General features: G+C 37.4%; 8 protein-coding genes and 2 long non-coding RNA genes across 15 annotated transcripts; 7 read left to right on the top strand and 3 right to left on the bottom strand.

Moving 5' to 3' along the window:
- The first annotated feature begins 7,976 nt into the window (after positions 1-7,976).
- LOC101739425 (protein PET100 homolog, mitochondrial) lies at positions 7,977-8,391 on the top strand. The gene has a single exon (XM_004931047.5). It carries the CDS (start codon positions 8,105-8,107, stop codon positions 8,321-8,323), a length of 219 nt encoding a protein of 72 aa, XP_004931104.1. The 5' UTR covers positions 7,977-8,104; the 3' UTR covers positions 8,324-8,391.
- Positions 8,392-9,693: 1,302 nt separating this feature from the next.
- Positions 9,694-13,633, bottom strand: LOC101739981 (major facilitator superfamily domain-containing protein 9). 2 transcript variants are annotated; one of them, XM_004931052.5, is made up of 5 exons: positions 13,463-13,633; positions 12,736-12,867; positions 11,954-12,083; positions 10,994-11,212; positions 9,694-10,473 (listed from the first exon to the last, which is right to left on the bottom strand). In XM_004931052.5, the coding sequence occupies exons 1-5, from the start codon at positions 13,502-13,504 to the stop codon at positions 9,764-9,766; spliced, it is 1,233 nt and encodes a 410-aa protein (XP_004931109.1). In that variant the 5' UTR covers positions 13,505-13,633; the 3' UTR covers positions 9,694-9,763. The 2 variants fall into 2 exon arrangements, with proteins under 2 accessions (XP_004931109.1, XP_012550205.1); XM_012694751.4 differs by lacking the exon at positions 13,463-13,633 and adding an exon at positions 13,060-13,201.
- Positions 13,212-15,817, top strand: LOC101739556 (complex III assembly factor LYRM7). Of its 3 annotated transcripts, none has more exons than XM_004931051.5 (4): positions 13,212-13,334; positions 14,393-14,536; positions 14,838-14,919; positions 15,611-15,817. In XM_004931051.5, the coding sequence occupies exons 2-4, from the start codon at positions 14,429-14,431 to the stop codon at positions 15,724-15,726; spliced, it is 306 nt and encodes a 101-aa protein (XP_004931108.1). In that variant the 5' UTR covers positions 13,212-13,334; positions 14,393-14,428; the 3' UTR covers positions 15,727-15,817. The 3 variants fall into 3 exon arrangements, with proteins under 3 accessions (XP_004931108.1, XP_004931105.1, XP_004931106.1); XM_004931048.4 differs by lacking the exon at positions 13,212-13,334 and adding an exon at positions 13,947-14,305; XM_004931049.5 differs by lacking the exon at positions 13,212-13,334 and adding an exon at positions 13,962-14,313.
- Positions 15,818-18,469: 2,652 nt separating this feature from the next.
- Positions 18,470-20,832, top strand: LOC101740204 (NADH dehydrogenase [ubiquinone] 1 beta subcomplex subunit 2, mitochondrial). The gene is made up of 3 exons (XM_004931054.5): positions 18,470-18,820; positions 19,688-19,814; positions 20,663-20,832. Exons 1-3 carry the CDS (start codon positions 18,723-18,725, stop codon positions 20,747-20,749), a joined length of 312 nt encoding a protein of 103 aa, XP_004931111.2. The 5' UTR covers positions 18,470-18,722; the 3' UTR covers positions 20,750-20,832.
- Positions 20,833-21,918: 1,086 nt separating this feature from the next.
- Positions 21,919-59,129, top strand: LOC101740336 (CD2-associated protein). Of its 2 annotated transcripts, XM_004931055.5 has the most exons (15): positions 21,919-22,117; positions 25,065-25,248; positions 31,279-31,384; positions 32,820-32,949; positions 37,189-37,371; positions 40,434-40,563; positions 41,324-41,450; positions 43,974-44,077; positions 44,581-44,796; positions 45,192-45,277; positions 46,097-46,310; positions 47,630-47,738; positions 48,404-48,509; positions 49,501-49,841; positions 53,758-59,129. In XM_004931055.5, exons 1-15 carry the CDS (start codon positions 22,084-22,086, stop codon positions 53,908-53,910), a joined length of 2,223 nt encoding a protein of 740 aa, XP_004931112.2. In that variant the 5' UTR covers positions 21,919-22,083; the 3' UTR covers positions 53,911-59,129. The 2 variants fall into 2 exon arrangements, with proteins under 2 accessions (XP_004931112.2, XP_037868988.1); XM_038013060.2 differs by lacking the exons at positions 21,919-22,117; positions 25,065-25,248 and adding an exon at positions 28,153-28,634.
- A 921-nt stretch (positions 59,130-60,050) lies between these two features.
- Positions 60,051-77,703, bottom strand: LOC101740468 (leucine-rich melanocyte differentiation-associated protein). Its single transcript, XM_004931056.5, has 6 exons — positions 77,108-77,703; positions 69,283-69,368; positions 66,777-66,918; positions 64,849-64,988; positions 64,232-64,449; positions 60,051-62,195 (listed from the first exon to the last, which is right to left on the bottom strand). The coding sequence occupies exons 1-6, from the start codon at positions 77,156-77,158 to the stop codon at positions 62,116-62,118; spliced, it is 717 nt and encodes a 238-aa protein (XP_004931113.2). The 5' UTR covers positions 77,159-77,703; the 3' UTR covers positions 60,051-62,115.
- On the top strand, positions 74,470-76,488 carry LOC134199375 (uncharacterized). Its single transcript, XR_009973855.1, has 2 exons — positions 74,470-75,605; positions 76,105-76,488. It is a non-coding gene; the product is annotated as an uncharacterized LOC134199375 (long non-coding RNA).
- A 9,983-nt stretch (positions 77,704-87,686) lies between the features above and the next one.
- On the top strand, positions 87,687-102,847 carry LOC101740694 (aldehyde dehydrogenase 1A1). Its single transcript, XM_004931058.5, has 12 exons — positions 87,687-87,966; positions 88,221-88,498; positions 89,883-89,987; positions 94,616-94,883; positions 97,263-97,379; positions 97,844-98,031; positions 98,748-98,850; positions 98,958-99,142; positions 99,561-99,725; positions 100,628-100,785; positions 101,825-101,899; positions 102,494-102,847. Exons 2-12 carry the CDS (start codon positions 88,472-88,474, stop codon positions 102,561-102,563), a joined length of 1,461 nt encoding a protein of 486 aa, XP_004931115.1. The 5' UTR covers positions 87,687-87,966; positions 88,221-88,471; the 3' UTR covers positions 102,564-102,847.
- LOC134199374 (uncharacterized) lies at positions 99,580-103,032 on the bottom strand. The gene is made up of 2 exons (XR_009973854.1): positions 102,961-103,032; positions 99,580-101,287 (listed from the first exon to the last, which is right to left on the bottom strand). It is a non-coding gene; the product is annotated as an uncharacterized LOC134199374 (long non-coding RNA).
- Positions 103,033-122,838: 19,806 nt separating this feature from the next.
- Positions 122,839-141,143, top strand: NGR-A22 (neuropeptide receptor A22). 2 transcript variants are annotated; one of them, NM_001134248.1, is given in 6 exon segments: positions 122,839-122,957; positions 126,873-127,576; positions 127,899-128,097; positions 129,468-129,536; positions 129,618-129,776; positions 136,989-137,113. In NM_001134248.1, coding segments are annotated over 5 exon segments (1,185 nt in total). In that variant the 5' UTR covers positions 122,839-122,957; positions 126,873-126,932; the 3' UTR covers positions 137,103-137,113.
- The last annotated feature ends 3,036 nt before the right edge of the window (positions 141,144-144,179 follow it).

The raw sequence follows: 144,179 nt of genomic DNA on the forward strand, positions 1-144,179 counted from the left end.
GAATCCAATCGGTACCAATTTTCTAATGAAATACGTGCTTAACAAATGTACATTGAATTACACGGTGAAGAAATAACATCGTGTAATATAAATCAAACCCCAAAATTATAATTTGTGTAATTACTGGTGGTAGGACCAGCTGTGAGTCCGCACGGGTAGGTACCACCACCCTGCTTATTTCTGCCGTGAAGCAGTAATGCGTTTCGGTTTGAAGGGTGGGCAGCCGTTGTAGCTATACTGAGACCTTAGAACTCATATCTCAAGGTGGGTGACAGTATTTATATCGTAGATGTCTATGGGCTCCGGTAATCACGTAATCACTTACATCAGGTGGGCTGTGAGCTCATCCCACCATCTAAGCAATAAACAAAAAAAAAACTTAATATATAAATGATATAGTGAAATAATTTACATATATGACGGCGTTAACGATATTTATGTTATATAGCACGTGCAATAGGAGTGACTCATACAAGCCAGGTGCGCCGGCCGTGTCGTTCCATTCGTAAACAACAGGTGCAACAGAAGTGACTCATAAATAAGCCAGCTGCGCCGGCCAGTATAAAAGAGGCGGTACGTGGCTCGCAATGGACATTCGTTGGACTGCGTTTGCCTGGTGCACTTACTATATCCTTGTTACGTTGTGTGATTCAGTGACTGTTGTACGTACTGGTTAAAGTTGGACAAGTGTTAAAGTGAATTGTTAAGATAACATACTGTTGATTAAATCAGGAATCAAAAAGTGACTTCGTTTTACTTGGTGTTCAGCAAGATAATATCTACCCTCCAGCTTATATATACATAAGTAGTAACACGATTTATTGAGAAGCTCTCCTATGTTTTGTACCGTGTGCTTCATGGGGAATGCTCTGAGGAATTGATTAAAATGGTCCCATCATCTCATTTTTATCATCGTACCGCCCGCCATCTAAGCTAATTTTATCCATACCACCTCAAACCGGCTTTAGAATAAACTCACTTCCATGATGTTTCCCGAGCGCTGTGACATAATGTCCTTCTTCAAACGAGGCTTGTGGAGAGGACTTAGCGGTAGTCGGCGGCCCCTGGCATTGCTGACGTCCATGAGCCACGATAACCACTCACCATCAGATGGCTTTTCGTTTTTCCTTTGTCGTATCACTCTAGCCGGAGCGGTCGTGGTCGTTAATCAGTATCATTGCTGTGGGCAGATGTTATGCGAGCAATAGCCACTCTTCTCGGTTTGTTGTGAGTCTGGTACACTCATGTAAACAGCCGCCAACTGCCGACTTGATTTGACGTCTGCCTACAAGGGCAATAAAAAAGTTGCTTAAAATTCAAACTTCAAAAACAGATAGACAATTGCTACAATCATAATATTATATTGATATAATAATAATTGCACGTGTTGCTAGGTTTAAATTTTAGTATTTTTTAAAGGTCTGCGCCAAAACAACGAATACAGATGGAGGTCAACAATAGTCTGAAACAATCAGTAGCTATTAAATCTGTGGAAACCGACCGAAGGCAACCGTAATTGATTTTTCGATATGCAAAAATACTGCATAATTTCGATCATTATGTCATAAAATAAAATTTAATCATTTATAAACCCCATCACAGCCAATTAAAATTAATTATATGGCAGCTTTCGTGGACTACAGAATACTAACGTATAAATTTTTTATAAGTTCTTCTCAAAATTTAAGACGCACGTAGATGAAATCTGTTCTAAAATGAAAATATTAATCACAAAAGCTCACGAATTGTGTTAAGCTTTCGCGGCTATCTACATTAAAAAAAAAAAGAGTTATTTATTAGCTTTTTACCATGATTTTTCACATTTAGTAAGTTCCCGATATATACCGGCGTGTTGCAAGCACCATAATCGTGATTAGCTAGTAACTGTGGTAAGCTTCAGAAGATTGCGGGTAGGATGTAGGAGCAACCAAATCTGTCTACGCTCTTTCTAATGTTACTACTGAAACTCGATTACTCACCCAACATTATACACTAAAGAGTCAACAGGTTTTTCTGAAAAATAATGGTGGCTTATTAAACGTAACACGGTCTTTAGGAAATGACACAAGTGTGGGAAATTTTTTCTAAGCTGTTGGACATAACTTTCTTTTAGTTACAATATAAATTGATTCCGAAGTAGAACTGTACAAACTACAACAATTTCTATATTCGATATTTGTTTAATTGATCTTGGTTTCACTTAACAGGCGTTTTTTTCTACACTTTAATGTTGGTAACAGCTTTGAATGCATCTGAATGCACCATGACCAGAATCAAGCTACGTGGAACTCCCGCTAGGCGCTAAGGTCGCTGATGATTGATAAGGAGTCAAGAGAGCGTATTTTGGTTCCCACATTCACAGTGATTGCGAACTGCAACGCAAGGTCGTGTTGCGTAATGTTTGGGAAGTCTTTATCTCCCATCGCTATCCGACCGTGGTCGTCATTCATAATGCAACATGAATAATTTAGTTTTCCAAATTATGCAATGGTACAAATTGAAATCGTTTTGTATCAACACCGACCCCTGCAGAGAGAAGTTCCTCGCTCTCGGCACCGCAACAAAGGCATCAATAATAAGCAGAAATATTTTACTTTGTATCGATCGTAAGCCGATAATCTTTCGTAACTTTAGTATCTTTTGTATCCAACGTACTTAATATAACGTGATAAAAGTTCATAAAAGAAAAGTTTTAAAGGACATTAAAACAACAACTAGCAGATAATTCGGTTTAAATAAATTGATATAAAATACCTTTGCAATAAAAAAAATTAAAACTATAAAAACAGACGTGAAGCGATTAGCCAATAAAGAACACAAGATATTTGACAGACTCCTGAATTTTGCTAACGACATTTTCCAGATAAGTTTAAATATGTTTTGCGATTTAACTATGCCCCTCGTATTGCTGACGTCTATAAGCGACGGTAACCACTTAATATTAGGTGGGCCGTATACTCGACTGCCAACAAAGGCAATAAAAAAATAGAATAACAAATTCAAGCTCCGAACTTTTGTATCTTCGGTCTACCAAACAACTTCACCCTATTAAGTTTCGCAGTAGCGAATTTCCCCATGAATCAATGCGCATTTCAATCGATAATCAGCACCTGAATATTGCGCCGAGGGTCATCATGGATTCGATGCCCACATCGTGTGAACACAAACAGAATTTGTGTGATGAACAGATTTGTTTGCTATTATTCGGTGTGTGTTATTAGCTATATAAGTACATATTATATATTTATTAGAAAAAAAACTACTGCACTCACAAGAACTAGTTTAATTTATAATCTGTAATTAATTTAATCTGGTTTAATCCTTACTAGGAAAAATAATAATTTCCTAATGACTTGAGAATTAAAGGCATAATCCTAAATAACACCGTTTTGGTGCAGCACCAATTTATGCCAATTATTTATTGGCATAAAATCGCAATACGTGCAATCGTTAATCAAAAACAGTAAGTACAAGGAAGAGAGTCCCGTGTGTTAATTTAGCATTTGCAAAAACAGTTAATTCGATTATAACTCAGAATAACAATGTTGTGCAAATTGCATTCTACCTAATTCCAACCACGAAACCGCAGTGAAGAGTTTTCTGATTTGATTCGTTTTGTAGTGGCAAAGTGGTACCTATTGTCGTAGACGTTGAATTAATTTGTAACTGGATTAACTTTGACTTTATTAGAAGATCCGGCGAAAAACTCAATGGGCTGTGACTGAGTGCTAATTTGCTCGCCGAACGCTTTTTCGCAAGTGACTGCTTCGACGAGAACGATGACCGGTGCTTGTGGTACCTAAAAGCACCATGCTTCCCGAATCCTGATCACACAGGAGCTAGTCACCGTCGACGCCCTAGATACGACCTTACGGATCCATCAGATCCAATAACTTTTGCACTAGACGCCTTCAGCTCTAACGCTAGGAACAGGCTTAGGAACCACGGTAACCCTAATCGTCGAACTCGGCAAATAGTTCAACGTGCAATCTAACCCATGCATCAGCACATTGAGTTTCTAGCCGGATCTTCTCAGCGGATCGCGATTCTGATCCGGTAGTAAATTCATTCGCGAAGCAGCTGTCTTTGAGTTGTTAGGTCTTCTTTGGAAGTGCTCAGGCAGCTGTTATCAAATCCCACCCTTTCTGGCTGAGCCTTTGCTCACCCACCTGTCCTGGTGAAACTGGAGAGACCACCAGTAATCCTTCCTTCATAAAAAATAAATAAAAGCACCGATAGTGGATCGGAAGGATCTGAAATGACGTGCTTAGGGCGACGGGGATTGTTTACCACTGTGACCTCTGCGAATGGTAAATTACCGTTCGCAAAGGTTGAATGATGGATGTACTAAATTAGTAAAACGAGGTAGCAGAGATAACTGTTTAGACTACAATCACACACCTATTATGCTTTGGGTTTGTGATTTCCGGCTACGTAACTACAGTCACATTTTGGATTCATAAAAAATATATGAAGAACAAAAAAAAATAGTTTGTTGTGTGAGATAACAATAATTAGGGTGCACTATTGAACGTTAGCAATAGGTACTGTTTCGACCTAAAATTATATAGGTATTAGGTAATCTATGCCCAAATGCTACATCGTATTTTATTCACAAAATAAGACGTAATTTAAGAACCCAAATTATCTAAACTTGTTCAATACACGTAAAAAAAAATTTTTTGTTGTTTTTCGGTTGCATTCCTGTATGGAGCAGTTGTTACAAAGAGAGGAAATTATTGTGGAAGGTAACCACAAGCAATTTAACTGCCTGCCACTCATTACTAAGGGAAATGTAATTTTGTTGGTTTAAAATAATAACACATTGATTTTACGTCTAGTATAGTAGTGGTAGGTACATTTTTATTTAAGACTTTTAACAAACGCACAGACAAGATTTTAGCGGAAATTGATTGTATCATATGGATCTCATAGACAGATATGAAATTTTCTTCCAACCGGCACTGAGGCTGCGCTTGCACAGCCTTTCTTCCAATCCTTAACTACGCCAATTCAGATAATCTTGATCGTGCCGAAAAACAATTTGATAAACCTAAGCGCCTACAAAACGTCAGTATCAAATTCGTTTTTGTTTACTTAGCTATGATTGATTAAATATGATCATATCATAGACCTATATAGTAGGGACACGACATATTGTTCTATACAATACAGTACAATTGCTTATATAAATAGCACCCATTTTGAAGGCACATACATAAACATATATCTATCTCGTTCTTACTCAGCACTTTAACTCGCAGGAAAACAATATAACAGTATTTCAGTGCGTACATAAAATGAAACATGAATATACGTAAATGTCTCCGTCATAGATTATACACTTAATATATTAGAGAGTCTCCGTCTCCGTCTAATGAGGCCGAAAATCCGCCATGTTTAGCGCGCCAAATGTCATTGTCACGTCAGTTCGGCCGTCTGTTTTGGGTTGTACATTATTTATTGACTTTGATATCGGTTTAATATGATTGCTTATATAAAATTTCTTATTTTATCATGCTTAAAACATACAAAAATAATAATTAAAACATATTTTATAGGATCTCAAGAAAGTCGTCGGAACTATTTAAATAAAATAGTTTTATAACACTATTGTCAACTCGTTAAATATTTAATAATTAAGTGATTTTAGAGAGGAAGTCACAAGGAATGACGTTTGTAATTTTATTAACGCATAAATGTTCTGTAGGTGTTTTTTTTTATCAGGCGATCCCTTGATAAGTTTAAAATTTGAATCACTCTCAAGTGAGAGTGAATGGTGCGGCGTACCTTCCTTGAGGTGCGCTGCGGTAGTGTGCTACGGACTTTAGGTCAGCAAAAATTAAAATAGATTGTAATAGTCTAAGAAAAACACGTACTCAAAATACGATAACATTCAGCATGCTAGAAATGGGCAGATGGCACTGTACTACGCCATATCTTTATGTTTTGCGGCAAACGACAACTTTATAAAATCAGTGTAGCAAATTTTAAAAATCGTCATATCGTTTACTTGGCAAATTTGAAGCACGAACTCGTCTTAGATTTCACATAATATCTAAATCACATCATCTTTGCACATAACAATATACTTACTTCCTATTAAAGTATAAATTCTACAAATACATTCACTCAACAATATTTAAATTAAAATGAGCCAAGAACGTTTATCGATAAAACCTACTAACATTAAAATCTTCTGGGCAGCACTAAAACCGCCATGTTTTGTGGCCAGATGACGTCACAGTGGCACGAATTTTTCATTTCCATAGGTTTCCTACTTCAGTGAATCATATAGGTATATGAATTCCGTTCTTAAGTCAAGTGGTTGACAATTTACCTTCGTCGTTATATGTACTTATATTCTTTCTTTACTAAATTGTAATATATTTTACCCTCCATTCCCCAAACACATCTCAAGGAACCTTTCGAGGCCCTTTGTGATTCTGTGAGATCATCAGATTCCTAAACATTCTTCAACATTGTTTGATCGTTCATTCACCATCCAAGCGATTAACAAGGTCAATTGCGTTTTGGTGTACAAGAAAGTATATTCTCTCTCTGCATTCTCTTAGGCTATGTGTAGTATTATTAGTTGAAGGAATTACATATATAAATTTTATTAATATCTTATAAGCCACACGATTTAACGAGTAAAACTAAAACTTCAGACGTACTCGTAATTATGGCATTAATTTATGGTGAAATTATGTATTTCCATAATTATAGGTAGGGATTGTATAATTAATTAGTTCAACTACTGTGATAGCTACCGTAGTTGCCTATAATTATCACATGTGAAATCCAATCAACAATAATTAGGTAATAATACTTTTTGGTGCGAACGCAAGGAGCAGAGTTGGATGAATTGTTTTATTTTGTTAATTTAATGTTTCTTCGTGTTTAAATGTATAATAACGGTAATTTAGTGTTTATTATCTACAAAAGTGCACAAATGTGGGAAAATGAACCAAAGCCGCTGAACGTAACTTCTGGCATCTTTCAAAAAGTCCACTGAAAAAGTTTCAGTAACTATCGAACATTTTACTAGGAGTTTATTTCTACCCATATCATCTCGTTCCATTTAATTTCATCCCAATTTATTAATGTCATAAAATAATCAACTTCATTTCATTTTGGTCCTTAACATATATACATAAAAAAGAATATGAAAAAGATAAAGCTGTATGGTTTGAAACTATCGCCTTTCCAGTTAGACATCTCAAATATTAAGTGTATTATCTATGGTGTGACATATCTTTAATGCCGGTTGTACACACTCGTCAAGTCGAGACACCCCGAAGCAGACCGAGAGCGAGTGTGTACAATGTACATGGTGCTCTTGTCTTGTCTCGCTCTGTCGCGTCTTGCCTCACTTATCCGCGGTTGCTTGTCGGTTTTTTGCGCCCGAATCAAAGGAACTCGTGGGGTCTCGCGAAGCAAACGAGAGCTATCATGTACACACTTGCTTATTCAGTATTATCGTTAAGTTTTAAGTTTAAACTTATTTTTACTAGTGGGGGACCTCTAGTGAGTCTGCAGGGGTAGGTACCACCACCCTGCCTATTTCTGCCGTAAAGCAGTAATGCGTTTCGGTTTGAAGAGCGGGGCAACTGAGTGAGACCTTAGATCTTATATCTCACGCCCACGCACATTACGTTGTAGTTGTCTATGAGCTCCGGTAACCACTTAATACCAGGTGGCCTGTGAACACCCATCTGAGCCATAATATATACGGTGCATAGTAACTATCCAACATCTTCTTCGCCATGGATTATTTAAGTTTTTTCTTTTTGTGGTAAATTTGTAAATAATTATAATACGAGCACAAAGAAAAACAGCAGCAGCAAGTTCTACGTCTATGTGTACAGGAACGCTCTCGTCGAGGGCCATATCGCCCGAGACTCGGCGAGTGTGTACAGCCGCCATAAATACGTAGACTCATAAACTTTGAAAATGCGTGATACCATAAAAAAAAAAAAAAAAAACTTGGAGTATATTATAATAATCTGTGGATGTGATAAATTGCGATAAGATATTTATTAGAGAAAAATCTAAATACAACAATCTAAGTTCTGAGAATCTGAAAATAAATTTTTAAACTATGGGTAATTGGAAACTAGAAGTGGGTAGGATGGCTATGTACACATCATTTCCTGTTGGATTGTTCTTTTTTTTCAACCAACCAAAATATTTTGAAGAATGGGTAACAAATACAAAAAGACAAATCTTCCCACCAGAAAACCAACATGATAGAGAAGCGATTCAAAAATTAATACAGGATATGAGGAAGAAACAAATGCAAAGTCTGGAATCCAAGTGAACCAAGTTTATAAATAATATAATTTAGTTTTTGTTGTCAAACGTTATTAAATACATTATGTACTTTAATTATTACTATTATTTCATTACTATTTCAATGAATTGAAGGTAACGAAATTCATACTACAGTGTGTATTAAGGAAGCTTATTCAATTTGGATTCATCAGGTAATTTTACAGATGGATCAACAAGCTTATCGCTCACCTGGTCTTAAATGCTTATAAAGGCCCATAGACATCATAATGTCAAATCTAAGGCTCCCTTCTACAACAGTAAACTCACCCTTAAAACTAGAACATTATTAACTGTACTAAGTATGTGACATATTATTATTGTGTTATTCCTTCATTATGGAAATCATTCATGAATAACTTTAGTTTAAAGTGTTTATTTTGCGATATTGCTAAAAAATTATATTCATAATATAATCTGGTGGCTGTTCCATATCAACTTGCTGTTAATTATTGTTCCAGAATAGCTCACATCTTATTGTTAAATTCAGTGTTTTTTTGTGAACATTACCTTACATTTGGTTTGGGCAGGATTGACCAATAATTCATTAGTAGTGTATCATCTCCAAAACTAATAACACTATTTCAGTAAGATCACGGGTGTTTTTGACTGTCTCTTCATGGTTATTGTAGTATGTGCATGTTAAGCGAAAACAAGATGATCATTTGGCTCAAAGACCCTGAGTTTGAAAGTAGATAGTAATGTGAGAAGGTGGAGGTATAAAATGCCATGGACTGTGTTAAAGAGTATGATAGACCTGAATGGAAGATGAGGACACATTGCATTGACCCCAAAAAGAAGGTAGCCTATTATTTTGTGTGGTAATAATACTCACCTAGGTTAGTGACACTTTGCATTCAGTGTACTAATAAAATGTCTTACAAAATTGTTTGACTTTGCTACCACTGGCCACTGCTCAGCTAGCTTGTCTTCAATTTTAAGCATTTTTTCTGTATCTTGATATCAATCATACTGCTGGTAGGGTACCTTGTGTAGCTTTCACCAGTTAGCCTATTTCTCCTAAGGAGCTGTCTACACAATTCAAACTTACACCTTGTGTCATGGAAACATATAATTTAATGTTTATCGGCTCTGATAACCACCCATATGCACAACTACTGAAGTTATGTCCATAGGGCCTTTATTAATTATTTAATAAAATTATTGATTTTATGTTTTTATTAGCTTGATCTGTATCTATATAATATAATCAGCTTCAAGAAATCTAGGTTATATACTAAGGTAAATAATTTAATAAATAAACAAGCCTCTAAAAAAAGAACAGAATAATCTGAGTTATAGTGTAGCTTAATATTTTTAAAATATTAGGCAATGTAGTTTTGAAATTAAAAGCAAAGATTACTTCAACAAAACATTTATGTAAGTCATGAAATTATTAACAATAAAATTGTAAAATATAATCATACAATTAGTCAACTTTCCTTTTAGTTCTATAATGGTAACTCATCACAAGACCCAGTACTGTGGGTGCCAATGAAGCATATATCACATATGAAACTCCTAAAAATTGCCCTGTAAACCCAGCAACCATAGGTGCGACCACTCCAGATAAAGATCTGACACTGTTGGAAGCGCCTATTAATGTGCCTCTATGATCACCATCACTCCTTTTTAGCACCATTTCTAATGTTACCAACCTACTAACTGCATTACCCATAGCTAAAGGAATCAACCATATTACATAATTGTACACATTTATTGATACTATTAACCCTGTCAATGAAATACTTAATAACAAAAACACATGTAAACTCCTTAAGCTGTAGTCTACATCCTTTTTATAGAAACTATTTATGTATCCTATAAAATAACTAGAAATAGAACCCATAACACCTTGGAATGATATAACATAACCTACATATTTGGGAGACAAGTCATATGTAGTTTTCAAATATAAAGCATAATTAGAATAGTAGACCCCCATTGCAAACCCAACTAAAGCTTTATATAAAAAAATGTCCCAATATTTAGACCAATTTATGCTGTACAATACAACAAATGATTGTTTGAAACTGTTAAAAAGTGATAACACTAAATTCTCAGAGAGAACATCTTTTGTTTTGTTTCTTTTTGATGGCTTCTTACTGTGCTTTGGCTTTGGCAGGAAACAAACAAGAGCTAAAACACAAACAAAAATACCAGGTGTAAGGGATCCATTATTGATAAATTAAGATTCTTATAATTCTGATATATCGTATAAATAATGCTTTTTTAGCTTTGAACAACTGTCACACAAAGGCAACCAGACTACATAACACAAAACAATCTAAAAAGATTCATTGCTTGTTTATGAAGTAGGTACCTATTATTCAATTTTTTTTAATCACAACATAAAATTGATTGATTTATTTTAGACCTGAACAATAAGTAGGTAGTTTACGATGCCCACAGCCCCTCACTCTTTTATAGAGAGCTCAAGATTCGTGCCGATTACTATTATTTACTATAACATAATTAGCAGATTACTTTTTATATTTCCTATTTAATGTATATTACTTTATAACTATGTTGGTTATGGGCTTAAATAATTAAAAATAAAGATACATTGTATTTTAAGTTGTTGCACAACTACTTTACTTATGTAGGGTCGTAACATTCATTTAAAATAACATTGCTAGGCAAAAGGTTAGAAACTTACCAGCATTAAAAATAAAACATATTCCGACTATAAAAGCAATAAACATAAATGCACCATTTGGATTGTCTTCCATAATATGACCACCAATCATAGGCCCCAATGTAATACCTACTCCAGATATTGCAGCCATTTTACCATAAATTTCAGCCTGTTTTTGCTCATTGTTTTCATAATCAGGCACTAAAGCCTTGGCCAACATTTGGGTTTGTTTGAAGAAACCTGAAATGTAGAGATCCAATTAGTTAACACATATCAAACTGATGTTTGAAGATTGGTTACTTGTCTGGTTATCTGGACAATTTCCTGCACAGTTTAGCACCAGTGGTTTTCATTCTCTAACTATTGCTGATTTTCATATACCAGTCAATAAGTTCCATATTCTGTTCACTGACCATTGACAGTTAGTTATAAGGCCTCTATGGCTAGCTAGGTTTTTAACTGATGCAATGAAATACACTGACATAAGCTTGCTATTTAATTAAGTAGCAAATAAAATAAAAATAATGATACTTTTTCAGGGTATAAAATTTGCTTCTGGAATAGAGGTCCTTTAGGCATCATGGATGTTGTAGTTTGTACATCAGTACCTAGGTGTAAATAATTTTCCTTTAAGATATTTTTCTATCTTTCATGAACAGAACAGTAGCAATAGTTTTTTAACAATTAAAGTACTTGGATACAATGAGTCACAAAACCGTGTCTAGGCTAGTGGTCTGTCTGTACGATGGATCATTGAGAAATCTATCGGTCGGTCAAATGACCCTCTTACACTGAGCTCACACGAACATTAGCCAGCCTGTACCAAAGCTATGATATCACCATCATTTGTTCCTCATTAAAAATTCAGCTTCGATAGACTACAATAGACCTCTCCAACATGTATGTATATAAATATATATTTAAACAATAATATTTTTAACTTACTGAAAATTTAATATAAATGTAATATTAAAATCTTACCCAAAACACCTCTTAGAAGTAATATGACTAGTATTGAAGAAGTCAGACCTAGTACTGTGTAAGCAACACTACATATCAGTAATGTTAAAATTAGTATTGTTCTTCTACCTTTCAGATCACTCAAACTTCCCTGAAATTAATCAAATACAAAAAACAAAAAATTATTAAATAAATACTAAATAATAAAATACTAACTTAAAAACTTATTAAATAAAATACTAATAATGCCTATAAAATACTAATAATGCCTATAAAGGCATTATTAGTATGCCTATAAAGGCATTATTAGTATTAATTCTTATACCTAATAGCAAATTCTCTTTAAGTCTAAGTAAATGTATCAATGATTGAATTAACTTTAATGACTGAAAGGTAGCTTTTTTTAATGTCATTTTTACATTGTGAAAAGGCTGCACTGAAGTTACCTAAATATGCCTGATTCCTTATGTTAGGTACACATTCTGGAAAGCAAGTACCAATTCTGTTAAATAAAATTAAACACTAATAATTTCCAGGTTGAAGGGACATTTTACAATAAAAACTAAACCAAAATTATATTTATACTTTTACACATTTACTAGAGAAATTGTCACTAGTGAGTTTCCAACTACCTAGCATTTAGCATTGAGATTTAAATCTCATATCTCAAAGTGATGATAGCATTCATATACCTAGTTGTAGGCTTCAGTTACAGTCTATCTCTAAGTAAAAGATCTTACATCCACCAAAAGCATTAAAAAGATTTTAAGGTTCAATTTCATTGTAATTATTTTGACACTTACTATAAGTGGTCCCGAGCCCAATTGGAAACCAGCATATATGGAACCAAGTAAACCCACATAAATGTGGTTTGCTCCCATTTTCCTCACATGGCCAGGTACAAGTGGAATTATAAGGCCCACCGCTAAAAGATCCTAGAAAAATTTAACATATAAAATGAAAATGATATATCAAATAAAGACCAATGAGAGGCATATGGATGTTTTTAAGGACTATTGGACTTTTGTTAGAATAAATAAGCATTGGCATGCTACACCAAATAATTTCCTCATGTTCATTTAGTTGTCTCCCTGAGGCCCTGGATCCATCCATAGTAATATCCTCACCTCATGAAAATATTCCTAGTCAACCTTAAAATTCCTAGAAGGCCAACAACCATTCTGTATATTTTTACCATAAAGTAATCATGTTTTAGTTTAAGTATGTACTTTGAAAGCTGATCTTGTGTCAACACAAAAGATACCCCTATATGGTCTCAGTCTCAGATGATTTATGACGTGAAGTGGGCTGCAGTAACCACTTAGTATGAATTTCATACTATGAAATAGATGTAGGAGACCATGATCTCACCGAAAGAAAAACCCACAAAACATTACAACTTGTGAGTTTAACAACTATTTAATACTATACTATACTATATTTTAAAAGTGCAAAAACAGAAGGGGCAAGATTGTGCATGTCTGATGTAATTTTTTTTTCAAGTATCGAAAATGTGCAATAAAGACAAACCAAAAAAGAGATTGCTTGTAGTAAACAGATTTCAAAAGGCATGATTAATAGATTTTACACGGGCAGCAACATATACGACTGATTACATTTCGAGCCCATTAATTTATGATGACAACGCATCTAGTCAACTATGTACATATCTATCACAAATTCTATTGTTATTGGTCAACCGTCAAAGTATGATTTATTTTACTCGGTTATTCATTAGACCGGTAGAGGGAACCTAGTCCATACATACAAATCCTTTAAAACGATATCCGAACAATCTGTTAATTGAAAAGTGAAATTATTGTATTACCTGAGGTGAGATAAAATAAAATAACCTTTGTTATAAGAATAAGAATACAAATAATTCATAAGTGTGAAAGAATATAGCTAGATATGTTATCTCGAGTCTTCCAAAAGTATATTAAAATCTTGTCTTAAATCCAATATACTGAAAAAACTAGCTTTTTAGGCAGCGGCTTGGCTCTGGCCCTGGCATTGCTGACGTCCATGAGCGACGGTAACCACTCACCATCAGGTGGGCCGTATGTTCGTCTGCCTATACGGCAATAAAAAATATATATACTTACTTTTTTAAACCATTTCGTAATTCGTCTTAATTGGCCATTAGTATGGCCCATACTATTAAATAAAAAAATTTAATGGAATGGAAAAACTACAGCCGATGCCCGATACCGTATGGGCCCCATCTGTCGTGTATCCCTTGCTTAACTGACTAGGTAAAAGAAGAAAAAAAAAACGTTATGTAAACAAACAATAAAGAAAATTTAACTAAATAATAAATATTATACCAGGGGTTTAGTAAAGACTAAACTGAAAATGATGACAAGACGTTTGGTAAACATGTAATCATTAGTGATTCGTTTCTAATTTGTATTTTAAAATCGCCTTGTTTCACATGGATAACGTTTACTTTATTTGTAGGTTTTACAAAGCTTCAAGAAATTGCACAGAACTAGAATGAAAGTCTTCGAAGGCGACGAACGTGCTTTATTAGCGGCACGAATAAAAATAAATGAAGAATTTCGCAAAAACAAAAATGTTCAAAATGAAAACTCGATTAAAGCGGTACTTTGTGAATATAGCTTTATGTTAAACAACATTAAGTAATAATTAAATATTAGGTACTTGTAGTCGTAACTATCAAAGAAAAATATTCTATAAATCAGACGAATTTACTCTGCACTACCTTTGGTTGACGGGTAGAGAATGCCTTAGGCATTAAGAAGTGTAATAAATAAATAAATAAATAAATTATAATACAAATGGTAACAGATATGCACAATCTTTTAGAAGAGACAGTTGTATTTTTATAATTTTATTAACTGTGGCGTAACAGAAGGATAATAAACTTATTATTAATTTTCAGATGATTGCATTTGGAGAGGATATAGAAAGGGAATTAAGGACTCAAGTGATTCAAGCCCGAGAAATAAAACCAGGTGTTTATGGTAAGTACATACTTCTTATAGTTTAATATAAGTATGTATTATGTTTTATTATTTTAATTATGAACTTAAGCACATGTGTTGGGTAACAAATCAGTTCATTGTGTGTCTGGGTACAAACCACACTTAGCAATTATTTTATTAAAAGGAGAACAAGTACCCTTACTAGTACACAATAGTACGAAACATTAAAAAATTATCTCAGGAATAACTGAGACTAAAGTTCAGAAAATTATTTAAAAAAAATTATTGCTCAGTTAAGTGAATGATTAAGCAAATGTATAAATTTTGCAGGTTTCATTTTTTTCTATGTTATTCCCTCATTGTGGAAGTCATTCACAAACTAATGTTATACATTCCTCAAAACAGTTGATAAATTTTTAAGAGTTTGAACACCACTATAGTAACCATAATACACTGAACATCTTATGTTTTAAAGCACAACATTACATTAAACTGATATGGGCTTGCGATGAGCAAGTTCACAACATTTAACAAATTGAAAATCACAATCAAATTACAATTATTTTTCTCTGTAACTCGATAACAATCACAGAATAATTATATTTCCTGAAGTTCTGAGCCTTAGGAATGATTAAAGCTTTTCAGCTTTTTGCCTTTTTTGTTTATACCTATTTAATTAATTTTATAATTAAATTTTCAAAAATAATATCCAAATGGATAAAAATTTCAGAAGCAAGAATTACTGATGACACTGTGAAATTAGACAACATACCTTTCAATGATCATGCTATATTAGAAGATGGGACAGAAGCACCACGACCATGCTGTCAAGATAAAACCAAATAATAGATATATAAGGCTAGTTAAAACAATACAATCTTGAATAGAACAGCAAATGTAATGTAAAAAATAAAAATAAACAGAATGTGATACAAAATTATTTTCATTACGATTCCTATGTTTTTATTATATCGAGGGGTGATAGGCTGTTTGGTTTATGTGACATTTTTGCAACTTTGCAGAAGGGCCAATTAAAGTTTGTAATAGAAAAAAATAATTAAATATTCACCTATTTGAATGGGGTAAACTTAATTGAAATTCAATTAAAAACGTCGAATTGTTGTTGCTAATACCAAATCAACGAACCTTTAATGATTACAAAGATAAATGTCGCATGTTACGTGAAATGTCGCTTAAACCAAATAGCCTTTCACCACTATGTGAAACGCGGTAAACGGTATCTTTTACCGCTTCGATGTTGATCGAAGTTTCACCGTGATTTTGACACCCTTCAAAAAAGTCGGCCGTCGGATTAAGTATGTAGGTACACCTACATAAAAAGGATCGATGACAATTATTATTATTATTATTGACAATTCAATATTTTAAACAATTAGAGTCGTTATTTACTTTCTACAGTCAAACAACTTCAGTCAACAAATTCATCTGTGTGCTTAGTGCGAGTTTTTAACGTTCTCGGTAGCGTAAAAGCTAGCTCATATTGGTATGGAATGGGATCGTTTGCCTCTTTGCCTACGTAAAGAATGGAAAGTAGTCGACGTCACCCCAAACACGTCATCTCGGATCCTCCCTATCCACTAACGGTGCTTCTAGGTACTTCAAGCACCGGTCACCGTTCTCGTCGAACCCGTCGCTTGCGACGAAGGGCTTGACGAGTAAATTAACCCTCAGACACAGCCCACTGAGTTTCTTGCCGGATCTTCTCAGTGGGTCGCGTTTCCGATCCGGTGGTAGATTCTGCGCAGCACGGCTCTTGCTAGGGTTCGTGTTAGCAACTTCGTCAGGTTTGAGCCCCGTGAGCTCACCTATTAGTTAAGGTTACGCTGATATAGCCTCTCAAGGATATCAGCTTAGGAAAGAAAAAGAAAAAAATGCCTTCGTTTGCCGCTAGGGGCGCTGTTCCAACTGCATACAAAATTGGGCTAACTTTTACGCTATTGAGAACGTTAAAAAACTCGCACTAAGCACACTGAGCGCGTTCTTTTTTTCACTTAATAAATGTTGTACTGGTGTGAAAGTACATTAGGGTAAGTAGGAACTGAATAATTTATGATACATATTAGCCTCATGCTTTTTTTACAATAAATTTATTTTCAATTTGTTAGTTAGATTTTATAGAAAAACGTGTTTTTTAGTTTTTTTTAACTATTATATAATATTTAATCAGAAGAGTAAGGTGCCTGGTGCAATCGTTCCTGACCTAATTTAACGTCATACTCATATCTTATAATTGTGTTGGCAATAGAATCATCCTCTCTTCCCATCGATATCGTAAAAGACGATCAAGAACGGAGAGGCAGCAGTGTTTTGTAGATACTATAAACTAGGTACCGATTTTAGGTGAAAGCTACTTGGTAATTCTCGGACAGAAAAACATATGTTGAAACTAAACTTTTTAGTCCATATTAAATTAAATAATAAGAATTTTCATTTGGTTGTATTTCGTGTGAGTTGGTTTCGATCTTTTGTTATTAAAAATGTAGCTTATTAGTTAAGTTCCTTTTGTCTATCTATTGAGCCATTAAACGCTCAAAATAAAATAAATATAACAGCTTGAATAGAACAGCAAATAGATTAGAATAGATTTTTAGGACTTTTTGGCGGGACTGCGACGAACAAAGTTGAGTTTGGTTAATGTACCTACATACCTAGTGTTTCTTCAGATTTTTTCCCTACCTAAATGGTCTAAAGAGATCATATCAGCGTCACGCGGCTAGTAGGTGAGCTCACGGGGCTCAAACTTGACAATGTTGCTAACACAAGCCCTAGCAAGAGCCGTGCTTCGCAGATTCCGTCGTGGCCTTAAGGATAAGACGTCCAGTGCATTCGTGTTGAGCGATGCACCGGTGTTCGAATCTCAGACAATTTTTCTAATGAAATATTGATTGACATCCACGGTGAAGGAATAACATCTCTATAAAAATGAATTGCTGTTCGTTAGCCTCGCTAAAACTCGAGAACGGCTGGACCGATTTGGCTAATTTTGGTCTTGAATTATTTGTGGAAATCCAGAGCTTTAAAAGGTAGATAAATATGAAAATACTCGGAATTAAATAAAAATAACAATTTTTAAGTTTAGGACTTTTATTTATCGATTGAGGCTCTACGAAGTCTGCCGGGTCAGCTAGTCGTGTAATAAAAATCAAAACGTCAAAATTATAACTTGCGTAATTACTGGTAGTAGGACCTCTTGTGAGTCCGCGCGCGTAGGTACCACCACCCTCCCTATTTCTGCCGTGAAGCAGTAATGCGTTTCGGTTTGAAGGGTGGGGCAGCCGTTGTAACTATACTGAGAACTTAGAACTTATATCTCAAGATGGGTGGCGCATTTACAACGTTACAACGTAAATGCGCCACCCATCTTGAGATATAAGTTCTACGTTATTCCTTCACCGTGGATTGCAAATCATCAGATAGAGGTTTCTTCAGGTCTAATAACGGTGGTTCATTAGTGCCTGTCAAAGTGCACAAATGTGGGAAGTCAACCAAAGCTGCTGGACGTGCCTTAGTGGCTTCTTGGGATCTTTCAAAAATTCCGCTGAAAAAGTATTTGTCACCATTTTATTGAGACTATATTTTATTCATAAAATATGAAAAGACTATATATCTCGTTTCATTTATAGTCATCCCAATTGAGTACGGTCTCAAATAACTCAACTTTAAAAATGTATGAAAAACTAGGCTGTTTGGTATGATATCTTCGACTTTCCTGTTGGAAAATGGATATGGAACTACTACTGTCATTTTTTAGGTGCAGATTTTGGGAAAGTGTTTTACCTACTTCAAAATAAATCGAGGAAGTCAACAAATTACTAGAAATAATGTTGACAAGAACTTTGCTAACGAGAGCTATTCTGCTCCGTAGGCTGCAAAATGCTGGCGACAGCTTGAAACAAACCAAACGAAATGCAGGACATGGGTTAGTGAAAAATGGGTGTTATGTCATTGAATGTATACATACATACTGAGAGCAGATTAAATTTTAATTACATTAACATAAAATAATATAAGAATAATAATAAGAAATATAAAAATATAAAACAACTATGTTCTCATAAAATTTTCAATAAAAAATGACTTGCGCTTGATAATTCTTATCAACAAGCCTTGAGGAGTTATTATGAATTAAAAAAAAAAAACTGATACAATAATATATATTCAGTCTAAATGAAAGAAACAATATTGGGTATATACCTTCATTATACCACACACTAGGTGTATACTGTAACTCCAGCTGGGTTAACATATTTATGTATAATGGTACCAGACAATATATAATGAATGTACCTGAAATAAATAAGTTCAAGCATTCATTCTTCTGAAAAAACATAGCTTATACTTTTGTATCTATGTAAAGTAAGCTAAGTAAAGTTAGCTATTCAAATAAGCATTTAATCTAAATAAATTAATAATAGTGACACGTGTAGATGTGGACAGCACCACCATAACCATTTAAGACAAAAATGAATGCATTAGAAATCAAAGTATATGTTTACTGCTCCTGATGTGTAAATCTGAGTTATGCCTTATTAGTTCTGCAAATTAAGGAAATAGACAAAGTAGATTCCCTACTTAAGCAATAACATGACTTAACTGTGAGCTCTAACAGTGATTAAAATTTGTAACCTTAAAATAAAACAATTATGTATATTTAATTCACCCACTAATATTACTCAATTATATTTAATTTTCCACAACTGTTGTTGCCAAATAACTCATTCAATAATGTGTAGAAATAGCCTGTGTTTTTTTCTATTTTATTTTGTTTAAATGATTTTCATTTCAGAGTTTGGACGTACCGTGTACCGCCACCAATGCCTTCCAAAAAATCGATTCGGTTAGCTCAAGGGCTTGGTGGATTGTGCTGGTGGTGGATTCTGTATCACATTGCAACTGAACCTGAGCATATAACTGTAAGTAAACATAATATAACAAGCTTACTTAAGGGGGGTTAATAAGGAGTTGTGCTGACCTCAGCAATTTTAATGTTTATGGATGACTGAATAAATTTATGTTTGAAGGACTTAATAATTACTCTTATATACTCTTTACAACAAGTATAACAAAACAGAAATAGTTGGTTCAGATGTCATATGTGAAACAACACAATGAGATTCCAGGAATATAACTAGTATCTATTCCTAAAATATCTTTTAGAGCACTTTTGCGTCGTAGGAATGTGACACAAGGAGGAATTGTGTCACATTCCTCACTAGTGAGGGTCATGACTCTATCATTTTCTCACATACAATTTCCCTCCATGTGTTGAGATGCTTGGCTTCATTAAGGGCATCAAGGAACTTTGTGTTTGAAGAATATCAGGCTGCATCCTCTGGGAAGCTTGCTCTCTACCTTGCTGATACCATCAGCTATTTGGGATTTTGATCATCTTTTCCAGCAATGTGTCCAAAGAACTCCAGTACTCTACGAAGGCATATGGTTGAGACATACAGGCCTATTCATTTTATTTACGGAGCAATCTGAGGTGTATTATTTTGCGTTTTTTAATTTACTGCTTAGGTTGGTGGACGAGCTCACCTTATATTAAGTGTTACTGGAGCCCATAGATATCTATAACATAAATGCTGCCACCTACCTTGAAATATGAGTTCTAACCTGAACCTAAAGAAAATTTATTCTAATAAAAAAAAAGTTACACACAGAGATATACATCTGATTCAATGAAATATCATAAATAATGTTTTATCTATAATATTTTATCTAAAATATTATTTTCCTTCATTTGAATTTAATTTTCCAGGGTGAGTGGCCTTATATTGATCCCAGTACATGGACTGATGAAGAGCTTGGAATTCCTCCTGATTCAGCAGGATGCATAAAGCATTAATGCAAAAGTATATTAGTCATTGTACAAAGGATGTCTTGCTGTTATTTTGTTTAGAGAAATATAAGTTATTTAAATAATGCAAATTATTTTTCTTTACATTCACACATGCGTGGTTGTGGTAGAAGGTAAAAAACTAAATTAAAAATATATATTCAGCTACAACAAAACAAAATCAACATAATTTATTTTTGGCTATCACCTTCAAGCTTAAGAATCCCATGTGACCATGGAAGTGACCATGAAATGAATAAGTATGAATAAGACACTACTTAGGCTATTGGTGTTCTTTCTTCCAAGCCACCACACCACATTGTCTACTATTGTATTTGCATTAAATAGTACCCCAATCTATGCTCTATATTATTCTAATCCAACAGAGCCATAAATAATACCATCGCATTTTCTTTTTAATAAACCACTAAGTTCGAATCTTAAAGTAGAGAACAAACATTTACTTTTACACTAGGTATCGTTTGATAGATTCACTAGTCCAAACAATCGGAACCTATTTAAAATCGAATTTTGAAGTTTAACCGAAATCAAATGGAATACTAACATAGCTGATTTGATTGTTTTAGTTCAAAATAATTACATCCCATCTTTGCATTTCGCAGTGGGTAATCGGTATTATAATGGCCACTGCGAAATGCAAAGTAGGTAAGGGGGGAATTAGAAGATTGGATGCAAACTTATGTGTGTCCGAGTGAATCTATGGACAGTTTGGACTTATAATCACACCCAGGCACTGCAATATGGTTTATGTTTAATTTAGTATTTAGTTTAATATAACATTAGTAATATAGATCCGGTGGTAGATTCAGGGAACCACTGCTCTTGCTAGAGTGAGTGTTAGCAATTGTCACAGGTTGACCCCGTGAGGTCACCTATCGGTCCATGAGTAGGTAGTTGGAATAGCCCTTTAGGCTACCAACTAGGCAGGGTAGGGTACATGGTCTACCGAACAACAACACTACTTAATAATTCATCATAACTCATTTGATAACTATGTCGTTTACTTGTCTCATTTCGTTTTACTGAAATTCATTCTAAAACCAGATCAATTTTGTCATTCAAGATATGGTTTCAATCTTTGTTGAAAAAGATAATGCTTATTGTTAGGCTCCCTTTACGTACCAACTGACGAACAAAAAAAAAAGAAAATGTCGTTTGACATCTCATAAACGAAATGTCAAAAACAGTGAGCCTTTGCTTTCCACACGCTTGTATACGATATTAATTTGTGAATCGTTTCTTGTTATTTCGTGATCAGAATTGAAATGTGCTATTTGTGGATCAATGAAATAAAAAATACGTGATGTTGTGATTAGTGTTCAATGCCGGCAATGGAGACAAATCTATCACAAAAAGGTGAGTTGATTGGTATATCGCCACTACAAAAGACCCTGTCTTGTTTGTGTATGAATAACTGTATCTTGTGAGTCTTGCGACACGAATTCGTTTGTATGGCGCCGTATGACAACGACGGTAATGTGCCGTATTAAATTTTTAAAAAATCTCGAAAATAACGGGGAAAAAACGGGGATCGTGAAGCATTATGTACGTAACTCTTCGCCATGTCTTATCTTTAGATAAACTTTCATTCATTCCAAAATATACCAGCTACTCTTGTCGAAAGTAGCAATTTTTTTTAAATGTAAATACCGCTACCAGTACTGCTCTATTAACAAAATATGACTATTTGTGTCTGACTCATGTTTTTGGTATTGTGATGTCATATGCTTGCTGTATGCTAATAATCTAAACGACGCGCTTCTAGCAAAAATATTAAATCTGTAAGAGATTGACTTATTCTTTTATTATTTTAGTGATCAAATATTATAAGTATAGAGTATTATATTGCAAATAATATTGAATTTGAGAATAATAACAAAGTAAACTAAAATACTGCAAAGGTTGCAAAAATTCTTAAAATACTAGAGAAATAATATAAAATGATTAAATTGACTAAAAATATTAAATAAAAAAATTAATAACTTAAAAATACGAACTTTCTTAGAGATTTGCACTTTAATGAATACAATAAAATTTTAATACTGTTTATTTTTAACACATTAACCTTATGAACATGTGAAACTATCGCCATGATGATTCAACTTTGGAACTTGTATTTGTAAAGCATGTCATATGTCTGCATAGCTTATTATAAATTCAGGACAGGTATTTATACTTGACAGAGCCAACAGATATTATTTTAGTTAAATACTACATTCTAAGCATTATCTAGAAAGACAATTGTCAATATCAAATGTAGAACTTATTAAAACAGTTGTCTATTGACACCATTAAAAAATTGCAATAAAAATGCACGTTTTTTCAATTGCTTATTGCTTAGATGGGTGCACAAGCACACGATCATCCTAGTGTTAAGAAGTTATATGGGCCTATACTCATCTACAATGTAAATGCCGCCACCCAGCTTGAGATATGAGTTCTAAGGTCTCAGTTTTTACAATACAATGGCTGCCCCACTCTTCAAACCGAAAAGCATTACTGCTTCACGGTATAAATAGGGAGGTTGATGATACCTACCTGTGTGCACTTGCAAGATGTCCTACCACCTTTGTGGGTTTGATTTTTATTATACAATATTATTCCTTCACCGTGGGAGTCAATCGTGATTATTTGCTAAGTTAAGACTGTGGTTTGTTATTATTCACTTGATATACAATGTAGTTGAAAAGCTTAGGCACTGGTAATTTTTAGCCCCGCTAAAAAAAATATTAGATTTGGTATGTATTCAACTCTGAGCCAATGGGATATTACAAAATGAGCTCAGAGTTGAATGCTGACTGAACTCATGTGGAATGGTTTGTTTAGAAATTTGCCAAGATGTCATAGTCTAAAGGTAGGTCAAAGGGCAAAAATTAATTATTTTTCGTTAGATGTGACATATTTTTACGTATGGGGATTTAGTGAGACCGGTGTATGAGTGGTCTCTAGGAGGCATAAGGAGTGAACAAAATGGGTACATTTATTTCTGCCACCATAATAAAGGCACTGTGTTCCACATTGTGTTTTATAATAATTTAGACATTATTTTATAGCAAATATGTAAACAAAGAAACATCTGTCAAGGTAACATTTCACATATTTGAAAGTGTAACTGTATTTTCTTCTTGATCAATTTTTCACTCATTCAATGTCATTGGTGCCGGTAATGACTTTCTGGACTTGCTTTCTCTAGGTACAGGAGCACTCGACTTTTTTCACAGAAATTGATTTTTGTTATTTGTTAATCAAATGTAAATAGTATGTAATGTAATGTAATAAGGCAATTCTTATAGTACATGAAATCTCACACCATTGGCCCTGGTTTTGATGGATTTAAACACAATACAAGTGTCTTGTTTTAAAAGCACATACACAGTTTGACATGAAATTTTGCTCATATTTCTGAGCAGGGGAACTTCAAAGTACTGCCTACATCTATTTGGCTTCATAAGAAAAGCTCTTTCGAATTGAGGATAAGGCATGACACACGCCGCATTTTACCCCTGTGAATAAACTGGTGGTAGGACCTCTTGTGAGTCCGCACGGGTAGGTACCACCGCCCTGCCTATTTCTGCCGTGAAGCAGTAATGCGTTTCGGTTTAAAGGGTGGGGCAGCCGCTGTAACTATACTGAGACCTTACAACTTATATCTCAAGGTGGGTGGCGCATTTACGTTGTAGATGTCTATGGGCTCCAGTAACCACTTAACAACAGGTGGGCTGTGAGCTCGTCCACACACCTAAGCTATAAAAAAAAAAAAAAAAAAAAAAAACTTTGCGTTGGGTAGAGGAAAACAACTGCCGGTAATGGTTGTCATTTTTTTGCCCTCAAAATGTCATTGCTGGTAATTTTCATAACTGTCTCTTTTGAATTTGATTTTACATATATATTATTAGTTTACTGATGGAAAGAAGGCAAGCGAACCTGCACAGATGGGTATCATTTAAAATTCAAGACAGCGACAGCTTAAGGCTTAGACCACATTCCTTATGATGGGTGGTGGCATTCGCGTTGTGATATCTATTGGTCCAGTAATCGATTAACAATAGCTGGACCGTGAGTGTGTGTACTCGTCGTCTATGAATAAAATCAGTAATCTTTGACGTCAGGCGTTAACCATCGGCAGTTTCGTTGATGTGCTAGAGCCCTTAGTCAAATAAGAGTTAAATGTAGCGTGTAGTTTTATGTCGCATTTAATCACAATTCATTGCATTGCTACTTATCGCTTTGTGTAAGTAAGCGTACTTAGGGCAAAAGACAAGATGTGTAAAAATAATAATGAAACATTTGATGTCTTTCGCAGTGTCTTGCACCGTTAACTTCGCGTATGATGCATCAGAAGCGGACGAGCTGACGATCAGACCGGGGGACGTGATACGCGACGTTGAGAGATTGCCCGGGGGCTGGTGGCGAGGCGAGTTACGTGGAAACCGCGGCATGTTCCCGGACAACTTCGTTTCTCTTCTAAACGAACATGCTACTACGAGGTTAGTTGACTTTTAAACATAAGAAGCAGTTTTAACGATCGTTGATTTAGAACAGTAAAAATGTATGTTAAACATTTTTCTAAGCGTTTTGATATACGGCGAAAGCATTTTGGAAGGAAAATTTCAAGACATTAATGTATATTTATGATAACTATCATACACTATGTTAAAGTTCAATTATGTTAATGAGGTTTGTAAAGCATAGATAAACTAAACAGCTAAGATGTCTTTAAAGTTTTGACACATATTGTAATCTGCTCCAGGCTTTGAACACCCATGAAACTGGTTTGGATTCCGACACAATATAAAAAAAAACGTGTGTCGGATGTTTCTAGTTCACTGACACACATATTAAGTTTTGTAATTGTTTGAACTGGTCGCTATGATTTTTACGAATGTAATCTTTTTATTTGACACATTTTTGAAATATTTTGTAGCGTTCAAGTTTGTCTCTTAGAATAAATAGCTAATATAGCGGATAATAGTAGTAACTGGCCATTTCGAAATTATATAGTTTGTTTTAGCGCCAATATTTTTTGTGCTCAACAAGTTTGCACCAGACTGTTTTTTAATTGGCATCGTATGCCTTTCTTCTTCTTTCTGATAATACCATTAATTTTATTTCAAATATGATTATATACGAAACTCAAACTATGGAACGCTTCTAACATTAAAAACAATAATAAAGATGAGGCACGATCGACATAAAACCTCGTATTTTATGGATTTTCTGTTCCGCCGGATGCTAAGCGAATAATCAATAGAATAAATATCACTTCGTCATATTAAATTTCAATTGTTCATTTATTTTACCTATCGGAAAACCCAGGAATAACATAAAATAATAGGTTGGGGAAAAAGTCTTTCGCATTATACTATGTATGAACTTGTAATAAAATCTCTTTGGCTATACTATTTGTATCTGGCTGGTTTTGGTATCATTAAAAGCTTAAATTTTAAAGAAGATAATTTCAAATTCAAATTAAGAAAAGATGTGATTCTAATTTATTTATCGTACTGTCAAGATGAGTGAATCTAATGAAGAAATTCGATACATTTTAAAATTTGACTACAAAAAAGGTAAACATGCAACGCAAGCCGCGAAAAAAATTGCGATGTTTATGGACTTAGTGCAGTGTCTGTGAGAGTAGCACAAATTGTTTTCAATCCGGAAATTTTGATGTCAAAGATGCACGTCACTCTGGTCGCCCTGTTACGGATAAAATGGATGCCATTTTTGAAAAAGTGGAGCAAAATGGGTTTATCAGTAGTTACGACGTAGCTGAAGAACTGGGAATTGACAACAAAACAGTTTTGGCGCATTTGAAAAAACTGGGTACACAAAAAAATCGATATCTGGGTATCTCACGAGCTCACTGAAAGAAACCTAATGAACCGTGTACTCATTTGTGATTCTTTATTACGACGTAATGAAACCGAACCATTTTTGAAGAAGCTGATAACTGGTGATGAAAAGTGGATCACGTACGACAAGAACGTGCGAAAAGGTCGTGGTCAAAGGCCGGTCAAGCTTCACAGACTGGGGAAACCCGGGTTAAATCGCAACGAGGGGATGCTATGTGTGTGGTGGGATTGGAAGGGTATTAATCATTATGAGCTGTTACCACCAGGCAGGACTATCGATTCTGAACTCTACTGCGAACAACTGATGAGATTAAATAAAGAAGTTGAAAGCGGCTGGAATTAATCAACAGAAGCGGTGTGGTTTTTCATCATGATAACGCTAGGCCTCACACATCTTTAGCCACTCAGCAAAAATTAAGAGAGCTTGGCTGGGAGGTCTTAATGCATTCGCTGTATAGTCCTGACCTTGCACCTTCAGATTTCCACCTGTTTCAGTCTCTTCAGAATTATTTACGCAGTATCAGGTTAACATCACGAGATAACTGCCAAAACCAATTGTCGCGGTATTTTGATCAGAAGCCCCAAAATTTCTATAGCAATGGGATCATGTCCCTACCTACAAGATGGCAAAAAGCTATCGAACAAAATGGTACCTACATACTTTAGTTAAATGTAAATAAACTATATTAAAAAATGTTGTGAATTTTCTTAAAAAATGCGAAGAAACTTTTTCCACAACCTAATATTATGACAAATTAGTAATACAATACTAAAATAAAAAGGGTTTAATACTAAAATTATAATTCATAGCAAATAGAAAAAAATACAATGTAGTTAAAATTAAAAATTGGAATTTATAATAAAATTAACCTGAAAATTCAGGTTTTGCTGAATATGTCAACATAATTTGGCTTATAAATTCTATTCAGACTGATCTTTTCGTCGTATTTTTTCGTGAATCTGTGGTAATTATTGTTGTCAAATAGCACAGAACGCTGGACGTATCTTCTCGGGATCCTCCAAAAAGTCCACTGAAAAAATATCAATGGTGGTCATTTACCATTTTACTGAGATTAAATTTCATCCCATATCATCTCATCTCATTTCATTTAATTTCATCCCAGTTGATTTATGTCTCAAATTAATCATCTTCATTTCATTTCATTTCACTCCATATTACATATTATTTTTCATAAAAATAAGAATATAAATTAAAATAAGACATGATCTAAAGGTCTTAGTTACCAGGTCATAAAATCCCTTAAAAAATAATCAAATAGCACAAATAGCATGCACATGCGCTTTACGACGTCACTGTCATTAAAATGCGGACGAGCGAGAGAAACAGCGAGACGTTCATTAAACTACGCACCCATCATTAAAGTGGAGGCGTACTTTTCTTATCAATTAATTAATGTAACTAATTTCGATGCCTTTAACAGAATAATATGTAGTATTTAATCGTTTTCAATTTAAATAACAATTTTATCATTTTTGTACATGATATAAAACAATGAAAGTAATAAAAAAAATAGACATCAGAATCATCCATAAACATAGTAGACACGTAATGTTTCGACACGAAAACACGATATGTCATGAGAAACGAGCTTGATCATGTCTTCGATAGTTGAAACGGGACCGCGTAACTTATTATAAACAGCATAATATTATTATTAAATTGAAATTTCTGTTGACATCCGGTTTCGTGGTCGAAAGCAACGGCCCCACTCGGCGAAAGTCGCTCAGCTGCCGTATGCAACAGGTTGAATTTCAAATTATGAATATTATTTGAAACAGATTTCCGTTTAAAATTTTTTTTTTTTTGATTACTTACTGGAATAATAATGGTTATACGCACTATCTAATCAGTCCGGATAAGACGATAACACGCGTTGCTCGCTTTACTTTGTGTTTGTGTGACCCTTAGTAAATACATACTGTGTTATACTACAGTGTAAAACGTGTCATATGGTTTGGAAGAAAATAGTAAAAACACGCGGCTCCTTCAGATTCTGGAGGTAAGAGTATTTTCTATTGAACAAAAATATGAATTAAAGATACAATGGTTGTCATCTTGAATATTTTTAGGGATGATAGGATCGCGGTTTGCGCAGAAACCTTGCTGTTTAGCCAAGAAGGATGATGTTGAAACTCTTTGATCAAAAATGATCGCATTTTTAATTGTAAATGTGAATGAACATTTAATTCTTGATTCAATAACTGAGTAGATTGCTTTAATTGTTTGATTATATTGATAGTGATATATTAAATTAGTATTCGCACATATCATTATATCTCCAAAATTTTGGGGCTTATGTTAAACAATAATAATTAATAATTCTGAAATGAAATGCTCCAGTGAATTGTAAAGTTAATAAATAAAAATAATGTACTTGTTAATATGAGCTATCGTCTTATCTGGAGTTAGTCAGTTCAGTACATAAATATGTGCGTTATAAAAATATTCATAATTAATTATGGAACAAAACAATTGAAAATATTTTGTACAAATAATTAATAATAATTTTTTGAAATTACTATAAAACGAGAAACGACAGGCATGTTAGAAAAAAAAGTATATGAATATCTTATTGGTATAACTAGAATACGCCCCATTCAAAGCCCAAATGGGTAGATATATCGTCTTTCATATTTTTATTTGAAAGCATTTTTTCAATTTTAGGATGGACAGTTGTTACTCTAAACTAGTCTAAACCAATTAAGAAATCACATTCTTATGGCTCAGTGTGAGGAATTACGTTTACATTATTATATAACTAGCTGACCCGGCAGACTTCGTAGTGTCATAATCGATAAATAAAAGAACTAAACTTTTGCACAAAATAAACTTAAAACAAACAAAAGGAACGCGTCCGACGGGGGACACATCAAAGGAAAAACAAAATTGTTATTTTGATTTAATTCCGAGCATTTTCATATTTGTTTAACTTTTAAACCTTCTCTGGACTTCCACAAATAATTCAAGACCAAAATTAGCCAAATCGGTACAGCCGTTCCTGAGTTTTAGCGAGACTAACGAACAGCAATTCATTTTTATATATTATATAGATTACATTTAACATATTTATTACATTTAATATAATTATATTAATTACATTTAATTACATTTACATTACAGGAGGAAACTACATATTATTATTATATGTATGCTAATAAAAATTCAATTGACACTTTAAAAGTTAAAATGCGCAGATGTTATCTGAAGCGAAATGTCATAGTTTCCGATTAAAAAAAAATTGTGTCATTTACAGTTAACAAGAACACAATCGCGCAAAAGTAACGACCATTATGACGCACCGAAGCGTTTCAATTTACTTACATTTGTAATTCATTAAATTTCTATAAATTAAATCGAAACATTAATTTCTTGTGACTTTCGCTATCGTCATCTCGAATCAAGAAGATAAGTACGCTAATGTGCATCCTAAAGTCTTATTAAAGCCAAGTGAATTTTCAAACTCATTGGTTTCATGACGAGATCTTTCTTGAACTTTACCTAACTTTACCTGTAATAAAAATCAGACCCGCAAAATTATAATTTGCGTAATTACTGGTGGTAGGACCTCTTGTGAGTCCGCACGGGTAGGTACCACCGCCCCACCTATTTCTGTCGTGAAGCAGTAATGCGTTTCGGTTTGAAGGATGGGGCAGCCGTTGTAACTATACTGATAACTCAAGATGGCTGGCGCATTTACGTTGTAGATGTCTATGGGCTCCAGTAACCACTTAACACCAGGTGGGCTGTGAGCTCGTCCACCCATTTAAGCAATAAAAAAAACCTGTCAGGTTTTCCTTCGCTCAGGCAGAGTAGTCTGCACGGCAAACAAGTGTGCCAACAGTAATCGGTTTGACGGCCCAAATATCCATTCCTAAAGACTTTGTCTTCCAAATGCGTTCGATGTGAGCATTGTTTTATCTTAACTGGGCCAGCGTCGTTTTATGTCGCAAATATTGACCTGATTAACCAAATTACGATTTAAACTTTTTATTTTAAACATTTTCTTTAAGATCCAGTAGATCTTGTGTAGCACTTATTCGTTCCGCGACAAGGAGTTTGAATGTTTATTTGAATACTACTGTTTAAACTTAGATCTGCGCAGGAACGAATGAATGATAATGCATTTATTATAGTTAGTTTAGTCGATGTGTGAGTAAGAAATGAAAACGACATAAAAGCCAGTGTGTTAAAGTTGCATCATCGGCGTCATCGGGTTTTCTAAAAGTGTCTCTTACAAAAGGCAACTTTTTAGATATTTGTCGATGTTCAACTTCCTTAAGAATTTCAACGCATAATTAACTATCCGATGATGATAAGGTGCTTGAATTTTTCGACGTAACATAAATCATTTTTGAAGGGTGGGCCAACCGTTGTACTGTAAAAACTGAGACCTAAGATTTTTGAAGGGTGGGCCAACCGTTGTACTGTAAAAACTGAGACCTAAGAACTCATATCTCAAGGTAGGTAGCGGCATTTGCGCTGATGTATATATATAGGCTCTGGTAACCAGTTAACACCAGGTTGGTCATGAGCTCGTTCGTCCATACACCTAAGTAACAAAAAAAAAACAAAACGTAACTAAATATTTTTGGGTGGTGGCAATATATCTTTTGTACGTAATTCAAGTTGTCCGTTTCTGTTAGATCAACGGGCGTGCAAGGGCGGTGTCGGGCTCTGTACAGCTATCAACCAGTCAATCCGGATGAATTGGAACTCTGCGTCGGCGACGTGCTTGAAGTTCTAGGAGAGGTATGGACTATATACAATTTTACATAACAAACTATACGGAATTACTGACTGAATTAATTCAGTTGTTAAAAAGTATTTTTCAAATCATTTCCGATTTAATTTTTATCATTATCACCTACGTTGAGAGCTCAAGATTTTTGCTTTCGAAAGGTAGCTGTAAAAAAGTGATGCTGGAAGGGCGTCCTGTGAGTCCGCAGGGTATGCTACGGTGCACCCTCGAGGCCCTGGTGCCCGTGCTGGAGGCATGGTCGGATCGGCGTCACGGCGTACTCTCCTTTCACCTTGCGCAGGTCCTCTCGGGACATGGCTGTTTCGGGAGGTACCTGTGGAAGGTCTGCAGGAGAGAGCCACATCCGGGCTGCCACCAGTGCGGGCACCCGGACGATGACGCGCAGCACGCGCTCGAAACGTGCCCGCGTTGGGAGCACTCGCGGCGAGATCTCGTCGCGGTGCTGGGGAGAAACCTCTCCCTGCGGGCTGTCGTCGCCCGCATGTTAGAGGATCAGGGCTCGTGGGAGGCCATGGCCAGGTTTTGTGACCTGGTAATGGCGTCCCGTGAGGCTGAGGAGCGTGAAAGGGAGTGGGATCCCTCTTCAGCACCTCAGCGCAGAAGGCGGGATGGCCGGCGCGGGCGTGAAGCTCCCGCTCAGCCCCCGTAGGGACTGTCAGGTGGCGGGTGCGGGGGCGCCCGGTACTCGACTGTCGGTCCGGTGGTGGGGCGGTGCAAGGTGGCTCCTGTGCGCCGCTCACGGTGTATCTCCCGAAATGACGTCCTTCGGGATTTTCCCGGAGATGAAATCCCGTCTTATCATCAGGACGGGTACCGGCGAAGGCGGACTTTCGGCGCGCACTGCGGTACCGTAGGTCTGGTGTAGCCGGTGTGGTGGAGCTCGATGGGGTTTAGTCGGTAGTCGTTCTGCGGGGCAAGTGCTTCGCGCGCCTTTTTCAAGGCGTAGTCTCTTGCGAGGGATTCGGGGAGGTGGAGGACCTTCTCGTCCCCCTCTTCCTCTCAGGAGGCGCCGGAGTCCGACATAACCCGGTTCGTTACCCCCCGGACCGGGTATCCGTAAATGGATTCCCCAGCGTTAAAAAAAAAAAAAAAAAAGGGTATGCTACGGTCACCCTGCTTTTTCCGCCGCGAAATAGTATTGTGTTCCGGTTTCGAAGGTAGGCCTTACAATTGAGGCTTAGACCTTGTGTATCAAGGTGATTGGTGGCATTTGCAGAGTAATGTCTATGGGCTTCGTAATATCATCAAAAAATATATCAAAAAATAACATCAGGTGGACCATGAGCTCGTTCACCTGTACATTCAAATGGTGATCTTACGTACCAACGGATTATGAGTGGTGAATGCCAGGGATAAAGCCAAACCACTGCCTATGAGTACCATGTTCAATATGGGTGTTCGCATGACTGTGTGTCTGTCATTCAGGTAGAGGAGGGCTGGTGGCAAGGTCGACGCCAGGGTCGCGTGGGTGTGTTTCCGTCTAACTTTGTTGTGATGCTCGACCCACCGCAGCCGGCACCCTTCGAACTCGCTCCAGCGCTCCCACCGAAGCCAGGTAAGTTGACGCAATCACATTTTTGAATCTACTCTTTCATCGTACGTCTTATTGCGTAGTATATCTAAGGAGCATTCCATTTGCTGATCAAATACACATAAATAAAAATGACGTAAGGTGTCCGACACCGGTTTAAACGATGCACATAACGTATTGAGGGCCATACAATGGTGTAAATCACGCGAAACTAGTACGTAAGAACAGTAACGTAAGCGCTCTTCCCGCCTGTACATGTGTCGCTCATGACAATGACCTTACATTTCACTTTCGGAACATTCGGAACAGCGTTCAATACTTGAAAATTGTTTTTGATCTATGATTATTTATGGTTACGGCGTCTCGGAGTACAGTGCTTTTGAGATATCAATTGTTTTTGGTGTTTAAATTAAATATTAATTCGAATATGTTTTGAATATGATGTTTTGAATGAAACAGTAAGTCGGTATAATTCAGCATTATTAATGTATTAATTAAACACGTGTGAGTTCTTATTGAAGCTTTAACACTAAACTTACCGACAGTTCTTGTATTCTATCGCGCTTGGTTAAATTGACTGGTTATTAAAAAAGTATTCGATTTTATTTATTGTATTTTCATGATTGTGTTTATATGTAAAAGAAAAAATAATAATTTGAAGTGTAGTTTTATATGTATGCTCTAAGAATTCTCTTATATTTTGATAACGGTATTTCAGCATTTAAATCTATATATTAATACGTGAAGCAAAAACTTTGTATCCCTTTTTACGAAAATTGCGCGGACGGAGGAGTATGAAATTTTCCACACTTACAGAGAATATAGAGAAGAAGTGCACAATGCTAATATTTTTTTTAAATAATGCATAAAAGATACATTAAATCAATAAAGAAAACATTACACACACTATAGACCGTGTATTTGACGCACACACGCATGCATACTATTTATTGTCAAACTTTTGTTTTTGGCGTCTGTTGTCAAATTGAGAATAGATTAAATATTGCCTTTGTTAATTTTTTTTATAGTGTAGTCTTGGCGAAATTTGTGATTATAGAAGTATAAAATACAATCATAATAGTGTATAAACTTACAATCCCAATTAATTATAGTCGAATTTCGACTACTGCGGGACCTCTAGTATATATATAAATATAACAAAAGTTGCAAAAGTGCATTTGACCGGTAGTGGTAGGTTTAGTGTTAAATAATTATTTTGAAACAACGGTAGAAGGTACATATATATACTATACACATTGTATAAAGAAGAGTCGCGTTCAATGAAGTGCAATAATAAAATTGAATTGTTAACGTTGAATCACTTATGTTCTTGATTTAATTCAATCTCCTTTCATTGAGCGCATGAAGCGAGCTAACTCACAAATTAATTGAATCAATCAGAAAGCTCTGGGCCTCTTTATCCTTTACTTTTATTTGTTTAGGAAACAAACAATACAATACGTTCACACAATATAGATTATAGGTACTTATAACAAAAAAATCACATACTAGTTTTCACTATTAACAATGCGCCTGAGCAATTTGGTGAACATTATATAAAATAACTATCGTCTACGATAAAAAAAAATAAAAAATTCTTAAATGGGTGGACGAGCTCATAGCCCACTTGGTGTTAAGTGGTTACTGGAACCCATAAACATCTACGACGTAAATGCGCCACCCACCTACTATTTTTTTTTTCAATGTTTGCTTAAGTAGATAGACTAGCTAATATCCCACCTGGTGTTAAATGGTTACCGGAGTTCATCAGTAATGTAAACACTGCCATCTACTTTGAGACACCAATTCTAAGTCTCAGTTCTATAGTGTACCACGAACTGTGATAGAAAAAAAATATTTAGGTGCATATCGAGGGCTTGGTGGTTTAAGCGACATTTTTGCAACTTTACAGGAGAGTTTAAAATTTGGAAAAAATATCATAACAAAAAAGCTTCTTCAGCTATTTGAATGGCGAAAAATTAATTGAAGCTCAATCAAAAACGTGGAACTTTTTATGCAAATGTAGCTTTAATTACCAAGATAAATGTCGCGTATTAAGCGAAATGTCGCTTATACCAAATAGCCTTTTACCCTTCGATATAATAATAATTATAAATATCAAATCCTATAAGAGAATATACTTCAAATATACCTGCTTTGAACTGCAACGTTACGTATCTTATTGTTGATAGGTTATTTCATATGGGCAACGCAACGCCACGTATCACGCAAAGGAATATTAGAAAAGTGAACTCGACATATTTATTGGCTCATACGAATCCGGGTGTGATCATCAATGTTCGCGATGCCGAGACGGTAATTGGAGGAAGTCGCGTCATCACACCCCCCTCGTCGCGTTTAGTTTTCTGTTCCCGCGGAGATACTTTTATAATCAGCGTCGCAGTACGACTTCCGTAGAGCGACCCCGCCGTTTCAAAGATAGGAGCCTATAAAACCCAGAGATTACTCAGATATACGTTTTGTACCGACACCAAAAAAATAATTTTAAGTACCGAAGGCAGTAGCGTTTTGGTCTGACAGTAATAGAGAGGCCAAACTGTTTACACGGTTCTAAACAAAAAAAAAATTCGGAGTGAATGATGTTATGGTTCTCTTTTGTAAATATGTTAGATGAATGGAAATTTTACTGGAAATGATATAGATAGAGCTTAGGATTCTTTGTAGCTTTCTTTTTATGTTTTCCTTTGCTGAGCCCTCCTGGACAATTACAACAAATATCCTGCCAGGCTCTTGTTATAGTAATTGTAAATAACTTGATTCCGAATTATGTAACTATGTTATGCTAATTCATTGCTTGTTTTATCTGATATAAGGGACTGTATTTACAATTCAATATTCCAGGAACGCGATCTGGATTTTTTTATTTGTTCTTGAACTTGGGTCACACAAAACAACAGGCTTTTATTCCTTCAAAGTACCGCGCGACACACTTAATTGTTTTTTTTTAATTATTTTTTTATTGCTCTTGTGGGTAGACGACCATACGGCCATACGGATGGTGAGTGGTTACCGTCGCCAATAGACTTTGCAATGCCAGGGGCAGACCCAAGCCGCTGCCTACCGCTAAATGCAATCAAATCTATGTTATAATTGCGTATTAACTAAGTTATCTCGCAATTATGCCAATGAATTTTCTTGGGAGTCGCGCGAATGAACTCTGGCTACAATCAAAAGAAGGCAAACACGTTTATGTTTACTCACGACCGATCGTAATAATAATAATCATAACGGAGACAAAAAATCACGCATCAAAAATCATCCGGCTCCAATTTAGGATTCACTGTGTTATGGGTATCAGAGATTGACAAACATATTTATATACGTTTAAATATATACATAGGTAACTAGTTAATAAACACCCAGACAAATAGCAAACAAACCTGTTAATCACACAATGTTTGCCCGATTTGGGAATCGAATCCACGACGCGTGCACCACCGAGACGGTCAAAACTTATGGATGTTAAAAACGTTTATTCGCCGCGGGGCGTTGCAATGTTGCACAATAATGAAGCGAAATGCGCTGTCACGGACTTCTCGATTGAATCAAGCGATTGTATTGTCGATCCTTACGACCTTGGTATTAAGTGCTCTAATTGAGTAACGGTTTAAACGTAATGTGTTTCTGATAGCATGATGAGAAACGATGACCATCATTACCTATATCAATAAATGAGCGATAACGTTCGAGTCGCGTTCGAGTACTCACACGAAATCGGAACATTGGTTTTTATTTTTTATTTATTTTTTATTGCTTACATGGGTGGACGAGCTCACAGCCCTCCTGGTGTTAAGTAGTTACTGGAGCCCATAGACATCCACAACCGCAAATAAGGCACCCACCTTGAGATATAAATTCTAAGGTCTCAACTATAGTTACAACGGCTGCTCCACCCTCCAAATCAAAACGCATTACTGCTTCACGGCAGAAATAGGCAGGGCAGTGGTACCCACCCGCGCGGACTCACCAGAGGTTCTACCACCAGTAATTACGCAAATTATAATTTTGCGGGTTTCATTTTTATTACACGATGTTATTCCTTCACCGTGGAAGTCAATCGTGAACATTTGTTGAGTACGTATTTCATTATAAAAATTGGTACCTGCCTGAGATTCGAACACCGGTGCATCGCTCAACACGAATGCACCGGACGTCTTATCCGTTAGGCCACGACGACTTCAAGATGTTACGTGATTAGTTCAAAACTCGCGACAATATTGAGTGTTTTTTTTTTCAATTCAGTAAAGGAGCAATGTCGGGTGTTGTTCACTTATACTGCCGTGAACGACGATGAGCTGAACCTCAACGAAGGCGACATCGTTACTGTTATATCGAAGGAAGCCCCCGATCGAGGCTGGTGGCGGGGAGAACTGCACGGTCGCGTCGGGCTCTTCCCCGATAACTTTGTACAGTTGTTGCCTGCCGGTGAGTAGACTATATCTACATTTCATTATTCTGTATATAGGTTTTATTCGATATTCAAGGTATAAATTTTCGTTTCTATTAGAGATGTAACAACACACAGATATGTTTACACGAAATCAGCTTGACGTTGGTAAACTTTTTATTACTACATTTCAGGGAAATTGGAGTATCACTGAGATAAAAAGAATTTAAAATGAACTTATGTGCAATACATACTTAATTATTAGCTAATATTATAGGTATATGAGCGTGAAATTTACTTTTTAACCAACTTCAAAAAAGGAGGATGTGCTCAGTTCTACTGTATTTTTTTACGCGTGTGTTACCTGTAGAACTTTTCACGATGAGCTTATTTTTAATGTTTTTTTTTTAAATTTGAAATCAGGTTAAATTCTCATGTCATCCCATTTATCAAGATCTGACCAGTAGTTTTGGAGTTATTCTTAATAATGCATATTTAATTGATTTGGACTATATTGATGATATTCTCATTTTGTATTGTTGAAGTCGATTTTCTTTTTTGTTAAAACTTTGTAATATAGGCCATACAGAAGCTAATGACGTCACGAAGAGATGTTTAGAGGTGATTTCTAAGAATCTCACTTATACTTGATGTAAAAGTATGTATGTATATAACAAAACATAAAAATAATGACCGCTGGCATTCTAATTAATGTGTTCTATATGATTCTCACAATATTACGTTGCTTGATGTTAATGATGGTGCGTCATCGCTCATGATCCTTAACGATAATTAAGTGCTCACTTCGACGGCTTCATTTGTACGTAAAACTAATTGCTTTACGATTATTCATAATACGAATCGAGGTAGTTTGTTGCGTATTTTTTTCAACAAATCGAAAGTACTATGTGTTTTTTTTTGGTATAATTCAATGTTCTTGTATGTGTGGATTTCAATAAAAAGGCGGTTTTTTTTTATAATGGCAGAAACCGCAGAATGCGTGCAGTATTTAAATTTGATTTTCATTAGTATGGTGAATACAAATACGTATTTTTTTATTGCCCTTGTAGGCAGACGAGTATACGGCCCACCTGAAGGTGAGTGGTTACCGTTGCCCATGGATTTCAACAATGCCAGGGGCAGAGCCAAGCCATTACCTACCGTAAAGTCGCTGCTTACCGTCTATAATACTAAAAACGTCTGTAATTTTATAAGTGGCTCTGTGTTTAATACTACTCAATAGCAAACAAAGCAAAGATTATAACGAGACCGATGTTACGACAAAATTATTTTTATCCAAAGAAAAACCAATGTTATAATAGAAAAATAAATGTGGTCATCTTTATCGGTTAACGTTAGATTAGTGCTCTAAATATTACAAATATAAAGAGCTCTTATAGATCGGCTTTTACCATATAATATGTGCTGTCCTGAAAAAATAATATTAGTAATATAAGACACGATAATTTCAGATTAGAATTGTCAAATGTGTATAAATCATCTAACTATTATAAATAATCAGGATGACGTGCTATCGATCTATTAATGATTACTAAAAGAAATTGTAATTTGCGCTAAAAACACCTCAAAACATAAAAATAAAGGCATATGTCTTACTTCTGCAATAATATTAAATATTTCGAAGTTTTGTTATGTTTGGAAACATTAGATGCATAAATTTTGTAATTTTCATTATCGGTAACCAATTTCGAAGCGAATTATCTAATTAATCGTAAAATAAAACTTAGTTTTAAAAGTGAAATAATGTCACGTATGTACGTACGTACATGCTACAGTGTAATGTATTGAACAATTTAAAGAACCTTGAATTTGTATTATGTGTACAGACTCATTCTTATATTCGTAATTCAAGTTTCGCGCCAAAACAATGACTCTAAGCTATTTATGCTATTTATTTAAAGATCGCATGTTCGACTCGGTAGTCATATTTGTTGAGCATGTTAGTAAACTATCTGCCCGTTGGAGTTGAGTATAGAGGTAAACAGTAAGGCAACATTAACGTTATTATTTGGTGCAATATATAATATATTAATTTACGATAGATTTATCTAAGTTTAGTTGCTTATTAGTTGTTTTTAGAATTTCCAAACATTGAATTCGATCTGTTTCTTATCGTAACAAAGTATGATTGATTGGACATTGCAAAAAATGCCGCTTTCATAAACTCTTGTTTTTTATCAATGTTTGCCGGAGAGATTGTTTTTAGGCCGAAAGTCTGTGGTTTTCGGTAAACGCTCAGTATCAGAAGGATCTGGCGCTCGTCTTAAAATCTACTCAATATAAAAAAAAGTTCTAATACTTATTGCATCAATTTTCTCTTTATGTTTAAAATATAATTAATTATATATTTATTTTTTACGATTATTCGGTTGTTTATTAGAAATTAATCAAAGACTAAATTTGAATTCTTATTCACCAGTCGATTTTTCAAATATACTATTTAATAAAATTCTAAGATTGACTGACAGCAAGTAGCTTTGATATGACCAACATCAAATGAAAACACAAAATTAATGGTCATTTATTTAGTTAAAATAAAGACGATATAATTTTATTTTTTCACACATGTAAATTTTTAAAACATAATTGAAAATTCGGCGTTATGTCTCAAGTGAGTGCTTCACGTTGTCATCTATGTTCCTACGGAGTCCGGTAATCACTTAAAACCTTCTTTACCTACCAGAGCAATAAAAAATACCTACATTCATAAACATGCCGTACTGTCAATCGTTATCAAAGGTATCGATGTTTTGCTATTGACATTTCTCATGAAGGTTGCAAGTCTCGAGCGAAGTCGTGATTTTGCGTAACGTACAGCCTCAGAGGTTCTGTCGCGTTTCTTTTTATAGCTTGTTGCCTCAGAGTCGTTTGTAACGCGTCTGAGCCGTGTTCGTTTCCTCGTTCGTTCCGTGTTTCAATCGAAATGGGCGTAGAAAGTCAGTTGTAAAAATTTATAGCTGTTTAAAAAAAAAAAATATCATTTTCGCGCCATCGAAGCCATTTGGAGGACTTTTGATTTTGTGTTTTTTTTTTTTTGAGATCGTGCATTGGATTTTCTTTTGTTTTTTGTGTTTCACAGCCACAGCAGAAGTTGAAGAGAAGAAACCCGAACGTCCATCAAAAGCCGCAACCAACTCGATTTATCCCATACTCAATAAATACACAGAAAAAACCGCCTCGGTCAAGGAGTTGACTACGTCTAAGATAAGGTGAGGAAAGTGTGCTTTTTCCGTATCTCGTTTTTCGATTTAAGCGTGATTCTTTCGAACGTTTGAATGGTAATGAAGTTATATGTATACAAATAAGTATTACGAAATTAATCAACATAATGTGTTAGAGAAACAGTTATTTTTTTTGTAATAATGAATACAAAATGAGCGCGGGCGTCATTACGTTCGTAATCAGCTGATCTGTTCATACATATTTATATAAAAAAAAAAAATTTTTTTTTATGTTAGGATGGTATCATTTTTTTTATACTGAGGTTGGCTTTTTTGCTTTCACTTGTCAATAATATATAGGTTAATAAAAATACAAATATGAATGTCAAAGCAATGAATAGTACACACGAGTTTTAACAATGGAGAGCTTATTTCATCAACTAATCGAGCTTCCTTGTGTTTCGACATAAACATTACTATTCAGACATAAAGAGGTTCAGTTAACAATTCCTGCGAACTGCTATCTCGTATAATGCACAAGAAGAGACAGCGAGAGGGTATATAAACTTGAATAGTTCATTGAAATATTTTATCACAGAAAAAACAGAACGTGGTATTATGGTAGTTATCATGGAACACAAAGTTATTAGACAGACGCCTGAAGCTGAAGCTAGCACGCTTGCACGTATTCAAGAAATTTTACCCTCTCGGTGGAAAACAGTCCCATTGTCGTTAAAACTCCCAAAGTGGGAAAACTGCAGGCAGTGTACGTACGTACGGACTTAAAATTTTTATTTCTTAATTTCAGTATGCACAAAGACAACCCTCTCAGCAAAGAGACTAGCACACATAGTACAGTCACGCACACAAGTAAGAATGAAACTGAGAAATTTATTCACAACGAAGCAGCTACAGACGGAAGTATCGACGGCCAGGTAATTAAATTACTTTTAACTTTTTTTTTATTGCATAGATCAGTGGTCGTGCTCACAACCCACCTGCTGTTAAGTGGTTACCGGAGCCCATAGACATCTACAAAGTAAATTCCGCGACCCACCTTGAGATATGAGTTCCAAGGTCTAAACTATTTTTAAGGATGAGACCTTTCTCCGCCACCCGGGCTTAAGACACATCGATTTGCTAAGTCTTTAATGTTCTAGAGCATCCTTCTGTTTATTGGTGGCAGTGCTTTGTGAATCTCAATAGATCGTGCGGCGTTCCATCCTGTGGGAGGCCTATTTCCCTGGGAGGGAGGGGAATCCGTTGGATGCAAGCAGTGCAGGATCAATCAATGTGGCGGGGCTTGGGGAAGGCCTATGTCCAGCAATAGACGTCAGTGGGCTAAAAGATATATAGATAGTGCTTTGCAGTTTATGTCAAATACAATCGAAGACCTGTATATGATCAAACTTAGAAATCTAGTAGGTCGCGATCCTGTGTAATGTAAATACAATATTTATGATGCAATCACAACGCAGAGTCTTATTTCATTATTTTCAAACAGTGATGTGTGTAGTAAGCGATATATTTGCAATATAGCTGCAAGTGAAATGTCTAATTTCATTATTTGTAAATTGATAATTGCATAAGGCGCGATCTCCGATCGATTTCAGCTTGGTCAAAATTGAAGTTGTTTCCAAATTAATGAAATGCGTATTATTTCGCCGGATTTAAAATATAATGTCACGTTAATCCATTGTTGCGTGAAACGTGTGTTAGATTGCGTGTTATTAGGATTCTATGTGTTATGGATACTAAACATACTCATATATGCTTGAATATATACATATATAGATAATAAACGCCCAGATAAAGAGCAAAAAAACTTGTTCATCACTCGAACGTTTGCTCGATGTGGGAATCGAACCCACGACCCTAGACGCGACAGTCAGGGCCGCTAACTACTGTACCATCGAGACAGTCAAGTTTTATAACGGCATTGTTGGAATATTAGTTAGTGGTATAATAAAATAAATAGAACCCGGATTTTTATGCGAAAACCTCCTCCCGATCCACTAACGGTGCTTCTAGGTACTTCAAGCACCGGTCACCGTTCTCGTCGAACCCGTCGCTTGCGACGAAGGGCTCGACGAGTAAATTAACTCCCAGACACAGCCCACTGAGTTTCTCGCCGGATCTTCTCAGTGGGTCGCGTTTCCGATCCGGTGGTAGATTCTGCGAAGCACGGCTCTTGCTAGGGTTCGTGTTAGCAACGTCATCAGGTTTGAGCCCCGTGAGCTCACCTACAAAAGTTAGGGTTACGCTGACATAGCCTCTCAAGGCTCTCAGCTTAGGTAGGAAAAAAAAAAAAAAAATGCGAATATTTCAAAGTATCTCCGTGTGTCGTATTGTCTCCGTATATTTAGCGAAAAAAAATATATATACACATTAAAACGTCGCTTGTGTACCCTTTTTAATTCAAGGATATGAAGTGAATGTCATTGGAGAGTCAAATTTGAATCGCAACTACGCCTCCGCCTACGTTTAGATAGTTACGTAATTTTATGACTATGTAATGAGATTTTATGTTGCTGAATTATTTCACGAAAATTTTAATAAAAAAAAATCTAAATACCTTCCCAAATGTTAGAAAAGATATAAATTTCGCGGTTGGGGGTAGTTGTTGAATAACAAAAATGGATTCAAACACGTTGTATGACGTCACGCATTGATGGTTCCTGCCTGTTTCTCGCCGGATCTTCTCAGTGGTTCGCGTTTCCGCTGGTAGATTCTGGGAAGCACTGCTCTTACTAGGGCTAATGTTAGCAACGTCCTCTGGTTTGAGCCCCGTGAGTTCACCTACGTGATCGGTTACGCTGGCATAGCCTCTCAAAGCTACCAGATTAGGTAAGAAAAAAAAAGGTGGTTCCTGCCTATTTCTGCTGACTTAACGATCACTTGTTTTGAAGGCTAGATTAATCGTTATCGATAAGCTATTAAAACTGATACTTCTTTATTTGCTTAGATGGGTGGACGAGTTCACGCCCTATCTGATGTCAATCATCAAAAACGTAAATACTGCCACCCATCTTGAGACATAAGTTCTAAGGTCTCACTTTTTACAGTACAACGGCTGCTAGTACCTACCCGTGCGAACTCACAAACTCGCCCTCCCACGAGTAATTAAGCAAATTAAAATTTTTGCGGACTTGTTTTTTTACTACAATTCCTTCACCGTGGAAGCCAATCGATAACGTTTGTTAAATACGTATTTCATTATAAAAATTTGTACCTGCCAGCGTGATTCGAACACCGGCATATTCGCATCGCTGGATACGAATGCACCGGGCGTCGTATCCTTTAGGCCACGACGAGTTAGGCCGCGACATTTATGTGAAGCTCTTTATGAGTTTTGTTATTGTTGTTCAGGTAACAGTTAATCTATAGTTGAAGCTTGCTAGGTTTTGTTTTTCTATATAGTATTTTTTTTACTTTGGTAAATGTTGCTATGTTTACAGGTAAAGAAACCGCCGGTGCCGTTAAAGAAAAGTCCGACGCCCGTATCCGGGGTCGGAGGCTTGCTCAGCGGACTGAAGAATAAAATGCTATCATCTTCTGACAAGTTAGTGTTCCTGATTGTGAAATTTAGAATTTCTCGCCTATATTCATAAGAGCTAATTTACGGTGCCATAATAAATAACAAAATTCGGAGGATGTCGATATTTGGAAGAGATTAGATTAGATTGTTTTTTTAGTTTTTAGGGTTTAGACCCAAAGCATTTTTGTCTCCTAATTGTATCCGTCGTCAGGGATTTATTGTATCGTATCTCTGAGCGATACTTTTCCCCAAACGTCGCTCGCATGAGCTTCGCAAAAACTGTCAGTGACTATGAACATATGGACATCTTCGCCCAAATTGTAGTGACATCATTGACTAAGTACGTACTGTTGGCTCGTGTTTGTAGGCCTATTGATAATACTTTCAAACTCAATGCAATGAGATGTGCCGTTCCAACGCTGTACCTTTTTTGCTGATAATACATTCAAACTCAATACAATGAAAAATGCCTTTCTAACGCTGTACTTCTTTTGCTGAATAATAATAAAAAAACTAAATATCTTCAGAGAAAAATCGACGCCTGTTGTTGTGGATTCGGACCGACCGGACGGCGCTACGTCCAGCAAGCCAACACCCAACGCCAACGCAGCAACCACGACCAACGCCAACACGACCAACACCAACACGCCCAACACCAACACGCCCAACATCAACGCACCCAACAATAGTACGTTCGACAATATCGAACGTAACTCCATACTCAACGATCCTAGAGCGGGCAGGTAAATTATTATTATTATTATTTTCATTTTATCTCTACTACTACTACTACTTTCTACTAATTTCTATTCTTAAAATCGTTAATTAGCCATTTAGGTTATAAGCACTAATACATAAAAAATCTTTGACATATTTGATTAGATCAATTTCTTTATATTTTTCTTACAAGATAGCAGAAATAATGTTAATGCTCTGATCAAATTAATCTTGAAGACATAATTGAAATTGTGTTAATTAAATTATCTAAACTCAAATAAAATTAGTGTAGTACACTTAAAATCGATAATATTTCAAATGATACTCGATTAATAATTTTTATATAATTTGTTTTGTGAGATGTTTTCGTGTTTAATTTTAATGTATCACATAATTAAACCTTTCGTTTATCGAAATTTAGAGTCAAAGCACCAAGACGACGGCCACCTAGTCAGGTCCTACGCGACGACACGCCGCAGCAAATAGGACTTAGCAACGGACACGAAGGTACGATGATACTGTATATATACATATCAATAAAGGAAAGGGTATTTGATTTAAGCGATATTTTAGCCACTTCACAGAAGAGCCATTTTAAGTTTAAAATTTAGAAAAATTATAAGAACAAAAAAACTTCTTCACCTATTTGAATGGGGTACTCTTAATTGTAGTTCAATTAAAAGCATCGAATTGTTGATGGTAATACCAAATAAAATGGACCTTTAATTACACAGATAAATGTTGTGTAATAAGGGAAATACCTCTTAACTGTACGAAGTTATAAAACAAATCGTTTGACCTCAGTCAAAGTCAAGTCTCTCAAGATATGAAATTTCTCTAGAGATGTACTAAATTTATCGAATACCCATCCCTAAAGAATTATAAGACTGATGCTTCTTTGTAAATATATTTTTAAGGAACAATTATATTGGAGTCCATAGACGTTCTATGATTGTCATTTTAAGCTACCCACCTTGAGGCATGACGTCTAGTAATTTGTATCGTATAACGGTCATCGCACTTTTTAAAATGAGTAGCGGCACTATTTTTCGGGGAAACAAAAAAAAAGGGAAAATACTACGGTACCTACTCGTCGATTAATATATATAAAAATAGGAATTATTAGTAATAACTCGTGTTGTCCGGAGTCGTACATGTCTCGAATAATGAATTGATATTGAGTAAGAACTATGCCTTTAAACAATTATTTTTGTGTTCGTGTTAAAATCACTACATGGATTGGGACGAATTAAAAAAAAAATTCTAGTCATTGCAAAATAGAAAAATTCAAATTGATTTACAACAATCAAAAATAATTTTTTACAGTACCGGCGAGCGAAAAGCCCCCGCCGGAGAAAGCGGAAGAGATAAAACCGCGCGCCCGCGAGTGGGAGAAGCACAAGGCTCCCTGGATGGAGGAGTTGAAGTTGAACCAGGCGAAGAAGACCAGCTTCGCTGCGGACGGCAAGGCGCGGTCCGTCTCCAGCTCGGCAGAGAGCAGCGCGCTGGCCAGCAGGGCGGGCGGCGGGAGCACCGACAGGTCGGTCACCGCCCGCAAACTAACACAAGCGGTGTTCTACGTTTGAATAATACACAGGAAATACGTTAAAAAAAAAAACTTTTACTGGATCTCTTGTGAGTCCGCGCGGATAGGTACCACCGCTCTGCCTATTTCTGCCGTGAAGCAGTAATGCGTTACGGTTTGAAGGGTAGGGCAGCCGTTGTAACTATACTGAGATCTTAGAACTTATATCACAAGGTGGGTGGCGCATTTACGTTGTAAATGTCTATGGGCTCCAGTAACCACTTAACACCAGGTGGGCTGTGAGCTCGTCCACCCATCTAAGCAATAAAAAAAATATATTTATACGTGAAGCAAAAACTTTGTACGAAAATTGCGCGGACGGAGGGGTATGAAATTTCCCAAACTTATAGAGATTATAGAGAAGGAGTGCAGAATGTAATTTTTTTTTAATTATGCATAAAAATACATTAAATAAATAATAATAAAAACATACACACACCATCATGTATTTGATACACACACGCATGCATACTATTTGTTTATTGTCTAACTTTTGTTATTGCTTATAGTCTGTGATCAAATTGAGAATAGATATTAAATATTGTTTGTCTTTATTAATATTTGTCTAAAATATAGTCTTAGTGAAATCTGTGATTATAGAAGTATAATAATTAGTCTTTAACCATAGAATCATATATTAATAGTGTACAAACTTATAATTTCAATTAATTATAGTCGAATTTCGACTATCGGGGGACCACCAGTACACAAAAAATAATAAATAAATACATAAAAAATAATAAAATAACAGCTTATTTTTAGGTTGTCCGCCATCTTCTCTTTCGACCTGGCTTGCAGTTTCATTCCTTAGGCATTTCTTCAAACTTTCTCCATATTATTGTATATTTTTCATGCTATGAAACTGTGCAGAAATAATAATTTGAGAAAATACAGCTATGAATATAAGCGAGGGGGTTTTATATGATTCTGACAGAATAAGTAATTTTAAAATAAAAATAAAAATCCGGTAAATCATGCTACTATAAAACTAAACAAGAAAACACAAATTAGATTGTTTATTTTATTTTTATCCGAACACACTATTAAGATCAATTCTTTATTTATAAATCCATATCTTGCTGAATAATACCCTTAACTTCTAACTTTTAAACGGTAATTGCGCTATGCATAAAAATAGATTAATCTAATCGCATTTTTGACAAAGTACGGCGGTTGGTTTTCGATATTTTTTCATACTCCATAATTGAAAAGACTAAAAAAATCATCGTTCAAAAGTTTCGACAATAAGTTGATTAAAATAATACTCCTTTCAGAATCCTGGAATGCGGTTTGGACGAGAAGAGATCAACGCATTCTATGGAAATGTCTAAGAGCACCTCATCAATCACCAGTCGAATGTGCGTTCTAGAAAGTTTCGAAGAGGTGAGTTCACAGATATTGCACACGGATTTATTTTTTATCCAAACTTATGTCGCGGCGCCTGACTCGTTTAGCACAGCAAGCTAGCCAAAACGTCATACCAAAACATTTACTACTACCGGCACCGCGAGCTGACAGCATTCAACAATATTCTTAATTTACCTCACAATAATCATTATTGGCACAAGATCCTTCCTTTTCGAGAAAGGTCACATTCATACATTCATCGCAGAACAATCACGACTAAACCATTGTAAATTATAATTAAAGCAAGTAGCAAGCATTCAACTGGTTTTATTATAGAAGCAATAAAGCCGCAGTGTCTCGCGTAGACAACTTATTTTAAAACAATTTTATATAATACTAGACTGCGTTGTCATTTTATAAAAAAAAATATTTACGGTGAATAAGGGTTTCATTATTAGAATGTTTGACGTATTTATTCAGACTTCAGACTGCACAAAGATTTTTCGGATTACGATCAATCGCAACAGGAAATAATAAGGGGATAAGGATAAGACCTATTACCTAGATTATATATATATATATTTTTATTAAATAATATTAAAGAAATCTCTGATGTAAAGTAAAACTGATTAAGATTATATGAGATAAATGTCTCAATCTAATGCTGCGATATATTACCGTAATGTATTGTTTGTTCATAGACGAAGGTACGTCACTCGTTGGATTCTAAAAAGGAAACGCCCGATAGGAGTACCCCTGATCCGGTGCCTGTCATTAAACCGGTCATGCATTCCCCCACCGCCGCAGGTTAGTCAAAACATTCTTGTAAAAAATTTATTTTATTTGCTCATTATTGCATTATGGGGTCACTTGTTATAGTGAGGTGACAATCCTAATTGTTTATTATACTCCGATACGAGAGGACGCCACCAGTCTCACTTTATACTCTGATTTTTCTTACTGTTATATGCCGGATCTTCTCAGTGGATCGCGTTTCGGATCCGGTGGTAGATTCTGCGAAGGTCAGTGTTAGCAACTTCGCCAGGGTTGAGTCCCGTGAGCTCATATACACGCTAGGGTAACGCTGATATAACCTCTCAAGGCTATCAGCATAGTTAAAAGAAACTTATTGTTATTAATTTCATTTTTCATAATAGATATTGTTTTTCTTTTAATATACTTGTATGTACCTACTGGCTCCGATTTGTCATATTTGTTGCTTTAATTCCTCGGTATTTCTGCTCCATGGGTCACCAGAGTCCACATACACCTCAATATGACTGCGTGTCTATGATTATCGAACGTTTGACTGCTTCGCGGCAGTAGTAGGCAAGATTGGTACTTTTGAATTTAAATATGGCGTATTTATTTGCATCCTTTTGAGCTTTTATGACCTGGTTACTAAGACCTTTAGATGACCTAATGTCTTATTTTAATTTGTATTATTATTTTTATGAAAAATGATTATATGGAGTGAAATGAAATGAAGATGATTAATTTGAGACATTAATCAACTAGGATGAAATATAATCTCAGTAAAATGGTGGTCATTTCCTGAGATTGTTTCAGTGGACTTTTTGGACGATCCCGAGAAGTTACGTCCAGCGGCTTTGTTTCATTTTCCCACATTTGTGCACTTTCACAGATATTAAACAGTTAATAAACCACCATTATTACACATTTAAACCTGAAGAAACACTAAATAGACAAAATAAAACAAATCACACAACTTCACTCCTCGAGTTTCCGCCAAAAAGTATTTATTTGCATCCAACGTAATGTCAACACAATGTTTCAGGTCGAACATTTTTATCGATGGTTGATGACGTGAAGAAACCTCCCGCCCCCGCCCCGCCCGCCGCACCCACCGACAAGGCACCCAGCACCAAACACGACAAGCACGTTACAGATAAAATCGAAATGAATTCTACGAAGACATCCAGTGTGTTCGAGAAGTCTAGTACGGTCGAGAGAGTGGAACGGATCGAGGAGAGGTCGCCCGAGAAGCCGGTGGCCGCAGTCGGAGGTGACAGGACCAGCGCGTCCAGTACTCTCGAGCGGAGGCCGCAGCCCGGCAGGGGGGAGAAGGCGCCCCCGGCTGATGGAACCGACGCGCTCATTGCGCAGCTCAACTACAGGGTCAGTATTGCGCAATATATCTTTTTTTTTTTTATTGAAGAATTACTGGTAGTCACTTAAGCCAAACAGCGCCCCTTCTCCCTTCAATATGCTTTTAGTCTGTGAAGCTGGAAGTTATATTTTGTTATCGACTTTTTGTGTGATTTCTTTTATTTTGTCTATTTAGTGTTTATTTAGGTTTAAATGTGTAATAACGGTGGTTTGTTAATTGTTTAGTATCTGTGAAAGTGCACAAATGTGGGAACATGAAACAAAAACGCTGAACGTAACTTTTCGGCATCCTCCAAAAAGTTCACCGAAAAGATCTTAGTAAATGACCACTATTTTACTGAAATTATATATACCATACCATATCATCTCATTTCACTTCAGTTCATGCTATATTTCATATTAAGCAACTTTATTTCAGTTCCCTTCATATTACCAATTTTCATAAAATAAAAATATAAATGAAAATATCAAATCTTATTTTCATTAAACCTAAAACTCTTAGTAACCAGGTCATAAAATCCCTATTAAAAAAAAGTTTCTTATTAAATAATACCGTATACCTATATATATACAGTGAATTATTATTATTATTATTTTTTTTTTTTTTTTTTTTTTTTTTTTTTTTTTTTTTTTTTTTTTTTTTTTTTTTTTTTTTTTTTTTTTTTTTTGATTGAAAGTTTACTGGTGGCCCGAAGGCCTTTCCAGTTTCACCAGGACAGGTGGGCGAGCAAAGGCTCAGCCAAGAGGGGTGGGATTTGCTAACAACTGCCCGAGCGCCTCCGAAGGAGACCTAACAACTCAAGAGCAATTGTTTCGCGAATGAATCTACTAAATCTACTACCGGATCGGAATCGCGACCCGCTGAGAAGATCCGGCGAGAAACTCAGCGGGCTGATGCATGGGTTAGGTTGCACGTCGACCTCTTTGTCGAGTTCGACGATGACGGTTACCGGGGTCCCTAAGCCTGCCCCTAGTATTAGAGCTGAAGGCATCTAATGCAAAGGTTATTGGATCTGATGGATCCGTAAGGACGTGTCTAGGGCGTCGACGGTGACTGGCTCCTGCATGATCAGGATTCGGGGAGTAGTCAGCGGCGGCAACGATAAGGCGATTATCATGACGCATAGCCTTATCGAAGTATCGTTCCGACGCTGACTTCATGTATTTCCGAATTGATTCGAGGCCCAGGTCGTCGTGTAGGTCAACGTTCCTCACGAACCACGGAGCCCCGACAGCTAACCTGCAAAAGCGGGATTGTAGGGATTGGAGGGTGTCTATGTGTGTGCGGGCCGCGTGAGCGAACACCACACTCGCGTAAGTCATGACGGGCCTTATGCAAGTTTTGTAAAGTGTCACCTTGTTCCGAAGGGACATTTTACTCCGCTTACAGATCATGGGGTAGAGTCTACCGAGAATAAACGCGGCACGGTCACGGACTGATTTTATATGCGGGCGGAATGTCATCGATGCATCCAGGGTAACGCCCAGGTACTTGACCTTCCTGGCCCAGGGTATGGGTTGTCTAAAGAGAGTAATCGGGGGTGTGAGATTCCTCCTCCTAATCCGGGAGGAAATCCGTGTGGAGCTTCCCCTCTGAAATAGCACCGCAGTACTTTTCGCTGGGTTGATGTCTATGCGCCATTTTCGGAACCACTGTCCTAGGGCTAGGGCTGCGCTCTGAAGCTTCTTCGCGATTAGGGACTTATTTCTACTAGAATAGTAAACAGTCGTGTCGTCGGCGAATAAAGCTAAATGGGTCGGCGGCGACCGGGGAATATCGTTGACGAATAAGCTAAATAGGAGGGGTGAGAGGACAGAGCCTTGCGGGACTCCAGCTGTGAGAGGTCGTGGGGAGGAGCGGGTTCCCTCGACTCGATATCGAAAAGAGCGGTTCGACAAGAAGTCCCGTATGATGAGCACGAGACTATCCGGCACGCCCATGTTGAATAGTTTGAAAATCAAACCATTGTGCCAGACTTTGTCGAACGCTTTTGCGACGTCGAAGAAGAGAGCTCCCGTGTATAACGGTTTTGGTCGATTAAGCCCCACAAGAATGTGCTCCGTGAGGCGGTGCACCTGTTGAACGCATGAGTGATTTGTACGGAATCCGAATTGTTCATCGATAAGAATGCCCTTGGATGAGACGAAGTCTCTGAGGCGTTTGTAGAGCAGACGCTCATACAGTTTGCCTAGAGACATGAGGAGGCTAATCGGGCGGTAGCTCGTCGGATGATTTTTTGGTTTACCGGGTTTATGTATGCCGATAACGTCCGCTTCTTTCCACACCGCGGGAAAGATACAGTTCGCCATAGCGGCATTGAAAATAGATGCCAACATCACGATGAGTTGGACGGGTAGAAGTTTAATAACGCGGTTGGATATACCGTCGGAACCGGGAGCCTTGCGAGGACGTAGGTCTTTGATCAAGTCTTTAACTTCCATCGGGGTGACGGGTGGTAACGCATCAGAGGGTGGCAAGGAGGCTCTGCGTTCTACCTCACTGTCTACTAATTCTACATGAACAGGGTCCACGGATTGAGTGCTGGGCGTGCACTGGGTTTGCAATGTATCGGCCAGCAGCTCTGCTTTTTCCTCATCATCGAACGCCGCGAGTCGGCCTGAGGGGCCTACGAGGGGGGGCATAGTTACTACCGTATCCGATTTGAGAGTACGAGCTAAGCGGTAGTAAGACCTTTGGGAGGGCGCGAGTCCTTCTAAGAAATCAGACCATCTGGCATCTCGGACTTCGGCGATGCGAGACTTTACGTCGCGTTGTAGGGCACGCATTCGAATACGATTTTCCGCGGTAGGATACCTGTCGTAGGCGCGTATCGAGGCGTTCTTAGCTCTAAGGAGTTCCCTAATATCGACGGACAATTACAGTGAATTACTAATATACTCAAACATATGATGAATATATTTATTCGTAATACAACAAACTACAACAAATATACGTATCTACCTAATAGGTGATAACAGACGAGATAGGAGAACTGATAAATGGAATAGCGTCGTGAAATGGATAGAAAATGATGATGTGATATTAAAATGTATTGGTCTGTACCAACATGTAATGTCGCTTACGTTTATACGCCATATTGCTAAGGAATCCTTTGAAAGCCGTTTATAAAAGTACTAGCTGTACCCGTCCGCTTCGCTGGGCATTTAAAATTAACATTATTATTTCTCACCCCCACGAAGATTCTCATCATTAACGCCCCCGCAACTGGTATAGCGAGTACAACGCTCATATAAATATTAACCTATCCATTAAGTACATGTATTTCCTACATGGATACCAAGTTTCAAATCAGTCAGATGCATGATTCAGTTCAGTTATAACGGAACATCCGTAAAAACCACTATAGATTTTTAGATTAGTATAAATATGACGTTTGAGTGTCAAATACTTGAGTCGACTATTATCAAAGGCGGCAATCTGACTTTTGGACAATGATTGGTAAATCAGAAAAACGAATTATTGACTTTGTATTATATTGGCAGTCACAAAACTCTTCGGAACGACATCTTAGATAAATAACAGGTTAACTATTAACCTTTATTTAATGCAGGTTTTGAACCGTATTCTTTGAAGGAGACGATTATATTCAAATAAATCTGTATTGACATATCAATAAAAAAAATTTGTCCAAATGTACAGATTGCCACCTTTGATAATAGACGACTCACTTATAGCTCAATTTATTAAAGCTATCTATATATAATTATTCCAAAAAACAAAAATAAATATTTACAAATGTGTGCTGTGCCGACCCCACCTAGTGGGATGAGGTGTAGAAAAATAAAAGAAGATTAAATCACCTGTTAAAAATAGAAATATTTTAATCAGATTACAGTTTTTTTTTTCGTAAATTAAACCTGCACATTATGCATTGCGTTTATGTTTATTTTTTATTTTTTTCAGATATCGAACCTCGAGAAACTAATAGAAGTACAGAACAGCATGTTCAAGGCGTCTATTGAGGAGCTGAACGCGAAATTGAAACTTGAATCCGAGAAACGACAAGCTCTTCAGACCGAAATAGAGAAACTTGCACACTGCGTGACGCAAGTGTAGTGAGTGGCGTTATCCTGAAGTTGAAGTATCGTTCAAATTGAATCCTGTAAGATTGAGGTATTCCGACAACGGCGCAATTGATAGTAGAACGGAATTTTCTGTCGTAAAATACAAATCGAAACTAGGCGTAGATTTTTATTTATTGCCATTGTAAGCAGACGAGCATAACCACCTGGCGGTGAGTAGTTACTGTCGCCCATGGACCTCAGCAACGCCCCTGGTCAGAGCCAAGCCGCTGTCTACCGCATAATACAAACGAAATTCTTGTTAGATATTGTGTCTTCGAAGTGTTTCAAAAGTGACTTTTATTAAATAATATTTGGTCCCACAGTCGCATTTAGTCTAGTAAATATTGAATTGTAGTCGCCGTGGCTGGTTTTGTGGGTTCTGTAGAAGCGAACGCGTTTATATATATACGGTAGGCATAGATCGGAAATAGTTCAATACGTTTTCACCTGAAACATGTTGCGTGAATCATTCATTCTAGCGTCCTAAATAAAAGTTTACAAATCATATAAACGTTTTAGCTAGAAAAATATGATCTAGATTTTTTAGTGTAAAAAAAAAACCTGATTTTTTTAATTAAAGAGATTGTAGTAAATAATAGGAACGTCAATAAACTCTCGACGTCGAATAGCTAAAAAAAATGTAGTAAAAAAGGAACCTGGTCGTTAGTGGATAAATAAAACTAACAAATGCGCGATTGTGTTCAAGTAATTTTACAAAAAAATTAAAAAAAATGTTTAGCGAAGGTCTACTCTATTCTAATTCTGTTCGCAGAGTAAATACAATTATAACTTTATTACTATTGTCCGAAACCTCCGCGTAGACCGGTGTAATGTACAATTTGGTTGCTTTGATAGATCGGAATTACACTGGATATTTATCTGGATTTATTACGTCGGAATAGAGTCAATAATGAGCACAAATAAAATCTTAACAGATTTTTATTACGCTGCATTAGGTTTGGTAATTTCTAATGGATCTAATTATGCCTCTGAGTATATTTGCAAAAATATGTAAAGTGATAAATCAGTGTTTTTGTAAAAAAATTCTTACCTATTTTATTAATCACAAAATGTACCTATACTTTGTGTAATTTATAATGAATCTAGTAAAACATCAGTGACTTATGTCGTTCTTTTGTTGATAATATTAATCCTTTGAGCGCAAACCGTCGATAGATCGACTTATTCATGCGTAGAAAGTGCGGACCTGTACGGACGTGTCTTAGCGCGCGCATGTATCCCGTTTTAAATAAGTTAAAAACAATTTAAAATTATTTTGCTGTGAATTTAGCATTGATTGCTGTATTATTTATATAGGTTCTTTTTTTTTTCAAAAATCTTTGTGCAGTTTTCTGCAAAATATGTGAAAATAAGCTCAGCAAGGTTTAATATTATGAATAAATAAGACGCATTGAGGAACGGTGCTGTGCTTAGTGCGAGTTTTTTTAACATGTCGATCACTTCCCTACGTTTGCCGCTAGAGGCGCTGTTCCAACTGCATACAAATTTGAGTTAACTTTTACGCTATCGAGAACGTTAAAAGACTCGCACTAAGCACACTGGTCGTAGAACGTGTTGTGGCCCTGGACAAGTTAAAGTTATAGTACTTCTGGCGTAATACAATCACGCGTTTCAATTGGGACTGCCTTTTTTTGTTACAAACTAAACTTTGAACGCATGTCGAGGCGTGGCGCTTGACTCGATCGTCAGTAACATAATATGTACTAAATACCGACCGGCGATTGTGATACGTCAAAAAGAACGAATATTCAATATATGTACGTATGTACTTGCAGTTCCCCGCCTAGGTGTATATACTCGTAATAAAATTGAATCTACATTTCGAACCGAAACAAAGGGACTGGCATGAAAAAAAAAACTTGGAAATTTAGAATGAAATGTTTAATTTAAAAAAAAATAACGGTGCACGTGTAACTTTGTGCACGTGAATGAAGTGAAACTTCTTTTTCGATGTGTGGTATTGTGATTTTCTTCATTTTTCATCCATAAATCAGATTCATCTTGTAATAGGGAATACTGAGTAGAAGAGATGCAACATCTTCAACATTTATTTTATATATTTTTTTTAAATTACAGATAGAAAAATAAATATATATATATTTCATTCATTTCAATATTGGACGCTACTCGTTGCTAACGCTGGCGCTGGCCTGTAACAGTTATACTACGCGCATGCGTTCGAGTGACGCGCATTCACTCTCGCTCTGTCTCTTTCTAGTATGGTTTCTAGTACGTTAAACGTTTAACGCAACCTTTTTGGAAGTAGCATTAGAAGTTTCACTTCAAAAAGACAATCGCCAAGAGAAAATTAACAGTACCGTTCACAGAATAAACTTGGATATTTTTAATTCGATTCGTTGTCGCGGTTGTAGTCATTTACGTTGATATAATTCGGTGTAGTTATTATTAAGGTATTAAAACCTAAAGTCGTTTACGGTTACAAAGTTTGTGCCATTTAATGTTTATAGAATAAAAGTGCTGCACGTACACACAAACACGCTCACAAACTCACACACATGAACTTATTCGGTATTAAATTGTAATATCGAGTGAATTGATTTTATAATGTCACGATTATAGTCTCATTTTAATGTTTGTGATTCGTACTTTCGTGTTGTGAATCGACTAATGTATCCGCGTTAAACTATTTGATGTTTCTAACAAAATATATAATGACATTTTAGATGAAAACTAATACGTTATTGAACACAAAAAATATATATATCGACGCTTGAAAGGCAAACGTTTACAGTAGACTAATTTAAAGTTGAAATACCTGAAAACAAAATTTATTTTAACGAAACTAGCTGTAGTAGAATCTAGCTAGTAGCTAGCTGTAGGATTGAAATGATTTTAATAGACCTAGAAATATATTTTTTTTGCGCATCGAATATGGTTATTGCCTATCATTTATGTACAATGCAGTTATTGTCGCTTAGTCACGTTTGCCTTTCAAGCGTCGATATATATATATGTTTAACTGAACGGTTTATATTTTTGTATTTGTACATAATTATGTTGTTTGTAATAGACGCCGTTAATTGAAGTTGTTAAGATTTTTGTTATAGAATGTTAATATTAATTAATTACTTACTCCTATGAATATCGTATTCAGCCTAAAATCAAGGTAAATTTAATATACATATTTAAGTCTAACTGTAATGTATTTTTGTCCGTTGCGTAAATTTCGATTTTTGTACAAAAGAAGAAAAAAAAAATCAAACGGTTATGTCGATATGTAATTTAAGTTACGATTTTTTTTTAAGACCCGGTTAATGAATATGTAGTATATAAAAATACATGATGATGTAAGTAATAAATTCGTTTATAAAAGGTAAAATAAGTAAAAATAGTGTGTATCATGTGTAGAATTAGGTCGCTATGTGATAGTTGTTGCCTAAATGGTCCATTAACTAAACTCATTCGTTACAATGGCTTTAATCATGCACAAAGAGAGTCACACTGTAGTTTATATAAATATGTAGCTTGAATGACGTTTTTTTTCTTTTTCTAGTAAATAAAACAGGCCTACGTTTTGATTTTTGATGTAACAAGTAACTCATAGGAATATGGTGGTAATAAATAAATTCGATAATTAATGTACATACAAAAAAAATGAATTAAAAGCGTACATAGGGTAAAAAAGGTAAGGTGAACTCAACTCTGATATGAGTTTCACAATCTAACTATACAGTTGTGCATCTCCAACATGTCTTAAGAAGGTAGGAAAAATATTTTCAAGAAAAACAAGAAACAAATATACAGAGAAAACTGTTAGAGTGTACATTGTCAAATAGATTTGCCTTTGTGTAAACGCGCAAACATATTTTTCAGACGAAATTTTTGTAAACGCTAAATAGTGTATATGAAATCTGATGAAGATGTAACGTTATCTTGAGACATGGTTTTGTTGTCAACCACAATATATTGGTACTCCGGTTAGCTAGGTCGTCACCAGTCTCAAGGAACAGATTGACTTCATGGAGTATTTGAGGTGGAAAGAATGAATATGGTCACGTCATGTAATGTAGGCACTATTTCGTAGAGCTACCGAGAACTGCCTTTCAAGTTTCAAAATGGTTTCAGTCATCGGTACTCGCCGCACAGTTTGAAAAGAAAAAGGAAAATAAAATGTTAATAAAATAATTAAATACATTCCATACAAATGACACCGTGATGAAAAATTTATTAATTTTAATTATAGTACTTATTTTGTCTTGAAATGTGATGTGTTTCATCGTTTGATTTTGTTATTCGGCGATTCCGTACCTGAGATTAAATGTGGTTGTTACGTATGAAGCAAATGGAGTTGGTGCCAAATGAGGTGCAAATCCGGTGGCTAAGTTTGTGAAAATAGCAAAAGGATAATTGTTAGAGACAATTGATTTATTAAGATAATATAGTAAGAGCAGTTTGTAATCGTGTTTTTTATTGCGCTTATCTTTGAACGAGAATTTTGTAATGTGTTCTATTTAAAAAATAAAAATTCAAATCGCATTTCGAATTGTTAAGAGCACAACACTAAAGTTACTTTTGTCAACAAGCCAATGAAAACATCTTACCTGCATCATTCATTCTCAAAGTGGTCTACTAAAATCTAATATCATAAAATTGTAATAAAATCGTGCCTTAGAACTTTGGCATTAAAAACAGAACTAACTACCTATGTGTCATATGTATCTGTCAATATTTATGTAATATTGATCGTTTTTTATATATGACGACTGTAATCTTTAGTTTTATCGATCGAAGTATATGTTCAATCTGTATGCATTGCGGCGGTCGTTTCACAGAATTTTGTCTTGAAGATGTTTTATATTTGTTAGACCGTCAGTTTGTCTGTAGGCAGCTAAACTCTAAATAAATCACAGATTGAACATTTAAAACGGACGATAGAACGACTGTCAATTGTTACGTATCCTTGCTATTTTCGAGCTAACTTAACTGTATCTAAGATTCGTTATATCTCAATGTATATAACAAAATAGGAACACTGATATTTTAAAATGTAAATACAGAGCCAGATGAAGTACACACGAATAAATGGTTTATATGATAAACCCATGTATGATAGGTTTTTTTTTTATAACTTAGTACTTAATTTATTTTTGTTTAAGCTGTACCCTGATGCATTCCTAAAGTTTAATGATTTGGAATAAATTCATAATGAATAAAATAAATTTAAGATTACTTTGTTTTATTTTGTCATTCTCATTGGGATTATGTATGAAGATTTTAGTTGACGGCTATATTTTTAGCTGGCTTAATATTAAAGGTCACAGCTCCTTAGAGCAATCCCGGCAATCACTTCGTACGGTTAATATTATATGGACTTGTATGGCTATTTGCTCACTACACCAAGTCCGTAATATCACCGGATCGCCTCCGCCGTAAGCCTCGCACGCGCGGACTACTCGGGAGACAACTGGCTGCTCGTATGCTTGCCTTACGGTGACTGCGCATTGCCAATGCTGCCCAAGAATGACACGAGGACGACACGTGCCAATAGTTAACAGACTACTCGAAAATTCGTTGAACAAGCGACGTCTACTAGTTAACCACGCGGCGTCCACCCGTGGACCACGAATGGAAGCCGTGCGACGAGGCGGTGCGGAGTGGGTGCCGGGTGTCTAATGTGCTGTGACCTTAAGGGTTTATCGTAGCCCTATAGCACATGCTGACATATACATGAAGTCTCAGTTAAGAACTTGGCCCAATTTCTGTTGTTTTCACGCGGGAGAAACGTTTCAAGTTGTCGCGGCCTAAAAAATATCGATTTTAAAATCTCCCAGGCACGTGTCTATTTTTCTAAAGAAATACGTGCAGTCATCCGTTCTGGTTTGTATCCATTATACAATGCAATTGAGACTTCAAACTCATGTCTCAAGGTGGATGGCGACATTCATCTTAAGAGGACTATGGGCTCCTTTGACTGCTTAACACCAGGTGAGCCAGAGATCGTTCACTTATTGTTGCAATAAATAAACTGCGTAGTGCGTAAGCTTCGCGGCAAAAATAGCCAGGGTGGTGGTAAGGTAGTCAATTGTGAGGTTTTCAAATATGATCAGTAAATATCCTGAAAATATATTCACAAAAATAAGAAACACTAAATAAATTACAACGTTTTATTGTTAACAAAACATACTTAGACAAACAATAAAAAAAACAACTGCCGAAATATATTTTTAGAATGAATAGCACAAGAATTGAATTAATAACAAGATATTTAATATAATCTCAAAATAAGATTACCTTTATAATATATTATACGAGCAGATATATTTCATTTTCACACATACAACTAATACATCTTGGAGGAACAAAAGCGCAAGAAAAAACAAATTTTAATTGTATATTTTGTCTTAAAAGGGGAATGCCAACGAAACTGGAAAAAAATATTCTATTTTTTCCTCGCTTGAATAGCGACGTAGCATTTTTATTGACATTACAAGCAAGCGTAAACAAGATTAACTTAATCTCAACGAAATATTGACAGCCTTGCTAATGGAGAGTGTTAACATTTTTCAAAGCGCGTATATCCAGCTACAAAATAAACTACTTTTTATTTTTTAGACAAGCATACGACTCGCCTGACGGTGAGTAGACATTATCGCTCATTAGCAATGTCAGGCGATAGCATATGCATTACATTCTTGCTGATTTCTTTAATAAGGGACATGCTCGTCAACTCTCTGGTCACGCTATCAACCAAGAGTTATTAATTTGAATTAAATTTGAGTTTGATGTCTGTCAATTATCTTTGAAATGCATGCAAAATTTTATAACAGGTGCATTTAATTTTATACAATTAAGTTTTATTTAATTTCTTATCAAATGTATTGCATGAATTTGTTGTTTAGACACAAAACAAAAAAAATCTAGCTTTTACTAAAAAAATGAGTATTTTCACAAAAATATACTTATAATTAAAGCTTCTATGGCAGGGTACATAAAGTTCGATACTTAACCTTTTCTTATATTCGGGAATATATCATCCTCATTCTATGGATGAAATCCAGACTTACGGATTCTTAAGACTAATCAGAATAATTAAGTGAATACTCAAAGTGACAGTTAAAATAATTATAGACTGCCTAAAAATTTTCGCATTTATATTTTTTTCATAACTTAAGTACAAAGTTTAAGAACAACGTATCAAAATGCTTGAAGACAATTAATTTCGGAATGCCAAAATAAATATGGAATCCTTCATTTGTTTCAGTCACATAATTCTAAAAGAAACGGTATAACACAATAAAATAAAAATGTAAATTATTAAAAAAAAAGATGGAATGTTTCAATTTTTCATTGAACATGCTACTATCTTATGAACAATAATTAATAATATTCATCACATGAAATTAAATGCGTATTATATAATACGTATATTTCATATATCAATTAGAATAAATTTGATAAATCCTGTGCAAAAAGAATAATGCATAACCCATTTGTAATTTATTATTGGGTACAAAACATAGGTAAGTACAATAGACAACCCAATGGCGGATCCAGGGGGGGTCATGGGGGTCATGACCACCCCCTGAGCTGGTTCCAGGATTTAGGTAGACCATTAATTGAATATAATGATTTTATTTATATATTTTGTCACCATACAGATTTTATGTAACTACATACCTTCAATATTTAATTAATTTAATATAATATAATAACTTTGTATAATGGCAAACGTCTGGGAACGAACGCATCTAAATTTGACTATATGACCCCCTCCTGGCGCCAAAGCTGGATCCGCCCTTGAGACAACCAATAAGTAATTTTATTTTAGCTAAAACCGTTTTAGTAACATAATATAAAGAATAAAGAATCGATGCTTAACCCAAAATGACAGTGCACTAAATTATTTGTAACCATACATGAGATTCTGTTTTGAAACAATTTAATATTTTTTGAGGTTAATTTTTTACGTTTTTTTTTTCTGTTAAATACCATTGAAGGCAAACGAGCCCATGGTTTACAATGTTTTAGATGAACGTCGTCGCTTTAGCAACTTGTTGCCTATCGGATTAACAATACACACAATTTTTTTTTGTTTAGAAATTACGAATGGGTCACCCAATTTTCGACTGTTAAACGAGTGATAGGTATCAAATAAAAAATAATAATTAAAAACTAAAGGATATCATTATAGTATTTCTTTATAAAACTGTTTCGATTACAAATCACTGTTGAGAATAAATCTGTTTCCTTCTGAATGTTTGCCCGTGTACTTGTATAGACATTTACCGTAGGCACCTGGAATTATTAAAACATGATAAATGTAATTTAATGTAGGTATATATTGTTTGAAGAGATAACTTTTTTGTTACCCTTGTTATTTGAAGTTCGCTGAAACGAAAAAGCAACAGGAAAGGTATGATTGCGACACAATGAAAACAATTGCAGGTTTTACTTATACTTTTTTTTATTGTTGTAGATTGTTGCCGTAACCATTCGGCTCCCGGAAATTCTTTAAGCTAGAATGAAAGATTCCTACGAAGCAAAAATAGCCTAGTACGCCCTATCCTAATCTTTATATATATAATTCTACTGTACACGTGTGTATGTCACTGACTCCCCCTAAACAAATGGCTGGACAGATTTGAATGATTTTTTTGTATGCATTTGGGCGGCGCCCTGGATGGTTTAGATTGACAAATCAACCCGGCAGATGGCGCTGCAGTCGGTATCTAGGTTATTTATCTATATTGCAACTAAACGACTGGATTGACCTGAATGAATTTTTGCAGGACAACGTCTGTCGGGTCCGCTGGTATAATTATATTATTATATTGATTACTCATAAACTATGCAATTATTGTTTTTTAGGATACATCATAGGGCTCCTTTATCGTGGAGTTCGTGAAAACGCGTTAAAAATAATAAGTAGAACAAACCAATTAATTTTGATTATGTACGTGAAAATAGCAATTAAAGACCGCGTTTGTTCTATCGAAATGGTGCCTTAATCGTTATTTAGATGTTGGTACTACAAACTATTGTTTTAATTTGCGTATTGGCACTCATTATTTTTATTTCGATTGTTTCATTTTTCAAAATCTAAATGCACTGGCGCTGTTTATGTTAATTAAAAATATATAATACAAAATAATGCTTTACTAGGCCAATTTATATATTACGTATAATTTTATTAGTTCGGTTCAGATTGTTTATTCGCGCGAAATTTAGAATACTATACTATACGGAATATACATCAAAATTAGTTAAGAAAAGTTCTATAAACAATAATAGTCCTAAAGTATTATACAATAGGCCATGTTATCGTTCAAAGCTATTTCTTTGAGACAAACTGGTCGGTAGTGTGTGATGACCATGGAATCCAATTAGAATCAATGTGAATTCTATGCATAAGTTAATTTTATTTTGTAATTCTCTAGCGATCGAACCTATTCGATTACTTCTATTTTGAATAAATTTATTTTGATCTGGCGCTTTACGATTGACTCAAACACGGCATCAATTTATTAATATTTACATGCAGGCAGTATAGATTTTTAACAAAAAAACAAATCGGTGAATGTTTTTTTTTTATACTAGGTACAGACTAGACTAGGATAATATAGTACAGGCAGCAATGGTAAAGAACAGAAGCGTACAGTAAACTGACCTTTACAAAAAATATATATGTATAATGTATGTTACGTACTTTATTTTGCTTTATTTTGGTGTTTTTACACTATGGTTTATTAGTATTAGAGTATTTATTCAATAAAAACTATAAACAATTGTTTTATTACAACTATTTCACACTCGGATTCCCATACCTACAGAATACCTATACTACTATAGTTTGCTGCCAGACCAATCCTCACGAATCCCTGTAGTATGGAAATCAAAGACTGTTATTCATACACTAGCGACCCGCCCTCGCTTCGCTTCGGAAACATTAAAACACACATGAAACAAAAAAAATATAAAAAAAATAATAAAAAAAGTAGCCTATGTTCATCAGGGACAATGTCGGCTTCTAATGGAAAAAGAATTTTTCAAATCGGTCCAGTAGTTTCGGAGCCTATTCGAAACAAACAAACAAACAAATCTTTCCTCTTTATAATATTAGTATAGATTTAAATATGTATATAGAGATGTTAAATATCCAGATAAAAATCAAACCTTTTTTTATTGCTGTTGTAGGCAGACGAGCATACGGCCCGTGTGATGGTGAGTGATAACCGTCGCCCATGGACCTCATCAATGTCAGGGGCAGAGTCAAGCTGCTGCTTGTTCGTCGTATAAGAGTGCCGTAAATAATATCAAAGAGCTCTTCTTACCTTTGTGTTTGCCCACCGCGGAGAGATCAATAGGTAGGGGTCGTTGACCTCCGGCGGCTACGACCGGTGAAGCGATCGAGGGTCCGGCATCCGGTACGTCTGGTGGTCTCCGAACCTTCATGAACTCACCGCGCACTGCCGCCTCCCTGCGCTCAGTGGTGGTGACGCGACGTGAGTCCAAAAAACGCAGGTGCGGTATCTTGTATATCACATAGTACCTGCGTTAATAAGGGCTGTCCAAGTTAGAATAAAATTAGACCCTCCCCGCGGCTTAGGCTATAAATTTGGTATTTAAAAAAAATATATACACGTCCCATCGTACAGGGAAAAGGGGTTGCTTGTATCACTCTCTGATCCTTAAAATTCCGATTCTATAGCAACAGTTACCATACCTACCATACCTACTTCTACGGTGAAGCAGTAATGCGTTTCGGTTTGAAGGGTGGGGCAGCCGTTGTAACTATACTTGAGACCTTAGAACTTATATCTCAAGGCGGGTGGCGCATTTACGTTGTAGATGTCTATGGGCTCCAGTAACCACCTAAAACCAGGTGGGCTGTGAGCTCGTCTAACCATCTATGAAATAAATAAATAATTTTTTTTAGGAATCTTCACACCTGTATCTTTGGTAGTCGGAGTCGTCTTTGTCAACGTCGGAAAGTTGGTTGGGACACGCTTTGTTACTTAGAAGACTGAGGTAAGACAACACGGGGAAGTTCTCCCTTATTTTATCAACGAGATCCTCCAAATTGGCTATCTGAAAATTACAGCACCCTAAATCTAACACAGGACTTTAAATTGTTAATGTGATTCGCATTACTACAATACAAATACACTTTTAAATGATTACCTACGTGAATGATCAACGAATCGAAAAAGCATAAATTATATTTACATACATAAATGTAAATTTTTTTCACATATAGTTCTAGGTGCTATCTTCATCTCCCGAGATAAAATCTTTTGCTTTCGGACAGGATTTCTTCGAATTCTTTCCCTTACTGCTTTGACCACCTTTTTCATACGAATACTACGTGGACGGCCAGATCTTTTTCGGTCACAGAGGAGGTCTCGTTGCACCTATTAATAGCCCGGTACACAAACATTTTACTAATACCAAGCGTATGGAGAGTTTTAAAAATTTAATTTGGCCCCATACCTACTTTGTGTAATGCAATCACAGCGATTCGGTTCTCTTTATCACCCCACTCCATTTTAATATCGCAAAATATTGTACAATGTAATGGCGCCAAAATGAGAAAACTCAATAAGCATTCATATAAAAATGACAGATTCCAAATTCAAATGTAATATTTTGTTTATTTTTAATTCTCAAGTAAATATGAATAAGTCAACAATGCAATTATCAATATAAATATTATATGGTAACCGGTTGTTTGTCGTGCGCATTCTTGAATCTGCGATGACAGTTTAAAATTTAAGTCAGTCATTAATAATGACCGAGTCTAATTTAATAGCAAGATTGGATAAACGTTTAAAAGTTAAGCAAAAAAAGGTTAACTGAATGCCAACTGGTTTTCAATTCGTGATCGGAATTTTACAATCTGTCCCTTCTAAAATTCTGTCTTTATATCATTTTCAGTATGGAAAACTTAAAATTTAAAATTAATACGTAAGAGCGTAACGATCGCAGATACTACTAACCTTCAAATGAATATAGATTAATTAGCTAATTTATGTTTTATGTGAAATTCAAACAGCTATTAAATTTTTATGAATAAAAATAAAACTACCATTTAAAATGTCGGTGAATTATTCGAGGTTAGAAGTGTACTAAATAACTAAGTATAGATTTATTTAGATAGATACAATAAGTTCATGTTTAACGTAAGCAAATATTTATCGTAATTTTAGGTTTGTTGTATGTTATTTACTTATTTAAATATTAAATAAATAATTAAATAAATAATTTTATTTAAAGCTAAGTGTTATTTTATTTATACTTAAGTCTCAATTGAACACAATCGGTTAACTAAAAGGCTTCTATTGTCGGATAATTGTTTTTAAACGATAAAAGGATGCAAGGATGAGAACATCCAACAGGCAAAATCAAGGATGATGATACCTACGCGTGTGGGCTACCGGCTAATAATATGCTTAGAAACAAATTTTTATTCTACTTCTACTATGGTATATTTTGACACTAGATCATTATTTTTGTTCTATCTATTCATATAAAATTAATGAAATAAATTAAGTTGGCAGTATTTGAGAGAACCGTTCCCGAAGCCTATTTGAAAAAAAAAACTATTGTTTTGTTCAGCTACTACTTAATAATTATATATTAGAACGTTCACATGAAATTGCAATAAAGCGAAGGTAGTTGATAAAGCGTGAGAAACACGCGAGACCGTTGACCTCGCGCGCCGCTTAAATTTAAATCCTTTTGCATTGCGCGCTGCGAAAATATATTAACAAACAAATAGGATTTTCTCAATTTTAAATGTTCAATGTATTTGTTAATCCGCTTATTACGAATTTCGGTCCTCAGAAACGGTCCAACGTAACGTAAAACGTAAAATACCTGATTATTATTGAGGGACAGAGTTTTTAAATATGGCAACTTTGGAAACTTGATTCCGTCACTCAACTGGTTGTTGTCTAAAATCAACTCCTCCAGCCTCGCGAACTGTTCGAGACCCTTTAATGTTTCGATACTGTTGTAACTGTAAATAAATAAAAATAATCACTTTCTTGTTTACTTATTCATATTGAAAGCCACGTTTGGAGGGATTTAAAACACAAAACAATTTGCATAATGGCTTGAATATCAGACGGCGTCTTGACTAATTTTTGACGCTAGCAAACAATATATCGAGTGAAATGCTATTTCGTTTAAGCGAAATTTAAGCGCTTAATACGCGACATTTATCTTTGTAATTAAAAGTCGGTTTTATTTGGTATTACCATCAACAATTCCATTTTTTAATTGAACTTCAATTAATTTTGCCCCATTCAAATAGTTGAAGAAGTTTTTTGTCACGATGTTTTTTCATAATTTAACTTTTTTATTTTTTTATTGCCTTTGTAGGCAGACGAGCATACGGGCCACGTGATGGTAAGTGGTCACCGTCGCTCATGGACGTCAGCAATGCCAGGGCAGAGCCAAGCCGCTGCCTACCATTAAACTTTATATAATTAAAGTTGCAAAAATGTCGCTTAAACCAAATAGCTTTTCACCCCTCGATACTATCAACTTAATGGAGAAATTATGAGCTTTATAATTTCATGCAGTATATTGAATAGTAACGTCAATATTCACGTGTGCCATACAAAGGACGCAATAAGTAAAAAGTTACTATTTATACCAATATAGATGTACTTACTGGAATTAGTTGTGAAATGTGAAAAAAAAAGGGTTTATTTTTTATAATATGTAGGGTAGTAAGCATGCTGTCGTCGTAGCGATATGAATATTATCTGTTCTTTAAGCAAATATTTTAAAAGTCAACTAAAAACTATATTCATAGGTTCGTTTCTGGGTGATGATTAAGTGATTTCTCTTGTAGGCACCCTTGTATTTTAATTAAAAGTTACATAAGGTCGGGAGGCATATTTATTTAGCATTAAAAATATTTGCAGAGGCCTCATGTTGTATCTTAATGCTGACATGAATATGAAAAGTACTGAAAGTTTACTCGCTTTTTAGAGGCTATGAGTTTTCGAGACGTATTATACATCAAATTAAGCCCATAGTTTCAACGGACAAAGTTTATTATATGAACACAAACGTTATAAAATGTCAATGTAAACAACAGGCCTTAATAAAACTGGTCGTAATAAATTATTCGGTTTTGTTTTTATATTTTCGGTCGCATTCTTTATGCCTTTGTAGCAAATCTTATCTCGGCTCGACGGAGTCGAAATAGTTTTTTATTTATGCAGATTTAAGATACCGTTACCGTACCTTAAATGTAGCATACATTAATGTATATAAAATACAAAAACACCGGGGTAAAAAATCTAATAGTTTTAATTTTCAGTTCTGCTTCCTATTTAAAGCGTTTTTTTTTTTTTTAAAACAACATTTATATTTGTTATATACACAATGACTTCCATCGTTAAGTGACCGCCCCAACAAAAATTCCGTAAAATCACCGAGAAAAAATCCTACAATGAGGGGTCTGCCTTTGTTTGCCGGGGACCGAACCTCCTACGAGGTCCCCGCACCTAGGGGGCGAGCGGGGTATGTGGGACTAAGCGGTCCACAGATGATGAGGAGTCTACCTGACATAGATTATTTAGTTTTTTTTTTTGATAATTCTTTTCTTACGTCGGTTTTGCACATCTTTTTTCTTTCATATCTTCAACAAATATCAACTAGTTTTTTATCATTGTATAGCTATAAGCTTTAACTAACAGTGCCTGTTTACGCACTTCTCCATATTATTTCGGGTGGTCACTTATCGGTGGAAGGGATTGTAGGTATTGTACGCGAATTGGATTATTCTGATTTTGAAATCAATGTTTGATTTTTAAATACAAAAAAAATGTCTTAAAGTTTAATGAATTTCATGATAAACTATTCCAGTTACTATACTTAACTTAATAGGTAAAGCAAAAACGTTGTACCCCTATTTACGAAAATTGCGCGGACGGAGGAGTATGAAATTTCCCACACTTATAGAGAATATAGAGAAGGAGTGCAAAATGCTAACATTTCTTTAAAATTATGCACAAAAATACATTAAATCAATAAAAAAAAACATTACACACACTACCATTAAAGTCTATGGTCAAATTGAGAATAGATTAATATTGATTTCCTTTAATATTATTCGTCTATAGTGTAGCCTTGGCGAAATCTGTGATTATAGAACATTGATTAATATAGAAATGTGATAATAGAACCATAATATGTTCAAACTTATAATTTCAATTAATTATGGTCGATTTTCGATCGCTGGGCGACCACTAGTCTTGAATAAATTTCTACAATATCAGTCATGAATGAATGTTCAAGTTTTTAATATTTTAACGTTTACACGTTTTTATGAAAATACTACACAGATATATTCTACGTAACTTACCTTAGATCTAAACATTTCACTTTGGCACCATACATTTTCTGTAAGGCCGGTGGAATTTTTTTACAGTCTTGCCCGCAATAGCTTAGCTGAAAGAGGTCAAAACAATCTTAAATAATTTATAGTACGCAGTATACTGCTTGGACACTAATCAGTGATATGCGGTCCAAAAACTGAACAAAGTTTACAGTTACCAATTTTAGATTAAATTTTGTTTCAAAGAAAAATTCCATTGCAACTTATTTGTTCTAGATAATTATTAGGTCTACTACTCGCATGCACGAGTAACAAGAGGAGACGGTTATACTACACGGTATTTCTTTTATGACGTCTTCAGCTCTAACACTAGGAGTAGGCTTAGGGACCCCGGTAACAGTACTCGTCGAACTCGACATAGAGGTTGACGTGCAACCCATGCATCAGTCCGCTGAGTTTCTCGCCGGATTTTCTCAGCGGGTCGCGATTCCGATCCGGTAGTAGATTCATTCGCGAAGCAGCTGCTCTTGAGCTGTTAGGTCTCTTTCGGAGGCGCTCGAGTAGCTGTTAGCAAATCCCACCCCTCCTGGCTGAGAATTTGCTCGCCCATCTGTCCTGGTGAAACTGGACTCTGGGCCATCAGTAATCTTTCAATTATAAAATAAAAAAGGTATTTATTTTATAACCATGTAGTATAATAGGTCTCCTCTTTCAACCCAGTCTTAGCTTGTAATTAATAAATGCGGTGTCACTAATCCCATTTCACGTTATAAGGACAAAGTGACCTGCCGTGAAACTCGCTGACCCAATTTGAAAGACATTTGCTCAAATAGCTTCTACTTAATATTATCGTAAAACTCCCTAGTAATATTAACAGATTTAACGGAACACTTCGCATAGGGGTATCAACGGTAAAATTATAACTTGTAAAATCACATTGTAATTGAACCTAAGCAAAAAAAAAAGATATGAAAAAAAAGGCAAGAAAAACTAGTCTCAGATCAGAGACGTGCAAATGCGTAACTTATTTTAAGAAAGCGATCCAGAAGGACCATTTGTACGCCGGTCACGTGCTAAATTCAGTTGAATAAAAGAAAATGGAATGATTTGATCGAAAGGTTGAGGCGGAACCTTGACTACCTACTAGTCTAGTCTCAGACGCCGTGCGTTTGAGCTGAAAATTGAGTTGAAATACATGTTGACTGATGGATGGTTGTTTAGCGCCCCTAGTTACTGGACTGATGGTCGTGGGTTCACTTTCCACTTCGATCCGTTTCCGCAAACATTTGTGGAAAGATCAGGTGTGTCCGTGTGTATAAAAGTATATAACTATATAAATTCTACTTTTATACACACGGACACACCCGTTCTATATTACCATAGCTTAGGGGATACTATTGATAGTGTTTAAAAAAAAGTTAGGTTGTTTCACTACCCGGTGAATAAATCACCTTATACTTTTCTTTTTTTCCATCTTTGAAAATAAATTAACTACTTGAAAGGCGTAAATTGGCAGATAGACTTAGGGCTCTTTTTTCCCCTAAAAATATCAAAGGTCAAAGGGTGGCCAGACAACTGGTAAATATTTTAACCTATCAGACTTTTTCATTATTTTGATCAATTTATGTCAAGAGCGTCTAAGCCTCTTTGTCTTTATATTAAGTCTCTTTCCAAACTATGTGACACATCTAATAGTTTTACTTATAATGAATTATTTTAATTATATTACTCTAAATGAAAATATATTAAATAATTGTTAGGAGCGATTAATTCAATGAAATGTGAACTTTTATAACCGTACATTCGTAGAAAATACGTTATGGCAAATACGCATATAAACGCACGAAGTTTAGCAACAAGACAAAACCAAACCATCCTATTAGTAAAACAACATTTTCATCTTTATTAGGTAATTAATTACTGCGAAGATATTCAACCGGCTCCTTCCTCTTAAAGGTATGCAGAGCAATTTGGATTCCGAACAGATTTATGTATACGTTAAAGAAAAATAAAAAGTAATAACACTTGTCTCTGATAAAAATGTGGCGAGTAAAGTTTGGTCATAAAAACATTCAGGTATCTATCTGAAGTTAACGGTGCAGTAAACCAAAACGTAAAGTTTACTGCTCACGTCGTTACTGGTTTTATTTTTTTAGATACTTTTATTACGAGTGCCCTTTATTATAGGTCACTTCACTAAATGCCGCGTGAATTTATTTATTGTAGCTCATATTCAAATTAATTAAAGAGAAACGTTGCCCATCCAATACGAATCAGTCGTCTGTGATAAAAAAAATATTGCAATAATCGAAATGAAAATTCAGTGCTAGATTAAACCGTTAAAATTATTTAACCTTTTGCACTCGAGGGGTGGGTTTCGCTCATAGCTTTGGTACGGAAATTCGATGCGCTGTATAAAATATTAATGTTACTTTATTTAATGGTTGGCATCTTGTTGATGTTTTTGATATCTGTTCTTATCGTTCTTTTTGTCATTTGTAATTAAATCGTGTGGCGAGCGATACTCACCTCTCAGCTGCAAAAGGGTTAATTAACTCTATGATTCGCGAAAGCTGAACCTTAAAATAAAAATCGTCATAATCTGCTCCGAGCAGGTACCGTCTTTATAGGTTTTGTGATTACCTTAGATATCGATATCTCAAGATGAATGTCGCCCATTTGGAGACATGAAAAATGAAGTTTCAACACTGCAGTACCATGACTTTCCCACCCTTTAAATCAGAACTCACCTGTATAAGCTTATAAGCTTTGGTCAAAAACTTTGTGACGTCACACGTTAAGATTCAAATAAAATACTAAAACACGAAATTTATATGAGAATAAAAAACTTTAAAAAATTACGAAGTAGCTCTTATATTCATTAATACTTTAGCACTCTCGCTACGAAATTAACTCTCACGCGACAACGTTCAACTTGAAGTGCGGTTATTGCAAGTGAGACACTAAAATCCATGAGAGTTCTGAATGGTAAGGGTTTAAATAGGTTTAAGTCGTCGAAGTGCTTTTCTGAGTATTTTTATTAAAGAATAAAATGAAAATATATTCTTTCTTTTGATTATTTTTAAATACAGTGGGGGGCTAGAAAGTTCTAAAATTCCTGTTATCGTTCGTAATATTTGGGTGGCCTCTTATCTATAACAATATACGTAGGCCAATCAGCTCAAAAGTTGCTTGGTGATTGCAATGTGAAAGTTTTCACCCACCTTAAAGCCGAATTAGTGGCGTGAAATTAATTTCGTGACATTAGTTTTACTAACAGTTTCACGTGTCATTTAATACTTTCGTAATGCATGCATTAATTTCATGCATGGAAATTAGTTTCGTGCCCTGCGCGATTTTTTGGTGAAATTAATGTCATGCAACTCATTTCATAGTGTAAACGCGACGTGAAACTAATGTCGCGAAAGGGCCTGCGCTGTGCGGACGTGTGTATTGTTAGTTCGGACGCGCTTCAAGCGTTGAAAATGGCAAACCAATGATGGAGTACAGAAAAAAATATAGATCTTATTAATGAATATCAATGACAAGGGTCCCGAAACACCTATAGTAAAAAATCAAAATTATCTTCACTCATTCCAAAATAGTTTTTATAACTCTCAGGATCTTCATCTGCTAATTCAGAGACTAACTTCATTGCACCTAAATGCCTTCTTGTTGACCATCCTCGAATCTACCAACTTTTTTTTTCTTGATAGTCTTTTTTTAAGTTTATAGGTATATAAACATTTCTTTAGCTACATTGAATATAGCAAATTATAGCTTTGATGCTGAAGGCGCCATGATTACTGCGATACTGTTGATTTCGCGACACTAATTTTTTAACGAAATTACTTTCGCATATATCGAAACTACTTTCGTGAAACTGAGCTCAACATGCATGACACTAATTTCGTAATGTAAACTCGGCATAAGATATACGGTATTAATTGTATTGAAACATAACCATACCCGATCCTGCGGACCGAGTGGTAAACAGTTGAGGTCGCTCTAAGCACGTTATTACGGATCTTCCCGATCCATTAACGGTGCTTCTAGGTACCTCAAGCACTGGTCACCGTTCTCGTCGAACCCGTCGCTTGCGACGAAGGGCTTGACGAGCGAATTAACCCACAGACACAACCCACTGAGTTTCTCGCCGTCCTCTGATGTCTCTCTGAGTTTCTTTCTATAGGTTAATTTACTCTTCGAGCCCTTCGTCGCAAGCGACAGGTTCTGCGAGGAAAAAAAAAAGGACGGTGACCGGAACGGAAATAAAAAGCTATCCGAATATCCAACCTCTTATCATTATGTTAGTAGTAATATTATCTACTATTAATGCCGATGAAAATGACTCAACTATAGTGTAATTACTATTCTAATATCTATATCGTATAACAAATTTTCAGATATTGCATGCGTTGCTTGTGAATATCGCACACAATATTTTTAATTCTAAACAAAGATTGATACTTAGGCACATAGGATACTCATTTAGTCTTTTAAGAGATTCGCTCCGTGGTTTATCCGGCGATAAAGTTTTTACCAAAAAAGAATGGGAACCCGTTTCATTTTCACGGGATAAAAATTTCTTTGTCATTTTTTGTTCCTTAAGCTATCAGCTACGAAGGTAAACATTGGCACCTACTGTGAGCAAGCTACTTTTACTACGCGATATCATTCATCATTTGGATCATTTTGGGTGATAGGATTTGCATAATAATAAAGTAAAAGTAAAAGTGTTTCTTATGTATAAAATTTAAGATCTGCAACTCAAAAAAATCTGTTAATAATTCTAGTAAATACGCCTGAACTGAAATCTATTTTAAACATTACCTGGGTCATTTCTTCAGCTAAAACTATGTTTAAATGCGATTCTCTTATAATCACATTTTTTTGCGAAAATTGTATAGTTAACAACTCAAGTTTGTATTGAAAATTATGTATAAAATAATTCGGTTTGGGGTTTCTGTAATATTTGAAGAGTTCAACAAATCCACCATATTTAGCGACGATTATAATCCATTTAATTAAAGCAAACGGTAAATAGTATGACTCCACACATGTAAGAATTAGGAAGATTACATTTATTATACTCGTTCGTTTTGACAGTAATTTAAATGGTATATTTTTGTAATTTGGCATTATGGGCTTTCTTATATTTCGAATGTCATTTTGACAAAACTAATCCATAAAATTCCAATTATTGTTCACATCACAAGTACCTAACCACTGCCAGTTTTATTTCACCACTATTTTTTCTCATTATAGCTAATTTTTAAGAACTTTTTGTTACAATCTGATGTAAAAGAATAATGTTTTAACACTGTTTCGCGTGTACAGTAGAATACACAGGTCTCTAGGTTGTGATCCTATTTACATTAGTAATTGGATTATGAAATATGGGGTCAAGAGAGTATGACAAGTTTATATGTTATTTAATTATTTATTTATATTATTTGTAGCTAGTAACGACATGCAGGCTATGTAATTGTGAGTGGTCACCACTGATCGAGCTTATCTCAAACAAATCCTTAGAGCACTTCCCATGAGAAAAACATCAATCTTCTAGTCAGTGAACATAGAAATCTGTATGTTTAATGGAAATTATTACTAAATTAAACATGTGTTTTAAGTCAGTAAGAACAAGTCTAGTGAGTCCTCGCTGTTGGATACCGCCACCAAGTGGGGTGTCTTTCTTCCTCAAACCAGTAATACATTCTGAATTGAAGCGTAGAATAGCTATTATACTATTCTATACAATTGAGGCTTGATCTCATATCTCAGGGTGGGTGGCAGCATTATCATCGTAATGCCTATGGACTTTGTATGTAACTACCACCAGGTGAGTAATATGCTTGTTCACTCATCACCCATGCAATAAAAAAAGAGCTCTGAATCTCCACTTCAGAGTACAGTCTTGACTGCCCCTCATGAGAAGCCAACTGCTGGTATATCAATTCTTCAGTGCTATTATTTGAAAAGCATGCATCCATTGATAGGATTGATCATTCAGGGTGAAATGCATGGAGTAGGGTGTTAAAACTTGTAGAAAGCTACCATTAATGGTCATAGTAGCAGCTAACTGCTTCATATACACTGTTAAGAGGAAAGACGGGCAAATTTTCCTGGGAGTTCCTAGCTTACACGCACCATCTAATGTTTTTAGTCCAAAAGATTGTATTCTATTGTGTTACCATTAAACATCAACATGTATAACCATAATACACAATATAACAAATAAGCTATTAAATTGTACAGCAGTTGAATTAGGCTTTCTTAATATTGTGGAAGAGCTTTTAAAATTGGGAGATAGTCCCAACAAAAAAATAATCAAAATCCTCTTTATATAAGTAAGTAATAGCTGGTCTATATAAATGAAATTTTTAATTGAACTTTAATTATGTTTACTCCATTAAAATAGCTGAAGAAGTTTTTTTTGTCATGATATTTTTCCAACTTTTAAACTTTAAATTGTTCTTTTGTACAGTTACAAATACTCACTTAAGGCAAATAGTCTTTCACCATGTTGTTATGGAGCTAATAAAAGCGTCTTAATCATCCAATATGGATAAAAAAAGTGATGAAACAAATGGGAGATTTCAACCTTTTCATAGGATATTTTCAGTCTGAATAGTCTCTTCCATGATATACTCAAGGACTCTTTAAAGGGAAATGTAAATTATGTAATAACAAGTTTTCGGTGAAGTTGCAGAGAATACTTATTGTGTGAATTTAAAATAAAGCTAAACCGTATTTGGACAGCATCAAGTTGTAATTCTATGAAACTGATTTTTCTTTCTGAATGTTTACAAAAGGATTACCAATTTTTTATTCAATTAATTTTTACAGAATTTAAATAGCTTTGATGCTTATGGGCACATAGAGGAGTTTTGAGGTCTTTGGACATATTGCCAGAAAGAGAGGTGACAATTTATAAAAGCTGCTGGTAACAGGCAAGATGTTGGTTGGATCAGATACGCTCTACACCTCAGTACACTATGCCATCCGTACTTCTAAGGATAGGCAGGGCTGGCGCAGGATAGTCCAGGAGAAAGTTATTAAAGGAGGCCACAACTATCAGCATTGAGGATTATGGACATGAGGAGGAGGAGGAGGACACTTATACTTAATTTTGTTTCACATAAGTACTAAAGTCGTATGTAATATAAATTTGGTTAATAAATTAAATTTAAGTACCTGAGAACAAATAAACTATAAATAATGGTATATAAATTTATTATTTGATTTTAGGCATGGAGAAGGTAGTTCATAAAGAACATATGCCATTTGGGAGATGCCCGAATCTTGCTTATAAAATTTTCAAGATTAGATTGCTGACCATCTGTTTCCCAAGCAATTTCACCCTCTCAGAAAAAAACGTTCCCTTTATATCTAGACTTCCCTATCTTCATATATACATATATATTATTTAATTGAATTTATCTTAAATAGTTTCTTATTAACATTTATTCTGTTGTTTATTTCAAGCACAACTTATAATGAACTATTTGTTCTTTTTTTAACATACACAGCAACAGCATATGGTAAAAAGGAATCGAAAAAATTATGGTTCCTTTTATGAATAGTCGTCACAAAATAATTTATGCCAAACTTGGCAGAAAGTGCTAAAAGTATGGGCATACAAATACGAAATAATTCCTTATTGTGAATCAATTTATTTTATAAAAATAAACCGTAGGGTAGTTTGGAAAATTGTCGAAAATTTAATTTAAAGAGCTATTTTTAAATGTTCAATAGCGATAAATTCCGATAAGTTCACGAAAGTACCTATGTAAATAAATAAAATGTGTGATTATTCAAATTGGTGTAGATAATATTATTGTATACTCACAACGTTATTGGTGAAGGATAAAGCAAAATTGTTAATGTGTGTTTCCTCCATATTTCAATAATTTTGTGCGATAATAGTTAATCGGTTTTCTTAGCACAATGTTCAGTTCTTTAATACGTTTAATTCAACAATCCACTTGCCTTCACTTCACATTGGAATAAAATAAGAAAAGTAAGAAACTTTTTTTTTTTTTAAAGGATTTTATGACCTGGTATCTAAGACCTTTAAGTCATGTCTTATTTTAATTCATATTCTTATTTTTATGAAAAATGATGAAATGAAGATGATTAACTTGAGACATTAATCAACTGGGATGAAATTAAATGAAATGAGATGATATGAGATGAAATGATATGATGATGGGATGAAATATAATCTTAGTAAAATGGTGGTCATTTACTGAGATTTTTTCAGTGGACGTTTTGGAGAATCTCGAAAAGTTACGTCCAGCGGCTTTTAATTTTCTCACATTTGTGCACTTTCACAGATATTAAACGGTTAATAAACCACCGTTATTAGACATTTAAGCCTGAAGAAACACTAAATAGACAAAATAAAACAAATCACACAACTTCACTCCTCGCGTTCCCGCCAAAAAGTCAGAAACTTAAAAAAGTAAGTAAGAACATAAGAAATAATTAGACAGTATAAACGCACTTGTTAACAAAACGCTAATAAATACGGCCATTGCCAGCTGACGGCAAAACCGGCGCATGCGCAATGTAGGCGTGAGGTGATGGTTTGCTTATTAGATATAAAATAATTAATAATTGGGAATTCAATTGTTTTTATGATCGAACAATCACCAATAGTCGTAGAACAAACGATAATTGATCAAAATTAATTAATCTGAGTGATAAAAATAAAGATATTAAGGGGTGCCAACATAAGGGTGCTCATTTAATTTTGTTTAATTGATCTATATAATAATATATAATAATGAATTGCTGTTCGTTAGTCTCGTTAAAGCTCGAGAACGGCTGGACCGATGTGGCTAATTTTGACCTTGAATTATTTGTAGAAGTCCAGAGAAGGTTTGAAAGGTAAATAAATATGAAAATTCTCGGAATTAAATAAAAATAACAATTTTGTTTTTCCTGTGATATCCCCCGTCAGACGGATTCCTTTTGTTTGTTTGAAGTTTATTTTAAACAAAAGTTAAGGTCTTTTATTTATCGATTGAGGCACGACGAAGTCTGCCGGGTCAGCTAGTTATAAATAAATAAAAGACGAACAAACAATTAAAACTCGAACAATTAAAAATTAAAAAATCCGAAAATCAAAAAAGAGGGGCCAAATTCAGTGAGCCACTCTTTACACTTTCAAACTTCTTTCAAACATTTTATTTTTTGGTTAAATTTTCATTGAGCTGGCAAACGAAGCTAAGGACATACAGCTGAATTTTTGGGAACAAAAAGCCGAAGCCATGGAACTATTTCAATAAAATGAAATTTACTATGACATTAATTAGAATCAAATGAGGTACAAATGAGTGAGAATTAGATTTTTTTTTTATTGCCGAGATGTGGTACTGGAACCCATAGACATTTACAACGTAAATGCGCCACACACCTTGAAATATAAGTTCTAAGGTCTCAGGATAGTTACAAAGGCTGCCCCACCCTACAAGCCGAAACGCATTACTGCTTCACGGCAGAAATAGGCGGGGCGGTGGTACCTACCCGTGCGGACTCACAAGAGGTCCTACCACCAGTAATAAAATGCAATAAATATCACCAAGTAAAAACCACACACCAATAAGTAAAACACTTCAGCAATAAATTTTTAATGGGCGTTCGGGCATATAAACTCTCTCTAGGTAATCCAATCCCTACCTCCTTCGCAAAATCTACCACCGGATCGGACTCGCGACCCACTGGGAACATCTGGTCAGAAAATCAGTGGGCTGTGTTTATTAGTTAGTTCACTCGTAGAACTCTTCACGAGTGGACGCTCAGTGCTTGAATAGCCTAAAAGCACCGAGTGTGAATCCTGAGGATCCGAAAAGACATGTTTCAGACAACGGCGACTTTACGTTGCTCCGTCGCCTAGGTAATACTTGAAATTAGCGCCACGCTAAGAGTGTTACCGTGTCATGTCGCTTTGTCGAAGTAACTTTCTGACGCTACTTTAATGGGTCATATGCTTGTCTAATTTTTAAGGCAATAAAAGATAATACATAAAATTTACTGAAGGCATAATTGCAAATTAAAGAATAAGCTATCTTCCAACTCACACTAAAGAGAGGTCGCACGTGTCTCACCCTATTTTAAAGGAGAAAAGTAATGTTAGGAATTGCAACATTACGCAGATATATAAAGGCAATTTCACATTCTGTCCAAACATGTACGGTAATCGAATTTCATTTGACAGATTTAAAAATATGTCATATTGTTGGTTCAAGGATGTTTGTTTTTTCACATAGACCTAGGTTTCATAGTTCAGTGGTTTTTCATCACGGAAGTCATTAAAGTTTATGAACACGTGTTCGCTACCTGATTTATCTTCAGCAGTACTGCAGCTGTTGTAATCATGCTCAATCTCCCCTTTATTTATTTTAGTGGCTTATGATGTTAATGTATCTACGACGCTTTGAATATTTCACAACTATTGCAGTCTGTGACGGCTACTTCTTCTATTTCGTCTTTTATTTAATTTTATGGTCTCTGTTTTTCGGAACCGTTCGCTGGTTATTAACCAAATTTTTTTAAACTAAAAACTAATAATTTATAAAGTTTTTATTGACAATTTGTTCTTTGTTCTACTTTTCGCGATTGGGCGTATTGTAAGGCCGCACGGGTATTTGTCACTATCCTATTTCAGTCTTGGAGCAGCTATGCGTTTTAATTTTGAGGAGGGGCTAACCGTTATACAATACAATCGATACTCTACCTCATGTCTCAAAAAGAGTGTTGCGGCTTTCCAAAATAAAAAAAATACCAACAGAAGCACAACTAAATCATTCTTAGCATAATATTCAGATAGAGATTTACCATCTGCTACGGATCAATTCGCATTTCAGTGCTTCGTTAAGACATTTAGCTTCGAATATATTTGATTCGACTTGTTTGAGGTACTGACCGATGTTACTAGACGTAATGTAGGTACTATTCGCCGCGAGCGTGTTACGTTACGCCGTATGCTAAAATGCGTCTATTCCCACTCTTTTCAACAACAAATCATCACAATAATCAAAACTTAAGTCCCGAAGTACCTTGTGCCATGCACGTTTTGCGACGTACGTACTGAGACGCGTAACAATCACAGGATTCGCTAAGGAAAGGACAGCGGAGTTAGAGCATTCGCAGCGTCCAACGAGCAGCGGTGTAACGTCATATTCAGGCTGTCGTCTAGCCCTCTGATTTTCTCGCCGGATCTTCTCAGTGGGTTGCGTTTCCGATCCGGTGGTAGATTCTGCGAAGCACGGTTCTTGCTAGGGTAAGCGACGTCGTCAGGTTCGAGCCCCGTGAACTCACCTACTAGTTAAGGTTACGCTGAAATAGCTTCTCGAGGCTATCAGTTTAGGTAGGAAAAAAAAGCTGTCGTCTCTGGGCGCAGACTCAGCCATGAATAGGAAAAGAATGAAAGAAAAAAAAACCCATATGCATGTGGGTTTATGATGATACGGCTTTTCATAAGTTTTATCATGCCATGTTAGCTGATAAAATATTATACAATCTACTCTTCTTTTACCGCGATAGTGTGAAATATGAATATACTAAATACTGCAATATCATCATTCACGTTATTTTAATATATAAATTTTGTTTTATACAGTGCGTACAAGATAGGAGGATATTATTTTGTTTTGTAGTCAATTTAAATTCAAAACGTTATAGTCGATTGATTGTAATTGTATTAAGCAGTAGATTGATTTGAAATAGTTTCTATTTCTTCGGTACGTGCCTATCTATTTATATCGAGGGGTGAAAGGCAATTTGGTTTAACCGACATTTCACTTAATACGCGAAATTTATCTTTGTAATTAAAGGTCTATTTTATTCGGCATTAGTATCAACAATTCGATGTTTTTAAATGAACTTCAATTATGCTTACCCAATTCAAATAGCTGAAGAAGAATCGCCTTTCACCCTTTCATATATTGTGCTACTTTTTTAATTTGTAGGTTATTCATTTGAATCCTCGACACAGAGATTATGTTCCGTCTCTTCATTAGTATAGGCCGCGACCGACCTGCATTCTTATTTAGTAGCCACATGATCTGCAAGCGAAGTATAGTTCCTTCGTAAAAAGGGGACACTACAAAACTTCGATACGTTACGTTATAACCTATGTAATGTTTTCTCACGCGGTCCGTACACACATAAACTCTCTCCAGATTATCCAATCTGCAGGATAGCCGTTGGAGCACCGTTCTATATGAGTATGTGATGTATATGAATGTAGATCTTTACGACGACTGATTCTTCTTCTTCTTCTTCTTCGTCGCTTTCTTCATTGCTGAAGGTCGTGTCCCTGAAACTTGACCGTGGCCTGTCTCGTGAGCTGTTTCCATCTCGTCTGGTCCTCAACTTCTCGAATGGTGGTTCCGACTGGCAACCCAGTCAGAGCGGTTACTTGATCACAACATGGCTAGGTAATCGGCCGCGGGGCCAGAACGCTTCTTGAAAAAGTGGCGCATCATGTTAAATCTCTTATTGTGACCGCTTCTAACTACATATCCTACGCAAGCGATGGAACCACCCTAAGCTACCGTCTCCCAAAACATGCTTTGTCGGACCCTACAAATCCACGTACCACGTACAACCTAGCTCATAAACACAACCCACTGAGTTACTCGCCGGATCTTCTATGGGTCGCGATTCCGCTTCGGGGTAGGTTCAGCGAAGTACTATTCTCGCTAGCGCAAGTGTTAGTGAATTGATCCAGGTTTTACCCGTGAACTCACCTACTACTCTGAGAGCTGCTGGAATAGCCCATTAGGCTACCAACGATTAGGTAGGTAAAAACTATGTTGTATTTATTTGATGTTCTTATTAATGCTCCCTGTAGACTTAGTATAGTTTGTTACTGTTTACCTGGAAAGCTACATTAAAATATAGTTGCCTATGGAAAAAAATATTTGAGATTCAATGTTAACTAAAAAGTGTTTGTGTGAGAGGACTGATAGTAATAGTTTGGCTGTCAACTTTCTTATAAATTTATCGTACGGTTTTTAATATCATTTAAAACACTTTTTGTCTGAATGAAGTAATTATTATCTATTTCTAAAGGTACTTCTCCATAAGCAACCTGTTTACCGAGGTTGATTTAAAGCCGAAATTACTTGGCTGTGGCCCAATTTCCAAGTTGAATGAAAAATGGAAAATTCTTTATTTTTCAATATTATCGATGGATCGCAAGGCATTGCTTGAAGAATTAAAAGTAGCTTGATTAACTTTTGCCGAAGTTTTGCTTAGAGCACAGCTTGGTAAGTTCACGGAGGAAAAGTTATGAAATCTTTTGCTTTCTGTTAGCTTAAAGATACTTTCGAAGCTTCTGCTTAACTCTGAAGTTTAATAATATTGGGTTTTTGCCCTGTAGGTATTGCCGTTTAGTAGACGTTTAGTATGGGAAGTTAAAAAAATATTTTTTTTGTATTTTTTGGTATCGATGACCTTTTTGAAGAAGTCAAGCTTACATACGGAAGCCAAAAATTCTTCAAAGGCATTTGGTATTGCCCCCGGGTATTTTCCTTGCCAAGAATTTTTCCAAAATTTTGGAAATGTAGAAGTCTGTCAGCGCTGTATCTAGTGAGTACAGTGGATGACGCAAAACTTTTAACCCTAGCCCTTGTAGCTTGGAAACGGTCTGATGTGCCGTATGAGGTCAAGTGTTTTCATGCAGGAGCAGAGGATTTACCAAGATTATTTAGTGATTTACCAAGGTAGACCGGAAATTCGCAAGCTTTTTCATCTTTGTGTATAGTTCTTCACAGTAATGCTGGTAACGTAATGTTAGATGCTGTGATGAATTATGACGACACTAGAACACCAAACAGTGACCATGACTTTTGTAGGGGTACATTTTTATTTGGGGTATTGCGACACGTACTTATCATTTTTGTTTACCTTGCCAATTTGACGCAAATAGACGCAACGATATTTGATGAATTATTATCTCGTCTGATAGTAGTAGATCTCAGATCTTAGATCTCATGTCACAAGGTGTGTAGCGGCATTCACGTAGGTTCACGTCTATGAGCTCCGGTAACCATTTAATTTAACACTAGACGGGCCGTGGGCTCATTCATCTACTTAAGCAAAAAAAAAAAGTGGCTGGAAATTAAAATTTCTGCCTTCATCAGAGCTGAAGACGGGTTGTCGTATAGCTTTAATATTAATCTGATATATTCTGAATGCCATTATAATTTGCGGCCCGTAAAACATTCTTTACATTGGCAGTAACGAATTTTTCCAATACAACAGTGGGCGTTTCAACTTTGTTTGGCCACTAAACTTGGCGCGACACACTTAATTGTTTTTTTTTTATTTATTTTTTATTGCCCTTGTAGGCAGACGAGGAGCATACGGCCCACCTGATGGTAAGAGGTTACCGTCGCCCATGGACTTCAGCAATGCCAGGGGCAGAGCCAAGCCGCTGCCTACCGAAAGCCTACCTACATTTAAAGGTTTACCTTAAAGCCAACGGCCATTATTGTAAATCATTATTTTGTAAAAGTAAGAACAGACAAACGCAATAAATGTTACATAATATAACGACCAAGAAAACGATGTTTTTCTTGTAACGATATTTATTTATGGTAATACTAAATAAAGTGCCTTTTCAATCAAAGAAATTAAATATTAGTCGATTTGTTATCACCTTGTACCTACTTTGTTCCGTATACATTTTAAATTCAAATGGAACGAATGCTTTATTTTAACAGTTGTACTTCACGATAGAATCTAATAATTATATAATTAATTTATTTATTATAAAAAAAAGAACACAATATTCTTAACCTAAAAGTACATGTTATTACCCGCAACATGCTTCGTCAAAAAGTAAAATACTTACTTTCAGCTGCAAGCGTCGTCATAAGTAACATAAAGATAATAATAAGATATCTAATAATTTAGCTAATATATGTAATATTAAAAACTCAATAAGGATGTACGTAAAGGAGAATGTATTGAGAATCATCATCATCATCATCATCATCATCAGCCTTTATCTGCCCACTGCTGGACATAGGCCTTCCCCAATGCCTTCCACATAATGCGGTTCTCCGCCTTCCGCATCCAACGACTTCCCGCCGTGCGCACTAAGTTGGTTGGAGGAATAGTATTGAGAAAACTACAAAAAAAAAAAACTTACTCTAGTGCGAGTTGGATTATGCGCACAGGGTTGTTGTGGATGAAGAGCGGCACGCATAGTCGGATAAACGGCTACCACTAAATGCATTGCCATTTTGAGAAAGCGGCACGACATGAGAACCCTCTTGTCGTGGCCGCTGGGAATTATATACCCGATCCTGTAAACCGAATGGTAAATAGTCGACGTCGCCCAAAACACGTAATTACGGATCCTCCCGATCCATTAGCGGTGCTTTTAGGTACTCGTCGAACCCGTCGCTTGCGACGAGGGCTCTTTTTTTTTCTACCTATGCTGATAGCCTTGAGAGGCTATTTCAGCTTCACCCTAACGTTTGTAGGTGAGCTCGCGGGGCTCAACCGGAGAGTTGCTAACACTGACCCTAGCAAGAGCAGTGCTTCGCAGAATCTACCACCGGATCGGAAACGCGACCCACTGAGAAGATCCGGCGAGAAACTCAGTGGGCTGTATTTATGGGTTAGTTCAATTCAATTCAATTCAATTCAAATTTATTAAAATTTATTTTCTAAATTTTAGTTGGATTTTCCAGAAAAGCGTATTTTGTTAGTTTTTTTAAACTATTATTTATTTTTCATTTTTTAGTGGAATTTAAATTTAATATTTTTTATTTTTTGTTTAATATTGAATTGTTATCGGTCCTTAATAAGTATACCACATTTCGAGTTAATCCGACGTTTTGAAGGGGGTCAAAATCATGTTCAAAGATTCCGTTACATACCTACTAACTTACGTATATTACGTATGAAGCTAATAAAAGCGTGTTAAAAAAAACCAACGCGAAGGAAACTTGTCATAATATTCTCACTCATTGCTGCCAGTTCCTTTACTAAATACTTCTTAATTAAAACTACTTTTTACTATTTATTTTTGCGTTTTAATTACAATTGTCTATGTTTCGTCTATTAAATTAAAATAGATTTAATTATGACTCACTAGAACCTAAGAAAATACTTACCTACCAGGCTTGGTCGCGGATAAACCCTAACGTATTGTTTAAATACATGAAAGGGTTGAAGGTTTAGGGGATGGATCAACAATCATGTTATTTAAAGAGTCTGGATAAATGGCTGAACAGACCATAATACTAAGGGGTTACCCTGTAACAATTTTACCGCCTGCTTGTTGTAGTGTAATGGTACGCGAGAAATCGTAATAGTAGTTCAGTGCGAGTAATGGTTTATAGTTCAGGGTCACTCACAGAAGTCGTGAGTTTTATCTAGAAGTAACCTAGCTACTATATTTTTTTTATTGTTTAGATGGGTGGACGAGCTCACAGTTCACCTGGTATTAAGTGGTTACTAGAGCCCATAGACATCTACGATGTAAGCGCGCCACCTACCTTGAGATTTAAGTTCTAAGGTCTCAGTATGGTTACAACGGCTGCCCCACCCTTCAAACCGAAACGCATTACTGTTTCACGGCAGAAATAGGTGGGGTGGCGGTACCTACCCGTGCAGACTCACAAGAGGTCCTACCACCAGTAAATTAATGCGATGACGTGCTCACTTACCTGTCAGTACGTGTTTCGTGTAAAGGCAATTATTCAGCGAGATATCTTGTTTAAATTCTTCATTCGTACTGGTTTTTTTTGCAGACGTGTGCGAAGTGTGACACGTTTGTAGGTATAATCATTTATCGTGCACCGGAGTGATGACTTGACGTTAGCGAATTAACTTGATGTACCTACGTTTAAGCATTAAATAAAAATCATCAATACTTTTATCGTAAAATATTCCTAACAACTACTACATTCTTTTTATAATTTGGTATAGTAAAACAAATTATATAATTATCATATTATAAGGTAGACAGAAGGGTATTTCTTTTAGATCAAATAACAGGGATATTTAAAACACCAATACTTAATCCATTTTGGAATGTCACCTTTAGAAAAATACGTTGCAGCCACTCTCTATCCTATTTTTTTATAACGTTATATTCCAATAACTAATTTCGATATGATTTTCACAAATAGTTCTTTTTAATCTTCTTCTTACTAGCTTTTTCCCGGTTTTTTTGCCAGGGTCTGCTTTCCAACTTAAACTCATCCACTTTTTCTGGTCTTCGACTTCCTTCTGGGTGAGATTATTCTCCTCTATATACTATTTATCACACACAACCAGCCTTTCTTGGCCCTACCGCGGGATCTTGAACTTGGTACGTAGAGTAAGTAGATTTCTTAAATGATATAACGTTAGTTGATTATAAGGTATATGCTATGTACATATAGATAATCACTCAAAATAAACACATTAAGATTATCATTCCTATTGAAGAAGTGTGAGGTCTGAGTTTTTTTATTCAGACTTCTATGGTCGTACTAGACAGGTAGATAGGTTACAAACTTTGTCTCATGTTAAGTAGCAGCCGAAGTATATTGTAGATTTTTATTGTAGAACGAAATAACTTATTTAAATCGCATGACAGTTTTGCGCTAGAAATAAGTAGTAACTACCCGTACATACTGCAGATCCAATAATAACCTTTGCCTTAGACGCCTTCAGCTTTAACACTAGGAGCAGGCTTACGGAATGCGGTAACCCTACTCATCGAACTCGGCAAAGAATTCGACGTGCAACCTAACCCATGCATCAACTCGCGGAGTTTCTCGCCGGATCTTCTTAGCTGGTCGCGATTCCGATCCGGTAGTAGATTCACTCGCGAAGCAGTTGCTCTTGAGTTGTTAGGTTTCCTTTGGAGGCGTTCGGACAGCTCTTAGCAAATCCCACCCCTCCCGGTTGAACCTTTGCTCGCCCACCTGTCCTGGTGAAACTGGAAAGGTCTCCGGGCAACCAGTAATCCCACATTATTAAAAAAAAACCTACTGCCTAGCACTTCGCCCTGCCACCAATCAATACTAAAATGGTGAAAAAAGATACTCAGAAAATATATTCATTTAATTTAAATAAAATAAACGTAAGCGACATTACATTTTGGTACATAACTACCAATACATTTTAATATTACATCATCATTTTCCATTCATTTCACAATGCTATTCCATTTATCAGTTCTCCTATCTCGTCTGTTATCACCTGTTAGGTAGGTACGTTCATTGGTTGGTTCAGTACATACAGCACCGATTCAATGAGATATCTAGTTTTAGATTCTAATTTGAACAAAAAAAATCCATTAATTACTTTTTTATACGCTATTATAATTATCGATTGATAATTTGAAACCAACGCAACGTCTTGGGAATCACACACACACATGGTGATGTGATAAGTCCTTTGTATTTAAGATAACAAACATAATAATCTATAATGTCGTAGAAAATAAAAATACATTGTTAATTTAGGTTTAGATACGATTTTGGCGGCATTTTGTAAAATTTAATAGAAAAATATACAAATAATATATGTACAAACCTATATAAAATTCTATCAGTTTATAGTGTGTAAAGAGTGTCTGTACTATAAGAAATACGTAAAAAAAACTAGCAAACAATACAATATTTTTATTACCATTCGGGTAGCCGTCGTTGATACGGTTGTGGATTGCTTAATCATTATCTCAAGGTACCTATTACTAATTGCTGTTGAAGTTCTATCATTGGATGAACAACAAACTAGGTTTAAAAATACAAAACAAAATAGTTCTTGCATTCTATTTTAAATATTAACTATTTTTGTCTGTTCGACGATCATGTGGAACACCTTAATAATAAATTCATTATTGTTATAAAGTAATAACAGAACTAGTTGTGAAATGCATCTCAAGTTTACATAACACATAAAACATTCATTGAATATGACACAATTTTATCTTGTAGTTCGACGCCAGACTCACATGTGTGACGATAAATTTAAGACATCTAAATGCCATTGGTGGCTCTTTTTGTTTTTGTTATCACAATGACTATGCACTTGTTACATATGTATGTATATCTACTACGTATTTATATTCTAAACGCGATAAAAAAAAAAATGTCATACTCACCGCAAGAACATTGGAAGCGTCGCGTCGTATGTTTAAAAGATAAAAGTATTAGTCCACTCACGAACTCGGCGGTACGCAGTAAACATGGTCCCGGAAATTAAATACACCAAGGTACAAGTCGATTTATTTTTTAATTTAAATTATTTATACGGTAAATCTCTTATTAAAAGATAAAAATTATGAATAAGTTGAATACCTTTTTTTAATCTATACTAATATTATAAAGAGGAAAGATTTGTTTGTTTGTTTGTTTCGAATAGGCTCCGAAACTACTGGACCGATTTGAAAAATTATTTTTCCATTAGAAGCCGACATTGTCGCTGATGAACATAGGCTACTTTTTTTTAAAAAAAATTTTTTTTTTTTTTTGGTTCCATGTGTGTTTTAATGTTTCCGAAGCGAAGCGAGGGCGGGTCGCTAGTTATAAGATAAATTTGTAGGTATATTTTTAAAGTGCATAGTTATTTACCGGTTATGGAAAAATAGTTTTCCCTCTGTATTATTATTTGTCAACAAATTGTTGGAATAATTGGAATCGATTTTTATATTTTTGTACATGCAAAATTGGTATACTTTTAAAATTCCGTATTAATAGTCACTGGCTTTAGCCAGCTTACGTAATGTACTAGGTATAACAAAAACATAAATAGTACCCGTGTGATACGACGAGTGACTTCCTTATTTTAAGTGTGGTTGTTAAATTAAAGTGAAGCTAGACGTGTAATAAGTCGTAGTTGTAAATAGTGTGTCTCTCTGGCTTCATCAGAACATAAGGAGATGCTATTGTGGCCTTGAGCTACTTCTTCTCCATTATATATCGACAGTAGTATAATAGAATATAAATACAGTACTTTTTATACCTAAATCTCTAGCCCGATTTCAGCTCGTCGTGGCCTAAAGGATAAGACGTCCGGTGCATTCGTGTTGAGCCATGCACCGGTGTTCGAATACCAGGCGGGTACCAATTTTTCTAATGAAATACGTACTCAACAAATGTTCACGATTGACTTCCACGGTGAAGAAATAACATGGTGCAATAAAAATCAAACCCGCAAAATTATAATTTGCGTAATTACTGGTGGTAGAACCTCTTCTGAGTCTGCGCGGGTAGGTACCACCACCCTGTCTATTTCTGCCGTGAAGCAGTAATGCGTTTCGGTTTGAAGGGTGGGGCAGCCGTTGTAAATATACTTGAGAACTTAGAACTTGTATCTCAAGGTGGGTGGCGCATTTACGTTGTAGATGTCTATGGGCTCCAGTAACCACTTAACACCAGGTGGGCATTGAGCTCGTCTACCCATCTAAGCAATAAAAAAAGGCTACATGAATACACCGTTCTGCACATATTTGTCTTGAAATAAACATATTATGTGCTAGTGTTGGCGGAATTCACGATGCGCTCCATATGGGTTTTTAGCTCTAGTCGAAAGATTGTTGGATAGAGAGAGAGATTACGTGCTAATTAACAAAAAAAATATGTTTGTTCTTTTTTCAGTTGTTCATTGACAACGAATGGGTTGATGCGAAAGATGGCGAAACATTTGATACATTCAGTCCACACGACGGATCAGTCATCGCTAAAGTAGCCAAAGGACAAAAGGTAAATTTATGAAGTATAGAAACAGAAGGTACTCGTTTATGTATAATTAAATCAAATCCGAGAAATAATGGCGACACGTTTAAATTTTAGTGCGTCACTGGCCTGTTTGGTTGGCTCGTAATATGTGTTTATCTATCTATACTTATATACTTATAATATTATAAAGAGGAAAGATTTGTTTGTTTGTTTGTATTTTTTTTTTTTTTTTTTATGATTGAAGGATTACCGGTGGCCCGGAGGCCTTTCCAGTTTCACCAGGACAGGTGGGCGAGCAAAGGCTCAGCCAGGAGGGGTGGGATTTGCTAACAGCTACCCGAGCGCCTCCGAAGGAGACCTAACAGCTCAAGAGCAGCTGCTTCGCGAATGAATCTACTACCGGATCGGAATCGCTACCCGCTGAGAAGATCCGGCGAGAAACTCAGCGAGCTGATTCATGGGTTAGGTTGCACGGCGAACTCTTTGTCGAGTTCGACGAGTACGGTTACCGAGGTCCCTAAGCCTGCTCCTAGAGCTGAAGGCGTCTAGTGCGAAGGTTATTGGATCTGATGGATCCGTAAGGACGTGTCTAGGGCGTCGACGGTGACTGGCTCCTGCATGATCAGGATTCGGGGAGTAGTCAGCGGCGGCTACGATAAGGCGATTATCATGACGCATAGCCTTATCGAAGTACCGTTCCGACGCTGACTTCATGTATTTCTGTATAGATTCGAGGCCCAGGTCGTCGTGTAGGTCAACGTTCCTCACGAACCACGGAGCTCCGACGGCTAACCTGCAAAAGCGGGATTGTAGAGATTGAAGGGTGTCTATGTGCGTGCGGGCCGCGTGAGCGAACACCACACTCGCGTAAGTCATGAAGGGCCTTATGCAAGTTTTGTAAAGTGTCACCTTGTTCCGAAGGGACATTTTACTCCGCTTACAAATCATGGGGTAGAGTCTACCGAGAATAAACGCGGCACGGTCACGGACTGATTTTATATGCGGGCGGAATGTCATCGATGCATCCAGGGTAACGCCCAGGTACTTGACCTTCCTGGCCCAGGGTATGGATTGACTAAAGAGAGTAATCGGGGGTGTGAGATTCCTCCTCCTAATACGGGAGGAAATCCGTGTGGAGCTTCCCCTCTGAAAGAGCACCGCAGTACTTTTCGCTGGGTTGATGTCTATGCGCCATTTTCGGAACCACTGTCCTAGGGCTAGGGCTGCGCTCTGAAGCTTCTTCGCGATTAGGGACTTGTTTCTACTGGAATAGTAAACAGTCGTGTCGTCGGCGAATAAAGCTAAATGGGTCGGCGGCGACCGGGGAATATCGTTAACGAATAAGCTAAATAGGAGGGGTGAGAGGACAGAGCCTTGCGGGACTCCAGCTGTGAGAGGTCGTGGGGAGGAGCGGGTTCCCTCGACTCGATATCGAAAAGAGCGGTTCGACAAGAAGTCCCGTATGATGAGCACGAGACTATCCCGCACACCCATGTTGAATAGTTTGAAAATCAAACCGTTGTGCCAGACTTTGTCGAACGCTTTTGCGACGTCGAAGAAGAGAGCTCCCGTGTATAACGGTTTTGGTCGATTAAGCCCCACAAGAATGTGCTCCGTGAGGCGGTGCACCTGTTGAACGCATGAGTGATTTGTACGGAATCCGAATTGTTCATCGATGAGAATGCCCTTGGATGAGACGAAGTCTCTGAGGCGTTTGTAGAGCAGACGCTCATACAGTTTGCCTAGAGACATGAGGAGGCTAATCGGGCGGTAGCTCGTCGGATGATTTTTTGGTTTACCGGGTTTATGTATGCCGATAACGTCCGCTTCTTTCCACACCGCGGGAAAGATACAGATCGCCATAGCGGCATTGAAAATTGATGCCAACATCACGATGAGTTGGACGGGTAGAAGTTTAATAACGCGGTTGGATATACCGTCGGAACCGGGAGCCTTGCGAGGACGTAGGTCTTTGATCAAGTCTTTAACTTCCATCGGGGTGACGGGTGGTAACACATCAGAGGGTGGCAAGGAGGCTCTGCGTTCTACCTCACTGTCTACTAATTCTACATGAACAGGGTCCACGGATTGAGTGCTGGGCGTGCACTGGGTTTGCAATGTATCGGCCAGCAGCTCTGCTTTTTCGTCATCATCGAACGCCGTGAGTCGGCCTGAGGGGCCTACGAGGGGGGGCATAGTTACTACCGTATCCGATTTGAGAGTACGAGCTAAGCGGTAGTAAGACCTTTGGGAGGGCGCGAGTCCTTCTAAGAAATCAGACCATCTGGCATCTCGGACTTCGGCGATGCGAGACTTTACGTCGCGTTGTAGGGCACGCATTCGAATTCGATTTTCCGCGGTAGGATACCTATCGTAGGCGCGTATCGAGGCGTTCTTAGCTCTAAGGAGTTCCCTAATATCGTCGGACAATTTGAAGCGGTGAAGGAAGTCCTCCGCTACAACTTGTTTCGATGACCTATCTAATGTCGAGGTGATGTGTGACGTTAAGATGTCTATGGCTTCAGCGGTATCCTGAGGAGACGGGGTAGAGTCCGGGCTAAACGGTAGCGATGGTGGATCAGATTCAGCCAGGCTGATGCCCAGCGTGTGCCAATCCACCACAGTCCTCGTGACGGGAACGGAATCGGGAGCGCGACCGAGCTTCATAACGACGGGACGGTGGTCTGAATCTAACTCTGAAACTACTTCGATCGAGTGTAAGCGCAGAGTTACGTTTTTTAATAACGCTATGTCGAGTATATCCGGGCGATGCGCGATATTTAGCGGGTAGTGAGTCGGGATTAGCGGAGCGACGATATCGAAGGCGAGATTATCGACTAACGCGTCAAGCCGCCTGCCATTCGGGGTTGTGGTGTGTGAGTTCCACCTAATGTGTTTACAATTTAGGTCGCCCGCCAGAATGACAGAGCTCCCCATGCCGAGCAGCGCCTCGATATCACTGCTTAGAACGATCTTATCCGGTGGAAGATAAACGGACGCGATAACGATCGGCGCGTGTCCCGTCAGTGAGATTCGGCACACTGATGCTTCGATATTAGCGAGCGCGGGAGGATCGAGTGGGACGCAATGCAGGGCTCTTCTATAGTAAATGACGGTACCACCACCACGAGCAGAGAGCCTGTCGTTCCTGACCATGTTATAGTTCGCGATTTTAGGGTCACGGCGCGCGGGCTTAAGTAGGGTCTCCTGCACTAAAAATATATCAATTTGATGGTCACGCAAAAAGTCAGAAACCTGATCACGCTGATTTGCGAGACCGTAAGCGTTAAAAAATCCTATCGTTACGGATAGGGGCTTTATTCTACTTATATACGCCATTGATTACCGGCGGAGTGAGGGGAGGACGTACGTATTTAATGACGCGTATACGTCGGCGTATTCTTGCACAACGGCGATAAAGTGTTGTGCAGTGGAGGCAGAGCGAATGGCGTCGCCCAAAGCGTTAACGCGCTCAAAGTTGATCGACTGAAAGAAGTCGATCGCTAAAGCGAGATTGTCGGACGCTTGTTTGTATTGAATAGGCTCCGAAACTACTGAACCGATTTGAAAAATTCTTTCACTGTTTGGAAGCTATACCATTCACGAGTAACATAGGCTATAATCTTTTTTGAAAAAAATATATGGATCCTTACTAAAACTCCAATAATGTAACCCAAGGTGTAAATAAATTACCTAAAATATTCTTTATATCGCGCGCCCTGCGAAAACTATTGATGATAGAAAAAAATAATGTACTACGACTTTGTAGAACACATTATTATTTACAAAAAATGTTTTACAAAAAATGTCGCGACTGCATATGTCTAACTATTATAGTTACGCTGCAATAAGTGTTCTTTTATTTAAAAAAATAAAAAAAAAAACGTCAAACATCGTTGACATTTTTGTTAAAGACCCGAGCAGAGCCGGAGCGAGTCGCTTGTAAAATTATAACCATAACGAATCATGAATCACTTAAAATTATTTGACGTTTAACAAGTTCGAAGACGTACTTGAATCCATCATTCTTTGTTAACGCGTTAATAATATAAGATATTACGACTGTAATTGTCACCATCGCCCTCTATTATTTTACAGCAAATAAGTGTACACTAGGACTAGCTTTATTACTACAGTGTAGATGATGATTCCAATTTTCAAGGTGGCCGAGTGCTCACGCTATTGTAAATGAGACTTCCAGAAACCTTTTAAAATGGGCCGTTGGCTCGCCTATTTATGATAATATTTAAAGCTTTTATTTATAATTTTTGTTGTTTTCGTGGTACTTTTCATGTTGGATAGGATACCTGAATACCTACCTAAATACCTTGGGTATCTATTACGAATGTATTATAAGATATCAGTAGTTCTCAACCCTTTTTTATTCAGTGACGCCCTAGCAAACATGTTACAATTTCGCGACACCCTTACATAATTAAAATCTATTAAACTTAGTTGTACATATTATTATAATATCGAGTCAACGACCGTATTTGGCTCATATGTACCCTAGAGGCGCAATTCCACCTTGTCACCTTAGATAAAGCTATAGTACTTGTATATTTCGGAACACCGTGGTTAAGAGCAACTGAGATGGACAGCAGAACACATTTAACTTAAATATTGATAATATCTTTATATATTTTATTCAGGCTGATATTGACGCCGCAGTGGCAGCGGCGAAGCGTGCGTTCCAACGTAACTCAGAATGGCGGTTGGCGGATGCCTCGCAGCGCGGAAAACTACTTTACAAGTTCGCAGATCTTATTGAACGCGACTTCGAATATCTTGCGAAACTCGAGTCATATGACAATGGCATGGTTTATAAAAATTGCCTTAGAATACTTTCAGGAATTCCTGACAGTGTAAGATACCTAGGCAGTCTGGCGGACAAAATCCAAGGCGACACAATACCAACTGGTGAGAGACTTTTTTGCTATAACATAATCATATCATTAAAAACACAATGTAAGTTTAGAATTCATTTCAATTAATTTCAATTATGTTTTTATAGTCATATTAAAGAATGAATAAAAATCAATAGTATTGGGATGGCATTCCCGATCCTGCGGACTGAATGATAAACAGACGACGTCGCCCAAAACATGTCATTTCGGATCCTCACGATCCACTAACGATGCTTTTAGGTACCCCAAGCACCGGTCATCGTTCTCGCCGAACCCGTCGCTTAGGACGAAGGGTTTGACGAGCGAATTAACCCATAGACACAGCCCACTGAGTTTCTCGCAGGATCTTCTGGGTCACGTTTCCGATCTGGTGGTAGATTCTGCGAAGTACTGCTCTTGCTAGGGTTCGTGTTAGCAACGTCGTCAGGATTGAGCTCCTGAGCTCACCTACTTGTTAAGGCTACGCTGAAATGGTCTCTCAAGACCATCAGCCTAGGCAGGGAAAAAAAAATTGGGATTGTATATATGCTGGTAAATAGTTGGTCAGGGGCTATTCCAATGCAATCGAAATGTTGGCCTCATGTTATGATTCGAAGCAGCATTTTCGTTCTCTATGACTAAAGATGATATGTGACAATTCACTTAAATGAATATACCTTCGAATAAGCCCTTCCTTTTTCATTCATTCCATGTACACGCGTATTAGCTGGAATTAAATATCATTCAATAGATACAGATTGTCCTCAAACGATATCGTGCATTTTGGAATTACTTTAAATGTGATCTAAGTGATCAAAGAATTAACAAAGTAACAAACTTTACAATTATTAAACTTAATCATTAAGAATAGAATTAACAATTTTCTGACTGTTTTGAAGATATCGCTCTTAGCGATAAAACTGCTAAATACACTTTTTGTATTACTTGTTTTTTATATTATTGTTATTACTAAATTTATTAAAACTGTATCATTATATATAAATGATCTTAAATGATTTTTTTTAAATCACATATAAAAAATGCTCTTGACAAAAAGAAAAATATTAAACGCGAAGTCATAAATTGAATTTAATTTCAATCCTTGGATCGGTTCACTAATGTATTCATTCAGCATTTTTATTTCATCTTGCGTTCAAACGTCACATATTCAACGAAAGATGAAAATCTATCTATCTATCTATATATGTATATAAAAATGAATTGCTGTTCGTTAGTCTCGCTAAAACTCGAGAGCGGCTGGATTGATTTGGCTAATTTTGGTCTTGAATTATTTGTGGAAGTCCAGAGAAGGTTTAAAAGGTAGATAAATATGAAAATGCTCGGAATTAAATAAAAATAACAATTATGTTTCTCCTTTGATGTGTCCCCCGTCGGACGGATTCCTTTTGTTTGTTTTAAGTTTATTTTATACAAAAGTTTTTGTAGGTCTTTTATTTATCGATTGAGGCACTACGAAGTCTGCCGGGTCAGCTAGTTATAAATAAATTCATCATTTGAATACCCACATCTGTTAGTATTAAACTTTCCGAATGCTTCATGAATTTTTTTTTTGTTTCTCATACTAAGCGCTGGTAATTTTGAAAGCAAATCAACTATCTATTTCACAACCGGGCAGCATATTTAATAATATTAAAATACAACGCGAAGCGAGAATAAAGCTTAAGTCAGTGCAAATTTTTGGTGGTTAGGAATTTATGTATATAATATCCAGGGGTTAAGGGCTACTTGGTTTAAGCGACATTTATCTTATTTTTTGTTGCTTTGATGCGTGGACGAGCTCACAGGCCACCTGATGTTAAGTAGTTACTGGAGCCCATAGACATCTACAACGTAAATGCGCCACCCACCTTGAGATATAAGTTCTAAGGTTTCAATATAGTTACAACGGCTGCCCCACCCTTCAAACCGAAACGCATTACTGCTTCATGACAGAAATAGGCAGGGTGGTACCTACACGTACGGACTCACAACAGGTCCTACCACCAGTAAAAAATATCTTTATAATTATAGTTATGTTTTCTTTGGTTTTTATTTGAACTTCAATTAAGTTTACCCCATTTAAATAGCTGAAGATTTTTTTGTTATTTTTTCCAAGCTTTAACCTTTAAATGGCTTTCCTGTAAAGTTGCAAAAATATTGCTTAAACCAAAAAAACTTTTAATTTTCGATATGTAGATATTCAGTCACGTGGCGGGCTATGGGAGAGGCAGCAACAGTGGAAAGATACAGGCTGACGTTGAAGCATATATTGACTTTCACCAAAACGCATATTTTCTCGATTTGATAACGAATACAGTTTAATATATTCAATTGTAGTTCGAGGATAATATCTTTATAGAAAGTCTGAAAAACACAACACCCGGCTAATTTCGAACAATTATGTTTCACAAAGATGGCGATTCATTCAGTTACACATTGAAACAACCCGTTGGAGTGTGTGGTCTCATTTTACCCTGGAACGTTCCCATCCTGATGTTTCTGAACAAGGTCGTAACTGCCTTAGCAGCAGGTAAGCATCATCTGAACATGCCATGTTGCCAAGACACAATTTGCAGTATATAATTTATTGTGCATTAGTGAATTCTAAAATGTAATTAATGACTAACGCCATACCTAAATGAAACACCATTTAGTACAACTTAAAATTGCTTTTTAATAATTAACATTTAAAAAAAAACCCTTTTTAATACCGAGCATCGATAAAATGTTCAAGAAAAAAAAGGTCATCAACTGGTAAAATTTTTGTTAGGAAAAATCATGCTAAATATTTGTCATTTCCACATTTCTGCGCCAGCTTCTAAAATTGTAATGAAATATACTAAAAGCTTGAATGACGTACATAAATGGTAATCAAAAATTTTCAAGCAATTAACAACAAGTGCAGTGCTGTGACACAACAAAATTGTGAACAAACGTTTAAGAGAAGTGAATTGTTCCAAGATCAGAATAAAATTATTATTGATGATCTTTCAGGATGTACAGTGGTAGTGAAGCCGGCAGAACAAACTCCATTAACTGCTTTGGCATTGGCCGCACTGTTGAAAGAAGCTGGCATACCTAAGGGTGTAGTCAACATCGTGCCAGGATTCGGAGAAGATGCAGGAGTGGCGCTCACACATCACCCTGATGTTGCCAAAATTTCCTTTACAGGATCTTTGGAGGTGGAGACTAATTTTTAATCAATTAAAAATAATTACAGTACAGTCAAGTTTATATTAAAAACACTGAATCAAAACATTAGAAACTCATAAAGACTTGATTAAAAAACGTCTACAGTTTAAATATCTAAGTAACCTACATATATAACCTAACCTAAATAGCTGAAGTAATTAATCAAGTTTTAACATGTTTTTAATCATGTCTGCGGTTCGTGAAAAACCGCAGAAAATCTTGATGAAGATCTTACTATTACTATATATGTATAGGTATACTATCTTTATGACTACGAATTAATACCTTTCTTACATCTTGAAAAACAAACACCTAAATATTAATTTTAATTATTTAAGTCGTCGTGGCTTAAAGGATGAGACGTCCGGTGAAGTCGTATCGAGCGATGCAACGTTGTTTGAATCCCGCAAGCGGGTACCAATTTTTCTAATGAAATACCCACTTAACAAATATTCACGATTGACTTCCATGGTGAAGGAATCAAATCGTCTAATTAAAATCAAACCCACAGAATTATAATTTGCGTAATTACTGGTGGTAAAACGTCGTGTGCCCTAACCTGCGTATTTCTTCCGTGAACTAGTAATGAATGTGTTACCAGTTAACCGATAGCAGCCGATAAAAACCCATGACAGCTGATGGCAATTATCACTTTGGAATTATTTATACCGAAAAACAAGTTTAACTTGTGTAACCTATTCTTCAGGTAGGCAAACTGATCCAAAAGGCAGCTGGAACAAACAATTTGAAGCGTGTCACTCTCGAACTCGGAGGCAAGAGTCCACTAATCATAATGAATGACGCCGATTGTAAGTCTAGATCGATAATGGTCTTCTGTCGTACCATGAAATTTTTTTATTGTTCATGCAATGGAAAATTCTAGAGAAGGGTTCTTAATTAATTTGTGGGTTTTCAGTAAATTTAGCCATCCCTTATGCTGGCAGCGGTGTATTTTTCCACCAAGGACAAATTTGCGTGGCTGCTTCCCGCTTGTACGTCCAGTCGGGTATTTACGACAAATTCGTGAAGGGGGCCGTTGAATATGCAAAAGCTATCCGGGTCGGCAATCCTTTTGACGAATCAACTGTAAACGGACCACAGGTGACTTTAATGTAAACCTAACAGTATAACCTAACTGTACTAATATTCTGCTGTGTTCAACAAGCTTCGCACTCAAGTAAAAGGTACCAGTGTGCTTAGTACGAGTTTTTTAAGGTTCTCGATAACGTCAAAGTTAACTGAAATCTGTATGGAGTTGGAACATTTGTTGCTAGGGGTGGTGGTTCAACTACATTCTTTGAGTTAACTTTTACGTTATCGAGAACGTTAAGAAACTCGTACTAAGCACACTGGTACCTTTTATTTGAGTGCGAAGCTTGTTGAACACAGTACAATATTAGTACATACTTTTTATAATAAATATATTTATAAATACTTTTTGGTAAAATTTTACAATTTTGGGTACTAGAAGGAATACCTAATTAAAATTTTCAAATAAATCTTTAACTTATGTTTACAGATTGACGAGTCTATGATGAATAAAGTTTTGGGCTTAATAGAGACCGGAAAAAAAGAAGGAGCGAACCTACTGGCAGGTGGAGAACGTATTGGTACCGCCGGATATTATATCCAGCCTACTGTGTTTGCAGATGTTAATGATGATATGACTATTGCTAAGGAAGAGGTATTTTTAACATCATTTGATAAGCTAATCATTAGAGTAAGAAATGATTTAGAATCAGGAATTTAGTAAGACATTCTTTATCAATAAGGATTCTTCAGTATACCAAAAAGTTCACGTCTATAGTTGATAGTCTTTTACTGTCAAGATTAGCCCACTGAGTTTCTCGTCGGATCTTCTTAGTGGGTCGCGATTCCGACCCGATGTCCGACTCCGACCCGATTCCGATGCGATTCAGCCAAGTACTGCCCTTGCTAGGGCTAGTTAGCAAATTCACCAGGCCGAGCCTCGTGAGCTCGCATAGACGTTAGATGAACCTAGTATAACCCCACGAGGCTACTAGGATAGGTAGGGAAAAAAAGCCATTTTGTTTTTTAAAATAGGTATTACTTTTATACGTCAAATTTACTCCACGCAGAAAAAGGCGCTTCAGACTTTCGATTATCTTAATATTACGGATCGTTTTGTAACCTTTGTGTCTATTTGAGGATTTTGGTTCTCTTTGTGTATTTATATGAATGTGGAATGAATGATACAATATTTTTTTGTGATGATATTTTCATCTCCGTTGCTCGTACCCTCATTACCGGTTTAGTGTCTAGCTGTACGAAACGACAGTATGGATGTACTGACATGAAAATGCTGAGTTTCTGCTTCAGTGCATTTGCACGGGATTTTTGCCACGTACTATCTAAGTAGGCAGCGGCTTGGCTCTGCCCCAGGCATTGCTGACGTCCATGAGCGACGGTGACCACTTACCACCAGGTGGGCCGTACGCTCGTCTGCCTACAAAGGCAATAAAAAAAAATAGTTCTGGCTGAAACTCTCCTATGAAATTGGCAAATTTACAAAGCGATTTTATCTTGTTATTCTCATGTTTTTTACATATTTTTGATATTTGACAGATTTTCGGTCCAGTCCAGAGCATTCTAAAGTTCGATACGTTGGAAGAAGTGATCGATCGCGCCAACAATACAAATTACGGTCTTGCAGCTGGAATCTTCACTACAAACCTTAACAACGCATTGCAGTTTAGTAAGCATGTCGAGGCCGGAACAGTTTGGTAGGTGCTTTTTTATTTTATTTTGAAGGCAAACGAGTTTACGTCCTACCTTATGGTAGCTAGTCACCATTGGTTTAAGTCATCAGCAATGACAAGTCATAGTATTCGGGAAACACCGTAGAACATCATACTCACAAAAAGCCCTACCAGCAGTAATTTCCTCGACCCACGCTGGTTCTGTCCAAGCGGGGTATTCCGTAGGATAACTCACTCTAACCGGCGCCATCTAGGCGGGCTTCAGACAGCCTGCTGACCGAGAGGGCTGGTGGTCGTGGCGCCGACGACCGCCGGTCCGGCGTCCCGAGGGGGAGGGTGATGGGAGAGATGTGCTCCGCACTAAACGCTTCACTTTCCCCCCTTTGCCTTTTCATGAGTTCTGTCTCTCATGCGAGGTTTGGACGTTGTTTGTTGGTTGTTGAGCGACAGGAGGCTTTAGTCAGTTCGACTCTGACATGCCCCGCCCGCCATCCCCAGTGGAGAGGGGAAGTCCGGCGATTTCATCCTGAACAAAAAAAAAAATTGCGGTTTTTTATTCTTATTACACAAAATTATTTTTTCATCGTTACAGTCATTCTTGAACGTTTGTTAGTAGATATTATTTTGGAAAAATTGTAGCTGTCTCCGGGATTTAAACGTCGAAATAGTTACATTGTACGATACAAGTAGACCAGACCGGGCATCTTATCCTGTAAACCACAACGATAAGCGACTAAGTTTGAGGATAGCTGAAATATGACAGTGGCAGTTGACAATTTAGTGCTCCGCTTGGAGTATTTTGAGGCAACAGATGTTGAATTTTTCATATATCATTTAATCTCCAAAACGAAAACTTTTTGTTTCGTGGTTTTGCATTGATTTATACTTCAGTTGTAAAATAATATCATCTGCTCAAAATCACAGAGCAAACTGGTGGATATAAATTAAATTATAATTAATTTAAAATTAAATACTTCTCGAAAAGTAAAGCCGTGTTGAAGTACTTTTTAATGTTTGATGTTACGAAAATAGATGTTTATATTAGTACGATATTTGTTTTCAGGGTGAATAACTACCTGACAATGGCACATCAAGCACCTTTCGGAGGATTCAAGGACTCAGGAATTGGCCGTGAAAAGTAAGTATTTGTTTTTTAAATCTTAAATCTGTCTCAATAAAGATTTTTTTAACATTGTATTATAATGTTCATATAACTAAAGAAAATATTGATTATTTTATAATAAAACCATAGAATCTTTAAATTAAAGTATTTTAAAATGGATTGTTAGTATTATGTATTACGGGATCATGTATTGTAATGTAATATATTATATGTAATTATACGTGAAAAATAAATTTATAATATATAAAATAGTTTCACAATAAATAGAAACTTACTACACATTAAATATACTTATGTAAATATGTGCCTATGTAGAGCAATATTTCGGTAGGAGCAAGGAACAACATTGTAACTCAGTTTTAGCTAAATATGATTTACAATGTTATTCCTTGCATGTGTCGATTTAGAAACAATATTGTTACTTAAAAATATTGTTCTACCAGAACAACCACATTTACCAAAGTTTCTTTTCAAGTCAAGGATCACAGAGCGAATAACAATTTAAAAAGACAAAAACGAAATGTGAACTTAAAGATTAAACTACAAAACGAAGTTCAATCTTTGTTCAACTGATATATACTATAACTAATATAATGTATTTGTTTGCAGTGGTATCAAAGCAGTTGAAGCATATTTGGAAGAGAAGACTGTCATCATTTCTCTCCCTAAAAAGCTTTGAGGGTGTCACTAAAAATGTTTTAATCAATTAAATGCTCAATTCACAATAGCCAAATAATAATATTATCCTAACTTAAATGCACTGGATAATATTAAAATGACAAATAATTCATTTTTGCGTGGTTCCAATGAAGTTCCCTTTGGCGCGTGATAGTTTTTGCCTTTTAATATTACAATGTAAAAAGTACCTTATTGTTGTATGCGTATAAAAAAAAGTTTCAATTTTTAGATCATTTAAAATGTTAAAGTGTTCAAAAAATAATAATTAAATAATTTGAAATTGAAGTGGTTTTTTTTTTGTGCGTTACAAAAATAGTCTTTAAGATTCTACATATTATATTAATCATAATGAATGACGCCGATTGTAAGTCTAGATCGATAATGGTCTTCTGTCGTACCTTGAAAACTGTTCATGCAATGGAAAACTCTAGAGAAGGGTCCTTAATTGTCCTGTCTGTATTTAATGTAAATGTCACTGTGATTGACTTAAATGTCTCAAAATGAGCGCTGACTTTTCTGTTAAAGTATCTATGGAATCCGGTAACCTCTAAATTAGTGGCGGTTTCAATCTGGCCCTAGCACTGCTGATGTCCACGAGCTGAGATGAGCATTCAACCATAAGGTGAAATTTTCTACCAATTTTAGGGAAAACAAAAGCGGCCATAGGTTTGATATTTCATTGTTATAAGAAACGATGTTACCATAATTTTTTATCAATCAATCAATCAATTATTATTTTCTTTCAACAGACATAAAAAAACGCATGAATAAGTTCAACGCACCGAAATGCTTACTCTTCCAGAGGAATTAAATATTAAGCAGTGCGTGAAGTGACTAGCAAATTATGGTCTATGAGAAAATGATTGTCATATTATTTATTGTATTAGAAATAAACTAACTATAAATATATTTAAGTAGCTTTTGCCCGCGACTTCGTCCGCGTGGAATAGTTACTTTGGCATACCGTTAAATTTTACCCGCCTACTAAATTTTATTCTATTTCTTTTCTATTTTACTTCATTTTCGTAGAAAGTGAAAATATTTTTGAATAATAGCGAATGTTAAGGAGCTATTTAAAGTACTAAAGTCACGCTTTTTAATTGATTTCAAAAGAGGAAGTTATCAATTCGACCATAATTTTTTATCTATGTTTGTTCACCGATTTCTCGGGAATGCTTGAACCGATTCTGATAATTCTTTTTTCTTTTTTTTTGTTCGAAAGGGTAGACTTCCCGAATGATTACAGCATCAAGATTTGATGATGGTATCCTGGAGAAATCCAGAAAAAAAGCCTATCTTGAAGTGTTTCAATGTTGTAACGAATAACGTATTTATTTGGACAGGGATTAATATCATCTTTATAAAAAGCACCTTCACAAATAATGGTTTATTTTAGAACAACATTGGTTAGCATAAAAAACGTTATAGTGAGCCAACCTTAACATATAGACGTATGCTGTTGCGGACTTTTTTTTTAGATTTTTTAAAGGAGGACAATTCTGTCATACATTATTTTAGCGAAACTAACCGTTTCCGCAGCGCACGCAACGGAAGCTCTCAAAAGGGAAAAAAACCCCGATTTTGAAACATTATTTATTAGTGCTCTTTTCTTAGCGTGATGGTATATAGAATATAGCCTTACTCAGTAAATGGGCTATCTAACACTGAAAAAAATTTTCAAATCGGACCAGTAGTTCCTGATATTAGCGCATTCAAACAAACAAACTCTTCAGCTTTATAATATTACTAGACGATGACCGAGCTTTGCTCGGTATTCTTTTTTGTTTGTTAAATAATACAAATAAACAATTCATTTTCTTGGTGTAACCTTAAAACCAGACACTCATTGGCTTTGGGTGGCTTAACAACGCCATCTGCTGAAATAGCTTTAGTGTTATTGTGTCTTTAAAATAGTATTATTATTCGCCAATAGATGTCGGGAAGAGTCATAAAGTTGATTATCGATAAAGTTGATTGATGAAAACACGAATAAAACAACAATTTCTGGAGGCGGCGTTATATTTCCGCCTTTCCTCTAAGGCGTCCGGATCTCGACGGAGCTGGATCGGTGGTCAGCAGAAGGCCCAACAGAGAAGGCTCGTACCCTCAATATCTGGGACACGGGTGGGCTATGTAACCAGCTGGGAGAAACTGTAGGTCAAGGCAAAATCGTAGGCAGCCCGACCCGGGAGGTCAGTGGGTCAGAACCTCAACCACTCTAAGTGGTGAGCGTTAAAGCTTCCAGGGACCACCACCTCCTCAGTTGGGTACTGCTCAAGCACGCGGTCAGTCCCCTGTTGTACATGCTCAAACAGAGTTTACACCGCATCACTGCTGTGGGATCTGTACAGGCAGGCGTAGATTCAGGTACATCCCCCATGATCTGCGCGCAATCACAAGAGGGATAGGTCCGTTGCTCGAGGCACCGAAGACTGCGACAACAGACATCAGCCCGGACGAATTCGCACACCCCGGCTTTACGCAGGAATTTGTGTTCCAATACGTCCGTAGCCGGGGTATTCAAGGTACGACGTATAAACCGGAGCAGATATCTGCGTCTCCGTTAGAAAAAGTAGGGCAGGCTGCGCTGTCTCAAGGTGGTGGTGTACGGCGATGTGACAACATTAGATGTGGCTTCTCGGATTTTCTAAAAAATCCTTTATGCACACAATTGTTAGTAAACTACAACCATTTGATTAGGGCATAATATTCATTTTATCTCGTTTCATTGCATCTAATACGGTTCCGTATCCTTACCATTTCACATATAATAAATCAAAATCAGATCATTCCGCTCTATTTCATTTTTATATCACAAAATATTGCATTTTGCATTAGAGTGAATTTTTTTTCGTATTTTAATGGCATAAAGTTGTAATAAAATCTTTTAAGTTATGTTGTTTTTATCTGACTGGTTTTTATACTAATAAATAGATATATTGTAAACAAAAATTGGTTTGTACCAGTTTGCTGCCCGCCAAATTAACTGAACCTGAAGAATGAACATTAGACGTTATAATTATAAAATTTCGTTCTTACGAGAAATAGGAAACTGCGACATTCACGTTATGAACTTAATACAGGCTCACTAAGAATAGCACAGAATTTTATCAAGCGTTAAGTTCGTTTTTTATATAAAAAATGAAGATCAGTCTTCTCGACCTATTACAGATCAAGACGATGCCAATTTTTATAAAATGAAGCAAGATGAAGTTAGCACAAATGAATAACGGATTACCAAAAAAGAATCTGTGTAAAATGTTTTGACCAGAAGGCATTGCGGCTCTATTAGCGATTGTAAAACTTGGATTCATTTTGAACGAGGTAAGGTAATGTTATGTGTTTGGTGGGACCGGAAAGGCATCGGTCACCTGGGTCGCCGGGCAAAACCATTCATGATGAGATTCAAGCAAGAAACAGAGAATAATTGGCCGGAATTTATCAATAGACAGGAAGTGGTTTTTCATTATGATAATATGAAATCACACACATAAACCATTCATGAAACATTGAGAGATGCGGTTGGGGAGTGTGAACGCCTCCACCACATAGTCGTAAAGTTTCACCTTCAATTTTCACGAAATACAGTTCTTTTAGAACTATTTAGGTAATAAGTTGGAGTAATTTCTTGATTTGAAGTCCTGTAATTTCAAATTGTGCACTACTTACAAACCGGTAAGAACTTCGATAGCTATCGGAGAAAATGGCGCAGATTAATTATAGGTAATTAAATCTTAACTATGATAAACATGTCTTGAATTTGAACAAAACATTTTCCTGTTCTATTACTACCTACCTTGTTTATGTAATATATAATAAATGAATATTTTTAAAGTTGACGCTAGGAGCAATGGCAAGCAAGAAGATGAATGCCATACTTAAGAAGAAGGTCTAACAATGACAAAACAGAACAAATTTTCACAGAATTTCTGTTATGGTTAAAAGCGAAAGTTGTTGAATATGTTACAAAGTGAAACTAGAGCTTAAAGTTGTCGTGACTTAAAGGAAAATATGTTTGGTGTGCTTGTGTCTAGAGAAAAGAGGCCACCGTTTCCGAAATTGTTATTAAATGCATCATCATATTCATAATGATAAGTTATCGTTTGTTTTTAACCTGAATGACGACACACTATGTATGTATTTTTTTATGTTTACACCTCAATTTACAGAGAGAGATATAAAACACTCCGGTATTCTCTTTCAACAAAAACTAGAAAGAAGACTAACAAATTCACGGAAGCAACTCAAAGTGGTCCGAATAAAATCAGAATTCAAAACATGAATAATAAAGTAAATCCGTGAATATTTTTTCTGTTTAGTTAATAAGGCTTTGATAAAAGGTTCGTCATTGTGTATAATGAAACCTTATTTCGTGCGATATACGAAACTTTTAGCCGCATCTTAGCCGCGTATTTTAACAACCGACACTAAGATACAACTAAGTATCACGATTTAAACATTTTAATTAGCGAAGGACCCTTTCCTTCACTGTATGGTCATCGTTGGGTTATAAACCGAACTAATATTTAATATAATATATGTATTTTAAAAACTTAAAAAACATACTTAAATAGCACCCTGAATTAACGCTTATTTTTGATTTTGATCCTATTAATACTGGTCAAGATTTCGAACCTAGTAATAAAATTATAGCATTGACACCGGCTCTTAATGCGTATCCAAATTTTCAATTAAGCCGGGCGTTTTGAAGTTGGTGATAATGATTTTCGGTAAAAAATAAATTCCGTTAAAAACATACAAACTTAGTTTGCCAATACAAAACACAAAAAATAATAGAAAATAAACAAACATACACACTAATAAATAGCGTGTTAAAAAAGAAGAGCTTGGTTTGTGACCAGAATTACTTTTTTAATTACGATTTGTTGTGTAGCATTCTGACGAAGACCTAATTTTTTCGTGATGTATTCATATTTACAGTTAACCTACAAAATAGTTTTACTTCAGGGTATTCGAATTAGATTTAGTCGTCATTAGTCTATTAATTTTGAATGAGATATTGTATTTTATATCAAATAATATGAATGATTAAAAGGAATAGGATTTAAGTGACAAGCAGCGGGATAAGGACGACGAGCATGCGCTGGACTGAATGTCGTTGGTCGCCGCCATACTCCACGTATCCCGCCGACAAGGGCTGACGCGCCACAGCGCTGCCCCGCTCTATAAACACGAAAGGACTTTCACCATACTTTAAGCATTGTTTGTAAACAAAAAAATCCATGTACTAGATTGCAAGAATTACTGAAATTACGTCGTGAGTGCTCATAATTCAAAACTTAATGGTTGACTTTGAAGATAAATTCTCCGTCTAGAAACAAGAATTAACATTGAAACATACAATTAATCATCTTGAAAAACTGAGGTAAACTAATACTTAAATATTAATTTCTTCCTTATTAGTTTTTTTTTATATCTGGATGGATTTAAAAGAATTATGAAATGAAATTATGGAAACGCTTACAAATTTACCTACTAATATTTGATTGACTTCTGATAAGTTAATTCTCAAATGCGTGTTTGTTTTAGACTTTTCAATATTTGTAGCCAATGAACTATGGTCTCCGGTAACCACCGGTTGGCTGATGGCATGAGCTTCTTTAGCCCATTTAGGGAATAAAAAGTTAAGCGACTACTATCGCAGTAATATTTTGTACAATTAAATTATCGTTTTATTTAAATCTACGAAAATTGGCTCTAGTGAGCATAGCACTCACAAAACGTAACAACCAAGGGTCTGTTTAAGCTCAATTTACAGATTACACAAATTAGTGACGTCTTAAAAATACGGCTAGAATAACAAATCAGATAATTAGTTTCAATGTAATGTAGTCAACATTGCACTGACAAAAAAAATGACGTTCTGTCTCTCATTTTCAGTGGTCAAAGATTTTTAATTAAATTGAAAGCCTATTATTTTGCCCGGCAATTACTGATAATATTTACAATCAGGTCAGAACAAATATTTCGGCAGTCAATTGGACATTAAGTAAATACATACCTAATTGGATTACTGGTAGATTTAATGTTTCATAAATTATCTGGCGGATATAAATCAAAGATATTTATTTTCCATTTCATGAAATCATTGCAAGCGTATGATAAAACACGAAATTCCAATAAAATTATTTGTAGGTATATTCTACATAAGCTTTCGGGTGATAGTAGGATCTGTTGTAAGCCTTTTTTTTATGATTGAAGGATTACTGGTGGCCCGGAGGCCTTTCCAGTTTCACCAGGACAGGTCGGTTGTAAGCCTGTTAGATTGCACGGTATGTCTAGGTATGTATAATCTATCTTCCTGCATATCCATGCTATGAAGCAGTCACGCGTGTACACCTGGCGGTATAGGCGACCCCCAGGTCCCGGACGCTGAATCTAAACTGCCTATCGACGCCACGGAGACTGTTGTCCCGGGACGACTCTTGTGCGGACCGGACTGTAGAGGATAGCAGTGGTCTTCCTCACGTTGATCGCAATCTTTCACGCGCGCGTATTCCCCTCGAACGTGGGAATATTCTTGGTGTAGAGTGCGTAAAGGACCGGTGTGATGACACACAAATTCAGGACTCATGTCGTGACTGGGCGCACAGACGATTTGGAGTCCTTGACCGCGACAAAGAAGGTTCTGCCCTCCAGGAACCATGTTGAAGGTCCGTATCTCGCATCAACTTTTAGATCGAGCTCGTCCACCCATCTTACGTTAGTAATAATATTCGTATATTTGAATTTGATTTGGTTACTAGTTTTTGCATATAAATAAATAGAATGAACTGATTCTATTTATTTATATGCTAATATGAGGTCTTTTTAATAGGTAACATTTGACAATTCATCAAAATTCAACAACGTAACCTTGTAACGGCCGGCATAAAATAATATATATTTTTTCGTTTTGTTAGAACTGCACACTTTTTACAACTACGATTACCTACATAATGACCGATACGAGTAATTTTACGATTTGCTTTCACTAATAAAACATTCTAAACTTAATATAGAAATTTTACCTTCCAATAAAATTTGTATTATATTTCCTAAGACGTCCGAAGTCCATTATGAGGGTACGTCGTCTGATTTTCCACTGCAGGTAGCTAAATTTGACTACTTCCGTTTCCTAACTCCCGCCCACGGCGCCCCTATAACGTTTGGAACCGAACCAACAAGCAAAGACAAGCCGCCATATTTGTGATTGTGTTGTTAAAAGACCCATCTAGATATTAGTGGTTTTTTTTTTTACAGGAGAAAATCGCCGGTATGTGGGAGTTGAACCTCACTAAAAACTCCTGCCGCTCACAGCCGGCGCCCTACCCCGGACCGGGTGGGAACCCAGTCGGAGCTATTGAGACGGCGGGACAGGGTTTACGCAGAGCATACTACATCCATCCCGCCGTCCCCCAGGCGCCGGACCGGTGGCCGCCAGCGACACGACCGCCGGTTCCCTCGGTCGACGGGCCAAGAGCCCGCATTGATGGCGCCGCGCTACACCTTCCCCCGGAGCGGTCGGGGGAACGCGGCTTACCACGCCGCCCCACGCCTAGGCTCCTTCCCGCACAAAACGGGTGGAGCCCGAAGCTCTTAGGGGGCCGGGTTACGGACGAGACCCCGGTCCCGACCCCCTGCTCGGCGGCGGCGGAGATATTAGTGGTAGGCCTAGTTAGGAGATTAGGAAGTAAAAGAAATTTTTTTTTTTAGGATTTATTGAAAACCATGTTTCTACTAATTGTGGTCAAACACAGTTTTTGAAGAATGTACAACATCATCACATCATCCTGGTTGAGAAGCCATATTCCTTCCACTTCCATGCCGCACTCATTACTATCAGAATCACTCTCAGTTTCACTGTCACTTGTCATATTTATTATAAAAGGTTCATCCTGTTTTAAATACTCTCCTTCTAGCCTATGAACATGTTTACAATGCTGTTTCCATTAATGAACTGAAATAGCTTCAAATGCTTCTATTACCAGGCGAGAGATCTCATCATTTTTGTGATCAATATTTACGCTGGCCACGTTTCTTTTCATTGTGCTTCATATTAATTCACTTGGATTAAGGTCATAGTGATAGGCGGGTAAATACAAGCACCTGTGACCATTTTCTGCCAAAATCCTTTCAATCTCGTATATGGGCTCAGATGTGTTCATTTCAATTATTTCTAACAGCTGGGGTTTAGTTAAATCTTCTCCATACTCGATTTTATTTTGCCAAAGCCATAACTGCATATCTTTTTTTAAAACGTTTGAATTTGGGTTTTTTTTTATTATTTATTTAAACTTGTAGAAATATTAAAGACAGAAATAAATTACACAGGACACCGAGAAACTCTTCGAGTGCTACTTTACAAGCTAGGATTCCGTTTTAAAAAAACTAATTTTAATCTAACAACTGATTTATAAATATATTATTGATATCCTACTTTTGGATTTGACGGAATTTGAGAAAATTTTACCCTTCATAAAACAGGTCTAAAATAACAAATCGGCTTGTAGGTTGTTACACCCCTCTTTTATAAGAATGTTTTATCTTATTATGTAAAAAAATGTTCAATCCTCATAAATGTCTCCATCCCTATTATCATTTTGGGTAATTTATACAGTATAAACTGACAACACTAACCTGTTGCAGCCGAAATCCGTTTGTATATTTGATTAAACGGAATGATAAGAGCCTGCAGCCGAGCTTCTTCTTCAAAAAATGATTTCACCTTTAGAATAATACTCCGGGCATCACTTTTTATAGCTTTCGGCATATTTAACGCTTAAAATTCAGAAATATCGCAATAAAACACAATAATAAGTCTATTCGTAGCACGGAACACTCGAAAGTAGTTTTTTTTTCCCTACCTATGCTGATAGCCTTGAGAGGCTATTTCAGCTTCACCCTAACGTTTGTAGGTGAGCTCACGGGGCTCAAACTGGAGAGTTGCTAACACTGACCCTAGCAAGAGCAGTGCTTCGCAGAATCTACCACCAGATCGGAAACGCGACCCACTGAGAAAATCCGGCGAGAAACTCAGTGGGCTGTGTCTATGGGTTAGTTCGCTCGTCGAGCCCTTCGTTGCAAGCGACGGGTTCGACCAGGACGGTGACCGGTGCTTGTGGTGCCGAAAAGCACCGTTAATGGATCAAGAGGATCCGTAATGACGTGCTTTGGGCGACGTCGACGGTTTACCATTCGGTCTACTGTTTCGGGTATGTAGTTTCCAGCGGCTACGATGCCCTCTCATCGTTCTCATGCCGTTCTCATGTCGTGCCGCCTTGTCAAAATGGCGCAACGAAAGTAGTAGACACTGACAGTCGAATGACATTTCAACATGGCGACCGTAGTTCCTATTTTTGCCACTTCACAGATAAGTTGGTGGCACTGTAACTGAGAATTTTGCTGTAAAGTTTTCTGTTCGCAAATGGATAATTTTTCAGTATTGCATTATGTGAAATATGTTCTTTTTAGACTAAACTTTCTGCAGATATCTCTTAGTTAAATGTTTCGCAGTTAAAAGTTCTTAATCCTGTTTGCTGATTGAATATTATGAAATCAGTTAAATTTGTATTTTGTGAACGATTTCCGTGACAGAAATAATATCATTTACAATTCAAGTAAACAAATCCGATGTAAATAAATCGGAATGGTTGAGCCTTTATATTAATTACCTCCTTGGAAAATAAATCAATTGACAAACGGCTTGTGTTATAATCATACAATTTTCGAGTTGATCTTAAGTTGATTAAATGTTTCTATTTGCTATTTTGAGACTTAATATCCTTAGCTATTCATCAATATCAATCGTTTTTGGTGTAAATTGCTCAAGCCGATTGATTTTAATTTGCCCATAATCATCACACTGAAATTATACTCAATAATAAATTAATATTTTACCAACTAAACATATAATAATTATTAGCTCTTATTATGTCCATTACAACACACAAATCACCCCAATTGACACGTTATTTCGGATTCTCCCGATCCACTAACGGTGCTTTTAAGTACCTCAAGCACCGGTCATCGTTCTCGTCGAATCCGTCGCTGGCGATGAAGGGCTGGACGAGTAAATTATCCCACAGACACAGCCCACTGAGTTTCTCGCCGGAACTTCTCAGTGGGTCGCGTTTCCGATCCGGTTGTAGATTCTGCGAAGCACGGCTCTTGCTAGGGTTCGTGTTAGCAACGTCGTCAGGTTTGAGCCCCGTGAGCTCACCTACTAATTAAGGTTACGCTGAAATAGCTTCTCAAGCCTTCGATAGGAAAAAAAGAAAAACCCTAAATTAATGGGTTATCACTACATAGTATAAAATAAAGTAGCTTTCTCTGTCCCTATATCTGTCTGTCCCTACGTATGCTTAAATCTTTAAAACTACGCAACGGATTTTGATGCGGTTTTTTTTAATAGATAGAGTGATTGAAGAGGAAGGTTTATATGTATAATAACATCCATTAAATAGTGGAGAATTCAATAATAAATTACAGTTTCCGAAGAGAAGCGAGGGCGGGTCGCTAGTTAGAGTATAAGGTAAATTAAAATGTGAAAATGTAACTTCTATTTATATATATATTTTCCACATCATATATACATATTTGTACATCTACATAATAAAATTTTTGGGATATGATCAAATAATTTTGGGTTGTGATAGTTTGAGTCCGAATCCGACTTTAGACCAATCACCAATATATAAGTATAATAATAATAAAAGAACATGATATATTATTATTACGTATCCCATACAGAATGGTTGTAGTACCCTATAACCTGATAATAAGGTGTTGAACCCACTACAAAGCTCCACGCATTTTTAGACCAGTGTAACTGATCTTTGTACCATAACAGGGTTAAGAACCTGGCTGGGCAAATATACTCAGATCACGCAATATATTATCATCGCTTCACCGCGGAACGCCGGATTGGCGGTTGTCAGCTCTATTATGACTTATGAAAACGCTAAGAGCAACACGTAGGTTTCACAAACCTTGCACCTGTTTCCAAATCGATTTTGAGGATTTACGAGATGAATAAAACCTCTTGCGTCCTGCTTGGCGTCAATGGAAAGAGCTTTCTGTCGTGAGATGGTGGGCTCGCGGAAGTTGATGTGCATTGTAGCAACGTCAGATCGTAGCTAACGGTCAGGAGCGGCAGATCAGAGCCTGTTTCTGTTTTCTCACGTGGTGTTCAGGTCATAGGTATGGCACTCCGTTGTTAGGTGCCTGCCGATACGATGCAGGTAAGGCAATCATATCATAAGAGTTAGCTGCATCAGCCGGAAGGTGAGGCGTCTTTGGTTACGATTTCAGTTAGATCAGACTTAAGATAGGCAATTTCCCGCTGCTCGAAATAAATTGAGGTGTAATTTAATTTAATTGATTAAGGAATCTATTTATTTCAACCAGAAAGCTGTCAGTAATTCTGTTATAATTGCCTGGTTTGAAATCTCTACTTTCAATAGTAATTTAAACCTCAAAGCATTTCAGTATTTACATAAAATAGATTGTCAATAGTAAATGTGCTTTTACGAATTTCCAGCTTTGCCTATGGTTTATATCGGATTCATTCTAGGTATTGGATAGCTCTGTAGAATTAATAAAAATTAATTCCGTATTTATTTTCAGAAACATATTGTTCGATTTCCCAAAAAACGAAGTTTATTCTTTGTTAGTGTGAAAATACGGACGGGTTAACGACCCACGACCTACAATAAGTTGCAAGCATTTCGCCGGGCTTTTGAAATCTTCATCATTTAGCTCATTTTCTGTGAGATAGAGTGGGTTGTAATAGGGAATAAGTTTTATTTTTATTGCTGAAGTCAATCAGGCAATAGTACACCGCCCATATGAAGTTAACCGGTTACCAGATCCGATTAACATAACAGCGTTCTTGGTGTCACACACCATGTTCGACCCGTCATGACTTACGCGAGTGTGGTGTTCGCTCACGCGGCCTGCACACATATGGACACCCTCCAATCCCTACAATCCCACTTTTGCAGGTTGGCCGTCGGGGCTCCGTGGTTCATGAGGAACGTCGACCTACACGACGACCTGGGCCTCGAATCTATCCAGAAATACATGAAGTCAGCGTCGGAACGGTACTTCGATAAGGCTATGCGTCATGATAATCGCCTTATCGTTGCCGCCGCTGACTACTCCCCGAATCCTGATCACGCAGGAGCCACACCGCGGGAAAGATACAGTTCGCCATAGCGGCATTGAAAATAGATGCCAACATCACGATGAGTTGGACGGGTAGAAGTTTAATAACGCGGTTGGATATACTGTCGGAACTAGGAGCCTTGCGAGAACGTAGGTCTTTGATCAAGTCATTAACTTCCATCGGGGTGACGGGTGGTAACGCATCCGAGGGTGGCAAGGAGGCTCTGCGTTCTACCTCACTGTCTACTAATTCTACATGAACAGGGTCCACGGATTAAGTGATGGGCACTGGGTTTGCAATGTATCGGCCAGCAGCTCTGCTTTTTTGTCATCATCGAACACCGCGAGTCGGCCTGAGGGGCCTACGAGGGAGGGCATAATTACTACCGTATCCGATTTGAGAGTACGAGCTAAGCGGTAGTAAGACCTTTGGGAGGGCGCGAGTCCTTCTAAGAAATCAGACCATCTGGCATCTCGGGTTTCGGCGATGCGAGACTTCACGTTCCGTTGTAGGGCACGCATTCGAATACGATTTTCCGCGGTAGGCTACCTGTCGTAGGCGCGTATCGAGGCGTTCTTAGCTCTAAAGAGTTCCCTAATATCGTCGGGCAATTTGAAGCGGTAAAGGAAGTCCTCCGCTACAACTTGTGTCGATGATCTATGTAATGTCGAGGTGATGTGTGACGTTAAGATGTCTATGGCTTCAGCGGTATCCTGAGGAGACGGGGTAGAGTCCGGGCTAAACGGGAGCGATGGTGGATCAGATTCAGCCAGGCTGATGCCCAGCGCGTGCCAATCCACCACAGTCCTCGTGACGGGAATGGAATCGGGAGCGCGACCGAGCTTCATAACGACGGGACGGTGGTCTGAATCTAACTCTACTTCGATCGAGTGTAAGCGCAGAGTTATGTTTTTTAATAACGCTATGTCGAGTATATCCGGGCGATGCGCGATATTTAGCGGGTAGTGAGTCGGGGTTAGCGGAGCGACGATATCTAAGGCGAGATCATCGACTAACGCGTCAAGCCGCCTGCCATTCAGGGTTGTGGTTTGTGAGTTCCACCTGATGTGCTTACAATTTAGGTCTCCCGCCAGAATGACAGAGCTCCCCATGCCGAGCAGCGCCTCGATATCACTGCTTAGAACGATCTTATCCGGTGGAAGATAAACGGACGCGATAACGATCGGCGCGTGTCCCGTCAGTGAGATTCGGCACACTGATGCTTCGATATTAGCGAGCGCCGGAAGATCGAGCGGGACGCAATGCAAGGCTCTTCTATAGTAAATGACGGTACCACCACCACGAGCAGATAGCCTTTCGTTCCTGACCATATTATAGTTCGCGATTTTAGGGTCACGGCGCGCGGGCTTAAGTAGGGTCTCCTGCACTAAAAAGATATCAATTTGATGGTCACGCAAAAAGTCAGAAACCTGATCACGTTGATTTGCGAGACCGTAAGCGTTAAAAAATCCTATCGTTACGGATAGGGGCTTTATTTTACTTCTATACGCCATTGATTAACGGCGGAGTGAGGGGAGGACGTACGTATTTAATGACGCGTATACGTCGGCGTATTCCTGCACAACGGCGATAAAGTGTTGTGCAGTGGAGGCAGCGCGAATGGCGTCGCCCAAAGCGTTAACGCGCTCAAAGTTGATCGACTGAAAGAAGTCGATCGCTAAAGCGAGATTGTCGGACGCGGTCGGAAGGCAAGTCGCGGGAGATGGACGAGTCGCGGGGGCGGGACCAATCGCGGAGGAGGGAGTTGTAGCCGTGTTCGTGTACGGCAGCGGTTTCGCCCAGGCCGAGACACAGGGCACCGGCGCCGGAACAAACGCTGGCTTAGCCTGCGACACAGAGGGTGCCGAGGCTTTGATGTCTGGGCCGGAAGCTCGGAGGCGGTTTTGGCGGGCGACGCGGCGATTTATTTTCGGGGCTCGGGGGCATCCGCGGTAATTTGTGGGTTGACCCTGTGTTCGACACAGGACGCAGCTAGGCGGTTCCGTCGCGGTTTTTTTTATCGCAAGTGCATAGGGCCGTGGCGTGATCGCCTAAACACTTGACACATCGGGGGCGCGCGTGACAGTTACGGAAAGAATGCCTGTATAATTGACAGTTATGACACTGGCTAGGTGTGCCTTTCTTGTGTGGGGCTTCGACGACGATTCCGAAAAGGCTACAGACCGTTCGGATGTTGAATATTTGCTTACCCTCGGGGGTTGGCGTCGTGGCGTCGATGCTTGGCAGCGATGAGTCATGGAAGGCTATGCTCGACTTCTGCGAGTGCACCATCTCGCAGAAGGAGGCGGCGGGGCGAGTGAGGGAAAGCTCTCCTCACTACGCAGAAACCCGCCGCCGCCGAGCGGGGGGTCGGGACCGGGGTCGTATCCGTGACCTGGCCCCCTAAGAGCTAGGGGTCCCACCCGTTTTGTGCGGGGAGAGACCCAGACGTGGGGTGGCGTGCTTTGCATGCTCACCCGCAATAGGAAGCCGGGTGATGGCAGACCGCGTTCCCCCGACCGCTCTGGGGGAAGGTGTAACGCGGCGCCATCAAAGCGGGCTCTCGGCCCGCTGAACGAGGGAACCGGTGGTCGTGTCGCTGGCGGCCACCGGTCCGGCGTCCGTGGGACGGTGGGATGGATGTAATGTGCTCTGCGTCAACCCTGTCCCGCCGTTTCAATAGCCCCGACTGGGCTCCGGCCCGGTCCGAGGTAGGGCGCCGGTTGTGAGCGGCAGGAGTTTTTAGTGAGGTTCAACTCCCACGCCGGATCCCCACCTGCCGCGCGGGTGGGGATCCGGCGATTTTCTCCTGTGGAAAAAAAAAAAAAAAAATCTCCTCGGTGGTAGGCTGGAGGGCGACGAGAACCATGTTATATAGCTCCCTTTCGCGACCTGTGTGCATGCGGTGTACGGAGTTAGCCGGTAGGCCTTGTTCGAGAAGGTCGGCCTTGACGAGCTCGGCATCCAACTCTTTAGGGATGCCACGTATGACGGCACGGAGTTCGCGCTCCTCCTGGAGCGTATACGTTTGGAAACTTATACACTCCTTACGGAGGTAAGAAGAGAGAGCCCTATGGTCGTCGGGTGTTCGAACCTTAATTTGAATGCCGTTCGCGAGGTTACGGGCATTCGTGAAATTTATATTTTTGGCCTTAAGGGCCACGGAAACTCGATCCCAAGCTGCCTTCTCTTGAAGGATTACCGGGGGAGGGGTCTGGGTTTTATTTTGTGCCACCGGACGCGGCGACGGAGTGACACGGGCTTGAGGCGCAACGGGAGTCTGAGGGCGGGGGCGCTGTTATTGGTCATAACTTTAATTACACTATGATGGTAGAGTTTTTGATCGAAGAACGCGATTGTTGTCTGTTGAAAACGGTGAAAATTTCGCATTTTGTTTATGTTACTACGCGGTGTCCGCGCCTTTTTTTTTTCGGACCGGGTCCGAACTTCCTAATAGGTCCCCGCGCATAAGGGGCGCGCGGGGTATGTGAGACTCAACGATCTGCATGGTATTGTGAGCAGACCGCGGGCCCAAGGATTTTAGGGCCCACCCACTAAACGACTCCCCTGCACCCTTATATCCGACGTCCGATCCCCTCCGAGGCTAGAACCCGGATGAGGTAGGGGGGTTACCGCGGTCAACACTACAACCAGACGGCGCGGCTCACCCCAAGGACACCCAGCTGACGGAGCCTTCGAGGCGAATCGAAGGCTCTGAAACATCGGCCGTCTCGGTACGGCAGCCCGTCAGGCCGCCCAAACGGTGCCGCTGGTGTCCCGAAATACCCCGCTGGACCAGAACCAGCCTGCTGGGTCAGGACGCGATATACCGCCAACCGGTCGCTCTTTCGTATCTCCTCGGCAGCACGCTAGAGTGCTGGTAGCGCGCCGCGCGGCCTCTACCTCCTCAGGTCGCCCCTTGACCTTCACCGGGGCGAGGCCGCTACTACAGGGGCCGGGACGTACGGGCGTAATCCCGCCTCCGGCCCCCGGCTCGAAGGCGACGGATCGGTGCGGAAGGGAATAGCTCTCCCTCTCTCGTTCCGCCGCCTCTTTCTGCGAGATGGTGAACTCGCAGAAGTCGAGCATCGCCTTCCACGACGCGTCGCTGCCGTGCATCGTAGCTACATCGTGGCTACGAGAGGTCTTCTCCGTGACCGCGACGAGGGCGGCGCGTTGCTCGTCGAATTCAGAGCAACGCGCCAGTGTGTGTTCCGCTGTGTCATCCTCGTCGCGGTACGCGGTTTCCGCGCCTAAGGGGCACGTTTTTTTTTCCTAACTTAACTGAGAGCCTTGAGAGGCTATTTCAGCGTGACCTCAACTAGTAGGTGAGCTCACGGGCTCAAACCTGACGACGTTGCTAACACGAACCCTAGCAGGAGCCGTGCTGCGCAGAATCTACCCCCGGATCTGAAACGCGACGCACTGAGAAGATCCGGCGAAAAACTCAGTGGGCTGTGTCTGAGGGTTAATTTACTCGTTGAGCCCTTCGTCGCAAGCGACGGGTTCGACGAGAACGATGACCGGTGCTTGAGAAACCTTAAAACACCGTTAGTGGATCGGTGTTTGGGGTGACGTCGACTGCTTTCCAATCTGTCCGCAGTGGAACTATTTACTGTATTGATGCATAAATAAAATCGTTAAGTATAACAGGTTGAAATTAAATATATTTTGTACGTTGAGAATACGAATATCGAACGCATGTTTAAAAATTTATATCTCAAAAAGGGTGTGAAATCGGAAACGGTGAAATTCATATTTTGATGCTAAAACACGGACTGTAGGCTTATAAAATTTATGAATCCGTCTAATCCAGTAAAAATAAAGAAATCATTATCATCATCTCAGCTTGTCTACTGTCAACTGCTGAACATAGGCCTCTCCAACTGATGTCCACTAAGGCCGGTCCGTTGCGACCTGCATCCAACGTGACCCAGCAATTTTAACCAGGTGTTCGGTACATCTGGTAGGTGGCCGTCCCACACTGCGTTTGCCAGTACGTGGTCTCCACTCGAGGATCTTTCTGCCCCATCGGCCGTCCGATCTTCACGCTATGTGACCTGCCCACTGCCACTTCAGCTTGCTAATCCTACGGGCAATGTCAGCAACTTTGGTTCTTCTACGGATCTCCCTGGAGCGGAGCTTCCTGGTCCTACGGCACGCAACTTCACTGCCTCATCACGCCGCTACAGTTCATCGCAGCCCACGACCGGATCATCAACGCTTGGGGTCACACATCTCCGGCGTGGCAGCTCTGCACCACATGGACTACGCACGACACGCACGCAACATTCAAGCTCAGTCTCGACTCACCGCAGACTTCGAGCAGCACTGGCGACATCCAGGCAGCATTCAGCTCAGTTTCGGCTCACTGCAAACTTCGAGCAGCACTGGCGACACGCACGCAGCATTCAAGCTCAGCCTCGACTCACCGCAGGCTTCGAGCAGCACTGGCCCTTGCAAGCTAATCTCAGCACGGACAACGCTAACTAAAAATGACACGACCTCCAGTCTCGGAGGGGAGTGATGTGGTGGGTAGCCATCATACAACGCAAGATAATTGACAGATGCCTGAATCTCGCTTACGACATTTTCAAGATAAAACGCATATATACAAGTTCCGAACAACAACATTCGGACCGTCGGTCTACCGAGCAATATCGCCCGCTCGGTGGAAGATCTTTCCTTTCGTCGTTAAACATCCCCAAAATCCCTTATGAAGCACTACGTCTCGGAACTGTAAGTCATCACTGGTAACACACATTGGTTGTACACGTTTGTCTTCAGGCACAGAGGGATTTTGGACGAGAACACATTTCTTAATTTACCGAACGCTGCCAAGCCGAGTTTGATCCGTCTACTGACCTCTCTCTCGAAGTTGGACTTACCTAATCGGACTATCTGTCCCAGGTATATATATTCGTCAACAACTTCAAGAGTAGAGTTCCCAACAGTAACTGCGGCGGACTTAATATGGACATTGAACATGATTTTCGTTTTATCCATACTCATTTTAAGGCCCACTCGTTGAGAAACTCTATTGAGGTCATCAAGCATCTGTCCCAAATCTTCTAGCGACTCAGCCATGACTACTATATCGTCAGCAAATCGAAGGTGTGTGATGTATTCGCCGTTTATATTTATGTCAAATCCTTGCCATTTCAGAAGCTTGAAGGAATCCTCTAAGGCAGCGGTAAATAGTTTCGGAGATATGACATCTTCCTGTCTAACTCCTCTTTGTAACGAGATTTCCTTCGTGCAATGCTCGTGTACTCGCACTGACATGGTGGCGTTATTATAAATACAAGTACTTCAACACCTCGACATACCGATAGTCAATATGGCATTGCTGGAGAGATCTAATGACCGCCCAAGTTTCGACAGAACCAAAGGCCTTTTCAACAACAAACGCCACGCATAGGGGCCGATTATACTCTTCGGTCTTTTATATAATCTACCGCAGCGTACGTATGTGGTCTATGGTGCTAAAGCCTTTTCAGAAACCGGCTTGTTCGATAGGCTGAAAGTCATCAAGATTGCGTTCGAGACGGTTCGTGATGACTCTCGAGAACAGCTTATAGACATGGCTCAGCAGTGTTATGGGCCTGTAGTTCTTCAGTAAGGATTTGTCACCTTTTTTGAAAAACAAAACCACAACACCCCTGTTCCATGCCTTTGGCGTTTTCCCTTTGAGCGAGGAGGAATTAAACAGCTTCTGAAGGACTTTCAGTACCGGCGTCCCGCCCGCTTTCAAAAGTTGTGTGGTGATCCTCGCCCAGCGCCTTGTTGTTCTTGAGCTGTTTGAGGGCCATTCTTATTTCGTACAGGCTGATGTCGAATATAGTGTCGGGTTAACTTGGCTCTAGGGTCTGTAACCAAGTCTGCAGGCTCATTGGATATCCAGATGTATAACTACCTAAAGAATAATTCTATCTCCCGTAGCACCTTGGCCTTATATACCGAAGATGGACGTTACACGTCCATCTTTACTTTACAGCTTTGTCAAGTGACTCTGCTCAATAGACACGTCACTTGCAAATACTCTGGAGAAATCATAAATAAAGAAATAATTATGGGAAACTAGTCTCAGCTTAATTTCTCAAATACTAAAGGATTTCTTAGAACAAAATCATCTTATGGCTAACATTAATGAAAGCCACCTATAATTGTCCTATCTGGAATTTCAAATTACAATCAAACTTATCTAAAGCCTCTCAGGATATGTTGAAATACAAATTGACATAATATCAATAAACGTTAGTTAGCTTGTCAGATAGGTCGATACCATAGACCTTTAAAGTTTCTTACTTCAGTGGTCGATACGAGCTCATCCACTTTCAAAGTTGATTGAACAATGTTGTGACTTAGAAATAAAATTATTTATAAATAGAAATCTGGGAACCTGCTGGCTTAAAAATCAAAACATCTTACCTAAATGTATCGATTGAAGGATATATTCAGACACGGTCCTCATCGGATTTAAAAAGATAAAACCAAATTAATTTGTCAATGAAGAGACACATGTAATGGGCCTATATAGCTCGGCAAAGAGTTCGACGTGCAACCCAACCCAAACATCATCCCGCTGAGTTTCTCGCTGGATCTTCTCAGCGGGTCGTGTTGGGTGAGCCCTTGCTCGCCCACCTATCCTGGTGAAACTGAAAAGGTCTCCTGGCCAACAGTAATCTCTCAATTCTAAAAAAAAAGACAGAACAATGCTAACCACTCGTGCGAATTAACCGCACTATAGCAGCAAGTTAATATAGAATCGAAAAGGTAATTTTTGTGAAGCATTGAAAGAAAATTACTTTAATAAGTAAAAGGCATCCGGCTTCCTAACAGTAATCCATCCTTCATAAAAAGAAAACTTTTTGGATGAAGTTTATAATGTGAAGAGTGATATTATTAGTAATTTCAACAAGTAACTTCATTAATTAAGTAAGACAAACAAAGGGTTGTTATTTATATGATCTTAATTGGCCAGATTTTTGTTTCGAGTTCCATATCGATTACAGTATATTATATTACGGTATACACTTGGTTCTTTATTCAATATATTATGACGCTTGAGCTAACGTTAGGTAGGAACTAGAGTTACTTTCATCACACTCTGGTGTTGTTTGTTGAATGTTTAGTAATCGTAATTTTATTAATTTCACTTCTACAAACAATAGCACTGTTCATTTAGTCAGTAGGAAGTCGCCAGCTTTTTGTCCACGGGTTGGCAATATGTGTTTTACTGAAAGCAACTAAAATAGTGATTCTGAGTGACCCCGTAAGTTTATTAATCGTCCGTTTGACCCGACTTAGAAAAACAATTGATCAGTCTTGATCTAGGAAATCGAAAATGATAATAGATATTACTTTTTATTACCTTGCTTCGATTTTTTTTGAATATTTAACTTATAAATATTCAGGCTTATTTCACCCTTATTGGAGCTATTTAAAACTATAGTTTTCCAGAATCATTTAAAAGTCAATTAAGGTTGTTACAACCCGAGGTTACAAAAAAAAAACAAAGCTTACTTAAACTAGAATTAATTATAATACATGGTGGGGTGGCTGGTTCCACGGTGTTTTTAAAATGATAACGTCAGCGTCACTGACGGCATTCTCTTCAACATGATCATTGTCTTCCAGAGTGACAGTAATTAAGACTCACTTTTCCAATTAATTCTACCTGTTACATTCCAAGTGTACAACGATAACAATGGAAAGCTCCGCCTCGTTCGGCTGCTCCAGCCAGAATGTGTTGGGCCACAAAAGTAATTCGTATTTATAGTAAAACATTGGGGAAGTTATTTCATTAATTTTCGTGAACTGAACTTAAACGATTGTTGAACATTGTCTCCGGGTTGTTCCCCCGGATGGAGAGGGGCTTTGAGCCCCCTTCCATAGACGCGCCACCACGCGGTAGCGTGAGCGGTGATGCCCTTGCTGAGTTAGTCCCTCCGAGCATCTCGGAGGAAGAGATTCGTGCGGCCGTGTCGAGGATGCGGAGAAAGGACGCGACCCCCGGCCCTGACGGGGTTCACGGCCGGGTCTTGGATTTGGCCTTCGGTGCTCTTGGGGACCGGCTCGTGCGGCTTTTTGAAGCCTGCCTCGATTCGGGACGGTTTCCGAAGCAGTGGAAGACGGGCAAACTTGTTCTGCTGAGGAAGGGACACCCTACGGACTCACCTGCGGGGTACCGTTCCATCGTGTTGCTGGACGAGGCGGAAAAACTGCTCGAGCGGGTGGTGGCCGCCCGCATCGTCCAGCACCTGGCGGGAGTGGATCCCGGTCTGTCAACGGAGCAGTTCGGATTCAGGAAGGGGCGCTTGACCATCGACGCGGTGATGCGCGTGGGCGCATTCTATGATGAGGCTGTCGGCCGGGGCGGGGTTGCATTGGCGGTGTCCCTGGACATCGCCAACGCGTTCAACACCCTGCCCTGGTCGGTGATCGCGGGGGCCCGGAGTATCACGGCGTCCTTGCGTATCTCCGTCGGCTGATCGGGTCCTACCTCGAGGATAGATCGATCGTGTGCACCGGGCACGATGGGACGGCGCTCCGCTTCCCCAGTTCGGTCCTTGGCCTTCTCTTGTGGAACATTGGCTATGACTGCGTTCTGCGGGGCGCCATTAGCGCTCCTCTCCCGAGTCTGAGTATAGTTTGCTACGCGGACGACACTTTAGTCGTGGCCCGGGGGAAGGAGTTGCGTGAGTCTGCTCGTCTTTCTTGCGCGGGGGTGGCCTTCGTCATCGGCAGGATCCGAAGGCTGGGTCTGGAGGTGGCGCTCAATAAATCCCAGGCCCTGTTGTTTCACGGGGCCCGGAAAGCGCCGCCTCAGGGGGCCCACCTTGCGATCGGAGGCGTTCGCGCCGAGATCGAGGCGACCGGGTTGCGGTACCTCAGTCTCGTACTGGACGGTTCGCGGGTACCGCACCGTCTCGTTCGAGGCAGTGTGCGTGCTCGCCGGGACGCCTCCCTGGGACCTGGAAGCGGAGGCTCTCGCTGCGGATTACGCGTGGCGATGCGATCTTCGCTCCAGGGCGGAGCCGCGTCCCGCTGCGGCGGAAGTTCGAGCGCGGAAACTTCAATCTCGGCGTGCCGTGCTCGGGGCGTGGTATCTCCGCCTGGCGGACCTCGCCTACGGGCGACAGACCGTCGACACGATCTGTCCGGTCCTCTTGGACTCGGTGAATCGCGACCGAGGACATCTCACCATCCGAGCGACGCAGGTGCTCACGGGACACGGCTGTTTCGGTCGCTACCTGCACCTCGTCACCCGGAGGGAGCCGACGCCGAAGTGCCACCACTGCAGTGGCTGCAACGAGGACACGGCAAAGAACACGCTCGCGTACTGCCCTACTTTTGTGGAGCAGCGCCGTGAACTCGTTGCAAAAATAGGACCGGACTTGTCGCTTCCGACCGTCGCGGCTACGATGCTTGTCAGCGACGAGTCCTGGCAGGCAATGCTTGACTTCTGCGAGTCCACTATCTCGCAGAAGGAGGCAGCGGAACGGGAGAGGGAGAGCTCTTCTTCCCTCTCGGCGACGTGCCGCCGCCGCCGAGCCGGGGGTCGGAGGAGGGCGTTTGTCCAGCTCCGGCCCCTATGAGGAGGCAGTCTCCTCCCGGTGATGGTCATGGGGCGACCTAAGGGGGTTGAGACTGCGCCGCACGCTACCGTTAATCTAGCGCACTGGCACCAGGAGGACGGGACGATGCGTCGGCGGCTGCGGACTGCGATGCGGTCCGCATTTTCATCGGCGCTGTCGTCGCCGAACATGCTGTGGAAGAGCAACCCGGTCAGCGGTGTATCGCGTTCCGACCCGGCAGGCTGGTTCTGGCCCAGCGGGGTATCCCGGAACACCAGCGGCATCGCCTGGGCGGCCTGGTGGGGCCGCCGTACCGCGGAGACCGACGTCGTTGGTCGTCGACTATCGCCTCGACGACCCGTCGGTCGGGCGTCCTCGGGGTGGCGCCGCGTGTCTGGTTGTAGTGTTGACCGCAGGAACCCCCCTACTTTGACCGGGTTTTGACCCCGGACGGAGATCAGACGTCGGGTGTAAGAGTGCAGGGGAGTCGTTTAGTGGGTGGGCCCTAAATTCCTTGGGCCCGCGGTCTGCTCTCAATACCTGCAGATCGTTGAGTCCCACATACCTCGTAGCAGTATCGTAGGAGGTTCGGCCACCGGCCCGGAAAAAAAATTGTTGAACATGCGTTGGACTTATACCACTTATCCAACAATTTTAACATTGAGGAAACAGTTAACTCTAACAATCTTAGTTAACTAAATAGTAGGGTTGCGTTGATATAATAATATATGATTACAATTTAAAAGTTACACTAAATTGATTTAAGATGAAATGTCTTGACATTGATATTTTGGCAAAATAATATAAAATACATACAATAAAATTAGCTTTATTATACCTACTACAAGAACTTATTTCATTTTAATTAAGCTTGATGATCCATAGGTCACTGGTTCATATCCGGCTCGAAAGACCATAAAGGTATGTACGGTTTGTCCGCACAACCCTCTGCTGTGATAATGATAACAACTCCAATACTGATTAATTGTTTATTGATACGAGTATGCTGATTATGATTATTTATATGATAACAATGACATTATGCGAGTACGCGACGCCTTGCTGATGGCGGTACACGAACTGACTCGAAAATGAATGACTTTGACGTAAAATGCATCGGTCTGCAATATGATGTGCGCGCTGGCCCTGTACAATACATGACTCGTACAAATGATTTAAAGAGTATAACAAAGAAATATTTAAAATATAGAAAAAAATGCCTGAAACAATGATTTAGTCTCATTTTTCTTTACATAATCATGAAAATTCTGATGACTTTTTAATTAAATTATCAATATCATTATTAGAAAATATTTTGGTTTAAATGGCAATTTGTAATTAGTTTATGAGGTTGTCTCTACTACTGAAACTACGGTGAAATTACGGTGGATACCGAGAAATGTTCCCAGCAACTACGGGAACGATTTTCATAAAACAATGTTTCAACTTTTTTTTTATAGAAAAATGCATAGTATTACATTAATATGTAGTTAAGGTTGTGAATTCTTATTTTTATCAGTTTCAGTGTGACTAGGTATTTTGAAGTTTGTATTTTGTTTCAGGTATCGATTGCAACATACGAAGTGTTACTAGAGATGGTGTGAAATCGTCGGCTGTATCTATGAGTATGGATCAATCCGAAGAACTATCTAATGACATCAATTATAAAGCCACATACGCCGCCAATGTCCACCACCGAAACGACACTATATTTAACCAGTCTGCATATAACGATACCTGGCCTTCTCATGAACTTTTTTGCATATATGACTCATCCTCCGAAGACTTCTTATCTTCTTCTGTTTTTCAAATTTGTGTATATTTCATGTATAGCGCAGTGTTTTTAGTTGCGCTTTTGGGAAATGGATTAGTGTGTTTCATTGTTCACACATCTCCTCGTATGAAGACGGTCACGAATTATTTTATAGTGAACCTGGCAGTCGGAGATATCCTGATGACGTTGTTCTGTGTGCCGTTTTCTTTCGTGTCAATGCTTGTACTGCGGTATTGGCCCTTTGGTGCGGTTATGTGCAAAGTTGTCAACTTCTCACAAGCGGTTTCGGTACTAGTCAGCGCATACACGCTACTCGCCATATCCATTGACAGATACATAGTTATAATGCGGCCATTAAAGCCTCGACTTGGGAAAGGTGCAGCTAAAATGGTCGTCGCTGCTGTTTGGGGAGGAGCCATTATAACGGCAGCGCCGATTCCTATAGTTTCTCAGCTACAGCGACCTTCGCCTTGGCATGAGGCTTGTAAAGTGTAAGTTTTATATTTATCATGTATGTATTGATTTCAGTTTCAGTTAGATGATTGATGTCAGATGTCAGATATTTCAGTTAAATTTTTTTCTATTGATTTTCTATTTTTGTGTATTTGAAGCAAAGCTGTTTTATTCTTTGCACGAGGAGCACCGCTGCTTGAGATACATGTTTTATCACCTAGTTCAAGCACAGATGAAAATTATGATTGTTTTTCTACTTTTATGTTAACAATAAATTAAAAAATTGATTCAGTCTGAATTTCACGTATCAAAATTATCATTTGTTTTCATATTTTAAGCTACAAAACGTACATGTTTTAGTGACATCTGCAGCGAACAGTGGGCCGATGGAAAACAAAGCGAGCATTATACGTTTGCTTTATTGACACTGCAATTTACTTTGCCATTGACCGCTCTCGTTTACACGTACGGGCGAATAGCGCATTTTGTATGGGGCGGTCGACCACCTGGAGAAGCAGAAAGCGGTCGGGACTCGCGGCTGCAACTCTCCAAAAGGAAAGTAAGTATTAACGTGAATTTTTTTGAATAAATATTAGTATAATAGTAATTGAAATTTTTGAAATTAAATTAATTATATTGAAATAAATAAAAAAGCGAATCATTAAAATTATGGACATGGAAACTCTGGGTCTATGGAGGATCTCAGTGTGTTTTGTACCGCATGTTCCGTGGCGAGTTTTTTTATTTATTGCTTAGATGGGTGGACGTGCTTACAGTCCACCTGGTGTTAAGTGGTTACTGGAGTCCATAGACATCTATAACGTAAATGCGCCACCCACCTTGAGATATAAGTTCTAAGGTCTCAATATAGTTACAACGGCAACAAACCGAAACTATGCGGGGTGGTGGTATCTACCCGTGCGGACTCACAAGAGGTCCTACCACCGTAATTACGCAAATTATAATTTTGCGGGTTTGATTTTTATTACACGATGTTATTCCTTCACCGTGGAAATCAATCGTAAACATTTGTTAAGTACGTATTTTACGATCTTGGTATCTCGTTTTTACCACCCGAAAGTTCTTCTAGAAGCTTCGCGAGGGCGTGCTGCGTTCTCTACAGTACATTCCCCTACATATTTTTGCCAGGCATCATTCAGCTTTGGCATGTATTTGGCTTCCGAGCGCAATGACCTTTTTATTTAATTTTTTGGTGTGAGGTTGAAGTTCTCAGCATTAGACAGCTGCTTGCCATTGCCCCTGGGATTGCTGACATTAGCGTCTACCATCTACAAAAACAAGTACCTATACTCATAAAACAAAAAAAAGGGTGCGTGTACTTCGCGTAAGAATATACTTTATTTTTATGAAATTTATTTCTTCTTTTTTTTTAAATATTAAATAATTCATAATAAATATTTAACGTTAATAATTTAATAATATTTAGTATGAATTATATTAAATAATAATTTTGTCATTTATATAACTAAAAAATGAATGCTAATAACACTTTTTTTACGAGTGTACATGCGCGAAAGTTCACCTGCTGCTATATTCAGACTCGCCAAGTTACGTCGGTCGTATCGTAATGAGCGATTTAGTGGGCAACTTCGTAAAATTTCACTCTCATCAATTTTTCGTAACGCGCCTAAAGAATTATAACTTCAAAAAAATCTTAAATAATTTCAATTTTTATATGTCCCTAGCGCTTGCCCAAACCGATAGTCAACTTGCGTTTCGTTCACCTTGACACATGGGTGATACCTACTATACAGTTGCACGACGGTGGAACGCGGTCGAAATAGGATTCTAACACCGACTAACTAATACGAAACTTATAATATCTATATGAACTTTTCACCTACCTATTTCATTATATCGATGATACAAATTAGTTTTGACGGTTCTTAACCACGTTTTTTATTGCAGATGATCAAAATGATGGTCACAGTAGTGGCGGTGTTTGTAGTTTGCTGGTTACCGCTCAATATCTTTATTGTAAGTAGCATTTGTTTCTTAATTGTACTAGTATAGTAAGGGGAGAGATGTGTTACGAGTATATCTCATTTGTTTCGCTAGGTCCTATGGACATTGCACGAGGGAGATGAAGATTGGGCAGTTTGGCCGGGAATGCCCTACGTTTGGTTCGCGAGCCATTGGCTGGCTATGTCACATTCCTGCTACAACCCATTAATATACTGCTATATGAACGCAAAATATCGACATGGGTTTAAACAGGTACACACACACACGCGCACGCACACACACACATACGCACGCACACACACACACTATCTTACCCTTTTTTTATTCTGGGCAATCTAAATATATATACCTAGTCAGGTCATAAGTATTGTCACACAGTAAAAACTTTTCTTTTAGAATGCTGGCCACAAGAAAGTTTATTGAATTCGAATTTCGAATTGTTCATGAAAATAAAAATGCATACTTTTAGAATTTTACTCATTTTTAAATATGGAGTTAAAGCTTAAAGAAGACCGTGTTGCAGTTATTGCGTTGCATCGGTTACGCGCCAATTCAAATTTTTAACACTGAAAAAATTGAATATGACCAAAAGATTCGTTTATCGTACCATCAAACGATACAATGAAGACTCTAGTGTAGATGACAGGTCAAGAAGTGATCGCCCTCGGTCTGTTAGGACTCCAACAGTGATAAAAGCTGTGAAGGCGCGAATTCAAAGAAATCCCAAACGTAAGCAGAAACTGTTAGCCCTTCAGATGAGGTTAAGCAGAACCACGGTGAAAAGGGTGTTAAATAAAGACTTAGGGCTTCGGGTATATAGAAGAAAAACAGGACATCGTTTGAATGCTCGTCTAATGGACCTGAGACTGAAGAGATGCCGCGCTTTGTTGAAGCGGTACGCGGGAAAAAAATATCGGGAAATTCTTTTTTCGGATGAAAAAATTTTTACCGTAGAAGAGAGCTACAACAAACAAAATGATAAGGTATACGCACACAGTAGTGAAGAAGCGAGCAACCGTATTCCGCGTGTCCAACGAGGTCATTTTCCATCCTCGCTCATGGTATGGTTGGGAGTTTCTTATTGTGGCTTAACAGAGGTACATTTTTGTGAGAAAGGTGTAAAAACGAATGCAGTTGTGTATCAAAATACAGTCCTGACGAACCTTGTGGAACCTGTTTCTCATACCATGTTCAATAACAGGCACTGGGTATTCCAACAAGATTCGGCGCCAGCTCATAGAGCGAAGAGCACACAAGACTGGCTGGCGGCGCGTGAAATCGACTTCATCCGGCACGAAGACTGGCCCTCCTCCAGTCCAGATTTGAATCCGTTAGATTACAAGATATGGCAACACTTGGAGGAAAAGGCGTGCTCAAAGCCTCATCCCATTTTGGAGTCACTTAAGACATCCTTGATTAAGGCAGCCGCCGATATTGACATGAACCTCGTTCGTGCTGCGATAGACGACTGGCCGCGCAGATTGAAGGCCTGTATTCAAAATCACGGAGGTCATTTTGAATAAACTTTAGTGTCATAAGAATCTATGTTTTATTAAGTTCATTTTGGTATATGAATGGTTACATAATGAATAAACTTGTTTCAATTATTTTACATTAAACATGTGACAGAATTTATGACCTGACTAGGTAGATACCCTGCCACGAGAGTAACCGGCCAGGATATGTCGGACACTATTTTATTTTTGGCTACTATTTTGTTAAACCTTCAATGAAAACGTGGTTGATAAAATAGAGCTATAAGTATAGCAACAGACCAAAAGTACAGAATTTCATTAAAAAAAGCACCTTTGCTAAAATAAGGCAGAACCTAAGGTTTCTTGTAAAAATTTAAAACAGCGTTTCAAAATGAGAAAAAGCTGTAAATGGTAATTTCAATTTGGTCCTATATCAACATCTCAAAGTGCCACAACAATTGGAATTTGGAATAAAATTAGGTTGGGTCGAATTATAAAAAAAAACCAGCGCCGATCAGCCAGTGACACGTCATTCGCATTCACATTTACATTTAAATCGAACTTACTAAATGGCTGCTTTCTATATGTCAATAATTGAACAAAAAAGGTTTTGATATCAAAATAGGCCCTTTAACAATATTAATAAACACAAATGAAACTTTAAAAGATAACTGCTCTGGGCAAGATACGTTAAACATACATTGAAATATGGGATATTCTTGCCTACAACAAAAAACTTTACGAAATTGTTAGTTTGCTTCGAATTTTAAGACTCGAATATGGATATTCACTGCTTACTCTGAGACACACTTTCTCATTATGTTTTACCATTTGTACTCCAAAAGGCGCTATGATCTTATTCTTAAATACTTTGAAGTCATAATTTTGGTTTTAAAAAAATAATAATTTTGGACTATTCATTTAAAAGCGTTTAAGCCACTAATCTGGCTATATCATTCTGGTTTTACGATTATATATAATATTTACTATCTACTTTTATCCACGTAGGTACTAATTATTTCTTTTAAAATAATTACATTTTGAAAATATGTTACGTAAGCTCAAATATGTAGAGTAGTTTACACGAACATAAATTATATGAACATGGTACCGGTATGAATTAAATATTTTGGGTGCAAAACTGAACTTTTTACGTAGGGTATAACAGCGCTACTAATACGAGTATACTCGTAAAAGTCAAACTTTTGTGTAACTATTTTCCCGTTCCTTCCAACCTCTATCCATTATCCTCATATTTATCTAATAATGAACCGCTCCTGCTATCCTTACCGGCGTTTAAAATGTTCGTCTCTTCGTCGTCACTCATTAAACTCCAAACACGTCATTACGGATACTCCCGATCCATTAACGGTGCTTTTAGGTATCAAAAACCACCGGTTACCGTCCTCGTCGAGCCCGTCGCTTGCGACGTAGGGCTCGACGAGTGAATTAATCCATAGACACAGCCCACTGAGTTTCTCGCCGGATCTTCTCAGTGGGTCGCGTTTCCGAACCGGTGATAGATTCTGCGAAGCACCTAACAACGCCTAACATACGAGTTTATCGTATTACGAATTTGAATATACAAAAATACAATTAACGACCATTAAATTATATCTTTCTATTATGGAGGACGAAATTCGTGCATGAAATTAAAACAGAAGCAGCTCTCCGTTACCGAACACCGGCCAAAGATTCTACTTGCTGTATCGAGGACAAATTCAAACCCATGTTATTTCATATATTATTACGTTCGTATGTACTTTTAGGATTAATTCTATATTTTAGTATCCAATCATCGTCTGCTCTTATGGTACGTAATTAATAAAATAAATTATTTCACTACATCAGAACATTGAGGCCATAAGTCAGCAACTTCTCTTCCATAAATCAAAATGCTGGAAAGAATGGTCATTTATAATAAACGCTTTCCCCATTATTCGTGAGAAATTTTCTATTCGTAGGTTACAATTAGTGGTTCACGTTAAGTTTGAATTTTTGCAGACCAAAATTTTTTGTGACATTGACTTTCGATCGGGAAATAAAAAATTACTCTATAGTAATCGGTGTTGATAATTCTAAAACCAAACAAAATCGGTCTACCAAAATCGATAACGTAAAATTTATGATATTCTCTAATAATACAAATATAAACGTGAAACAATGTCATCAATTTGCATATTAAATTATCAGACGCTTGATTCACACTCGTAATCGCGTTTCGACAAATACATACAAAACATTTGTATGAACAAATATTGAGGTTTGGTTGGTATTCGGCTTATTGAAATTTAATGGATTAAATTTACTACAATAGAGAAATGTTTTTTTTCTCCTACCCACGCCGAAAGTTCGGTTTTCCTCCTGCAGTACAAGGAAGAAAGTCTGACTTTTTCTCCCGCTGTACAGGGAAGAAAGTGTAACCATTACCTCCTTGGGTACTGACAAGTGCGCATGCGCGTTAGTGTCTACGTCTGCTCTCACGCACCTAAAATTCTCCGCCATTGTTGTGCTCGGGTAATTAGCAATATTGTGTTTAGTGTAAAAGTGAAATAAAAGGCAATAAAATTTAATAGTGAAGTATTAAACAAAGATGAGTTCATCAGACAGTTCTTATTCAATTAGTAGTAGTTTATTTAAAAATTAAAAAACAGTTAAATTGTTTTTTTATGAGTATGTTTAGTGAGCACAATCTCCCGCAGCTTCTCAGCTAGCAGGTCCGCCTTTACCTCTTTTTCATCCTGGTACACGTGCGAACCCCTGGGACGCCCTTGGGTCTGGTCACCAGCCACTAATTTCCTCACCAGGCGTCGGAGCTTGAGAGTATGATGAAGGAAAAAGAAAAGGGGTTGAAAAAAAAATTTGGTGCGCATGCAAATTGGTACACGTGAAAGAAGTGAAACTTCTTTTGGCGGTGTATAGTATCGTGGTTTTCTTAATTTTTTATCCTTAAATCAAATATATGTTGTAACAGAGAATGCTGTGTTTAAGAGAAACGACCTAGCTCACTTTGTCTTTTCCCTCTTGTCAGTCGAGCGGTTCGCGAGACACTGTCTATTTTCTCACTTTCGCTGATCCTAAATTGTATCTTTTCTTACTAGCCGTAACGAAATTGTTGCGAGTTAAATTTTACTCTCAACGCGCCTAAAGAAGTTTCACTTCCAAAACAACGAAGAAGACAAACATACTCAAAACAAACGAAAACAAAATTAAAGCCAACAAAAAGACAGTAAAAACAAACTCAAAATAATAAGGAAGAACACCCCCGGAAGAAATAGCCTTCAACTAGGTGAATGACGCGGAGAGCTGCTGGTTTTAGTCCGCGTCGCCCAGTCTCTTTCGCCATGAAAACGACGAGAGAAACCGGGTGGTGCTTCTGGGATGCCCAGAGGTATGGACCGCGTCCGTAGGTGGCGGATACCGTTATCCGCCCAGTGGAAATCCAGTAGCTCCCCTACAGATGGAACCCACAGCAATACAGAATGCGCACCGGGAGCCCGTCCACGACCGGGAGATCGATATACTTAAAGAAAGAAACCCACATAACAGCTTATTGTTTTTATACACCATTATTGTTATTATACATGAATGACCGTGACTATAGCCGTGAGGTATTTCAAAACTTTCAAAATATTATGCCAATATAAAAAGCGAGATTCGCTAATAAAAATCGTTTCAATTTTGTCTACGACATGTGAAAATCGAAGACAACACTCTACATAAAGATATTTGTTTTTTTTAATTGAGATATCATAAATTAGTTATCTCAAAAAATTATTACATCAATGAGAATAATAATGATTAGGAAGACGGTTTCTTGTTAGTTATGAAATATTTAATCGAAATATAATATAAACATAAAGGCGAGATTAGTTTCATGGGCACGCCTTAATTTTTATGCGCATTCAATATATTTTTTACTTACGAAACCTTTTTTTTACATGATTATACATACAAAATGTACCGCTAGAATAAAATTTATTTTGCCTATCCAACCTTAATATAACGATGTAAGTATGGGCGGGTAATCTCTAAATTTTGTACAAAACATAGGTATTTTATCTACATAAATTACGTTAAGGAAAACAGAAAGCTTAGAGTTAATAATGTAGTTAGTTACAGATGTTCGAACAACGGCAACAATTTAACATCATGTTCTTCGAATTCCATTACTCTTAAAAGGAAATTCATTCGCTTTCAGTGCCAAAGATGACAGGGAATGATATTTTATTAGATTTTGTTAAAATGTATTGAGAGCTCGTACTCGCAATGTGCGACGCTAAAATCGCTTCACATTTCCTGATTTGTTGGCAACTCGCAAATTGATGTTTTGGGGTGTGAATAAAAATATTAGGTTCGGAACAAATATTCTTTCCGGGTGATCTTGATTTTTGTATATTTGAAGCTGTATGTAAATGTAAGGCGTCAAAATCAAATTACACGGTTCTTATACAAAACGTAACGTTCGTAACAAAAGCATGGGTATACATATTAGCAACAGTACTTTTTAAGAGATTTTATGACCTGGTAACTGAGACCTTTAAGTCATGTCTTATTTTAATCTATATTCTTAATTTTATGAAAAATGATATTATGGAGTGAAATGAAATGAAAATGATTAATTTGAGACATTAATCAACTGGGATGAAACTAAATGAGATGATATGAGATGAAATCTAATCTCAGTAAAATGGTGGTCATTTACTAAGATTTTTCAGTGGACTTTTTGGAGGATCTAGAGAAGTTACGTCCAGCGGATTTGTTTCATTTTCCCACATTTGTGTGTAAATCTTTTTAAAGTGACATTGGTAATTAATGGTACCTTTTGATATAACTTAAAAAGATAATACACAGTTGCCAGATGGGGGGGATTCCCTGAAAATTCGGGGGTCTTTCGACCTCGAGGGGAGATTCGGGGGAATGATTCTTTGGGGGGACGTTCGGGGGGAATAGGTTAGTTGGGAGAAATTTCGGAGGTTTTTTGAGTACCGATAATTCATCCACAAACACAATTCCCATTACTATTAGAATAATTATAGTCTACTATACTATTCACAAGTCCATATTATAAAGGACAAATTACGCAACCGAATGCCATAAAAAACTGCCGAAGTGGTTCTCAGGATTCGATTTTCACTGCCAAATAGATGCTATTTTGTTCCCATATCGGATATGTTAAATGTCTTTAACTTCGAAAACGTGTATGCTTTAAATAATAATAACGAAAGTGAATATAATTGTAATAATTGCTTAGAGATGGTTGAAGTTATGGGAGAGCTTGATTAAAAAATAAAAGAATCCTTTTGGTTTTTATTTCTTCTTGGAATAAGTAAAAACTGTTTTGAGGTTTTTTTTTCTTCAAAAAGCTAATTTTGGGGGGGTTTTCGAAAACAGTCGGGGTAAATTGACACGGTCATCTGGCAACACTGAGATAATACAATCTCCCACAACAACAAATACATCTTACAATTGATCCAAACTGAACGTATGTAAATAGGCATGTCCTGGTTTTCCATAAAAATCTTTTCGTAATAGTAAGCACCAATATTGAACTAGTACACTTCTCTAAATTGACAAGGAGCGTCTGTGTGGTAGTGCAGTACATTTATTTCAGGGATTTGTTCCAGAGATTAACGGCAAATTAATGGCGACGAAAGATGCGAACGAACACGAAGTAACGTCGACTTCTTTTCCCCGCTCATGCCTTAGAGTGCCTTAGACAAACTATGATTGTTTCCGATCAAAATTGAATTCAGTCTAGTTTTTTTAACTCTACCTCGAAGCAGGAGAGGAGATTTCTTAATCTTCATTTTAATTAGAAAGGCAATCATATTTTTCACACATTTCGTTAACGAGTATGTACAATGCAAATTTTATTTATTCATGAGCTTTCGTTCAGAGAACCACAAGAGATTACTTGCAAGTTGATATTTATTCATATAAATTGTAGAGCATGAATTTGAAAAATAATGAAAAATGATTTTCGTAGGTATTGAGTGGACTGTTTTGCTTGAAGCTGAATGAGTCAAAGCGTTCCTGTCAACGATCTAGTCTGTGTGAGAGGATACCTCTCTCGGGTGAGTTAATCATCTTTCATTCTTAATCATTTTCATTGAAAAAAAAAAAAAAATAGTTTGGTATTTAAAAAACTTCAATACGTTTTCACCTTTTCTATGTTTTCATTAACTACACATTCAGAGTCAGTCATCTGGGAAATGTAATGCACATAGCAACTGCTGCATCCGAAATGAGCGTATTCTCGCGACCTACGCATATTACTGCAATTTCATACGAATTAGTTAAATTATTGTGTGCACAAACAATTAATCATTTCACTAAGTCATTGAAATGTTCCTCATAAATAAATAAGTGTTAATTTACATTAGAATCCGAACAAGTAATAGTAAAATATACAACAACGTTTTATCAATGTTTTGTCTTTGACTTCGGAGTCAAGGCCTGTAATCTTTGAACGACATAATAATATTCTGTTTAATATTATTATGTTCGTAATTTCTTGGCTAACGATATAAATTTCCGTATCCTTTGTTTATAATATCAAATGAGCAATATTTTGTTGAATACAAGAGATGGCTCATTTCAGTTTTTATAATGTGTTTTTACAATGCTCTTTCTGCGAAAGTTCCTCCTCCTAAAGCATCGGGAGGTTCTGAATTTCTTTTTCGTGAGTAACTTTGAAGATTTGTTTTTGATACTTATGACCCAACCCTTCAAATATGAAATGTTAAAGCGCAGTTTAATGAAAGCAGAAGTGGGTACGGTAATAATAATGGGTAGGTTAGGTTATTCGTTTTATTATAATTATTTTCAGAAATCGTTGGTACCACTGGTTCAATGGATCGTCGGAGGATAACATGCAGGTGTCGACTTCGAAGCGGACCTCATACGAATGGTGGCAAATGTTCGAACTGCATCTCTGTTCCACAGCTGAAGGTCGAAGGCATCAGAGCCGCACCACCGACGCGAGTGCTATCCGTTCGTTCGCGCATAATCTAAAAGTAGTTGTGATTGTTAAGGCGCTGTCTAATAGCTATTTTCATTAAGATTTGCATCCGCTAAGCGACATTAATTTAAAGTTAAAAATGGCATATCCAAAAAAATACTGCCCCTGAATTTATTTATTTTTGCTTAGATTGGTGGACGAGCTCACAGCCCACCTGGCGTTAAGGGGCTACTGGAGCCAATAGACATCTACAGCGTAAATTCGCCACCCACCTTGAGATGTAAGTTCCAAGGTCTCAAGTGTAGTTGCAACGGCTGCCCCACCCTTCAAACCGAAACGCATTACTGCTTCACGGCAAAAATGGGCAGTGTGGTGGTACCTACCCGTGCGGACTCACAAGAGGTCCTACCACCAGTAATTACGCAAATTAAAATTTTGTCGGTTTGATTTTTATTACACGATGTTGTCGGAAGTCAATCGTGAACATTTGTTGAGTATGTATTTCCTTAGAAAAATTGGTACCCGCCTGGGATTCGAACACCGGTGCATCACTCAACACGAATGCACCGGACGTTTTATTCTTTACGCCACGACGACTTCTGTCAATCTTTGTAGCATTAATTGCAACTCTCTTATCAATTAAAAAAAACCCTTAATCTAATACGCCTATCATCATCGAATTATCGATTTTTCTTTGAAAATTATAAGTAGATCGCAATTATTGAACCACATGTGCTTGTACAGACAGCGCCTAGAGAAAGATTGATTTAAGCTGAGTATGAATGAATTGTCTAGTATAAGAGTTATTGGAGAAATATGGCATTGGTGGCTCAGGGTATCATGCGTGTGTTTCTTGTGAGAGGTCAGGCTCGAAACGCGATATATATGTATGTAATTCTATGTATGAAGGCCAGTGCATTCGACAAGGTTTTACGATCATTCCTTCATCGTTCAAGCTATTCGTTTGTGGAATGCACTCCCGGTACGTATACGACATGGTGAAACATTAAATTCGTTCAAACCCCTTATTAAGGAGCAATTTTTAAATTTACAAATGATTCTTTTCCACTTGATAGTGCGGCGCTCTTAGCGATAAGACCGCCAATTGTACTTTTTTTTTGTATTTAATGTTTCGCATTGTTTATTTTGTTGGTGTTCAATAAAGCACACTCTCTTTCTTTCTCTCTCTCTCTCTCTCTCTCTCTAATGTTTGAATATGTCTCGTTTCGCGTTAGTATTCAGTTATTATAAAAAAGTATATTTGTGTATAGTGAATATGCATTATTATCTCTCATTGTAAGAAATAAAAAAGGTGAGTCGAATTGCATTTTGAAAATATTTTGTTTTTTTTGCAAGATTTTCATTTGAATAGAATATCTATCGTCTTTTATAAACTTTTGAATGAAATTTAATAACATTACCTTAGTGTACATTTTGCACGTTGTTAAGAAGTTTGAGAACGTATTTAAAAAAAATATGTTTTTTTTTCTGTAAATTCGTTTAAAGTTTTACTAAACAGCAATGACTAGTTCAGCACTAAGAAGAACAAAAAAAAATCAGAGTTACATCAAAAGGTCTTTTTGCAAAAATGCGGTATAACTTCGGGAGCTGGTAATATTATTATTGAAAGTCTTATAAAACAGATAAATGTAATTTAGGTGAGCATTATTAAAACATGCCCTAGTAATTTAAGCAGTTCAAATATTCTTTTAGAATTGAATTAAAAAGTTATTGTCATGGTTTTCAAAACGCATTGAGAGTAATTTACTACTGCTGTAATTTATTTATAGGCGAGGATGCGTTAAGACCTTGTTAAAATCTTGTTAAAATTCAACGAACGTTCTCTAATTACCTTAAATTGTAATAAAGTAGAAAATGTAAATATCAGCAGTGACTATTGTAGGTTCGATGAATAATTTATTCAAACAAAAATATATATACTTTAGAGTTTATCGTAAAACCTTATTGCATTATATTTATATATCTGCAACAGATTCCGAATGTATTAAGTGTAATCCCAAGATCTAGATGGATTTGAAACTTTTAGTTATATTATAGTTATAATTTATTTCGGAGAGGACTTTCATTTTATTAAATCTAGTTAATCGTAGGTCAAAAGTGTCATTTTGGGAAACATTACCTTGGATTACGGAAATTTTAGGACATGAGGTTAACTAAAAGCAGTTTCGTGGAATTACCCGCCGCAAGTTATAATATACATAGTTCCAGTTTTGGGTTGGGGAATTCATTTTCAGAAAATTACCCCTGCGCTAGGATGACACGCAAAATCGTGAAGCGTTCCACATTTTTAACGAGGCTTGTGGAGAGTATTAAGCGGTAGGCAGCGGCTTGGCTCTGCCCCTGGCATTGCTGAAGTCCATGGGCGACGGTAACCACTCACCATCAGGTGGGCCGTATGCTCTTCTGCCTACGAGGGCAATAAAAATAAAAAAAACTTTCACATGCAGCTTAATTTAATACCATACAATAAACGGACATTCTTTTCTAAGCATGTCATCCTTAAAGAAATTAGATTAGAACAATAATATAAAACATAAGTATAGCTTTTACGTAGGAAAACCATATTTTACTTATTTTCTATTTACTTGCATATTTTTTGTATTTATTTGTATTTAATCGTATGTAAGTCTATCTTATATTGTAATTATTTTTCACATGTATTTATTTTTATGTAAGTTTATTAAGATAGCACCGTCCAGTTTACTCATTCCTCTCCCTGCAAGGTTGCCTGGAAGAGATCGCTTTCAACGATAAGGTCTTCAGTTTATGTCACCTATTATTTGTTTTATATGCTTACTCTGTACATGTGGTGTTAAATAAAGAGTTATATTATTATTATTATTATTTTGCTATCTTTGAAAACATTATAATGTTACTTTCTGAAAAAAATCTTAAATGATTATGATTATGGTGTTTATGTTGTCTTACTATTTCAATTTCTCTTATGAACGGATAGTCTGACGAATTATACACATGATGAACGAGAAGTATTTACACATAGAATAAAATCTATTTTATTTTCCATCAATTTTAAGGCAATAATAGTACATTGTGCCCATAATGTATTGAATTTATTTGATTGAACGACGATGTACACTTTACCTTTAAAGCGTTGTATAAGATCTTAATTATTATGTACATTATAATTTTTTAATGTGATGCAGTTTTATTTTATACTCATTTTCTTTTTCCTGTGTATTAAATTAAGTACTACAAATGCACAGTACTGAATAAATGTTTGCGCGATTTTATTTTAAGTTTTAGCATCAGGTGACCAGGGTATTTGGGCCTATGTTTGTCATGCAAAAGAGCCAAATATAGATAGTACGAGTAGGTACCATCACTCTGCCTATTTCTGCCGTGAAGCAGTTATGTGTTTCGGTCTGAAGGGCGGGGCAGCCGTTGTACTATAACAACTGAAACCTTATGCCGGCCACTCACATTCGCGCAAACATTCGTACAATGTACGAACATTCATTCGCAAAGGCCCGTCAAACATTCATTCGCAAACTTAGCGCCTGTGCAAATGGGTTCGGTACTCAATTTGCGAACCCGTTTGCGCTGCCTCCTACACTTGTTTACGAATGTCTCACGAATTTCTCCTCCTTTTTAATTCGTCAATAGAACATTGAAGAGAAAAAGAGTTTTGAATTCTTTCCCAGACATCATTAACAGCCATGCTGTTTTTATGGGATTTCTTTTGATGAAGATACGCTACACAGTAGACGTCACGATCTATGAAAATAGCGAAACGTCCGTTGCCTTCGCAATCCTGGGCGCAACTGGTCACACGAATGTGTGGGAGACTACGCGAAGGATCGCGGTTCGCGCGCTTTGATGTCTGTTAAAAAACCGACACAGCTTGGAAAACCACGAATGCAGCGAAAACTTTGCATAATCATTTGCAAATGTCGTCCTACACTTGCGGGTTTGCATATTCGTGCGAATGTGAGTGACCGGTGTTAGAGCCTAGACGTTTCGAGGTGAGTGGCGGCATTTACGTTGTAGATGTCTATGGGCCGCGGTAACCACTTAACACCAGGTGAGTCGTGAGCTCGTCCACCCATAAGAAACTATAAAAAAATCATCCACAATCTTTTTAGAACCATTTTTTGAAATATAGCCTTGAGTTTCAAAAATGTCTCGTCTCTTACAAGGCAAGATAATAAGATATGTTCCTTGGATGAACTAAACATTTCGCGGAAGAGCTGTAGCCAACGAGTCAAAGAGCAATATGAGACTCGCAATAAGCGATATGATTATGTGTAATTTCATGGAATGATCTGCCTCGGTTCTAATTCAAACTTCTAGTGAAACGCGTACCGACCACGTTTTCACGATCGACTTCAAAGATAAAGAAACATTATCTTTAAAAAAAAAGATGTGTGGTGTCGTGGGACACCGGATAGGAACGAAGATCCTTGTTATAAAAATATTAATTTTAAGTTCTATTCGAGGTATAAAGAAAATAAATATTCGGGTATAAATTTTTTACTACAATGTTTTTATTGATGAATAAAAACTACTTTACAAAGTTATCATCAACTTTATTTTATTCCCAATGATTTATAAAAATATATATAATAATAATATACAAAGAAACGGCTTTTTATATGAATAATAATAATAATCGTCATCACGTAGACTATACATTAGATACTGTATAGCCATCATAAAATCTTACGTTACGGACTTTTTTCCCGGTTAGGATACCCCTCCGCATCGTCCCATAAGGGACTTCGTTCCAAAAAGATATCTGTACAATTTGACTAACAAACACACCAAACTGCCTGTTTCTATCACAAACTAGGTGTGTATTCCGGTATGAAGAGTAAGGCAGTCGTTATACATTCGAGTTCAGACTTCAATCTCGTGTCTAAAGATGGGTTTCAAGCGGCCTTCAAGGTGTAATATTTATTTGCACCGGTAACGACTTAACATCGGGTCGGGGAGTGACCTCCCCCACCTACTCAAAACAAAAATAAATATATTTCGTTGTTCTGATTGCTCATAAAACAATGTATTTTTCAAACTAAAGTGACAAGGGAACAAACTAAGTGAAATTCCTGTGTGTAAGGCTGTATATTTATTATACTAGTAGTGATCGAAATTCGACCTTAAGCAGTGACTCCTCAGGATTCAGATTATTATTATTTGTTAAAATACTTCAGGAAAAATCTTTTTTTGTTACTGTATTTTTTTGTTACTGTACATGTAAAGTCAAGAAATATTTTAACAGTTTATTTACATTTAATTATAATGTATGTGTCATTTTGTTCGATAGATATTGAATTTTGTTACCATTTTGTAGGTAGTAACATAATCCTATTGTTGTGGAAAATTTGGTAGGACACAGAGCCATCACCTTAATATGAGTTAATTGGGGTTCGCTATGTTCTATGGAGCTCGACTGCGCTTTGACTATGTTTTTTTAGCACTTTTTTGTCGTAGGAAATCCTCTTTTTACATCAATCACCATTGATCAATCTCTCTCGATAATGGTACGGTTTCATTCCGTTTTAATTGATTCATTAGATCCGGCGAACCGCTTTGGCATCCAAAAAATTTCCGGTTTTTTGGAAATCGAGACTTTTTTAAACAAGTGAAAACTGTTTTGTGGTCTACTTCTAGCTATGTTATAGCTATTGACTTGAATATGATTGACATAAATATTTCCGGAGTGAAATGGCTAAAATTAATTCTGTGCTCCTTTTACCGAGAACACGTGAAGTCCATAAACGTCACATTTTTTTCGCGTTTTCCGTAATTTCACTCTTTTGTAATAACACTCTTTTGTAATAAAATTTTAAAATGTATTTAATTCTATCGTTGCATTCGATAGCAAAATGGCTAGATATTGTTTTAAAATTTTGTATGTATATATTTGAAAATATCATCTATATATTTAATGGAATCAAAGCCATCCAGATCGAAACAGATCAACTAAAGAGATTTTCGCTTTAAATTTTGTTTGAAAAAGAAAATGCTGTGTAAAAAAAATTATATGATATAACTAAAGTTTGCTTGTAGCTACTAAATAAAAAAGTAATTTGTTTGGTAATTAGTGTTTTGTTTTCCTTTGTATCTTATCATGGATACGATAAAAGTAAAAGTATCGATGAATACTAATTCCGTCGCGGTAGTGATACTAAATTTAGCGTTGAATTAGCTCTTTGGGAATTTGAATTATTTTGG

This window comes from Bombyx mori, chromosome 9 (genome assembly GCF_030269925.1).
Source record: "Bombyx mori chromosome 9, ASM3026992v2".
NCBI classification, from domain to species: Eukaryota; Metazoa; Arthropoda; class Insecta; order Lepidoptera; family Bombycidae; genus Bombyx; species Bombyx mori.

What these genes read in the sequence shown, in the direction of transcription:
- LOC101740336 (XM_004931055.5), top strand. Translation starts at nt 22,084, where the DNA reads ATGCCGGCAATGGAGACAAATCTATCACAAAAAG. An exon ending in TGCTTGAAGTTCTAGGAGAG is followed by an intron (nt 31,385 to 32,819) that starts GTATGGACTATA and finishes TCTGTCATTCAG; the next exon opens with GTAGAGGAGGGCTGGTGGCA. An exon ending in TTGCGCAGCTCAACTACAGG is followed by an intron (nt 49,842 to 53,757) that starts GTCAGTATTGCG and finishes TATTTTTTTCAG; the next exon opens with ATATCGAACCTCGAGAAACT.
- LOC101740468 (XM_004931056.5), bottom strand. Translation starts at nt 77,158, where the DNA reads ATGGAGGAAACACACATTAACAATTTTGCTTTATCCTTCACCAATAAC. An exon ending in TATCCTTCACCAATAACGTT is followed by an intron (nt 69,369 to 77,107) that starts GTGAGTATACAA and finishes GACCTCTTTCAG; the next exon opens with CTAAGCTATTGCGGGCAAGA. An exon ending in TCCGACTACCAAAGATACAG is followed by an intron (nt 64,450 to 64,848) that starts GTGTGAAGATTC and finishes TTATTAACGCAG; the next exon opens with GTACTATGTGATATACAAGA.
- LOC101739425 (XM_004931047.5), top strand. Translation starts at nt 8,105, where the DNA reads ATGGGTAATTGGAAACTAGAAGTGGGTAGGATGGCTATGTACACATCA.
- NGR-A22 (XM_062669936.1), top strand. Translation starts at nt 126,933, where the DNA reads ATGAGTATGGATCAATCCGAAGAACTATCTAATGACATCAATTATAAA. An exon ending in TGGCATGAGGCTTGTAAAGT is followed by an intron (nt 127,577 to 127,898) that starts GTAAGTTTTATA and finishes TACATGTTTTAG; the next exon opens with TGACATCTGCAGCGAACAGT. An exon ending in ATCGACATGGGTTTAAACAG is followed by an intron (nt 129,777 to 136,988) that starts GTACACACACAC and finishes TGATTTTCGTAG; the next exon opens with GTATTGAGTGGACTGTTTTG.
- LOC101739981 (XM_004931052.5), bottom strand. Translation starts at nt 13,504, where the DNA reads ATGCCTTTTGAAATCTGTTTACTACAAGCAATCTCTTTTTTG. An exon ending in TACAAGCAATCTCTTTTTTG is followed by an intron (nt 12,868 to 13,462) that starts GTTTGTCTTTAT and finishes AAATTTTTCTAG; the next exon opens with GATCTTTTAGCGGTGGGCCT. An exon ending in ACTTCTAAGAGGTGTTTTGG is followed by an intron (nt 11,213 to 11,953) that starts GTAAGATTTTAA and finishes TCTACATTTCAG; the next exon opens with GTTTCTTCAAACAAACCCAA.
- LOC101739556 (XM_004931048.4), top strand. An exon ending in ATGAAAACTCGATTAAAGCG is followed by an intron (nt 14,537 to 14,837) that starts GTACTTTGTGAA and finishes ATTAATTTTCAG; the next exon opens with ATGATTGCATTTGGAGAGGA. An exon ending in AATAAAACCAGGTGTTTATG is followed by an intron (nt 14,920 to 15,610) that starts GTAAGTACATAC and finishes TAAAAATTTCAG; the next exon opens with AAGCAAGAATTACTGATGAC.
- LOC101740204 (XM_004931054.5), top strand. Translation starts at nt 18,723, where the DNA reads ATGTTGACAAGAACTTTGCTAACGAGAGCTATTCTGCTCCGTAGGCTG. An exon ending in AAACGAAATGCAGGACATGG is followed by an intron (nt 18,821 to 19,687) that starts GTTAGTGAAAAA and finishes TTTTCATTTCAG; the next exon opens with AGTTTGGACGTACCGTGTAC. An exon ending in CTGAACCTGAGCATATAACT is followed by an intron (nt 19,815 to 20,662) that starts GTAAGTAAACAT and finishes TTAATTTTCCAG; the next exon opens with GGTGAGTGGCCTTATATTGA.
- LOC101740694 (XM_004931058.5), top strand. Translation starts at nt 88,472, where the DNA reads ATGGTCCCGGAAATTAAATACACCAAG. An exon ending in AAGTAGCCAAAGGACAAAAG is followed by an intron (nt 89,988 to 94,615) that starts GTAAATTTATGA and finishes TATTTTATTCAG; the next exon opens with GCTGATATTGACGCCGCAGT. An exon ending in CATAATGAATGACGCCGATT is followed by an intron (nt 98,851 to 98,957) that starts GTAAGTCTAGAT and finishes GTGGGTTTTCAG; the next exon opens with TAAATTTAGCCATCCCTTAT.